Source organism: Numida meleagris, chromosome 3 (genome assembly GCF_002078875.1).
Source record: "Numida meleagris isolate 19003 breed g44 Domestic line chromosome 3, NumMel1.0, whole genome shotgun sequence".
Lineage (NCBI taxonomy): Eukaryota > Metazoa > Chordata > Aves > Galliformes > Numididae > Numida > Numida meleagris.
The window spans coordinates 40,598,786-40,709,215 of NC_034411.1; the positions used below are offsets into that span (position 1 = coordinate 40,598,786).

General features: G+C 42.0%; 3 protein-coding genes across 11 annotated transcripts; 2 read left to right on the forward strand and 1 right to left on the reverse strand.

The window, feature by feature from the left end:
- Positions 28,367-57,441, forward strand: COG2 (component of oligomeric golgi complex 2). 2 transcript variants are annotated; one of them, XM_021390988.1, is made up of 18 exons: positions 28,367-28,551; positions 28,768-28,929; positions 29,571-29,636; positions 30,023-30,103; positions 30,689-30,792; positions 32,049-32,157; positions 34,002-34,181; positions 37,442-37,566; positions 38,840-38,966; positions 42,546-42,685; positions 45,758-45,819; positions 49,548-49,699; positions 51,269-51,469; positions 52,267-52,339; positions 53,228-53,370; positions 55,023-55,162; positions 55,252-55,432; positions 57,023-57,441. In XM_021390988.1, the coding sequence occupies exons 1-18, from the start codon at positions 28,480-28,482 to the stop codon at positions 57,122-57,124; spliced, it is 2,220 nt and encodes a 739-aa protein (XP_021246663.1). In that variant the 5' UTR covers positions 28,367-28,479; the 3' UTR covers positions 57,125-57,441. The 2 variants fall into 2 exon arrangements, with proteins under 2 accessions (XP_021246663.1, XP_021246664.1); XM_021390989.1 differs by lacking the exons at positions 55,252-55,432; positions 57,023-57,441 and having other exon boundaries at positions 55,058-55,162.
- AGT (angiotensinogen) lies at positions 60,889-78,696 on the reverse strand. Of its 5 annotated transcripts, none has more exons than XM_021390993.1 (5): positions 78,626-78,696; positions 65,804-66,620; positions 62,927-63,191; positions 62,514-62,658; positions 60,889-61,954 (listed from the first exon to the last, which is right to left on the reverse strand). In XM_021390993.1, the coding sequence occupies exons 2-5, from the start codon at positions 66,594-66,596 to the stop codon at positions 61,763-61,765; spliced, it is 1,395 nt and encodes a 464-aa protein (XP_021246668.1). In that variant the 5' UTR covers positions 66,597-66,620; positions 78,626-78,696; the 3' UTR covers positions 60,889-61,762. The 5 variants fall into 5 exon arrangements, with proteins under 5 accessions (XP_021246668.1, XP_021246666.1, XP_021246669.1 ...); XM_021390991.1 differs by having other exon boundaries at positions 65,804-66,623; positions 78,626-78,689; XM_021390994.1 differs by lacking the exon at positions 78,626-78,696 and adding an exon at positions 71,594-71,678 and having other exon boundaries at positions 65,804-66,623.
- On the forward strand, positions 80,287-109,573 carry CAPN9 (calpain 9). Of its 4 annotated transcripts, none has more exons than XM_021390987.1 (21): positions 80,287-80,576; positions 81,055-81,373; positions 86,265-86,334; positions 86,757-86,875; positions 87,336-87,469; positions 88,079-88,247; positions 89,399-89,482; positions 89,748-89,833; positions 91,924-92,001; positions 96,124-96,284; positions 96,978-97,135; positions 97,809-98,017; positions 98,794-98,830; positions 100,293-100,373; positions 100,903-100,960; positions 101,517-101,581; positions 103,932-104,000; positions 105,382-105,460; positions 106,257-106,373; positions 107,410-107,468; positions 108,287-109,573. In XM_021390987.1, exons 2-21 carry the CDS (start codon positions 81,161-81,163, stop codon positions 108,311-108,313), a joined length of 2,073 nt encoding a protein of 690 aa, XP_021246662.1. In that variant the 5' UTR covers positions 80,287-80,576; positions 81,055-81,160; the 3' UTR covers positions 108,314-109,573. The 4 variants fall into 4 exon arrangements, 2 of the variants coding, with proteins under 2 accessions (XP_021246662.1, XP_021246661.1); XM_021390986.1 differs by lacking the exon at positions 80,287-80,576 and adding an exon at positions 80,790-80,946; XR_002436682.1 differs by lacking the exons at positions 80,287-80,576; positions 107,410-107,468; positions 108,287-109,573 and adding an exon at positions 80,790-80,946 and having other exon boundaries at positions 103,932-104,004.

Here is a 110,430-nt window from a genome sequence, read left to right on the forward strand (position 1 = left end):
GAAAGGGAAAGGGAAAGGGAAAGGGAAAGGGAAAGGGAAAGGGAAAGGGAAAGGGAAAGGGAAAGGGAGGAAAGGAAAAAGGAAAGGAAAAAATGGAAGGGGAGGAACAAATGGTTTCGTTAGTCAGTGTTTTGAAACTTACTTGTGGCTAAACTTATTTACTAGATGTAGATAGATTCTCCCAGACTTTTCTTAGGAAAAGCAAAGCAAACCATTTTATTTCTCTATAGACAAAGAGGTGAAATTATGGCATTTGTGGGTGCAGATTGTTTGTTGTTGTTGTTGTTTTTGTTTAGCAAATCAAGAAATAAGTTAATTTTGAGAATTATCTTACTCAAACTACAGATTATCTTTCTGCATGAAGGAATCCTCTAAAACCAAAGAAATAGGCTAAAATTGGAAACTCAGCTATGCTGAAATTTTTTGTAATCACTTTTGAAATTTTTTGATGATAAAAAAAATTGTTAGAATGGACATTTTCCTGCAAATGGTTTTGACTTGAATGAATCAGCACCATTCCATAGGAATAATCAGCATAATTCCATTTTTTCCTATTTCCATTCCAAACTGTTTGCTGAAAACTACCTCGATGATCCACAGACACATTAACAGGGAGAGTTTACTTCCACACTGCCCTGTTCCTAAATGTATGAATTCTGACTTTCAAAGAACTCCCTAAGGAGCTACTTTACATGTCAGAAAGATATTTTTCTTAATTAATTTAGACCCGACAATTCCAATCATTTTATATGGGGATGGGGGTTTGAAATTTTTTCTCTCAGTCTCAGTCCAGTTTGACTTTTTATTTTTAAGCCGAAACAAAATTTCTTTGGCTGTCAGATTTTTTCAGCTTTATACAATTTTTAAAAATCAATTTAGAAATTAAATGCATGAATTACTCAGTAATAAATGGAAAATAACTTGCTTTAGTATTTGATTGAGTCCAAATTCTCTTTAAGAGCTAAAGCGCTGTATCTATTTGGAAGGATATTAGATTAGCTGTTTGAAAATGCCAGTATTTTTCAGAGATTCATGAAGGTCTGTATGTTTATGCTATTAAGTTGATCCAAATTTGGACTGACCATGAATGTTGCACTGAGAAATGCTAGGCAAGACGGTGGCTCCTCTTCTTGATACAAAATGCCCCAGGTTAAGAACAACATGAAGGACGACTCATCTTCAGGAGCCCAACCCCTGAAGGGAAAGAAGAACCAGAGCTAGTTCTTCCACTGACTCTGGTGGATTCAGGATCCCATCCCTGTAAAACTTGAAAAGCTGTGTTGATTTTTTCTGTTTCCCAAGTTAAGTCCTGAGGTCACTATATGAATGCTTACTAAACATTTAGAGATCACCCAACTGAGACACTGCTATACATTCAATGTTTTATTAAAGAACCATAGAATCATTAAGGTTGGAAAAGGCCTCTCAGATCACCTAGCCCAACCACCAGCCCACCCCACCATGCCCACTGACCATGTCCTGCAGTGCCACATCCACATGGTTCTTGAATATCCCCAGGGACAGTGACCCCACCACCTCCCCGGGCAGCCTGTGCCAGTGCCTCACCGCTCTTTCTGAGAAGAAATGTTTCATAAAATCCAACTCGATATCCAAACTCCAGATTAAGGCTGCTGCAAAGTAAAATAATCTCCATCAATGACTGTATTTTTCTGTTTTTTAAATTAGAAATCATTAATATTTTTGATCTCAAGGTCAAGAATAATAGTTTCATTTAACACTCCAGAGGAATTTATAGATAGTGTTCTTCAAATTATGTAAATAAAAGTGGAACATTTAAACACACCAACAAGAACTTTTCTTATCTGGACTCTAGTTTCTCCCCCTGAGAAGTACACATATCGCATACTGTGAGTGTTAAGTCAGAGCTCACTGGCAGTGGAAATCTGTGACGCTGGCTCATGTATTGCTCAAGCATGTGTGGGAACAAGCGTTGGCCACACCCCATATGTGTACTAAGCAGTGTCATCTTTGGGTTATGATGAAATTAATTTTGTCAGCTGTAGATGTAGCTCACTGTTTTGAACTAAATGCCCAGGAACAGGGAACTCTGCATTTCTAATTTCTCACAGTTAATGCTCCTATCATCTCCTGTAGTTGGCCACTGTCCTGTCTACATCCAAAACATATGTTAAAGCACCAAAGCTATTCAGTACAGGTCAAACAAAAAAAGAACTCCTTCAAATCAGCTTAGGATGAGAAATGCGTGCCTGCCTTTAAGAAGCAGCACAGAGAGGCAAAGCTGGATTCATCCCGGTTTGATGTTGGGCTCGTCTGACATCCCTGTGAAAAGCACCTGTCATATTGCATTACTCTGGACTAACTTTGCTCCTTCAACCTCTCCCTTAATTCTACACATTTAAGGAGGACATGGAGGAAAATGTCAGTTCATGAGCATTTCTGAGTGCTTTGCTTCTAAGGTATTCTGAGGGCTGTACACTGGGGAAGCAAACTGATCATGCAGAGCTACAGATCTATGGGGATTTTTTCATCCAGAGAACCAAGAAAAGATGTTCACACCAAAAGCCTATTTGAAAAAACACCACGGCAACAACTGTTTGGCACCTGCCTGAAAAGATACTGATATGGTGAATGGATGAAAGGCATGGTAGCATGAGGTGCACACCAGGTGCATCTGCATTGCATAATTTAAAACTGTTTGTCAATAATTTCCTGCATGACAGAGATAATACTTCAGAACATCAGGAGCAGTGTCACCTTTGTCTGCGGCACACAGAGGCAGCGCAGACATTTTTGCTGCAAGAAAGAATTTGGATCTGTTGCTCCTCGTCAGTCTGCTGACCTGATATGACTTATGCTTCAGATCAGCTCAAGCGCAGTGAAGAAAAAGCCACAGTGAGCACCCAGCTGTAACACTGATGTGTTGGCAGCACAGCACATGACCATAATGGGGGAATGGTAGCCTGGGGACTGGCTGAAAACGCCTGTGTTTGTAGGTAGAGCTCTCAGTCCTGATGCCAGTGGGCATCCCAAAATCTCCCCGGGCAAAGCTGCTGTTGAAAACTGAGGTGAAGCACTTTGGGAAAAAAAAAAACCTTGGTAAATTCTGCTGGCGGGTGCAAAGCAAAGGCTGGGTTCAGTTGTGGAAAAGGGCGAATTCTGCACAAGTGGCAAAGCAAGCTACTGAAGAGCAAGCTGTTTAGGCTGTCACCAAACAGCCTTCTGCTGGTCTCAGTGACAGGCATGGACCTATTCAAGGTGCTCTTCTGGCTCTTGGCCTTTTTCTCCCCCTCTGTTCCACATTGCCATGTCCCAGAGTCTGACAGAGCAGCAGTGTTTTCCTGCTTGAAGTCAGATGAAGACAGTTCCCATGAAGGTCAGAACATAACTACATTTTCAACAGACACCAGAAAAATACATGAAGATTGTTCCACTCAGAGTTCAGGATTCATTTACTTATGTACAAAAGACTGAAATTATGAACAAGTGGTAATTACTGAAGTCTGGATGCTTTCACACCTATGTTTTGCTCTTTCCTTGTACTCTTAGAAGGTTGCTGAAGGAATATTAACACCAAAATACCGTAGTAAAAATATTGGACAGTATCCCTGAGAGTAGCACCTGAGGCAGAAACAAGGTGTCTTTTACAGCCCTTGTGTGCCAGGGGAGATTCAGGCTGGACATTAGGAAGTACTACTTTACCTAAAGAGTGGTCAGGCACTGGAATGGGCTGCCCAAGGAGGTGATGGAGTCACCAACTCTGGAGATGTTCAAGGAACATTTAGACATTGTGTTGAGGACATGGTCTAGTGGGAAACATTGGTGATAGGTGGATGGTTGGACTGGATGATCTTGTAGGTCTTTTCCAACCTTGGTGATTCTGTGATTCTATGTTTCCCTGTTGCTAAGGTGGCCACAGGTAAGCTGGAACATAGGAGGTTCCCTCTGAGCACCAGGAGCACTTCTGTGCTCTGCAGATGGTGGAGCACTGGCACAGGCTGCCCAGAGGTTGTGGGGTCCTTGAAAACCTTCAATCATGTCACTGGGGCATAGTCCTGCACACCCTGCTCTGGGTGTCCCTATTTGGGTTGGGCTGGAGCCAATGGATCCAGGGGTTCCTGTCAGCCTCAGCCACCTTGTGATCCTGTGATTTGAAGCTCAGCCTCACACATAATTCAGAGCAGCTCATAGGCTGCCCTAAGTTTCGGCATCTTTGAATCATCCCAGTTCTCCCGCAGGCAGCACTCCTCCAGTTGACCCTGGCAGAGGCATCCCCAGGTGATGGCAATGCCCTGGCAGAACCAGGGGACCAGCATGGCTGCCTCCAGCCCTTGTGACAGTTCCCATCTGGGCAGCAGCCAGCACAGCCAGAGGATGAACCCTGCTGCCAGGAGGTCATTACAGGCCCGTCCAACATGTTGCCATTAGTGTGACGGAGAGGAACGGCTCTAGCCAGGAAAAGGCATTAGCTGAGGTCAGTAATGAAAGGTTCTGGGTATTCTTAGAAAATCACAGCATTAGTGCGATGACTTGAAATATTTATTAACATGGGGAATCGTGTCCGTTTGCAGATTTCTCTCATTACCCTACTTTATTTATTTATTTTTTTGCTTGTTGAAGGCTGCGAAGCAGGCCTGAGGAACCCAGCAGCAATCTCTTCAATCACAGAAAGTGCTTTTAGAAAACATTATGGTAATACTCAGCACTAAACATTGTTTCTCCCTGAAAAAAAGAAAAATCATTGTGAGAAAATAAGAAAGTACTACAGAGAGAAGAGTGTTCTCTGCTGGAAAACAGCTTCTTCTTCTGCAACTCTTTTTAGAAAGCAAAATCAAGATGGTTTCAAGCAACAAAATTCAGATGGTGAATAGTAACCAGGCTTGAATACAAGTCATGTGCTACTCAAAGAAGCAGCAGAAATCATTGTTTTCATCATTAGATTTTGTTTTGCTTGCCATCGATGTTTATGAACCAAAAGAAAGAATGCAAGCATGGTGAACAAACAGATTTTTGGGGTAAATTTTGAGCTGGTTTTTAAAATGAATATCGAATGTGCATTTAGAGGTCCTTTGTAGGTACTTCTAAGACTGGATGCCACAAACCTTGAATCTGCTCCTTCAGGTGGCTTCCAAATGTCCACTGTAACTACTTTCTTTTGCAACTGTCAGTCACAACATTATCTGTAAGCACTACGATGTCTGCCTACATCTGTAGCCTGGGAAAGTGCAGAAGCTACCGAGTTTACAGGAGGGGATTTCAAAATAGATTCTCAAAGCCTATGTAGAACCAGACACAGAGGTGAAACTGCTACTAGAAAAATACTCTCTGAAACTTATTCACATGCACGTAACTGGCTGAGCATGAGTGATCACTCAAAGTGAGTGTGAGCACAGATGAGAGAGGCTGCTTGTTCCACTTGTTGTTGCAGCAATGGAGGGGCTGTGAGAGTTATCTGATGAAAGGAAAAATGATAAGAGCCTTCATATTTGTGAGAATTTAGGTGATTGTCACAAATAGGCGACAGAGCATTTGTCTTTTGTGTAGGAAGCCAGGCAGAAATGGTTGTGTGGGTGTGGAGCTCTGCGCATGTTTGTTGTGGTTGATTTAGCTCACGTCAATAATTCTGCTGAGATAAGTACCTGAAGTGCCAGAGGCAAATGAAGGCAGTGAAAGGCACCTATGTGAACTTCTCTGGAATCTAAAATCAAGTGTAATACCTCCACATTTGCTATCTAAAAGGCATTATCAGCCAGTTCGGGGAAGAATTTGCGTTAGACTGGAAAGCTATCAAAATATAAGAATTTACTACACAAGGAAAACTAACAAGTGATTCTGTTGTCAGTGTTGTTTTTAGCAATCACTGTAATGATTAACCATTTACCTTCTCTGTGTCTAAACCAAAGCAAGATAATAGGGACCAAAAAGAGATGTAAATAATCATATAAACATAGGCTTCATAAATTTTCTAGTAAACCTACCTCACCTGTTCTTCTTGTCAATGGGGGAACACGTTGAAGAAGGAAGCACAGTATTTTATTAATCATTTTTAAATGTAAATGAAAGAGCACAGGACATATAATGTATACTGACTTTCTGAGTCATTAAGGGAAATCTGAGGGGGTTAAAGTCAGAGAGAAAATACCGATTTAGGATTACACCGTGCAAATATGATAGCACACGGCAGTTTCCCACTAATGCAAAAGAAAGTGTTTCATTATTGATAAGTAGAATGCATTTGATATGTAAGTAGCTGGAGTCAACACAAGTGCTAAGTTAAGTCATATTTACCATGCACAGCCCAAAAGTGGGTCAGAACACTAGAAGGTGACTTTAAAATGTTCATTTCAGATATTGTTTGCAAATCTGGATATGCAGCTTATAAACGCTTTGATCGTCTGCCCCTTCTTTTAGAGAAGGGACAAAGATTGCATTGACCATTTTTCTTCTCAAAGTTACAAATAACTGTCTATGGAGATGCAGAAATTCCTTACTATTCTCTCATTCATTTAAGCAAGACTTCTCGTGTGACTAAACGCTCATCAGCATGAATAAAGATTAATAAAGCCTATCCCACGAAGATCTTCCTACCACTGTCAGATGGATTTTCCTCTTATTAACAATATAAGATATTTGAAGCTGGAGTATTGTTGCTCAGATTTAACTAGGTATATATATATCATGGGAAGTACGTGCTTCTGGACTGGAAGAATATCACTTTTGGAAGCAAACCCCTAGAGAAATGATTCTGTGCTATAAATGCAAAATGCATTTCCTTACTTTTCCATTATTTTTATCATTATTATTGCTTTTACTGCTGTTGCTGTTATTGAAAATGCTCTCCAGAACGTCTACTTCAAGAGCGTTCATGCACAAATTCCTACACTTTTACATAATTAATTTTTTCAAGACAGAAATTTTCACGGTGTTGTCCCACCATGCATTTTCATCTTCTACAATGTGTGAAGGAATTAAGGAGGCATTAAGGCCTTGAGAAAGATCATTCCTCGGTGTGACCTCTGGGAACAACAGAGGACATCAACTGTCTGAATGGAGTTTAACTGAAATTCATCTTCAAAATGCCTTTAAGTTGCACTGAAAAATATCTTCCTCACTAATTTAAAATGCTACAGAAAGCACATCAGGCCCTCTGAAAAAAAAACAGTGCACTTCTGCCTTAAAAGGCTAGAAGGCAAGAATGAAAAATCATCCAAATTAATAATTTCTGAAGCCCTGAATTGCAGTAATGCCATTTGAGAATCTGTCAGCAGTTGCAAATATGAAGGTGGACCTTGACCAGTTTGGGTTTTATGCTGCAGGATGTCCTAAAAATAGCTGCCACTCCTGCTGCTTTTGTACACAGGTGGTGATGGCCCCCACAGCTTTCCATAACAGATCAGTGAGATGCTGGTGGCACAGGGGGTCATGGTTCCTGGAGCCCCTGTAGGAGAGAAGAGAATTGCAGCTGTGCTCATGAAGTGAAACTGCAGCTGAGATGAGAGAAGTTCGCTGAACAAAATGAAGACGAGTTGTAAGCCCTCAGAAACTCATTGGCAGCGCAGCCAACTTCATTCACTGATGCATGGGCATAAAATGAAATTGCTTTCTCATCATGAAAATACCGAGGGTTTTTTAATACCTTTCTTCTGGGCTTTCATTCCTTTCGTTCTTCCTCTGCAGTCTTTCTGTTTCCTTTTGTCTAAACAATGCTTTTCCCCTTTTCTCTTTGTTCTAGAATTTTTGCTTTTCTCTGTGGATACCCACTGATTCCGATATCTGTCACTTTGTTTCTCTCTACACCGCTAATACACACACACACAAACACATGGTTGTCTTCAGCTTCAACCATCTTGGAGTCAAGTTCCAAATGAAAAGCGATCAGCAAATGTGTTGCAAGAAAGGCAGAGAAGATGGCAAGGAGGTTTCTGAAGGTTTTTCTACTAATGTGGAAAGTTTGGGACAACAGTGTTCTCAACAAAAGTTTTGCCTAGAAATCCTCAGCTGAAATCATGTTTAGTACTGAAAATCTTGCTTCACTGAAAACTGTTTTCAACCAACCTGACTCCCTGTGGAAAGTCAGAGTACAACTTGCTCCCGGGAATCTGAGGTTGATTTGTTTGATCTCCATTCACCCAGCAGGGCAGCCCCTGACAACCCAGTGAGGCATCCAGGAACTGCTCCTCCTCTCCATCCCACCAAGTCTTAGACAGTGGGGATTTATCTTTGAAAGATGTCTGGTTTTGTCTGTTCTGCAATACTGCCAACCAGCTGAGGACTGGGGTACCCAGGAGCTGTCGTCATGAGCAATTAGTATGAGTGGAGATGATCAGGTCCAAAGGACCAATAGCTGTTACAGAACTTGATGTTTCCCAGTAAGGGTGAGAAAGCGTTTGGTGCACAGTTGGAGCAGAGTTTCCAGTTCAGCAAATCTAGTTCCTCTGCACAGACACCCCTTGGTGAATCAAACCAGGAGGTGGTAAGTGGAGACAATCAAGGAATTCTCTTTTAAAGACCTCACTACTTGTAAAAAAGTGAAAGGTCTTTGAGATACAGGCCATGAAGACAACTGCTGAGAGTCATGGCTTCATGTGTCTAACTTCCCAAACTAATAACCCTCTGAAAGAATTCTCAGTTGTTTGAAAAGAAGAGAGGCACACTGTACTATCTGACATGGAAGTTTTCTTTGTTATCTGAAATTTAAATTAAAGTCATCCAGACTGAAAGAGTTTTTGGCCTTGTGCACCAAAACAGCAAAAGTCACCACTAGCACAGCACAACAATATATCATAATGAACAGTCTCTTTTCATGCAGTAAAAACATTTCTTCAATGATAAACCAGGTGCAAGTCTGCGATGAAAAATGAGAAGTCTCTACAAAGAAATACTCCTTTCTCTGTAATTCTGTTGGTCACATTAAAACACATAGGGAAGAAATTTTCTCATAAGTGATCAGAACCCTGTCTCAGTCAACTAAAACATAATTTTATATAAACTAAAATGCCCTCTGAACTATTACTTTGTTTCAAAAAGACCATTAGGTATTTTTATTTCCTTGCTTTTTAAAAATATTAACACTTGAGAAATAGCAATTTGAGTGAATGGAACTGTAGGGAATAAAAATAAATTCAATTAAATACCATATTTGTATTATTAAGTAGGACAATTTGGTGGCAGCAGGGTCCACTAACCCCTACAAAGATGGATGAAGCGGGTAGCATATCCAAAATGCCAAAGCTAGGGAATGAAGGGACAACTCCAAATATTTTCCAAAAAGTTTTCAGCCTTTCAAAATGATATAACATTTACAAATCAGATAGATCAGAGGTAAGCAATAGCATAAAGAGAAAACAGGATAAGTTGAATGAAAGACCTCAGCCACCTAGAATTGTATGTCTTCAGTTATCAGTTATCAGAAATGGACCTCCTGGGAGGTGGGAATGCAGTATTTCCTCCAGCCTACCTCATCAGTTTTTGGCATCTCTGCTGATCATCACTAACAGGCTGATGAGAAACTGAGCTCTTGGCTCCAATTCATCAATATTTGTTGTGGGAAAAACTAAGATACCCACCTTCACCATATCTGAAGAGATATACCCGCTCTGAATTAATTCCCAGTTTCTAACATGGCATTTTAGGACCAAGGGTCATCCATACATATTAAGGGTTTTGATCATGAGAAATGGACCAGGGTGGAGCAGACATACAGGGGAATTTCCTATGTTGTCCCCATTTGAATGACTAGAGCTTGCAGATATCATCATACTGTCCACAGATGGGCCATATGATACTAATAAGTCTTGAGCAATACAATTCTGATCTGGATTTAAACTGACAGTCAGAGAGAAATGAGATAGAGACCCTCTACCTCAAGTCATCTAATCCTTTAGCTTTGATGTGATTTTAATATAATTATTTGCATTCACATAGCACGGCTTAATCTGAATTAGCTTTCTGAGCAAGACCTGGCATGGGCTGATCATTTAGCCTCTCCAACCTGTTTTGTCTCAGCCAGTCCTAATTTTAGGTCTTCTTAATGTTTTCTCCAGCTGTTTTGCCGTGACCTTCAGTAGCTCTAGCTTCCCTCTGGCTGACCCAGATGCTTTGCTGCTGTAATCTGAATCCCCAGCTCTCAAAGGTCAAAGCTCCTTTCTAAGCTTTCAGTAAGCTCTTTCACAGCAAGCTTTTAAAGGAATATAGTTATCAAGACATGGGTAAGAAGGAGCTCTTGTCATTAAAAACTGCTTATGATGTGAGAGAGAGAATAGGAACAAATGGTCACTTTTAATAATGAAGAGAAGTTCCTAACAAGAATCCAAAATATTTTAAGCTTGGACTTGTGAAATATACGATAGGAGGACATGAAATATAGATGACAGGAGGGTATGAATGCCTAGATGACAAAGTTTTTGTGGACAATAAAAGATAATTTAGAAAATCAGTTCTAAAGCAATAAAAAAAAAATCTCAGATCAACAGCTATCCACAGCGGAGGCTGCAAGAAATGGAAGACAGATTGTTTTATATGTGCCCTTTTTCTTACTTTCTTTTTCTAAGCATCTAATTGGCCAGTATCAGAGACAGGATGCTGAGCTGTAGGAGTCGTTGTTCTCACTCAGTATTGGCATCCTCCTGCAATGAAGGAGGAAGGGCTGGACAAAAACTTTCTACCAGAAGTGCCTTCATGCAGTGAATGAAGAGAAGTAAGGACAAAAGAGATTATACAGACAGCGATGGTATTTGGAGTGCAGGAAGTTGCTTCCAGTGCAGAATCATCTCAAGAAAATTCTAGCCAAGGCAGATTCTTGTTCATATCTTGTGTTGCCTAGATCTTTGGATGCAGTGTTAACATAGTGCCTGTGCAAGCTATCCTGCTCAGGGGAATTTTGTGAACCACATGATCAAATACTCTGCTGCACAAGGAGCAAGCTGATGATGATCTCAAGCGAGCTATAAATAAAATGGAGAACATTAAATAAACAAGTCACATGATGGATGTCACTGAGATTAGCTATTATGAGGAATATCAACTTCTTGTGGGGAAAAAAAAGAGCACACACACTAATGGCTTTGCTAACAGGCTCGGCTTTGTGTCAAGTATAGAAAGCAGACAGCAATGGAAGGAAATATGAGCTATATGTATTTGTTGTCATGGGTGTGCTCTGAATGCAACAAGCCAAAAGCCACCATAAGGGACAGGCCAAAAACTGTTTACATATCCATGAGGGGAAGAAAAAGGAAGGAAGAGATGATCCAAACAGGATGCTGTATTTCAGGACATAAGGTGGGAAGTGTTAGTCACAGCATCAGGCATGCACTTCTTTCACCCAGTGTGAGGAACCATCTGTGTGAAAGCATTGGCTCTACTTTCCAAAGCTATCTGGTACAGTGTGTTTTCAAAGGATGCAGTGGAAGATCATGAAATGAGGCTTTAAATGGTGGAGAATGGCATGTCAGATGGGAAAGTTAGTCTACTCCTTTGTTACTGAACCTCGATGATCAGTCTCTCTAAAGTACTGCAAAGAATGGAAATTTCATCAACAGCCCTCCTATGAAAACAACATTCAGTTCAGTTCCATCCATCTAAAGAGTTAAGAAGCCAAACTTTTGCTGGAAGCAATGCTGCCAGAAGCTGGAAATTAATGAGGCTGCTGAGCTCTCAATAACAAACAAAAGTCTGAGAAAATGAAAAAGTAGGTGAAAAAGTAAATTCAAACAATCAGGGTAACAGGTGGATGTTTTTAAGCCACCTGTTTCAAAGTTTTCATTTCCCAACGATCAGTATCAAATTAAAATTTGAAGGCAAAAAGTACAAAACTATTAAAAAACTGGTAAGTCTTTACACTCCTATCAACTGCAGAAGTTTCAGTTCAGGGCGTATGCACAGGACTACATTCTCAATCCAGCTCTGACTGACAAATTTTTCAGCTTTACTTAGCTGACATGACAGAAGTGACGATGTCACATACATAAAGCAGATTTTCACAGCTGTGTGTCATGTTAAAAATGTAACATTGACCAGGATATCAGAACTCAAAAAGAAAGTGCTTTTTACATCATACAAGGACAGACCAAATATTTATTGGCTTCCAGTTGTTGTAGAGGAATTCCCTGAGAGTGCAAGAAGAGAGAAAAGTTCAGCACCACTTTACTTTCAGAAGTCATACCCAGTGAGTCCATTTATGTCATGAATTATTTCTTCCAAAATCAAGGTGTGAGCTTCTCTTACAAAGGCAGTGTTTCCTTTATACACCTACACTTTCCACAAACACTCCAGAGAACTGAAGTCTATTCAGTTCTATCTATAAGGCTGGTGTTGCTTATCCAGTAGCCACTAATATCATAATGAATTGAGGACCCTTTTCTGGATAGTTCTGGTTCATAGGATGGCAGTCTGGAATTTCTTGTTCCAGATGGTGAATACCATGAAAAGCTTCTCCATGGTTTCTTTTCTGTCACTGAGTATTTAGCTGGCATTGAAAGAAAAAAAAGTAATAAAATCCAACAACTATTTATGACAGACACCCAGCAAGCCAAGTTCTGTCCTAAACAGCTATGGAGTTATAGAATTACAGTCACAGAAAGTAGTTCTACCTGGGAAGCGTCAGGCATTCCTACCTCCAGGCAGTGATATGAACTTGGTCTGGTTTTTCATGTTTCTTTCCCTTGTTATTGGTTCCTCTGGGTAACTTTGTGCCCTATTTTTCACTGGTTGTATTGGCTCAGTATTAATCTTCTGTAAAATCAATGGGGACAGTAAATTAAAAAATATAGATTAAAAGGAAAAAGAAGGTTTTTGCCAACCTAATATTAATGACTTGTCAAGACAGCTAAGGCATACAAAGCTTGGCATACAAAGGCAGCTTTCTTTGGCTATCCAAAATAATTTCTGTCATAATTGGCTTCTTTCTCATATTTTTGAAGGATGTGTCTCCAGCACAGTACCATGCAACTGACAATTTATGCTTCTCATCAGACTAAGGAAACTGCAGAGAAAATAGTGCCTAAACACAGCAGGGAAACAAGTGGCTGTAACTTTGCTACTAGAACTTTCTTAATCCCCTTGATTAATAATTTAGAAGTGAGGATACTGTAAGTAATCATTCAAATCAGTAAAGCTCAGGGTTCTCACAAACTTCAAAGCCATTGCAATATTCAGTGACTGGAGAAGTCATTTCCCCAGATGATTGTTAAATAACTTCTACAAAATAACCTGCAGCTACTGTGGAGGAAGTGTTTTCACCAGTTCTCTGTTGTCCTATAGTGACACCAAGGAGCAGCAGTTCTGGATTTCAGCATGCCACCCAATTGATTTGGGCCTACGTGTGCATTGACCTGGAACATGATGTTCTGTCTTTGAGGAGTGGGAAATGGTGACAACCAGAACTGGGTTCAGGCACTTCATAAGCTCTATTTGCTGGTGGCTGTGAGGGATTAATCAGCTAAGTAGGGGCAGAGCATGGCTGGTATGTCTGTGACCAGACAGCCGCGTGTTTTATCTCCAACTTCTACACACCCTCACTGCCAAGTCCTGGGTATGGAGCATCCCTTCGTGGTAGAACCACCTGAGTGCTCAAAAGCCCATACCTCAGTGACCATTCTTCCCATGCAAGGAGAGAAGCTTTGCAGATACTTGGAAATAGAGGGACAATAAGGTGAACAGTCAAACACCTTTCCTTCTCTGTGAAAAAGAATAAGGCTGGGCTGTTCTAATCTGATGGTCAAGGATATTCCTGTATGGACTGATAGCTAACACACAGAGTCTGTATCTTAGCCAAGGAGATATTTTCCATCAGCACCATAGCTGATCTCTAGTAGAGGACAATAAATAGAAGAAATAGCACCGGGAAGTGAACTATTGTAGAAACAAAATTATGCTAATGTAATAAATGATACTGGTGTAAGAATGTGCTGTATTAGCAATGAAGGAAAGAGTAACCTCCACAGCAGTGCCTTCAAAAACTCCCCATCCAATTTTTTTACAGAAGTCTTTATTAGAATACAGAAATCTGTCCCAGAGGATATACAGCTACTAATGTAGTAGAATAGCTTGCAACATTGGCAGGATCAGAAAATAACCAAAACACCAGGATGGTCACATTTCCGTTGTGCCTGCAACATTCTTCTCATGTGGGCCAGCTCTGCTGGGCATCTATCTGCATTATGTCTCACTTCACTGCTCAGAGCTGCAGGCTCTTCAAGCTTTATCTTAAAGAGAAGACAGGGAAAGGCTGTAGGTGGGCCGTGGACATTCCCAAGCTGATAGTGCTCTTGGTGAAGTTTCCTCATGTTGGTAATAAGGTAGAACCTCTATTCCTCTCACTCCTGAGGTGTCACTGTAACTTGTGTTGGTGCCATTGAGTAGAAACTTCTGATGCTCTGTTGCTGGCAGAATTCTACATAGTGGACTGAGATCCCCATAGCTTGTTGACTGGCTTCCTCATTGTGCTCTGTGCAGTTTAATCAAATGCTGCCAGATACTAATGCGGATGCTAATGAACTAATTAACATTTATCAGTAGCTGTGCTTCCTGGGAATGCTATGGGAGCTGCTCTTCACAGATGTCACTAGAACAGCCTCTGTTCCTAGCTTAATCAGAGAGTTCCACCTGTTGTTGTTTTTCTTCACTGTTTGGCAAACCTTGATGGAATAGAAGGATAATGTAAACCAAAGCTGGGAAGAGTTATACGGCACGGTCATTCTCACTTCACAGATCCCAGGAAGGTGCATCCATCAATGGGAAAGGTAGTGATGGAAAGAGAAATGGAGGTTCAGCCACCTGAGAGCAGTCTTGCATATCCCATGAATCAGCCTAAGAAGCTGGGCTCAATCTTTGTGTTAGCATGCTTTAGAGGAATGTTGTATTTTCCTGGCCTATTGGACACAGCAAGAATGAGGAATTAAATGCTTGATACATAAATAAGATAGACCAGTTTACTGAGCATAAAAGTACGTCCTCAAAAAATGATTCCAGGGAGTCTGTGTGTTAAAATTAAAAGAGATGTGGCTAATTCAGAAATGGGGAAGCATGCACAAAGCCTAGCAAAGGACTGGATCTCTGCAAAGGGAAGAAAGAACATATGGGACAGACTTGCCAAATTCCAATGTGTGATCTGATCTTTGGAAGACACCAAATAGGCCAAACTCCAGTTCTTGTTATGCTATTTTTGTCTATAGCTGAAATAGAGAGATTTCTCTTGGTTTAAATGAATGTTAAATCTGAACCAATATTCACATGGATCCATCGGAATATCTGGGCTACTCTTGCAGGAAGATCAAAGTGAAGAATTCGAATGAAAGAGTGGAAAGAGTAAGAGAGCAAAAACTATAACAGATAAGAAGGGGGGGAGGAAGAGAACATGAAGGAATGTATTTCATAAAGTGTATGTAGGTAAGAGACGCACCACGGAAAGAGAAGTGGGAAAGAAACATAACACAAAAAATGAATCTTTCTACCAAATTTTCTCTGCTTTCTGAAAATGTCAGAGGGATAAGGCACTAGTGCTGGTAAAACTGACTTACAGTTGTGGAATGGAAGCATCTTGGTGCATTTAGAACAGTCAAAAGATGACTATATGCGTTTTGTGTGGTTTTAAAGAATGATTGTTTGATAACAAGTACTGGAGATATCCAACCAGCTATGTATTAACTTTCAGGGCACTGCAGAGAGAAATAATGGTGATGAGTTTTGGTGCAGTTGCCACTTCTTTTGAGTGTCACGCAGTTCTGATCCTAAGACAGGATTGCAATTTGTTAAAAATGTGCTTCTGCCTCCTGTGTGGCAGTGTCCTATTAATCATTGAGGCAGTGTTAGGACTTGTGTGTGCAGGTACAACAATGCCTTGTCAAAGGGTGTATGACTTTGAGGAAAGGAGAGTCCCAAAGCAGAGAATTTATTAAGCAGAGATTTTATAAAGAATCTTCCGGAGTCTTTACCATAAAATCAACCCTAGTTATTTGCAAAGAAGAGGGCCGAATAAAATGAAAATAGTAAGCAATATTTTAAACAATGGATTTCAATCTTACGAAATAAAACTCAACATATTTTTTCCCATGAAAAGATTATTTTTTGAGTTCTTTCAAAATTGGTATGAAGCAGGAAGGCAGGAAACTGGTAAAGCTGCATGCTGCGAGGGGTCAGTTCTTCACCCTTCCACTTATGCACAGCCATAGACGAGTATCACTGCAACTTCTGTGCTTTCATTTCCCTGTGGGGAAAGGCATTCCTACTAAAAACATCGTGGTTACTTTGCAGGAATGAGATGAAGGTTAAATAACATTGCTTTCAGATCCACTAATAGAAAATGCTAAAAAAAAAAATCAAATGTTGATAACTGAGTTTCCATAGAAGATAGTAGACAATTGGAGAGAAAATAGTAAACGATACATCTCTTGAATGATTGACCTGAATTTCCCAGATACAATTCATTTTAAATAACTTGGGATTGTTTTCCTTGTTTCTCTTGAGTCAATATCACTTCTTGGCTTTGTTACTGCACTTTCTATCTCCATACTCTCTTAGCTGAATAGCCAAAAGAATGAGGGGAGTGGAGGCAGTGGCACTGCCTCACCCAAGTCACATCAGCCATTGACATGCCAACTGGTGCTGTCTGGGCAGCTGACATCCCTTCACCTGCACTGGTAAATCTGTGTTTTACCACTTTGTGTTAGAGCTGTGGAGAGGCAGAAATAGCTGGGGCAAAGTTCTAAGGGCAAGTTCTCATAGCTTTTATTCCCTTGATGCATAACTTACTATGTGGGCGCCTGAAACACCAAGTGAAGACTTATCTTGAATTTAATGATGCAATTGCCCCATTCCATAGCAAACTGCAGGAATCACTAATTACATCTCTTAGAGGCCAAGCTACCGAGCGTACATCAAATGAGAGGCTAGAAAAAAAATAATTACTGTTAACAAGTGAACTGAAGCTATTATGCAGACTTCCCTGGTGTGCAGAAGCTGCAAGCCATAATCTGAAGGAGAAGGAGGATAATAAACAGCAAATGTTCTTTGAGCATATGGAATACCTTGTGTCTTCTCTTAAACAAATTTAAATATAACAACCTGAGAGGTCAATGCAAAAAAATACCATCACGGATTTCTGCCCTAGGGTCAGAGTGACAAAGCAGGATGCTCATGAGACTGCTCTCTGCAGAGCTTCCTGAGCTGAAGGAACAAATTACATTATTGCCATCAACCAGGCCAGTGAAGACCAGTTGAAAGTCCCCCTTCCCTTTCACACTCTCACTGCTTCCAGCTGGTCCTGTCAGCTCAGATGTTGTGAAGAAAACTATTCTCCTCTGGTGAGGAGTGAATGTGTGCTGTAAAGACTGGCTTGAAATAAAACTGGGCTAGCGGCCAAGGTTGGATTCAGTAGCTCTAAAATAAGCCCATTTACCTTCCCCCCAGGGATGAGTGCCCATCCCATGGCTGTCCTCATCATTCCCACCTCTCCCACCTTCTCTTTGATTATCTCCATTGCTCACCCATCCCCACACCCTACTTCCCAAGCCTCCCCAGAGCACAGGTCCTGGCATCACTCAGCCTTTGCATGGAGTGCTGCAGAAGAGGTCTGGAAGCTGCAAACCCACCACCTTCCTCCAGAATGCATTCATTGCTGCAGAGTCACCACTCCTTGTGCCACAGGGCACGTGACGCTGTTTCTCCTCCAAGGAGAAAGAGGCACTGAATTATCCTGAATTAAAGCCTGCACACAAGTAGTTGCTGCAGAGGGTTTGCCTGACGGGATGCAGGATTGGGCAGGGTGGCACACGATCATAGCAGTGATTGGTTCTAACTGTGTATGCACAAGTTTTGGTCTTTTGTTTCATTAATGAGGACATTGCAATCTCTGTTTGTGTCAAAAACAGGTGGTTTTTTTTTGACATCCCATGTTGTTAATTTGCTTTGAGGCATCTGAGTGCTCTCAAGGGTTAGCTAGGGAGAAATTTCAGTGGAATATCTTTCAGAGATTCAATAAATATCCTTGTTTTTAGACACCATCAAAGACAGAATGTGGGGCCAGCTGAGCTGTCAGTCAGAGTTTCTGTAGCAACGGCTATCATATATATATAAAAAGAAGAACTCAAAAACTGAACTGGAAACATTTTTAATTTACAGATAGGAATAGAGAAAACATTTTAGGAGTGGGATGTCGCAGCATGGGAGAGAGCTGGGACAACAAAGTGGAACTGAAACCTCCCATGCCATACTTTGTGAGACAAGGAGAGAAAATAGCAGTGAGTTATATTCATAGCAAGGTGACCCCAAGCGCTTTCACGGCTGAACTCACCACCTGCACAAAATAGTCATGGTTTAGGGCCTGTGAGACAGAAATAAATTTTAAACTTGCATTTTCTACACTGCAAGCAGTATTCCTTTCTTTCTTCGGCATTCTCCTGTCCTTGTTGAGTGGGACACTCAGAGCCTGTGATCTGGGGGACTGTTAGAGAAGAAAAGCAGATATGGTGACGGTTTTAATCTACTTATAGCTACTCTAAGTGCGCCTCAACCTTGAAAATCCCTCCAGGCTCTCTTCTTTCTTTTTCAAACAATATTGTTATTGTTTATATGTGAGTGGTAACATATCCAACTGGGCATCGCTTAGTATAGCCATGTAAAAAACAGCTTACAAAGCTTCAGATGGATACAAAAGCAATCAGACAAAGGAGATAGATCAAGAGAGGCTGCACCTGGCCAAGAGGAATCCAGCTGTGATCAGCAAGGAAAAAGGTCATTGCATAGCACCATACAGCTCAGCACTGCCAAGAATTCTGGAGGTGACAACTTAGAAGCAGGCTTCGGAAAGGCTTAGAGCATTATAAACTCGTTGTCACCATGATTCAGACAGGGGGTCTCCCTTCTCTTGACTTCAATTCACTTTTTTTCAGTATTCCCAAATATCCCATAACTCTTCCACATTCCTTTCCTGTGATTTCTTTACTTCAAATAAGTCACACAGCGCTCTTGGACATCTCAGCAGCACCTGCATATAGGTTTACTGGGTAAGTTCAGAGTTCTCCATCTCCTTCAATATCTTTCTTCCTCTGATTTTGTCCTCTTGCCCTTCTGAGCTGAGATGCTAGGATGCTCTGTATGGGCTTCCTCAGTCCTACAGCTTTTTAAAGGGTAACCCCGAGTGCCTGTCAAAAACACCTGTCAGTCCTGCTCTGGGCTGCACCCCACATCATAACTGTGATTTCAGGCTGAGAAGTGCTCCTAACTTCTCTAATCGTCCATTAAATGCCTTCCCCTTGGCCCCTGTAAATGCCAGCAAGGATTCACCCGCTACTGAAAAGCAGCTGTTGTTCATTCTGTCATTTGGCTATGGGAAAGAAAAGTGAAATAGGAACGGAAGCACCAGGGAAACAAGTGGTGTATTGTGAGACTTACAATGAAGATCACCAGCAAGCAGCGGGGGTGGGAACACTGAGAGCAGCTGATTCAGATGCCTCCCTGCCCTGTGGGGTGGCTCAGGTGCAGTCAACCTACTAGTTCAGAAGGTAGGGGCCACAGGCAGCGTCTCTGCACCCCTGCACTCTGCCCTCCACCTTTACTTTCCAGGAGGTGCAAGAAACCCAGCAGAGTACGCTCAGTGACATTTATGCAAGGTCTACATGCAAGGACAACCCATGTGTGCTCCAAAAGTGGGGAATGGCCAATAACTGATCAGTGAGGGAGGAATGGAAGACATTCTTCACAGCGAATGAATATTTAGCATGTCTGTTTCTTATCAGTCTCCATAGTGTATTTTTCCCATATCTCACAGGGACCTCATACTCACAGACAGCAGAAAAACAAAACCGTGGTTTTTGCTTTTCAGAGACTATCAAAGGTGGGCATTGTCATCTTGGCACAATTATTTTTTTTTAAATCAAACATTGACCATTCATCAAAGCAAGCCTCTTTAATCTATAAAAAGAAGTAATATCTTGCTGTCAGCCTTCTTCATGAGAAATGAAAGATTATTTGAGCTATTTGTGCTCTGTATTGCATAGAAATTATCCAGCTGTAAAGGGACAGACTTAATGACCAAATAGGTAATTTCTATTGCTAATTTCTTCGCTTATATCTCGGGAGGTTGCATGCTAAAAATTCTTCTTCATAAGAAGAGCTTTCTTATTCTAGTGTACATAATTACACCTCTGGTAAAGCACAGACTTGTTCTACTTTTTTATGACTGATGATTTTTCCTGCCTTGCCTTCAGATGCTGAATGTGATCCATCTTGAAAGGATCTGATTCTTAAGAACCTTCTGAACATGTGATCTCTTCAAAGTGTTATAGCCTATCTAAGCCAAAAGCACTACAAAACTAATTGCTTGAAAATTTCATTACAATATCTTTCCACACTGTAGCTGAGGTCAGGGGGAACTTCTTCAAAAAAGGGCTCTTGGCTGCACAGAGAGCCATTCATTATGTTTAGAGTGCAGAGGACAAGTTGAAAATGGCAGAATCGAGAGAAAATGTGAAGTCATGTCTGATCATTTATTGCCATGTGTAAATTAGTTGGTAGCCTAAGTGAGACCTGACAAAGCTGGCCTAAGGACAGAATGAGGACTGCAAATCATAACCTTGATGCTTCATTTTTTTCCCCAGCTCTAACTGTACAGCATTAGATGACAGTGACTCAGCCTGCATCTTATGTGTAGTTCGGGTTGCCATATGTCTCAAATACAGTCTTTTCCCACTTAAAAATTTCACCTGGGCAGAATGAGAGGATTTGGCACATTTGCCTGTGATTTCTGGGCATATGGCAGTATTTCTCACTAGCTCCAATGATGTATGATGTCTGGAAAGCTGGGGTATTTCCTCAGAGCGCAGACAGATCAGCTGTATAGTGCTCAAGACACAGGACCAACACAAGAGCACAAGGCTGTGCCCATAAATCCTGCACTCCTCAGGAGCATCCAGTGGTTAGCACATGCAACTGATGCATCCATATGCAGTTGAGCGCAGCACTGAACAGTCTGCATGGCTCTCTGCAATCAGCTGATTCTCACAACTCGCTGTGTGCCGTATGTGTTAATTTAACAAGTCCAGCACAGAGCTAGCAATATTTTCTGGGCAGATTTAAAAGGTTGGTCCCTGGTGATTAATAGTGCCAAGGCTCACCTACCAGTGTGCTGACTGGAAACAGTGGCATGACAAATACAAAAAAGGAATGACACATACAGTATTTCTATAAGGAGTTCTTGAAACTGTCAAGATGGGCAAATTTTTTCAAAAATATTTTTATAAAGAGGAGAAAGATTTTTCCTCTGGCAGTGAGTCAAATTCAAGTTCTTTATCTACAAGTATATTTTTGGTGATTTCAAGGTAAGGATAATGTTTCCTTGTATAGCTGCATCAGAAAGGTGTTTTAAATGACTGTGAAGACTGTGAATTTATGTCTTCAGAGTGTTTATGTGTGTGTGATAAGTGCAGCACTTGAATTAACAGCTGCCCAAATCTGGTCAAGACTTCATGGATATTATTGACAGAGAGTACTGATCAGGCACCAGGTAAAATGCTGGGAAAAATAAAGATGATTCTCTTTTTAAATAACCTTCCATGGAGCAGTCCTATGCCAAGTGAATAAAAAGTGTCTGTCCACACACTTGCTGTCCTAAATAACTTGACATGCTGTAATCATGGAGCATCATGATAATCATAATCATCTCTGGGTGAAGCAGGGAAGACCAACCCAAAAGATTCTATGATTCTAAGAGGAGGCTGATGGCTGCCCAGGGATGCAGACGGTGGGGTGGGGTGGGGTGGGGTGGGGTGGGGTGGGGGAAGCCATATAGCAATCAAGTGCCTTTGTGACCCTCTCTCTCACCAGCTCTGCCAGCAGCAGGCAGCTTTAAAGCTTCTCTCATCTGGTAAGCAGCCCTTTCCTGCTGATCCTATTTACTTTTGGGGATGGCTCCCACCACTGAGCAGCTGAGAGAGGTTGCCAGCATTTGGTGAATCTTCTCTCACCACCCACGGAGGAGGAAGGTGGGTGAAGAGCAGAGCTCCCCAGCAGTAACATAGCAGGGTTGGCAGTGTGGGAAGGATCTCACAAGGAGGAGAGGAAGAAACATTTTTCATTTCTCATTTCCACTTTCTTTCCGATCACTTGCTCTGATACAAGCTGAAGTGCCAGTGCATACTTCAGCATAGAAAAATGAGAGGCTGAGACACAGCCTGATCACACTGGTTGCTAAGAGAGTAACCTAATTTACAGCAGATGGTGTTTATTGTTACTTCCCATCTGCATAAGGATTAAGAATTCTTCTCAGAAGAAAACAATGCAGCCTGACAGTATCCTGGTAGGAAGGGGCAAAATTAATTCCAATCAAATACAGCTTTTCTCATAAAAGAGATTTTTTTTCCAGACCTTAGGGTAAGCTTAACTTCAATAGAGTTTAGGATCATTATTATTTCTTTAATATCACTAGCTTTCTAGCTGTGCAGTGTCATTTTTAGAAATGTGGAGGAATAGAGTCAAGTAAAGGTTAAGTACATTGCTTCTGATCAGAAAGAAACTTAATGCCAGAGTCAAGATTAAAGTTTCAGCTCTCTAAGGTCTTAGAGCAGGATGCTGTTCCACAAAGGAACCGGCAGCCCATCTTGCAAGCATCTGTCCTTGGCCCAGGGACTGCCAGTAGAAAGCTGTAGGTATGCTGTCTATGAATGATCAGTCCCTTAGAATTGCAAATGTCTGTCTTACATTCAGCTCCTACTGACCAGTGTTGACTCAGCATGCCTTTTTGTTCATATTCTGAAATTAAATTTTTGTTCTATTGGTATAATCCATGTAAAATCATTAAAGTTATAGTAAGCCTCATTGTAATCTGACTGGGTTTTCTTTGTACACCAGACCATAAAATTCACACATTACATATGTTAGTGCTGCTACAACTTTCATTTGAGTTGTGCCTAGGCTTTAGTAAGCAGACAAGCATCAAATAGCAATGAAAAATTAATCTAGAAATGGAAGGAACTATCAGGACAGCTGATAGTTAATAGCAAAGCAAAAAACAACAGTATTCAAAACAAGGATAGCAAAAGAATAAAGAATGAAATGTTAGTTTGATCAAATAGAATCATATAATCATTTGAGTTGGAAGAGGCCTTTAAAAGTCATCTAGTCCAACTCCTCTGCAGTGAACAGGGACACCTATAGCTGGATCAGGTTGCTCAGAGCCCCGTCCAGCCTGATCTGTGCAGCAGGCCGTACTGTATTTATGGTGTACCTTTACTTCTGCTCTCTGCTGCTTGATTATGGGGTTTGGGGCCTGGCACAACCTCTTTTACCTTCTACAGTTTTAGTCCTGGAAGAATAAGCAGTCTGGCTATTTTTCTGGATTTCTAGAAATGAGACAGACCTTGGCAGATGGCTGGTGGTCCACAAGCAGATTGTCTGGGTATGTCAGGAAATTCATGGCATTCTCAGCAAGGGGAAGGCAACTGAGGCCACTGGATCTGACCAAAGCAGCTGCCTGGATAGCAGTGGGCAGCCATCCCTTGCACGGTGGCTGCACAGTTGATCTCTAAATTCACAGCAAATCTGAAGCAGCTGGGGTATGTCTGAAATCTCTCTCTCAGATTTACTGAATAGGAGTCTGGAAATCCTACATACATCTGCAGCAGGTATCCCAGTGGTTGATAATTTAATGCAAAAATCACGACACCATAAGTTACTGAGTAGGTTGTCTTTCTGTGGCTTGCAGTGCAAGCCATCCAAAAAGGCACAGCAGTAGTGGCACCTATGTGGTGATGCTGGACAGAAGATGCTTTGCCATTTTAAAGTACAGTTATTAAAATCCTCAGATATGCATTCTTCCTCTTAACTGGTTTATACAATAGTGGCACATCTTAATCTTTTTCATTATTTCCTCTCTTGTGCTGATAATATGTGAACTCTCTGTGTGCATGCGTGTACACTTATGTGCAATATAAATATACATGCACCTCAACTCATACAAACGCCTTCCCATTTGTAGTTTCTCTTGCAGCTTGGTTATGCTTATGTTTCTTAACTGATCTGTGCAAGAAGCCTTTGCAGGCTTTGTTTCTCAAAGTCTTGCAATAGAAGATCTGCTTACCACTTAAAAAGTCATCCAGTTCAACACAACTTGGTGATCCCAACCAGCTCTATGCTTGTTGCACACTGATACAATCTGCTCCCTCTCCAAACAGAAATACTTCTCCAGACCTGCTCCTTAAGTCATTTTTTTTACAGCCTGGAAAATGTACATGGATTTCCATGTTTGTGCGAAGCATTAGTGACATCCAGTGGTTACCAATGCAAATGATAAGAATGCTTAACTCCTGCTCTCAAGGGACGCATAAAATTCCTCCATCTCCTTCTGTAACAGACAGCTATTTGAAAAAGGAGAAAGGCAGAAAAAAAGTGTTTCCTGGTTCTTCCACAAAACATCCTTACAGTGGGTTTGATTAAACATCACTGACCTTGCATCATATAATTGTTATTTTTTCATTTGTGTTATCTGCAAGAAGCCACAGAGTCCCTTTGAGAAACCAGGTGGCTGAAATCATGCCACCAAAGGCATCTCCCACCAAAACAGATATAGATAACAATGAAAACCAACTAAAAATCAGATGTGAGACTACTGAGAAGTATTAGCTGTATACACACAAGGCTTTCACTAGGTTGACTTCCATGGAGATGTGTGAATGACAGCATGAGAAAATGAAGAAAGAACACAGAAAGAAACAAAAGCAACAGCCATAATGTAATCCTGATGAAAAGCATCATGGGCACTTTTGGGCAGAGTGCTGACTAAGAGAGGCTTGGGACTACAAAAAAAAAAATTGCTGTTGTTTGAATTCTCTCCTCTTAAAGAAAATGAACTTTGTTATAAATTATTAGGTTCTCAAAGAAATAAGCAACTCTACCATCTCTTTCTTCTCCCAGTGGAAATAGGTTATTAGTCTCTGAATTTTGGGCAAAAGCCTGTTGAATCAGTCACAGAGAGTTATCTCAGCTCTGATGCTGCCAATTCTGCACTGTCTGGGATACCATTCAGTTTCAACGAGCCAGTTGAGACACCAACAGCCCAGAAGAAATTTTCAGATTAACTCAAAATAATTAAGTTTAATTTTGAGAGCTTCCATAACAATCATGGTGAGCATCTCAGAAGGAGTTTTTTATATAATGTCCTAGCTTGTACTGAACACATGAAGGAACAGAGGCTATTCTGCAACATTTTAGCATGACATATGTTCAAAACATGTTTTAGGCCAGTACATTTTCAAACTCCAGTTCTATATTCTATGTGCATTCACGATAGATCTTACAGCACATATCATACTTAAAACAAATCAAAACAAAACCAACCCAACAGATTTTAATACAATCACAAAACAATGGCATTCCTTCAATTTTATTCTTGGTTTCCAAGTCCCAACACCTGAGGAATTAGCAAACTTCTTTACCTTGTCCAATTAGGACAAAGTTTTTTTTTAAGTTGCCTACTGATATAATCACACTAGAATTACTTACATCTTTTAGAGGTGACATGTTGCAGCGAGTGACGGTTATCAAAGAAGTCAGCAGCATTCATTCATTGACTTCAGTGTTCGGGACTGGAACCAGGGACATAAACTCTTCTTCCTGTATTCACGTAAGCAAGTTCATTCCTATGTCTTATGCTTCAAAAGAAAACAAATAAAAAGCTGTAACACATCAATATTAGGAAAATATCCTTTTATGCTGTGAACTTCTATGTCTAACTGGAATTCTTTGTTTCTAATATCTACTGAAAGCAGCAAACACAGGTTTTTTTTCACACTTTTCCCAGAGCCAAGTGATATGTTGATGGAAAAGTCATTTTAGGCAGGCAAGGTACTCAAGCTAATGTATCAGCGCTAGCATGATCGTTTGTCAAATATTATCTACATTTCCTGAAGGATTTTTGTACCTGGAGCATCTACCACAAATTAATTGTAGTATCTCTGTCCCTGCATGATGCACACCGTCACACTTTTCTCCTTTATCAGAAATTGCATGCGATGCCTTCAGCTTTTTAAAATGTTAGAAACAGAGAGAAGTCTTAAGAATGTGGTGGGAGGTAAACGCAGATGCTTTCTTTCCCAGCTTACCTAATGTATATTGGAATGAAAGTATTTCCAAGATAGGGGATTAGTTACTTGCAGCCTTCAAGAAAATGATGATACAATGATACTAAACATGATTTATCATGTCATTATGCACCCTTCACAATGTTCATTATCTGAGAATAAGAAGGGATGCTGCAATCTTTAAAATTCAGTTCCCACACAAAAGCTAAAAGTAGCTATTCTACTCTCCGGCCCCTACAACACCCCTATTCGGGTAGTAGCAATAATAGTGAGACAGACTTTCAGATGCTCTCTCTTTATTCATTCAGTGAGTTCATTAATCACACGTTATCCGAAAACTGCAGATTAAATAGTGATTACAGCTTTCATAAAAAGTTATTAAGTGTCATGTCTTTGTGTCTCGGAAAGGATGATGAGGATAAAAGTTAAAAACTGTGCTTAGAAATCTTGGACTAAGTGATGAGAGTTGGGAAAGGAAAGGGGCAAAAGGCTTTACAGAAGAAATGAAATAAATAATCCTAGCACAAAAATAATGGAATTAAAGATAGATTCAAGGGGAAGTTTTTTACTGAGAGAGTGGTGAGGTGCTGGAACAGGTTGCCAAGAGTTGTGGATGCCCATTCCCTGGAAGTGTTTAAGGCCAGGTTGGATGGGGCCCTGGGCAACCTGATCTAGTACTTGATCTAGGGGCTAGCAACCCTGCCTGTGGCAGGGAGGTTGGAACTTGGTGATCCTTGAGGTGCCTTCCAACCCAAGCCACTTTATGATTCTATGATTCCTACAGTTCTGTGAAATGGCTCATTTCACTTCTTGGTTTGGTTCACTGAGTCATGGGGATGCTCCGGTTTGTGCATGGCTGTGCCAGATGAAGGTGATTGCCTAATTCTGGTTTTACTGTTAACTTACTGAACTTGTTATATTGCAGCTCCCATTGGCAAATGATTACATTCCACAGATTGCATTGTAATTTTACAAATACATTAACAAATTTGAAGGATGTAAACAGTTCATCAACAAACAAATTCAAGTGGAAGCATACTCTTTTTTACTCAAATAACTTCGTAAGCAAAAGCATAAATGAGTAGGTCATTTTAGAGCAGGATTTGTCTTAGCTAACACAAAAGATCTTAGCTTCTTTGTAAAGCACATAAATTGAAAATTGTTTAGAAGCTTAATTTCCAACATCTGGTTCATTAAATTGAAAAGATGGGTGAGCAGTAATATGGCTTTGCTCCTGTACCAGCAGAAGCTACTGAAAAAAAAAGGAGGGAAAAAAAAATGGAAATGCCAGCATGGATTTATGTGGTGGGTGTATCTTCCCTGCTCTGTAGCTGACGATACATGACAGGTACTAACTTTGCTTGCCAACACCTCAGGTCTCCAAGGGTCCTGGGTTGTGAGATACCTCAGCCTCAAAGAACTTTCCAAATGGACAGGGTGAGAGCGATCTTTTCACTATATGCAATCAGCCTGTCATCCACACAGGGACAACCAGCATGCAGATGGGGTATGTGCCCACAGTTGTTAGTGAACCACTCCACTCTTCATCCTGATAACTCATTGAAATCCTGATTAACTACATGCCAGGAGCGACTTGCTCCACAAGTTAGGCTGGGATGTAGGCTTCAAGCCTGCTAAAACCCACGTTGCACAGATCTGCAGGGCTTCAGCCCTCCCTACTGACCACCCTACCAAAACCTGCGCCTGTGGCACCCAGTGAACCTCTCCCACCGCTGTCCATGGAAGTGCAGGGAGCACCGCAACTGGGACACCAGTACAATGGTGCCGTACAGCTCAATGAGGCAAAGTTAAATATAAGGTAAAGCACCTGCGTGAGGAAGGAGGTCATTTTTTCTTCCATTCTGAGGCGGCATACAGAAGCACATGATAGCACGGCATATTTTTAGAGCTAAAGTTATCTTTACTAACACATCTGAAACTGCAAATGAAAGACTTTAAAGGAAAGAAGCCATTAACAGAGTACACTGGAAAGCAGCAGAATGGAGGAGGTGAATTACACTCTGATTCAATTCCCAATACCCAGGAACACACGGGCACGCAAGGAAAAACTGGTTTTGCTGTGATGGGCACAGGTTACTGAGAAAGGCAGCAGGACCTCCACCCCAAAAGATATAAAACCCCAGAGGCCTGGCCCAGAGCTGCAAGATCGGAGCGAGCCGGCTCAAAGGATAACGAGTACCAGCCCCGCCATTTTAAGTTGCCCGGCCCCGCCCCCCGGCGCCCGCAGTGCCGCGCGGAGCGCTGCAGGGGGCGCTGCCATGGCGGAGGGCGGTACCGTGCCTCTCCCGCCGCACGCCGGGCCCGCCCCGTCCGGGCCGCGGGGCGGAGGAGGCGTTGCGCTGGCAGCTGGTTCCTGTTGCCGCGTTGGGCCTCCTGAGCCGGGCCGGGCTGATGCAGTTTGTCGCCGCCCGTCATGGAGGCCAAGAAGATGAACCTTCCGCGGGGTCCCGAGAACCTCTGCTTCGATAAGGACGAGTTCATGAAGGTGGCTGGGGGCCGTGTGTGTCGCGGGGGGGAGGCTGCAGCTTCGGTCGGGCTCTTTGAGCCCCCACCGGGCTCTTGCCCGGGCCGAGGACCCCCGGGAAGCGGTGGGTGTCGCTGGGAGGGGTGATCCACGTGAGGGGATGGATGTGGTGTGTGTGTGTACGCGTGCTTGGTTTGCACTTCTTCCATCGTTCTCCTTTTCCTGTTTCATTTCCAGCCGGATTTTGACGTCGATCACTTTGTATCGGAGTGTAGGAAGCGGGTGCAGTTGGAGGAGCTCAGGGAGGATCTGGAGCTCTATTACAAACTCCTTAAAACAGCCATGGTAGAGCTTATAAATAAGGACTATGCGGACTTTGTTAATCTCTCAACTAACCTAGTAAGTGCTGCTGTCGTGCTCACACTGTGCATTGTAACGTGCTTCTTGTTTTTCATGTGAAAAGTGTATGGCTTCTATTTTGCTAGACTTAAGACATCTTAATCAGTGACTCCTTGCATTGAGAGAAGGTGAAAGACCATTCCTGTGGAATTTAACTGTGGTAGAGGATTGATCTATCATAAATGTTTTAGAATATACTTTTGTTGTATGACTCATTAGGAAAATAGATTCAAGGCAGATGCTTTTGGTTTTTATCTGCCAACAGTTGTAAAATTGAAGGCAGTAAGTCATTAAGATTTAATAGTAAAGTTTCAAACCAAGCCATTCTGAAGGATTCTTTAGGAACTGTCAAACTTGCTATACATCTTTAGAAATTCCGACTCATTTTACCGAGAGTTGTAATCACTTTCATGTGAAAATTACTCGTCCCCTGTTTCTCATACTCTTTTACCTTGATTTATAACATTATACAGGTTCAAAGATTGAGATTTATCTTTTCTCAACATATGTATGCATTGCACTTAAAACTGGAGTCTATAAGAGGAGATATCTCAGTTCTCCTTCAGTGTCTATAAAATAATAGTAATTCACCAATTAAGTGAACAAATGAATTATAAATGTTTTTATGGTAATTTCTTTAGGTTGGCATGGACAAGGCCCTCAATCAGCTTTCTGTACCTTTGGGACAGTTAAGAGAGGAAGTTATGGTATGCTCAAAAAAAGTCATTGTAACTTGTGTTTGCTTTGATATAGTACATAAACCACATTTTATTTATGTTAGTAATTATTGTAATCTTTAAAAATTCTATTCTCAGATGGGTAATAGGGGAGATGTGTTTTCTAGGACTGGCAGTAAACTTACATTTTCTGTAGTGCCTTTCAGTCAAGAGGTGAAGGATTTCTTAAATGATAAATGAGTGAACTTTTGCAAGATAAATCTGTGCAAAATATTGGAACTGTTTCTGGCTTTTTTACTTTGAGAGTAGTTAACCAGTTTCCTCTTCTATGATGTTATTTAGATTTTTTTAGTTGTTTTTTAAACCTCTTCTTCATAGTTGGAAGCCAGCTTTTCATACTGACTTTTCTCTCACAGAGTCTTAGGTCATGTGTCAGTGAAGGAATTCAAGCAATAGATGATCGCTTGTCAAAACAAGAAGATATCAGAAAAAAGAAGGTACAATGGATAAATTATTACCTTGAAGAGATGTTCATTAGGACAACTTTTGACATTAACCCCAAGAAAATTGCCTTTAAAAAGATGTAGACCATCTAGATGCATACTGTGCAGAATCTTGCACTTGCTAAAATGAGAAACTTTGATTGGCTGACTTCATTTTTTATCATGTGTTCTTGATGGTAAATCTTTTATTTTATTGTTTGCTGGAAACATTGGCTTGGTTGGCGTTTTTAATTACAGTTTCTCTTATTTTTGCTTGTAGTAGTCTATAAATTTGTATATTATGAAAGTAACTCAAACACAGCAGTTTATTTTTTCCCCATGCAAAAATTAAAGTTTGGCTTTTTGCTTAACTTGGAAAAATTCAGGGCTAAGAACAGCTGTTCTACAGCTGTGACAAACATTGTAGGATTTTATAGACTCATGATCAGTAACTTGTACGTGATTTAAATATTAAGATGGCAGAGATCTTACACCGGGAGGGAAAATAAAAATAATAATTAAAAAAAAGTATCCTTAATATCTTCAGAGGTATTGTAATGGGTTTGGGGTCAGACATTAAAAGTCCTTCTTTACTTACAGGTGTGTGTCCTGAGGCTTATTCATGTTATTCAGTCAGTCGAGAAAATTGAGAAAATTCTACATTCCCAAGGCACTAACGAGTTATCCACTTTAGAAGGAAACAGGTAATAAATAAAAAAATAAGTGCTTACTTAATTGATGGGACTAACTGAATTTTATGGTGTTGTTGTAAATGAATTTACAAACATTAAAGTACATTTTTGTAATTCTTATGGAATACGTGACTATTGTTTTGGTATTTTTTCAGATTTAGTCTTCTACAGACTGGTCATTCACAGGTCGTGTAACAGCCTGTAATGTTCTGAATTACTTGTAGCAATGAAGTTTGCATAAAATGTTTGATGTTTTTTGCTGGGAAGTCACCAATCCTGTCATGTCCAAAATACAATTGTGCAGGTGCAGCTTCTTCCAATATCATTTGGAAGTAGAGTGGGAAATAGCTTTTATTGCTTTCCTTTGGTTACGTATATCTGAAATGACTGCTGCAGAAATAGCCTGAGGCAGGTAGGCCACACAAGTGTACTTCAGAAAAGTTCTGAGAAGATTGGACTGTGAGAAGTTCTGAACAGACTGCAGAGTTTTGATTTTAACAGCATAGTGAAAAGCATCCTTTCCCTCTGTCTTTGAGCGATGGAAGATGTCTTTTGGTCAGTTTTGTAACTGATGTGCCATCCAGGTGCTCGAAATAGTTGTCTGGGATGCAAGTTTTACTTAAAGGGAGAGGAAAAAGACAATTTCATGAACGTGTTTGAATGTGAGATGCGCTCTGGTGTTCTTCTGCTGGATCACACAGTAGTTAGCGGGTGGAGGTGGACAGAAGACTTAACTAGATACATAGAACAAAGCCTATGCAGATGTTTTCTGTCAGGGTAAGAGGCTTTGCAAATCATGTTTGGAAGCAAGACTGTACTTCAGTGACTCAAAATTTATGTTAATTGTTGGCACTGTATAGACCTGAGAAGGATGGTTTCTCTAGAGATGGCTGTCGTTAGTTTTACCATAGGACAGAAGGAGGAAACAAGGAAATTTGGATGGTGAAGAGCACTTACTACAGTTTTCGAGCTCTGCAAGACTGACTTCTGTGACAGCAAGCAGCATCACCATATAAAAAAATGCTTCATACTTCTGAGCAAGATCTCATGTTCCTCAGCTTCTGCTCACATATTTTATATCCTCATCGCCAAACAACTCTGATGGTCTACACATTATTATTGCTGTGTGATTGCAGCAGTACTGAATTCCAAATGTTTATGTTAAATCCTCAAAAATTGAGGGAGGGAGTCATCTATCTGATGCAGATGAAAGTGAGTTGATACGAAAGGATCTGTGTATGCTCATTTTCTCATTATCTCTTTTCCAGCCCGCTTTTAACTGGACAGGTTTTAGAGAGAATTGCCACAGAATTTAATCAGCTACAATTTCATGCAGTACAAAGCAAAGGAATGCCCCTTTTGGACAAAGTGAGACCAGTGAGTATTGCATAATAGCCAGCTTAATGTTTGCATGATCAAGCTAAAATGATAGAATTGGAAAACGGAAGTCCATTTCCAGAGTTTAACTGAATTAATTTACAGGAGAAAATTAGTTTCAAGAGGCCATTTTATCAGCTGTGGTGAAGTGTTATTTCTTCAGAGAGCTTGTGTTTTGTTTGGTAACTTTAGGATAAATTACTTAATAGTGGGAAATATGACAGACACTTTTGTTAGCCTAATGCATCTTGCAGTTTGTCTCTTATTAATAGCAAAGCGTAGTTCCAGAGATGTATATTGTTTTTGTTAGCTGTAGTGTACAGACCAAAATATAAATGTGCCTTAGAGTGGCTGACTTGAATAAATTCCAGTTTGTTTTCCACTGATATTTGGTGCCTAACTGTTGGTATGCAGGCTGTTAAGCTAATCTCCCTGCTAGCCTGTTTATACCATCTACCTAGTGTGAAAGATGAGGTACTGTTTGGTTTTTTCCCTGGTCATTCATTTGTGAGAAGGAATGAAGACTGGTGCTTAAGAAGTAGATAGTGAGAGGTGAGGTAATGCTTCAAGCAGATTAGCATGGAAGCTGTCACTCTTGATGGCTTTTTGGGGAGTGAGATGCTTCATCATTACAGCTTCATACTATTACATATTCCTACTGGCAATATGAGCTTGTTTTATATCAGGACTTCAGTGGTACTTTGTTGATTCATGGACTGGTCACATGACTGTTCTGGCTACTGAATTATGAAATACAGAGAACAACAGGAGTAGATGTGAGCAACAGAATAGTATTTATGGTGAGAGAACCTCTGTTCCTTTGGTATGTAGATTCCTTAACAAGGTTTGCCAGGACCTCTATGCTTTTTGTTGATGTCCCGGTTTCGGTTGGGTGATTTCTTCATAGCCTGTATGGTGCTTTTTTAAATGTTTTTTGGACTCGTGATGAAAAATTTGGGATGTGCCGATATTTTAGTTGTCATCAGATGGTGGTTTCTGTGACTAGTCAGCAGTTGGGTTATTGGCTTTGCATATTCAGAGCAGATTCTGTGGTCATGTAAAAAATCAGTTTAAGATGGATGTGTGCAATATAGCATGCGAAATGCCAGAGAGAAAATGTGGCTTGTTAAATTGGTAGTTCAACTGTGAATAAATTAATGCAGGTTATTGAATTCACTTTCAGTGCAGAGCTGCAAAGGACCATCTTGGGCCAACAGTATGTCTGCAGCTAATGTAGCAGGGAGTTGGATCTAATAGAAGAAATGTTGTAGGAGATGAGGAAAAATGATTAGGAGAATGTACGTTGAACAGGAGAATATACACTGACTGAAGCAGCTGTTTAGCAGAAGCCAGAAGGAATGTACCCACAGGTCATTTGTTGCCAATATAATTCATTGTCTTTGGTTTGCAGTTATTTGGGCAGTAGTGGTGGGAACAGGCTATAGTTTTAGTTTTTGACAGAGGGATAAATACTGAAGTTGTTACCCAGGTAACATACTGAAAAACTTTTGTGTATTATTACAAATAGTGGTTCAGCTGAACACAGAATAATTACTGACCTATTTCTTCACTATATTGAGTACCTTAGGTAAGTTATGATGTCTCTTTCAAAATACAAAAGAAAATAATTGCCTTTTAATTTAACTTTATTATAATAAATACTGTGTTAAATAATGTCAGTGACCAAGGAAGCTTGTGTTAATTTTCATTTAATGTTAACATTTATCAGAACTCACGTGCCTTTCAAATAAAAATTGAAAGCTGAATCAAGAATTTCTGGAAGGATTTACATTAGCAATGATGGCAAGGCTTTTTTAATGACTGTATTTTATTTCTCTTCATAGCGTATAGCTGGAATAACAGCTATGTTGCAGCAGTCTCTTGAAGGACTGCTCTTGGAAGGACTTCAGACTTCAAATGTTGACATAATACGTCACTGTCTTCGCACTTATGCAACAATTGACAAAACACGAGATGCAGAGGCATTAGTTGGTCAAGTGCTTGTAAAACCTTACATAGATGAGGTAAGAGAAAATCAAGAATCCTAGGAAAATGAACTTACTTGCAGGCATACTTATTTTTCCAGCTTTGGTTAGCAGCTTCAAAGTGCCTTTGTGAAGAGAGTGAAGGAACTGACCTCTAACTCATTTTTTGTTGCTTATTTATGTAAGGAAAAAAGGTGGAGGAATTCTCTATCCACCTGTCACCGATTTCAGTTACATCCATTTGAGATTCTTTTTCTTATCTACATTTTTCTTGGGGCAGGGAAAAAATCAAACTAACAAGCTCTGAACTAAGCAAATGACTGTAGTAAAATACAATTTACTCTGGACCATAGTGCGCTGGATCAGGACCGGAGTGAGCCTTTCTCGTCAGCTGGCTCAGTACCAGGCAAATGCAGCAAAAATAGTTCTTAGTGCAGCGTCCTCTTCTTCCCGTTGTGTGAAGAAGCAATATCTGCAGTTCCCACCTGTGCCAGGACAAAAGTAGGAGCAAGATCAAGGCTTTGTTTGGGAAGCATTGACTCTTGTAAGAGTGGAGTGTCAGTAGATGCTAAGAAATTTTTCATCAGTGTGTTGGCAGTTATGTCCAGGTCAGGTAATGACAATGTGTCATTTCAGGCAGATAGTTTTTTCCCTGGGATAGATGTGAATCGGTGCCCTTTTACAGTATAAGTTCTGATGCTAACTAACTGCCCTGTTGTAGGCAGTTTCTCTGATTTTTCTCTAGATTGTCAGAATATTTCATAACACTATTAAATTCACTGGCCTTACAGGAAAAAGTTACATTAGGCCAATGCCAACAAAGGGGTATAAAGTTGTTCTACTAAAACTAGTGTTATGAATGGCTTGGCAGTGTTAATTATCATTTCCTACAGGAAAGCTGAGGAGGGACTTTCTGTAAGGGCAAGTAGTGACAGGACAAGCGGAAATAGTTATAAACTGGGAGAGGGCAGATTTAGATGAGGTGTTAGGAAGAAATACTTTACTGTGCGGGTGGTGAGACACTGGAACGGGTTGCCCAGCGAGGTTGTGGATGCCCCCTCCCTGGATGCATTCAAGGCCAGGCTGGATGGGGCTGTGAGCAACCTCTAGAGGGAGGTGTCCCTGCCTATAGCATGGAGGTTGGAACTAGATGATCTTAAAGGGCCCTTCCAACCTAAACCATTCTATGATTCTAAGTTTGGTTCCAAGCTTTCACTATTGTGTCTGTGGGGAGGAAAGGCCATAAAGTATGAGAGTGCCCTCAGTGATTGCAATTGCTCAAGTTGGTGTACGCTAAAAGAAAACAGAATAGATCTTCTTTCCCGCATCATTGCTTTTGTAAGAGACAGCACTTCTCAGTGACAGAGTCCCAAGTTACACTACTGTATCTTAACCTTTGCTGTCTGGATTTTCCTTTATTACCATTACTCTCAAAATGGAAATGTTTAATAATGTCCTCCTCGCTCCATAAACCTGTAAGTGAGAGGCATGGGATGATGCAAGGCACTCTTCTTTTTCTGCTTTCAGGATATTTAAAACAATTTTTCTCTACTGGTATTTTACACTCATATTACAGAGTTAACGTTTCTATTAAGACCCATAAAAGCAATGTGAACATTGTTCTTAAAAGTGTTGCATGTGTAGCATTAGGCAATAATAATTGCCTTTTCTTAGGCTAGTGTGCCTTTCTACACATAAATGCAGAAGTGAACTTAAGCTATTTGTTTCCTTCTTTTATTTAGAGGCTGCTCGCCACATAGTGTTTCCAAAAAGGCAAGTGGAAAGCTCATCTGTATAACTTCTGATGAAGGAGTTGTTTTTCTAAACCAAGATAGGGGAAATAAATGACTATTTATTTATTTATTTTTACACTCAGAAATTCCTTCGGCAGCCAAGATGTGGAATTGTTTACCTTTCCCAGTGAAAGAATAGTCTATCTGATAAAATGTGAGCTGTTTATCATTGTCAATAGGATGCTTCTTCACAGAATTGTAGGAGCTGGAAGGGACTTGTAGAGATTGAGTCCAACCCCCTGCAAAGCAGGCTCCCTACAGCAAGTTGCACGGGTTGGCCTCCAGGCGGGTCTTGAATATCTCCAGAGAAAGGAAAATCCACAACCTCCCTGGGCAGCCTGTCCCAGTGCTCCATCACCCTCACTGTGAACAAGTTCCTTCGCACGTTTGTGCGGAACTTCCTATGCTTCAGTTTGTGGCCATTTCCCCTTGTCCTATCACCATGCACCACTGAAAAGAATCTGGCCTCGTCGCTTTGCCTCCCACACCTTAGATATTTATAAACATTAATCGAATCCCCTCTGAGTCTTCTTTTCTCAAGTCTGAACAGACCCAGGTCACTCAGCCTTTCCTCCTAAGAGAGATGCTCCAGACCCTTTACCATCTTTGTGGCCCTCTGCTGGACTTTCTCCAGGAGATCTATGTCTATTTTGTACTGGGGATCCCAGAACTGGGCACAGCACTCCAGGTGAGGCCTGACCAGGGCAGAGTAGAGAGGGAGGATCACCTCCCTTTACCTGCTGGCTGCGCTTTTTTTTAGTGCATCCCAGGATGCCATTGGCCTTCTTGGCCACCAGGGCGCACTGCTGGCTCATGGCCAACCTGTCATCCACCAGGACCCCCAGGTCCCTCTGCAGAGCTCCTCTCCAGCAGGTCTCCCCCCCCCCCCCCCACCAGGTACTGATACATGTGGTTATTCCTCCCTAGGTGCAAGACTACACTTGCTCTTGTTAAACCTCATCTGTTCCTCTCTGCCCAACTCTCCAGCCTGCCCAGGTCCTGCTGAATGGCAGCACAGCCTTCTGGTGTGTCAGCCATTCCTCCCAACTTTGTGTCATCAGCAAACTTGCTGAGGGTGAACACTGTCCCCTCATCAAGGTCATTGATGAAGATGTTGAACTAGACCAGACCCAGCACTGACCCCTGAGGAACACCACTAAATACAGGCCTCCAACTGGACTTTGCGCCTCCAGTCACAACCCTCTGAAAGCCTTCTTCCCTTCTTTAGAAAAGGAAACATTTAAAATTGTTCTGTTTTTACCTTGTGTGCACATACGCTTACAAAACAAAGACAGCTGCTGGCTGTTGGATGGTAAAAGAAGTTTGTGACTGATTTGTTCGTTCAAGCTGATGTGTCCTGCTTGGCAACTAGGAAAGAGATATACTGAATATTGCAATATTTTTGGATATGGTACAGGGAGTTTTGAGTGAATAGACATCTGAATCTTATGTTACCGTATTTCATACTCGCTCTTCTGATGTTTAACATCAAACTCTTCCTGACAGGTGATTGTAGAACAATACATTCAAGCTCATCCTAATGGCCTTCAGGCCATGTACAATAAACTGCTGGAGTTTGTTCCTCACCACTGCCGTCTCTTGCGTGAAGTTACAGGGGGAGCTATTTCAAGGTAAATGTTTGGGGTTTCTTTCAGTTGCTCTAAAGCTACCAGAAAGATAATGTATTTTTGAAATATCTTGTGTAATGTCCTTCCATGTGCGAATGACTTGTGTGGCCTTTCCTGAAGATTCGTATTCAGTTTTGATTTGTCTCTCGTGTGTGTGTTTTTCAAACGGTGAACGAATCTTCTTGATGCTGGGGTCCAGACCTTCACAGGAGGCAAAGAGAAAATCCTGTATTTCAGTAGTAGAATTGAGTACTGTTCACAGTACAATGTGCCGCATACCTTGGGTGGTTGTTTTTTTTACTCAAGGAAACATGATTGAATGTTTCATCCAAGGGCAAGGGCATCATAAAGCTATTGGAAAACAGAATTTCAGAAGTTTCTGTTGGCATACATTGAAAAAGTGGGAATGATCCCCAGCGCTTTGACGGATTTATTGCATAATGAGTTTAATTGATTTCTATAGTACTTCCACTGTCATCTTAAAAAGACCTTAATTCCTTATGCAATTAAATTGCCTTTTCTGAAGTTTAAATGTTTTATGTCTACTGAATTATATCCACTTATCCATCTGTTTGCAGGCTGCTTAATAGAGTGGAATGCTGTAATTAGCAGAACTACCAGTGCATCCCGCAGGGACTGCAGAATTATTTTTCTAGTCATTGTTTGCTCTTAAGTTGTACTAATATTTCAATACTTCTAATCTTTCAGCAAATTTTTATCTATGTTTGTCATAATAGAAAGTTTTGGCTTTCATATGCTGGAACGAGAAGAAATGCTTGTAGCTCATCTGCTCTCCATTTTTAATTTTTCCTAATGAGTGTGGCTTTTGATCTTTTGTTTGGAAGTACTATATAGTGTATAAATGCAGCTTGGAACAATTACAAAAAGAATTCTCTTTCTTTCCATTGCGTTAGTCACATTACACATATTTGGTATTTCTTTCAAATTTGGAGCTGTTTAAATCTTGAAAATACACGTGTAAGAGTTAGGAGTTTTCAGCTGAAAAGTAATTGCTTTCCAGACACACTCGCAAGACATGTAACTGGTAAAATTTTACCGCACTTTCAGAGTTACAAAAATACTTGCAATTTGTTGAGATCATTGGGATCAGAGGTGAAACCTGGAAGGAAGAGCAGTGTAAGAGAGTCAGCGTTCCTATGTTTAAAAAAAAGTAATTACATTTTGTCTAATGCAGTGAATGTTTTAGTTATCCTTACCTCTAAATAGAAGCCTGGTGCTAAAATATAACCATGGAATCGTATCATTTTTGTTTCAGTGAGAAAGCGGATATTGTTCCTGGCTATGATTTCTTAGTGAACTCAGTGTGGCCAGAAATAGTACGTGGTTTAGAAGGGAAACTGCCATCGCTGTTTAGCCCTGGAAATCCAGATGTGTTTCACGAGGTAATTAATTTTGTGGCTTGTTTTCCATTTGTTATTTCTGTGACACACGTAAGAATTGAATGAGTCTTATTCTCAGGCTTTTCTTTCCCTGCTGGTTTTATGTAAATTTATGTTGTACACAGCTTGGGAGACTATCCCACAATGCTTGCTTTTTCCTAGTAATTAATTCTTCCCTCAGGTTTTCAGTGTCCTGGTTTCAGCATGGTGCCTGGTATGGTGCTGTGTTTCAGATTTAGGGTGGGAATTATGTTGGTAACAGGCTGATGTTTCAGTTGTTGCTGAGCAGTGGTGCACGGAGCCAAGGATGTTTCAGCTCCTCATGCTGCTGTGCTGGCAAGGAGCTGGGGGTGCATGAGGAGGGACAGAACCAGGACAGCTGATCCAAAGCGGCCAAAGTAACGTCTCCTATCTTGTGGGTTCATGTGGAACTGTAAGAGTGGGGGAGTTAGGTGGGGGGGCTGCCACTGCTTCAGAGCTAGTCAGGCACTGGCATCGATCTGCAAGTGATGAGCAATTGCATTGTGCACCACTTGTCTTGTATGTTCTATTATTATTTTCCATTTCTATTCTGTCCTGTTATACCATCTGTGTCTCAACCCATAAGTTTTACCTTTTTTTTTTTTTTTTCCCCTCCCCCAATTCTCTCCCCCATCCCACTGCAGGGAAATGGGGTGGGGGTGGGGGGGGAACAAACAGCTGTGTGGAGCTTAGCTGCCTGCTGGGTTAAACCACAGCCATGAGGAAAGCTCTTACAGAGGTTACTTCAAGCAAGTTAGACATGTGAAATTGGGCCTTAAATATTTGTTTTAGGAGTAGCTGTCCTTTTTTAGTTACAGAATTGCAACATCAATGAAGGTGGAAGTGGATGACAACGGTATTTTTGCAAGATTAGGACTTCTGAATATAAAGGGCTGTCTTGTAAATTTGTTAATTAAATAGCTGTTTTACAACTTGCCCTAATACTTCTCAGTTTCCCATAAAGCTTCAGTCATCCTTCAAGTTTTACCTAATGTTATGACTTGTGCTGTTTGTTTTATACAAGAACGAACTTTTTACTTAGATGCCTTTACTCTTTTAAATGAATTACTGTTAAAAGCCTGTCATGTTACATTAAGCTGATATTGACCAATGGTGCTGTTGTGTTTATTAAAAAAAAAAAAAAAAAAAAACCCACAACCACCCACAGTGACTTTCAGTTACTTGATGTATTCAGCCCAAAGTTCTTTGAAGGCTACTTTTGTCTACTTATAAAACTGATAATCTAAGTAAGGCAGACTGTAGTCTGCAGTCTTCCAGCTGTTTTCTTGCTTAATAGAAATGCAGAGAAGTCTTTTTCTCCAGGGTGGTTTGGTTATTTTGCATGTGTATGTATAGCTGTAATACTTGAAAGTATTATCTGTTAAGGGGTCTTTATGTGTAGAGGGAGTGGATGGAAAAATATTTCTTTAAAATCATGATGTAAAATCAGACTGACAGTCTTAAGCACATGTTAAAGTAACTATTTCGTTGTGCAGAGTTTTTAAGTTGTTTCAGGTTATTGTGCTTTTCTTTCAGACTCAGATTTGTAGTTTTACAGGCGTTTGAAAATAATATGTCTTCTGCCTCTGAACGCTGATTTTAGATTCCTATACTTGAAAGCTGCTGCTTTTTATTTCACACTTTCGTCGTTCAATAATTCTGTTCAATTAGGTATCCAGTCCCAGAAGCTGAAAGGGAACCAATCTTGCAGCGAGTTCCCTTTCTTAGATATAGTATTATCAGTAAGTAGGTAACATCTCTGAGTTGTCTTCTGTTTTGAAGGTGTGAGAGATCTTTCCAGAGTGTTCTGTTTATACCTTTGACTAATAATTCAGGCAGCTGGGCATTAGTGCCTTGAATATCTCTTTAAAGTACTGAGTTTATTATGTAAGAAAGCAGGTTGAAAGAACACTGATCTGTTTTTTCCAGATTTAATTCCCCCATTTTTTACAGTTTTGTTGTGTTATAAATACAACCACAGTGGGACAGAAGAAGCTAACCTAAAGGCTTTTGCGTGCCACTTCCAGAATACCACCTCCACACCCTGCAATTGCCACATCGCAAGAAAAACATACTGCAATTATACATTTAACTGAAAGCTCCATATGCACTGAGATACGCCCTGCCATGGGCAAGCTTTTGTGGGGCGTTGCCTGTGGTCCCAGGCTTCTTTCTGAGGGCAGAACCCGTCAGCAGCAACTCAGGGACTTCTCCTGGGAGCGTTTAACTGCTTCTTAAGAGAATCTGAGTATGTTGCTCACCTGCTGCATTGGAATGGGGTAAAAGTCCTGCTGCTTACAGCCCTGCGCTGCCAGAAGTGCTGAGAAGTAGAATTAGTGTACCCCGAGAGAAGCAGAATTAGCATAGCCAAGTTGGAAAGGACCCACAAGCATCATGGAGTCCAGCTCCTGGCTCTACACAGCACCACCCAAAGTTCAAACCCTGTGCCTGAGAGCGTTGTCCAACCACAGCTTGAACTCAGCAGCCTGGAGATTTATCCAGGCATATTTCATTAATTCAACGGTGGCTTAATGAGCATGTTCCAATTTTGTGAGGCACCTATGATTTGTTTTACGGCTGTTTCTTGTTGTTTTTTTGTTTTGGTGAGGGGTGTTTTAGTGTCATTGGGTTTGTTTGCTTGTTATACAGAAGAACCTTCCACGTAACCATGCTATTTTGCATTGCAGAGAGGCAGGTCTCAACTGGAGCTATATTATGACTCCTTGATTTACGTAGTCTTTGTGCTGTGTTAACACAGTCTGCTTTGTGTGAAATAACATTTTTATGTGCTGTTTGGCCTCTTGTTTCTTACCCAAAGGTTTGGTGGCTCTCTGCTTTGTTTATGTTAATTTATTATTTTGTTATTTTCAGGGTGTTGAGTTACTGTTGAGAGAAGTGCATTTGGAGATTAATGTGGTTTTTCCTTTCTTGCAGCTGGCTTAATACTATTTGTAAACATCTTATTGAAAGTATAGAACTGGAGGGGTTCGTTTATCTCTTTTTTTTTTTTAATTAAGTTCTACTGCAAATATTTGTTATTTACGAAACATATTTTTGGGGAAACAGTTTTAGAAATTCCTACAGTACAGTTCTATCTAACAGAAAGAAAATACCATACTTTCATTTCCAAGTGTGTTAGGTGGAGCATATTTCTGGAAATAATCAGGAACAAAATCCATCTGTTGTATCCCTTTATCTCTCACTTATTGAGACTGACTGTTCTTAGTTATGTGCACTGGTGTTGTTCCACCTCAGTGATTCAGCTCAGAAATACTGATACATCTCTCTGATCTGGTTGTTGAGGGAGCTCAGACAAGTTTAGGCTTTTCAGAAGTGCCATGCACTGATTTTTCTTATTACAGAGTAACACCAGTTAGATAATAGGTTTTGGCTTCACTACAATCCAGGATTTTGGCATTGCGTGGTTAGGAGGTGGTGTCGGCCCATTCTGAGTCTTGAGCTTAACTGTAGGCTGATACAGGAGTTCGTTTCAGAGGGTTGTGACCTTCATTGCTTAATGGGGCCCTGGCAGTGATCAGAGTGCTCGTTCTCTTCCTACAGAAGTACACTACCAGTATGGATTTTGTACGGAAATTTGAACGACAGTGTGGCTCACAGGCCAGTGTGAAACGATTGAGATCTCATCCCTCCTACCACAGCTTTAACAACAAATGGAATTTGCCTGTTTATTTTCAAATAAGGTTGGTAAGCATCTGTTGATCGTTTCAAAAGTAAAGTGTGCTGTGCGTCATCCCTCTTGTTCCAGAGTCACAGAATCACAGAATTGTAGGGGTTGGAAGGGACCTCTGGAGATCGAGTCCAACCCATCAGCTAAAGCAGGTTCCTTGCAGTAGGTTGCAAAGGTTGAAAAGTCTTCTGAGAGTCTCTGAACAGCTTCACTGTGCTATCTGTTACAGGAGTAGATCTCATTGCCTTGAGCGTAATGCAGCACTGTTAGTTGGGAATCAGATCATAAGCGGAGGCAGCTAACGGTTTTGTTCCTCAGTTTTCTGTTCCACATGTCTTCCAGTTTGCATCCTCACAATGAGGATGAATGCTTCATTTTAAGGATTGTTTTTGTTTACAGTCTGCAATAGTAATGAAGTTTTTAATATGCTGCTTTTAGTTTTGGACATGATAGCCTAAGAGCTGTTCTAACTGTGTTGTCTACGCTGTGTTGTACCCTAACTATATATAGCCTCTTGTCCTGCATTCTACTTGAATATGGTTTGATAATGTTTTCTGTGCTGGCAAAACCAGCCACAAGATTTTCTTGCCTTTGTTTCCCACTATGTTACACATCTGTTTGTTCCACCACAGCTGTTTATGGGGCTAACCTACGTGCTGGATCACTGAAATCATCGGGTCTTTTTAAAAAATAAAAGAGGAAAAGTAGGTGGTGGCAGCTAAGGAAATGATTTGCAAATAAGAAAGATAAGAAAGTGAGGTTTATTTTTAACCTGGGTCACCATGGTGGCTTTCTTTATTGCGTGCCTCTATAAATGATTATAATGGTACAACCATAGGCCACATTTATGCAGCTTGTTTAATCCAGGATAAATTATGATGCTGCTGAAAAGTTCCATCTGGGAATCTTATGAGGGCTGGAGGTAGTTCAAGATAAGAGACAGGAATGTGGGGATGGGAGCACATTTGTTAGTGTTTTGGTGATGTGCTACATTTCGTAAAATGATGGTCCTGGCCGCCTCTGACATCCTCCTTTATTTTTTTTCCCACTTGCACAAATGTTCTGCAACTGTGTATTGAACCAACATGAAGAACTGTTACCTTGGGCAAAAAAAAGGCTGACTTCCAACTCCAATCAATTTTTCCAAACCACTTAACTGTACAAATATTGATGCTTGCCCAAGGGAAAGGGCAGGAGTACTCACTACAGTAGTGGTGCTGACTGTGCAGACTCTTAAGTGTCTGTAGAACTACAGCAATTATAAACTTCTTAACAAAAGACAAGTATCATTAATGGGTCTGTGCATCTGCCCTTTTGTTTGAAAGCACAGCTTTTCTAACAAGTGACCAGTTGATCAAACTTTGATACTGCTGATCTAAACATTGAAATGAAGCTTCAGTGTATTCCTTCTGTTTCGAAAATAATAATAATAATAATAACCTCTTAGATATTTTGAGTTCTGGCTGATCAAAAGGAAAAAAAAATAGTAATTCTTCTTGAAGCTTACCATAAATCTAAATAGTGCAGTATTTCTGTACATGATCGGATAACAGGAAATGCTTCATCTTTCACCATGCCATTCCTCCATGTTGGAATGATCTGATAACTTTTGGAATTGCCCGTGAATTCTTTAGTACACAATTGTGAAAATAATACACGTTCATAGCAGAGAAGCCCCTTCTTTGATGTATATAAGTCACACGGGATTTGTACTGAAGTATGTTCTTCCGCTATTACACTTACAGTTAAGATTGCTAATTTTTTCAGTTACAGAAATTGCCCAGAACAAAGAGCCCTCGCTAAAGCCTGTACAAAGGAGTCTGTAAGGAATAGATGTAGAGGCATTTCTTCTGTAGCAGTGCAGGTGTAAGCAGCCTCAGTAACTCTTTTCCTTGCCGTTTCTTTCTGTTACGTCAGTACAACAGATAATGGGACTATAGTGAACTCATGCTTGGGATTTTTTTCCCCATGTAAGAAATATTCATCGAAAGCTGCATAATTTAAAAATATAAACGTGATTCAGTGCTCTAATTTGTTTCGCTGCAAGACCCAAACATGCTGCTTTGTCAGTGAAGGTGTTGCGGAGGCAGGAATGAGGATTTGAAACCATTTCACAAATACTTCAAAATACATGCTAACTGTTGGTAGCAATTGAACACAATAGACCATCTCTTGTGGGTTTCTTCCTCCTTGATGTGTCAGTCACAGATATTGCTATTAAATTACTTTAAATATGTATCTAGTACATTAGTGGCTGGAACAGGAAAAGCTGGGCAGGCCCCTGCTCTGACCTGGATAGTTGAGAAGTTTTAAAATGAGCCTTGCAGGTTCATAATTAGGAAGTTTGGTAGCTGTAGAGATTAATGTGGCGAACATAAAAGCGAGGAGCAAAAATGACAGAAGCTTTCTGTAGAGAAGTTTAAAATATAATTTTGTTTCAGTATTAGGGATAAAAACATTATTAATGAATACATTTTTACAAGGCTTATATGATGATTTTTACCTAAGGGAAATGCTGTCTTATTTGCTATTAAACTTCAGGGGAAAAAAAAAAAAAAGGCGAAAAAGAAAAGGGGGGGAATAGGGCATCCTGTGAGGAACTATTGATTTTTATCAGGTACAGAGTTGTTTGCAGAACCTTATGCCACTGTCCATTAACAAACACGTAGAAAGCTAAAAGCTCCCAGTGCCACATGACATACCTGAAGGTCAGCTTAAGTAAGTATGAGATAATGTGTTCAATTCTAGTGTGAAAACAATAACAATTAGGAAAAAGAACCCATAAACACAAACCTTTACTCCCTAAAAAAAAGACCTAAAGATTTGACATGATCTTAACCCTAATTTATGGGTTTTTTTTGTAGTGTATAAGTTTTAAATCTGCCTATATAAAGTCAAGTGTTATCTTTCAAGTATTTGTTGACTGTTGGCCTTATTTATATCCTGGGTTATGTTGAGGAAAATAAATAACTGCTTAATCTGTTAGTGTGTGTATGCTAAAGGCATAGAGACTGAACACTGAAAAGTATTGAGGCGTCAATTTAAGAAATGATTTATTTATAATCAAAACTTTTCTGTTTTTCAGATTTAGAGAAATAGCCGGGGCCTTAGAAGCTGCACTTTCAGATTCCCTGGAGGAAGCACCAGGTAAACTTTCGTCGCAAAAATTAAGTTTCCCTATTGTGATGGAAGCTGTATTTTAAGTAGCAGTGATTACTACTTCTTCATCATTTACTGACTTGTATCCTTAGGGTTCACATGAGTGCTGTTTTTGATGAACTGATTTAACACTAGATTACATTTTTATAGGGAAGGCAATATAAGAGTACTGTTCAGTGATCACTGGACTTACTAAAAACATTTCTTATGGTAGCAGTAATTAACATACTTGTGGATTTATTCCCTTAGTTCAAAAAGGATCTAAATTTTCACTTGGCAACCTGTACGTGACGTCCAAAAGGTTATGCTTTGTTACTGGGGCAGACTTTTCTTGTTACATGTAGAGAGGAAGATGTCTATCTGTTGGCAGCATTTAGGCTTTCTATGGTTTGTAATGTTGGCTTCTACTCAAAATATGTACATTGATTTACGAGCAGGTGAGAAGGCAAGCATAGAAAAGATTATAGTGGAAGGACAAACCTAGTATATTTCTTAGAACTATACTTTTATCAGACAAGCTGTTACTTCAGTTAATGGAGTAAATACCTGTGAGGAAGGCTGCAAAAAGTAATGTATACACGCACACATATATATACATATATATTTGTACGCATCTTGTGTGTAATATTTTGGACTTTTAAATTATAAAACTAAAGAGAGTAAGGAGAAAAAAAACTATTGGAGGTGAAATGCATAAACCCTACAACTTCAAGGCATTTATTTGGAGCTCGCAGGCACATTATTAGCTTTTGAATTGTATGCTATAAAATCAGAATCATAGAATGGCTTGAGTTGAAAGGGATCTTAAGGATCATCAAGTTCCAACCACCCTGCCAGAGATAGGGTTGCCATCCACTAGATCAAGTACTAGATCATCTTGCCCAGGGCTCCGTTGAACCTGGCCTTGAACAGCTCCAGGGACAGGGCATCCACAGTCTCTTAGGACAACCTGTTCCAGACCTCACCACCCTCTCCATGAAAAACTTCCCCCTGACATTTAAATCTAACATCTTTTAGTTTAAAACCATTCTCCCTTGTCCTGTCACTGTCTACCCATGTAAAAAGTTGATTTCTCTCCTGTTTATATATAATCTCCCTTTAAATGTTGGAAGGCCGTAATGAGGTCTCCGCACAGCCTTCTCTTCTCCAGCCTGAATTAAGTCCAACTCTTTCAGCCTGTCTTCACAGGAGAGGTGCTCCAGCCCTCTGATCATCTTTGTGGCCCTTCTCTCAATTCTCTCCAAAACCTCCTCATCTTTCCTGTGTTGAGGGCTCCAGATCTAGACATGGTACTCAAGATGGGGCAACACAGGGTAGAGTAGAGAGAGGCAATCACCTCCCTGTCCCTGCTGACCACCCCTTTTCTGATACACCCAGGATACCATTGGCCTTCTGGGCTGCAAGCACACACTGCTGACTCGTGTTAAGTTTTTCATCTACTAAGATGGCTAAGTCCTTCTCAGCAGGGCTACTCTCAAAGAGTTCTTCTCCCATTTTGTATACATATCTGGGACTACCTTGACCCAAGTGCAAAACCTTGCACTTCGCTTCGTTGAATCTCATTAGGTTCACAAGGGCCTACCTTTAAAGTTTATCACGGTCCCTCTGGATGGCATCCCTTCCTTCTGTATCAACTGCACCACTGAGCTTGATGTCATCAGCAAACTTTCTGAGGGTATACTCAATCCCATCATCTATGTCGTTGATAAAGATGTTGAAGAGTACTGGTCCCAAGTCCTGAAGTGTCCCTGAAGAACACCACTCATCGCTGGCCTCCACTTGGACATAGAGCCTTTGACCACAACCCTCTGGCTCTGACCTTCCAACTAATTCTTTATTGACCGAATAGTCCTCCCTTCAAATCCACTTCTCTCCAATGTAGAGATAAGGGTGTGATGGGGAACCATGTCAAAGGCCTTCAGAAGTCCAGGTAGATTACATCATTTACCTTCGCTTTGTCCACTGATGCCGTTTCTCCATCATAGAAGGCCACTACATTGATCAGGCATGACTTTCCCGTGGTGAAGCCATGCTGGTTGTCTTGGATCACCAGCTTGTCCCTCGTATGCCTTAACATGTCTTTTAGGAGGGTATGTTCCATGATCTTCCCGGGCACAAAGGTGAGGCTTACTGTCCTGTAGTTCCCTGGGTCCTGCTTCTTTCCTTTCTTATAAATGGGAGTGATGTTTCCCTTTTTCCAGTCACACTCCTTTCCCATTTATCAGAGGAGGTATGATCTCTTTGGCCTATCTCCTCTGACGTATGTACCTTGTTGTTTTAACATCTCTCACCAAGATCAGTTCTATCTGTGCCTTGGCTTTCCTAATTCCATCTCTACGCATCTGGAGAGCACCCCTGTGTTCTTCCTAGGTGATACATCCTTGTTACCACTGCCTGTACTTGCCCTTCTTTTCCCTCAATTTGACAAGCAGATCCTTGCCAAGTCATGCTGATTTCCTGCCTCCTCTGCCTGCTTTCTTATTCTGAGGGATGGAGAGCTCTTGTGCTCTCAGAGAGGCATCCTTAAACAGCAGCCAGCTTTGTTCCACTCCTTTGTCTCTAAAGACAGCTTCCCAGGAGATCTCGTTCAGCAATTCCTTCAACCAACCAAAGACTGCTCTCCTGAAATTCAGGGTCCTGTCTCCGCTCTTTGCGAGGCCCCATTCCTCAAGATCACAAACTCAACCAGTGCATGGTTGCTACAGCCCAGGCTGCCTCTGATCTTAACCTCTTTAACAACGTCTTCTGCGTTGGTGAGCACCAGGTCCAGGAGCACTTTGCCTCTGGTCAGTCTGTCCAAGACCTGAACCAGAAGGTTATCACTGATGGATTCCAGGATTCTCCTGGGTCGCTTGCAGCTCACTGTGTTGTTTTCCCAGCAGATCTTCAGGTGGTTGAAATCCCCCATCCAGATGAAAGCATGATGCCTCTTGCCGCTGAAGCAAGAAGGCCTCCTCAACAGCTCCCGTTGATCAGGGGGCCTGTAGTAGACCCTGACCCGCCAGCTGTCCTTTCTTAGTCCAGTCTCTAATCTTAACCCAGAGTCTCTAAACCTGTTCCTGACTGTTTCTCAGAGGGAGCTCCTTGCACTCTATCATTTTTTAACATAGAGGGCAACTCCCCCAACCCCTCCTACCTTGCCTATCCCTTCTGAAAAGCTTATAGCCCTCAGTGGTGGTATTCCAGCTATGCAGATCATCCTGCCATTTTTCCATGATAGCAATAAGATCATAGTTTTTCAGTTGCGTAACGATTTCCAACTCGTCCTGCTAATTTCCCACTACATGCATTGGTATAGAGGCACTACAGCTGGGCTTTCAGCAGCATTAGCTTCCAAGAGGAAAAATGTTAGTGCATAAACTGCTTTATAAGTATTTTATTTCAATGTGGATATTCCCACTGTGTTTTCAGTACATATTTCTAGCATGTTTCTCAGACTTAACTATGAAAGGAGCAATAGTTTAGTCCTAATGCAGTTCTACTCTTGCATACAGCTGTGCAAAATATGCATGCCATTAGTCAGCATTCTAAAGGCGTGAGGAGCTAGTATTTTCAGAGTTTGTTTTAGTCAGTGTTTAATAAATCTTCTTTGTGGTTGTGTCTCGTAAGAGTATTTTTTTGTTAAATCTTGGATAATGCATTTATTAACATCAGTAATGTTACATCTTCCAAGAGTGTGCTTAGGAACTTAACCTTTGTTGCCTCATTCTTTTTAGAGGGCAGCTCGTACTGTCTTTTGGCTACTCACATGGTCTGGACGAGTCTTCTGAAGTGCTGGTCGGATCAAATGTTCTTACCATTGTTAGCACACCGTCTGTGGAAACTTAGTCTGCAAATTTTGGCACGTTATTCTGTGTTCATTAATGAGGTAAGAGAAAAACATAGTTATGGCTCTGATGATTATGTCCATCAGTAGGAGACCTCTTAAAGTATGTAACTTCTGAATTCAGAAATGCTTAATAAGAACAGTCAAATTAGTGAGTTTGTTTTATAAAAAGTATCGCTGCGAAACATGTCATTGACTTAGAATGTCAGTACTGCCCTTGTGGTATTATTGTCTGATGGTTGCCAAGGCAGTAGTTCCATGTATGATTAAGACTGCCTCTGCCACTGACAGTAGTAGTCTTAATCTTGTGGTTTTGTTCTGTTGGTGTGTTTTCCATATTGAGCTAGGTGAAAAGTAACCTTGAAGGAAAAAAAGAAAAAGGCAGTGAGTAAAACCAGATCAATTGCTCTGTGTTCAGACTGTAAAACTCAAAATCTCATGGTTAACTATCCTAATATCGTAATTCCAACTTCTGAGCAGAAGATGATATCCTTTGCTCTTCTACTCCCTGCTCCAAGCCATGTAGGTTTTCCCCTGTTCTGTGCATCACAGAATGACAACCTGATATTGGGGAATAATTGAGGTTAAAATGGACTTATGGGCCTCATGTGGTCCAAAGTCCTGCTCAAAACAGGGCCAGCATAGGAAAGGTTATGAAAACCTTGTTGAGTTTTGAATATCCAAAGGTAGAGACTTCTCAGCTTCTCAAGGAGCCTGTTTCGAATGATTGACTGCCCTCAGAATGAAAGATCCTCATATTTGATACAATTGTCTTTGTTGCACTTGTCCATTGCCTCTTACTCTGTCACTGTATCTGATTCCATCTTCTCTATACGTTCCCCTTAGGTAGTTGATGACAGCACTCCGTCTTGTGAGATTGAATAGTACAGTTCTTTCAGCTAAATTGTCTCATTAAAAGTGTTGATATGTTCCAGAATTAACTTAGAGTAGCTGAGTGAAGTGTGTGTTTTGCAGTAGAGGGCTTGAGGAAGTGGGAGAAAGGAGATGATTGACAACAATGAGTTATGTTTCTTGAGACCAAGCAAGACCTTGGCTAGCCTTGTACAGGTATGAGTGAAAGGGAGGATGAATGGCTGGGGAGGACTCAAACTCCTCCATTTGGTGACTGTATTGGCCTAGAAAATGCTCAGAACTCTTGTAGGCAGATCCCTGAGTGTTCCTCTCAAAGGTGTAATAGTGGGATAGATTGTGTGTTGATTCTTGGCTTTGACTCAAATGCTCTAGCAGTGGAATTGGTTGTCTCTGCAGTGGAAAATTACTCATCCAACACAATCCACAGATATAAACTGTTTCTGTTAGGCAGGTAATAATCAAGTCTGTTAATTTGAACACCACACTGGTGAAAATTACTCCAGAACTGTACTGCCTTGTAGTATAGTGACAAAAAAGCTCTAAATCATCTAATTACTTGGTGCACCAAAATCTGCTTTAAAATCATCTCTTTTTATGTAATTGAGGAGTACAGTTATCTCTTGCAAGTGTAACATTATAATGTCAAAAACTTATGAATCCTTTATATGCTGTCTCTATATATGCAACTTTAACTGCCTTTACTATTGCTAGCATTCTCATCTCACTTTGACATTTCAGGTTTCTGTAAGGCCCATTTCCAGTGAGAACGCAAAAGAAAGCAAAAAATTAATGCCAGCTGGTAGAAAGGAAGCTTCTGTAAACCTCAACCCTAGTGAGGACCAAGGGAATGGATCTTCTCCAGAAAGTCAGCCTTTGCCTTCTGTATCCAGTACTCAGTTGGTGTACGTTGCTGCAGATCTGGACAAACTCCAGGAAAAGGTTGGTGCTTGTGACTTCACTTACAGAAGTCTTTGTCAATCTGTGTGCCAGTGTTGTTTGGGATCCTGTCAATTCAAAAACAGACAAGTTTAAAAAAAAAAAAAGATAAATTGAAAAGAAAGATGTATGTTTTTAAATGCTGAAGCTGGAGAGTCTGTTAGAGAGAATATCATGTGAAATAAAGGGTCTGTTCTCTACCTAGTTTGAATTACAAGTTACAGAAAAACTTCTTCAGGTTTTTAATCAGTAGCTGCTAGACTATACTCCTAAAATGTTTCCGCTCATTTTTGGTGCTGAGTATCACTGTCCCTGAGTCTCACCTTTGCTTGTAAGCTCTCTGGCCTCGAAGTGTGGTGCAGTTTTGGCTTTAATATTATATTCTCTTTTTATAAGAGAACTCTTCAAAAGAATTCTATCATCATCATGTTTTACTAACAATCCAGAAACTTTAAAAGAGCTATATGGTATTAATATGCTTTCAGTGGGGAGTTTTCTGATGTACTTCAGTCAGTAAGACTGAAATTTCTGTATCCTGTGAAGCTGCATCTGGGCCGATAATATTTTCTGAATTACCAATTATTTTCTCTGAGGGCAAAAATGGAAGGTAGGGAATTGAATGAATAGGCCTTAATTCCCACTAATATTCCCACTAACCTGAGACTGGGTTTCCATAAATGCAATAAAAAAGCAGAGAAGATTGGAAGTGTCTTTTGATATACTGCTAACTTGCAGAGTATAGGAAGAGCTATAAAAGTATGTTTGTAATAAAACTGTCTATCTTATGTTTCTTTCTTTAGATTCCTGACATCTTAGAAATGATTAAACCAAAACTTGAGATGGTTGGCTTCAAGAATTTGTCTTGTATCGAAGGTAAATGTGAGAGATTTAATTCAGTCTTTCCCCCTTTTCCCAAGTCCCTCTCCTAACCAAACAATATTAGCATTTATACACAGTTTTATTGTTTACAATGAAAAACTTGAAAATACTAGCGTTTTTTGTTTATGTAATGATGGCCATTTCTGACCTGAACCGTTCTGTGATTCTGAGAAATAAAAACTGCCTTAAATGGAATTGTGAAATCTAGAAAACGTTTGATTAAAATTCAATGTCTAAAGTAGTTTCTTGGGAAATAACTTGTTATTGTCTAGTAATTAGGATGGTTCTCCAGGAAGTGAGGAACCTCAGTTTAGAAGATTCGTATCAAATCTTTAAACTCTTTCATTAAGGAAAACAGAGAAGAATAAAGGAGGTAGTTTGTGTTATCCGGTTGAAACTAAAATATTATGGGTAGATGTCCATGTCTATAAGAGAGGTAGGAGCTTGTGTGCATCTGCAGTTCAGTAGACTGTCTCCTGCCAATTGCAAGTGTGCATGAGGCACGGTCCAGTTACTCCCTGGGGAATTTAGGTACTGTGGGAAAGAATTTTACAACCCCAGTTTCCTTGGTAGATATGAGCCTTTTGATTCAAGCCCTTTGCTACAATGAGAATGCTGGGGGGAAAAAAAAAAAAAGTGAACCTGCGGAATGTCACTTCACTTTTTTTTTTTTTTTTTCTTCTGTGTATCCATTTTTCTGGCTGAGGAATGGCTGATATTAGTGGAGATGTTTTATGAATGGCTAGTATGTGTACATTTATTAACCATCCTGTATTTGACACCAGGAGCAGCCATATAGGACAGTGAGATAGGGATGACGCTGATTTGTGTTGTGATTGGGCAGGGTAGCTCATCTTAAACTCAGCATTTTTACTTCATTAGGAGCCTTGGAAGACTCAAAGACTTCTTTATCAGCCTGCATGCCTACCTTGAATAACAGGATTATCCAGGATCTCAGTGAGTCCTCTTTCACTTACCTGAAGAGTGCACTGGAAATTCCAAGATTATACAGGAGAACCAATAAGGTCAGTGCTGACTGCAGACTTAAAAATAGATCTCAGGAAAGTCTCTGTTAAGAATGCTAACCGAGTAGTATATTTATGATTTATTCCAGGACTGTCCGTATCTGTTTAACAGTCAGCAAAACTAATAACTTTAGATGATTTTAGTGATTACCATTTACATCTTAGAAAAGAAGGGAGCCCAAGGGAGATGGGGCTGAACATCTTTCGGAGTATTGAGAGCTCTCTACAGCTACCTGAAAGGAGGCTGTAGTGAGGTGGGAGTTGGTGTCTTCTCCCAGGTAAAATAGGACAGGAGGTAGCGGTCTTACGCTGCAACAGAGGAGATGCAGGTCAGATATTTTGAAAAAATTATACTCTAAAAGAGTGGTGAGACACTGGCACAGGCTGCCCAGGGAGGCGGTGGAGTCACCGTTCCTGGAGGTGAAGGTGTTCAAGAAACGTGTGAATGCGTCCCTGAGGGACATGGTTAGTGGGCATGGTGGGGCGGGCTGACAGTTGGACTAGGTGGTCTTAGTGGTCTTTTCCAACCTTACTGATTCCACAATTTTTGAAATTTTAGGTAGGGTAACAACAATGAGGACACAGGCTTGTGATGGAGGGAAAGGCAGGAAGTAAAACTTTTAGGCAAACAAAAAAGGGTTAGTAAGAATACATGTTTCCCTCGTGTCGTAGCATGTATCAGAAGATGAACTGCTACTGAGCTGCAGGCTTCTTTTGGAGTAAGGGGCAGGGGGTGACGCTTCTGACTGCTGTGTCAAGGAACTTCTTCCCAGTGAGCTTATTTCTTAGATTTGATTCAGGAACTGTCTTGCACAGAAGGAACAAATGTGAGTGGCCAAAAAATTAATATTGTTTTGGTGAGAAACTAATAAAAGCTAGCTAATAAATACGTTACCAAAAACCCCAATCAGATCTTGGCTTGTTTTGTTACTTTGGTTTTGTTTTTGCCAGACCGCGCAGTTGTTACTGTGGTTAGCTTGGTCTCATGTAAGAAAATGGTAATGTAAGCAAACTTGAGTAACAGGTATTTCACATGTACCATGCATATGTACCCCGTGTGCGTTTGGTTTCTTTGCAATGCAATGCATGAGGCTTGTCCAAGCTCTTGGATGGATCAGCCCTGGAGAGGTGAAGCATTCTGCATCCAAGACTAGCTCAGAAGAAGGTAGTGAAAGGATGGGTATTAGAGTTACCCCAGAAGCATTCTTCTGGAAAATATGCTGAGGTATTAGGGTGGTATAAGAATAGAAAGAGCAATGTTTTCAATTTAGTGAAGTATAATACAAGATAGTAGCTATTCCAGCAAAAGTACGTGGTACATACTGAGCCTGTTCAGCTTTCCTTGAAGTCAGTATGAGTAGGAATTGCCCTTATAATATGAGTAGCTGGCTGGTGCATGCATCCTCAAAAGCTTTAGTTGTTTTGGATGTTGTTCCATAGAATGTTACATAGTGTAACACTACTGAATGATTTTGTCATGGTGTCTTTCCCATGTATGAAGACCTCTTTGTTGACTGAACATGAATAGGGTACCTATTTCTTGGCTTACATACACCCATAGCATTCTACATACGTGCTGTAATTGGTGTCCTACTTTTCAGTAGATAAATTACAGGTTCTTTTTCCCACCTTCTTTCCCTGTCATCTCCCAGGAAGTGCCAACTAAAGCTTCATCTTATGTTGACAGTGCTCTTAAGCCCTTCTACCGACTGCAGAATGAATACAGAAATATACTGAAGCAGCCCATGATTCATCAGTGGTTGGAAGGCGCCCTCTCTGAAAGCACACAAAAGTAAGAGAGCCATAGAAAACATTCTGCGCAGAAAGTAGGCTTTGCTGTGGAAGTACAATTTTTGTTCTTATTAACTTTCATTTTTTTAGGTATTATGAAACTGTTTCAGATGTGTTAAGTTCCGTTAAGAAAATGGAAGAGAGCCTAAAAAGGTTGAAGCAGGCCAGAAGAACTGCAGCTCTGAACCCTGTTGGTACAAATGGGGGTATGAGTGATGATGATAAAATCCGACTGCAGCTGGCTCTAGATGTTGAGTATTTCGGAGAGCAAGTAAGTTAAAAGAGAAAATAATTGTTTACTGCTATTACTGGTTTTGGGAAGGGAGTGAGATACAGGAGGAAAGTTCAGCTTCCTTTTTCGAACTTGAAACTTTGTATGCTATTTTTGTTTGGTTGGCTTTTACATCTGTGTAATGCAGATGATTTGAAACCTGAGTGATTGTAGACTCTTCTTGAGCAACGCACGCTTCCCTGTGCTTTCTTCCGTAAATGAAAGAGCTTGTATTTCTCAGTGTTCCAAATTCAAGTACTGCTTAGTACTCAGAAGCTGAAAGAAATGCTAAGTGGACACATCTGAGGGAATTTTCTTTCCTGCTCTGATAAAAATGACTTTCTGGCTTCAGTTTTTGTTTGCCTTCTCCCTGGGTATTTCCAGCCTTGCCTTAATGCATAGTCAAGGGTTTACATCCAAGAGCTTTGAGGATTTCTTATTTGTTGTGCATGTATTAGTAAGCTCTTCGCAGAGCAAATATGGAACCTTAATTAACGAAGTAAAAACACGTGGAAGAAAATAGTCCAGGAAATGCATGTAGTAGCTGTATCGAACTGTATAAACATACTGATTTCTAGTCATTATTTCTATGTCATATGCAGCCATAAACTTCTAAGTGTAGGTCCACATCATCAGTTGCCAAGCAGTTGTCATCAGTTTTGTTTATGAGCAGATGCTGTGGATGCTTTATAACAGGCAGATAGATTTGGCCTGTGTGTAAGCTGATGCTTTTCTCATTTCTGAAGCTTAACAGAAATGAAAGTGATTTAGGCGGAGGTATGGAAATTATTAAGAGGAAACACTGTTTCACAGTTTTTAGCTAGGAGCATGAGTTGGATTCTTGGTGTTTGTATTCCTATTATATGCAATAACAATATTGCAATGTGAATTGAAGTTGAGCTGGGTTAGGTTCATAATCATGTAGGAGCTGATTTAGTACTTTTGGACATCACGAGGAGTTCCAGCAACAAACACCTTTTCAGGATCATTTCATTACTAATATAGATGTTAATAGATTTCAGTGCATTTTCAGATTTCTCATTGTGTTTTTCTAACTGTCAGAGTAACAGATTTCCTAGGTAAGAAATTACTTGTAGCAATCTCTCTGTAGAGTTTTTGTCCCACAGGAAGTTCTCGGCTGGAACCATAGCTCTTGCAGATTATTGGAATGCTTTCATTATCACACTGTTGGTTGTTGCTGGTTGTTGGATGTATCTGTGTTTGTATTAAAAGCTTTGCCCAGAGCCCTGATTGGGGATTTGAGAAAAACTTCAGTTGAACTGAATGCATTAAAAGCATAGTTACAGCCAAGTTTCTCTTTCTGAGTGTTTCATTGGACAACTTCCAACTGGCTTTAGTTACAAGAAGGTCCTTAAACGTTTTACTCTGAGACATTATGTTAACTGGAAAGACTTAACTGAGCAAAGTTTTATACAGTTTTTTTCGTATGTTGCACTGTATGCAGCTTGGTTGTTTTTTTTTTACCACACATTAACATAAAATTAAACATGCTTTCCCAGTTGTTTTAAGAACAATTCATGAGTTTTTGTTGTTTTAAAGAAAATCAATGTTTCTTTTGTTTCTTTTTAGATACGAAAGATGGGACTGGAAACAAGCAACATAAAAAGCTTTTCAGCCCTTTCAGAGCTTGTTCTAACTGCCAAGGATCAGGCTACAGTGGAACAATCCTAGCTATTCTTGAAAACATGTGATTGAAGATGAAGGAGGATTTAACTGTTCGTTATTCTACCAAATAAGTAGCAATGAAGTGCTTCCTATTGCATCTCGAGAAACAAATTGGTGCATCTTCTGTTTGTTTCACCAAAAGACTGAGAGTTTACCAACAGTTTTCCATTATACGGAAAGCAGTCGTAAGTTCTAAACTTTTTACTGTAGAAGTGGAAAGTGGAAGAAAATGTTTCCATTATTTTTCTTGTAAATCTTATGATGTAGAAGAGTGAACTTATATGATGAAAATAGTATGTAATAAATTGTCTTCCTAACTCTGATGTCCCATATGTTTCTTGAATCAATTCTATTGCTGGCTGTCTACATTTTCCAAAGGAACAGCTCTTCTGGAATGATGAAGTTGTTCACAGGAATACGAGCCTGTTGTTTATTGCTGTTGCTTTGCATTTATCAGCTTTCCCTCGTCGTGGGTCATGGTTAGCTCTTGTTAGGATTTCAGATTTTTTTTTTTATCTCACAGATGTTTTTTTAATGGACCTTGTTGGTGAGAAGTGTTCCATACAGAAAGCTCCTAAAGTACTGTATAATTCAAAACTCATTTATAATACTGGTACCTAACTTACTGGCTATTACTTCCGGCATACTTGTTTCCCTTCAAACTGGAACTTAATATAGTAAGCTAGAATTTATTCAGAGTTGGTATAGTTCAATTTGTATTATATTTTCTGTTGAGAGGAACATTTTGCCTAAATACGTGTGGAATTCTTGTGATTTGAAAGCTAGCTTACTGCAGTACAAAGTGCATCATTATATAGTTGGAAATGTTGACAGTGTTATTAAGGTTTAAATGGTAAAAGGGTTAACAAAGGGCTTCCTCAATCCTAGAGTGATTTGCCTATTGACACTTTTTAATGTGAAGAATAGGTAATGCGGTCTGAGATGAGTAGGAGATACATTTGAGGCTTTATGCATAATTGTAACCTACGCTCAGTGATGTACCATGTATTTTTGCTGAAACTTGAAGAGCCTTTTGTTATCCTTTGTTTTTTCTCCGGATCTCCCATCTACTAGAGCATGATTTTAGGTGCTCATTCACCAGACTGTTGATGTAGACTACAGCTCAGTGTTTGAATGGTGCTTAGGATACCTGCAGTGTACGTTATTGCATGTGTGGTGGAAGAATTCAGTGTAACTGGGGAGACTGTATTTCCTACGTTTCAGTGGGATTTTTGGATCCATATTCTGATGGGACAAACAGAAGGCTGGGCAGAATATATGTGGCAGTAACAGAACAGTTACTGAGAAGTGGCATACTTAGAAGCTTTCCTTGTTCTTTGGTAGTGTTTAGTATGCAGTTATATAAGATACGGTGTGAATATTGCCTGGAGGAAATCTGTCTTAATATGTTTCATTTTATAAAGAGAGTGAGAGTTTTTTAAACTGTTAGCCTGGCAAACTCCCTCATGGGTTTGGAAGTCTGTCTGAGCAATTATTGACATCTGCTTTGCTGCCTGTACTAAAGTTCTTACAGCTGGAGCTTAGGCATCAAGAAAATAGTTAACTGAGGAGGTAAAAAAGAAAAATAAATAAATAAATAAACACATCACCTTTCTGTTAGGACTTCATTGGCTCTACAGAATGAAGAGTAATATGCAGTAAGAATTTTAGACATAAAATTGATGTCAGAACAAGTCGTGATGGAATATATATTGTTGGGAAAGTGAACAGATGCCATGGTTTTCAGCATTTGAATATCCTGGAAGAGGAGTATGTACAGCTTATCTTTTTCATGCTGTAGCACAGACTCCAGAACTTCTCTCTTTTTAAGCAGAACCCCCAGATCCCTTTCCATGGGGCTGCTCTCCAGTCTCTCCTCCCTCAGTCTGTACATATACTAGCGCTTGCCCAATCCTAGGTGCAGAACCAGGCACTTGTTCTAGTTAAACTTCATGCAGCTGGGGATTGTCCAGCTCTCTAGTTTGTCAGGATGTCTCTGCAAGGCTTTGTGGGAGTCACCAGCTCCTCCCAATCTGGTGTTGTCCTCAAACATACTTAGTCTGCCTTCAAATCCTGTACCCAAGTAATTGATGAAAACACGGAAGAGAACTGGACCTAAAACAGAGCCCTGCAGAACCTCAACAGTGACTGGGCACTAGCCTGATGTAACCCCATCTACTATCACCCCTTGAGCCCAACCTGCCAGCCAATTGTTCACCCACCATATTGAGTTTTTGTCAAGCTGTGTGCTGGGCAGCTTGTCCATTACGAGACTGTGAGAAACAGTATGGAAAGCTTTGCTGAAATACAAAAAGATTACATCAGCTGGCTTCCTGTGGTCAACTAAGTAGGTGATTTTGTCATGGGAGGAGATAAAGTTTGTTAGAACTTTCTCATGACCCCATGTTGATTGTGACCATGTCTGCATTGTCTTCCAGGTGTTTTTCAGTAACTCCCAGAATAATTTTCTGGCTTGTAATTACCAGGCTCTTCTTTTTTTGCACTTCTTGAAAACTGGGACAGCATTTGCCAGCTCCTAGTCAACTGAGACCTCTCCAGATTCACAAGACCATTGAAAAATAGGTCTCACAATGATGTCAGCCAGCTGTGAGTTCCCTAAGATGAATCCCATACTTAGGCATCCAGCTGGATGCATCTACACTCTTCCTTCCTTTTCATCCTCACGGTGTCAGCGGATAGGTGCTTTCTTCTGCCAGCGTTTTCTCTGTTTCGTTTCTCTGTAATACTGAGCAGTATATGGAGTCCTCCAGTATCTTGTAGTCCCCAGCTACAAATAGTGTTGTTTTGTCCCAGAATTAACAGCACCATTGCCAGAGGCTCCCTTACATTACACTCCATCTTCATGGTAAAAATGGAAACTTTTGTGGTCTGCAGTTTCATTTGTGGTTGATTCTACCTTCTGGCTTCAATGAATAAGTGGAATAACTTAATAGAGCCTTTGTGAATACTTGGAAGCCATCTTTTTCATGCTTACAGCTATATCATTGGCTGTAATTTGCAACGTACTGTCTTATAAAACATAAGTCTGATTTAGACCAAATTTCAGAAGTTGGAACAAGAGATCTATTTATAGGCATAAATCCAACTGCACTGTGGCAAAGCAATTAGAAGGTGGTTTTATTTGCAGCTTTCTTGTTCTGCATATTTGTAGTTAATTGCTGCTGTATATAATGCGAGCACAGTATTTGTATGATAGAGCATCTGGAACATATACAGTATAATCAGATAAATGCATAGATATTATAGCATTTGAAATCCTAGTATTCACAAGAGTGAGTTGCGTTTGTTATTAATATGTCTTTTTTATTAAGATAGAAGAATCCATTGTATATCTGTAGCACCAACAGCTAGCCATGGACATTAGTGGTTTTGGATAAGACAGAAACTTGTACCACTGTGGATGACAGTAAGCGACTGCATTCTGCAGAATACATATGGTATCATACCCCAGAGAGGTTTGTAGTTAGTGTCTGAATGCCATCAGCTCCAAAGGCAAATGTAGAAATGTGAGGTGGAAGGCTGCGTGCCAACGAAATCAAAGGGGAAAGCTCTTGCAGGCTTTCCTTAGGACCAAGATTTCACTCCCTGTTTCTTCCTCATTCAGGATTCAAGTCTAATAATCTGTTGTTCTAGTTTAACGTTTCCACTTCTTATGACAGCTAAAATTTGGACTGGACTGTTAAAACCATTTTATTCATGTGCAGCAACACACCCACCATTAGTACAGACATTAGTATGGATTACTGCCACTAATACCATTTTGTTCCTTTTTTTTTTTTCCTTTAAAGAAAATATGGTTTGGATGTGTTAAGGCTTACACATCTGAGCTCTAACCAGCAATGTTCTTTTTTTCACTATAAGACTACAATAAATGCCTCTCAGATTGGAAAACATTCTAAGTAATGGAATTGTATTGGAATAGTAAGTAGGTCTCTTTCTTCTTTTTTTCCTAAATAATCAGAGATAATGTTGTCAGGCTCTGAGAATTCATCTGCAGCAGTTCATTAATGCTACCAGCCCTATTTTTAGTTTTTCCATGGAGTTAAGAAAAACGTGTCCATCTGGGCTGCAGAAAGAAGAAACGTCCTATAAACGTGTTTTTGCTTCCAAGGCCCAGTCTTGGCTCAGTGGGACGAGTAAAGCCTGCCCATGCTGTTGGCAGCATTTTAAAGGCAAGTATTGCTGATCAAGCTTGAAATCTCTGTGGATAATTTGAAAAATTGTAGAGATGGTGTCTCTTGCAAAACTGATCAAACTAAAAGGTGACTTCTCAAGGAATGAAGAGATCCTTTTTTCCACCTTTCTGTAGTAAATGGCACTTGCACTTACAACATTGTAAGTCAGTGGCTTGCTGATTACTGTTTTATCCCCGCTGCTTTGAAAAACAGCGAAGACAAAATGGGGAGAAGGAAAGAAGGGAACTGGGTGGAGGAGTTTGTCACTTCGCATGAAACAGATAAGGATGGAATATTGTAACTTTCTAGCTTTTAAAAAGCTGTATTTCAAACCCTTCCCACTTCAAGTAAGGTAGAGCACTCAACATGATCATAAAAATAGCTTATGAATATGAAAAAGGTGATGGGAAACACACATCACTTCTCCCCTCCTCCTCAGTGCTTCCATTTAAACCTCCTGCAGTGGGTTTGTTACTCTACCAAGGAAAACCATTGCCCTCGACTTCGCTTCAAACACAGCTAAAAGGAATGGTTTGTTCAGCATTACTTCCTGTGGCACCGCATCTTCTTCCTGTGCTGTGGCATCTTCTGGCTGATCTGTTCCATCGCTGTTCAGTTGGAAAAAGGCTTTATTCATTATCTGTAATGCAAAAGGCATGAGTCATCAGAATCATGATAGAGTTTAAGTAGATGAAAAAGGACATGCAATAATCAGTCACTTGGATGAGCTGTAACCAGTACAGGGTAGGCTCGTGGGTGTTAAATAAGCCACTGAAATACTTGTAACGTGAAAGAGCTCTACAATAGCTTGTACACTTAGGTTGTATGAAATCCTTGTATCCTTTTCCCTGGCAAATGAACGTCCCCTGCTGATCTTGTGTCTCACATGGCTCTGACTATTTTTAATTTGGGCTTCCTTTCTACAGGCAGTGATTTTAGGGAGGATCTTGCTTTTAACTTCTTGAGTTCCTAGCTGCTGGAAACCCCCAGGGAAGTGGTGGAATCCTCATCTCAGGAGGTTTTCAAGAAAAGGGCAGGTGTGGCACTTAGGAATGTGGCTTAGTGGGCATGGTGGTGAGGGGTTGACGGTGAGACTAAATGATTTTAGTGGTCTTTCCCAATCTTAATGATTCTATGATTCTAAAGTTACACAGCTACAGGAGGCATATTTTGTTAAACACCAGTGATGCATACTGTACCTTCCCAACAGTGAGGTGGGTGTCACTTATTTTACTGAGATCTGCCTCCTTCCCCAGCAGTGCAGGCAATTTCATATCTGCAAGGAATCTTTGTAGATCCGAGCTGTCTTCCATTCTTAACTCTGGCAAAGTTAATTTAATTTTCCTGGAGAAAAAAAAAAAAGAAAAAAAAAAGGCTGTGTATCCTGTGGTATCAAAGTGTGGTGTTTGGGCAGTTTTTGGGCAGCTGGTGGAAGTTTTTTCTACTAATATTGTGGCATCCCTGGGTTTCTGTGAATCTCTGTTTGCACTAGATGTTACATGCTCACTGGCAGGATCTGACCCTCGCTGGAGAGCAGGAAGTAGGCAGAGCTGCACTGCACACCCTAACCCATTCATTCCTACAGGAGGTCACATGTGTGCCCAAGATGTACCTTGGGGACAGATTTTCAAGCCAGGCTGATGACTGCGAAGGGAGCTCGGCCTCTACTTTGTCCAGGTCATTGCCGTTGATGGGCTGCAGCAGCACCAGCAGAACATTCTTGCCAATGGGGACTTCGGTTGCAGAAAAGGTCTCACTGGTGTCAGTCATGTACTTGAACACCCCAGTTACTGACAGCATGGGGACTGAGATCGCCTTGTTCGAATCAACCCAGAACTCCTGAGGCTCTTTCAGCCGAGAGGCTTTCTTAGCAGTCACTAGAAAACAGATGGAGAAATTTTAAATTGATTCTTCTCCTCCATCCTCCCCCTGCCCCCTAACTGAGGTGTGTGTTTGTTTATAACAGTGTCAGACAAGGATTGCGTGTGTACAATCACAGATACTGTAAGCTTGTGTAACCTCTGCATCCCCTGAGCAGCTGTGCTGACTGTGCACAAGGGCTGTCTATGCTGAACTCATCTGGCAGTGCCCTCACCCAGCTGTAGCTGACTGCTGAGGCAGCCTGGGACTTTGATGCAAGGTAGGTGAGGCACTGGCACAGGCTGCTCAGGGAAGCTGTGTGTGCCCTATGCCTGGAGATGTTCAAGGCCAGGGTGGATAGGGCCCAGGGTAGCTACTTCTGGTGGGTGGCAGCCCTGCCCACGGCAGGGGGTTGGAACTGGGAAGGCTCTAAGGTCTGTTCCAAACTAAGCTGTTCTATGAACAAAAACAAAACCCTCAAAAAAAATTACAGAAAAGAGTTGCTGTTTTTTTTTTTCCCTCATCTCATGAAAAGGAGGGAGCACCTGAAAGCAGCAATGAGCCACTTTCACATTGTCTGTGTAACCTTGCCAAACTTAGTCACAGGAGAGCAGAAGCCAAGAGTGGAACAGAATTAAACAAAAGGGAAAAAATTGGAACTGAGCTTTTAGTTTAAATGCATCAAGTTGGGATAGTAACTGTTTTTAAAAATCTAACCTGGTCTTGGGGAGGGGAAAATAAAGTCACATCCAACTCTTTGTGAGGCAGCAGGTGATGGTAGGCTGCCTAATGGTGTTTCTCACCAGTTTCCCTGAAGCAGCGCTGCCCTCTGGCAAGGGTGAATGCCTGAGGGCACAGACCTTGGAAGAGCTCCAGGCAGTTTCTGCATTCCCGTTAAATGAAAGGAGCTTCCAGAAAGGCTTGACATAAAGTGCCAGGAAGCTGATTGTCTCTGGAGCATTTAATATGACTTCGGATGCAGAAAGTTCGCCATCTGAAGCAAGGGTGCTGCTTGGGAAATTAGCATTTGCTAAATGCTGCCTGTGGGTTTAAAATCATGTAGTCCAACTGCAGTATCTTCACTCACTAGACTAGTTTGTAATTATTTCGCAACTTCAAAAAAAAAAAAACTGAATCAGTAAGAGCTGCACTTAATGTTCTCTGCTGGATTCTGAAGGGCAGTTCCCGCTCAGCAGCAAATGTGGAAACAACTGTGAGCAACTGAAGAGTAGCTGAGACTATTTGAGTATATTTAGCCTTTAGGTTTTTTTTGTTTAGATTTCTGCCATGTCATTTTATCAACCCTTTGGCTCTTGATAGTTTTTCATAAACCTATGTAATGTGCTTCAGAGCAAAACAATGTGTTTTCATTTTTCTTTTCTACAGCTATGAGGCAGAATGTGGAACACGACAGCAGTAGCTGTCATGGTTGCCCCTCCATGGCCAAAGGGCCAAGCCAATGCTGCCATCCATCTCTCACAAGAGTTGATTATCTAATTATTTCATCCTTGAGCCAATATTCTCCAGCCCACAGGTGGAGACTGCAGCATCTTAAGTGCATCATTTTGAGAGAGGAGGCAGCACAGCTGATCCAGTGATATTCAGACCTTCAAGCATGTGTTCCTCAGTGAATAAAATCACAAGTTTCCTCTATAGAAGAGGAAAAATCACTCTGTTAAAAGAAGATTCTTATGACCATGTCAAAGTCTGCAATGCAAAAATTGTTTTTGTAGTGCTATCTCTATGCTAGACCTCATGTTGAGGAAAAGATGATTGTCTCAGCTCACACCTTTCCTTGAGAATTTGGGATCCGTTAATGAGCGCTATAGAACATCCTTCAGTAGCACCCATGAAAGGCAAAGGAAATCTGAAATGCAGTTTGCAGGTAAGAAGATAAAGGTACAAAAGCATTTCATGAACACCAGAGCTCCAGTGCTAGCAGTAGAAGCCCACTTAGAAACTCATGGTTCACTGGCAGTTTTCTGGAATACAGTCACTGGTACACAAATTGCCCTGAATTTTGCCATCTCTGGCATTGCATTCAGGCATTAGGATGCTGAGAACCAACTACACTCGAAGTTGCAGTAGAGAGGGATTTCTGGCACGTCAGCAATGGAATAACGATACGTAATTATGAGATTGCCCTACTTGTAGTTTTGGATATTCTCCCAGCTTCCATAACTGGCAGCTTACTTTCTGACCTTGACATTTCCTTTAGCCTGTGGAAAGGTATTGTTTTTGTTTGCTTTAAACTTACTTTCCAGATGAGTTTTGCCAAAAGCCCCTCAGGACATTTAGTTCTTTTTTGGTAAGAAATCAAGCATAGTACTCTATTATTCACCTTCCCACAACTTTCTTCACCCTTAGCTTCCTGATCTAAGAGAAGTCCCCTGATGCCACCTCCCTCCGTCTCTTCTCCATTGCCCTGGCTGGCTTGTGGCTGGGTGAGAGGAGGTGGTGTGTGGGCAGGACCCTGGGAACAAGACACAGCATGGAGCAGTGCTCCAGGTTCCCATCTGAATGAGCTCTTCTCTCTCACCTCTTGGCCTTGTTTCCACCCGGGGAAGCAGGGTAGCTAACCTCTTCTCCACCCAGCCTGCCTCCAACGTGACTGCTTGCTCCCTCTTACCTGCCAGGCGAACATCCACTGCGAACAGCAAGTCAGTACCTGGATCGAGGTCTGTCAGTAAGTGCTTGCTTTGGCCCTTGCTTTTGGCCTCCACAAAGGCATTTATTTGTTTTGTTGCCTCACTTCGGTTTGTAAAGTCCACAGCTCGTGTGTAGAAAGCATCAGCAGAGGGGAGCAAGTTATGCACAAACTGTTGGGATAAGGGTATGCCAGGGGCAGAGAAGAGGCAGAGCATCTTGGAAAAGAGCAGCTCCTCATCCTGGTTTTTGATGAGGCTTTCGATAGTCCTTAGACTTGCAAGGAGCTTGCGCCCATCCACCCTGGAGGTGCAATTGGAGTCTCCAGAGGGAGGAACAAATCCCAGCAAACCCTGCAAATCAGCGGCCGTCTGGTTGGATGCACCCAGGTAGAAAGACACCAAGGAGCCGTAGAGACTGGTAGGGGACAGGAGGACATTTTGGCCCTGCCATGCTTCCCTCTGCAAACTGTAAAACCGCATGCCAAGAACATGCACAAAGTCCTTCAGGTAGCTCAGTTTCTGCCTCCCATGGACACTCAGGCTTGAGGAGTCCAGCCTGACTTCATCCTTTACATCCTCTTCATAGGCAGGTGTGGTTTGGGATTCAATGGAGGCAGGCACAAATGTTTTCTTTCCCTCCTGGGCCAAGTGTTCCGGCCCCTCACAGGCACTCTCATTGAAAGCATACAAAGTGAAAGGGTGGACGTAGACCCGGTCACAACCCACTGCGATGAGGCACAGGAGCAAACAGAGAAGATTTGCTGCCAGTTTCATGTCGGAAAACCACTTCCGCAGTGTCTGCTGAAAGAAGAAGCGTGGAGGAAAGAAAACTGATCAGCCTATTCTAAATACTGTTCCTTGTATTGATACAGTGAGGTGCTCGTACTGTGTGCGTGTTACAAAGGCAGGAAGCACAATGTCTAGTGCTGGCTATGTTGCCTGCTCACTGAGAAGGCCAGGGCAGCAGGAGGTGGGGAAATGCTAAACATGCACCTAACTGCATTATCCACTGTTGCATCCTGAGGACTGAGCACTGGAAGCAACAGGGCTGTGTATCGCAATGAGCTATGCCTGCAAACTAGACTACTAGTTCTTTCAAAACATTATGATAATGCAGCTATATTGCTCCCGGGACCTAGTTGGAGCTCTCTCTGCAAATTGCTGCACTAAATCTTGCTGACACACGGGCAGGCTAAGCGATTTGCCTGCTGTTACAGGAGAAGTGAGTTTGAAAACCAGGCCTCTTAACGTCCCACCACTGAGCTGTCCTGCTTCGTGTGTCAAGTCAGCATAATGCATGGCACTAACAAAGCACTTTGTGTTTCCACAGCGCAGTGCAAACATTCACTCTAGCTTCTAGGCACACTGCCTCAAGGCTCACTTACACAAACATGCTACCACTGAAATCAAGTACTTATATCCATAGCACCTTTGTTACCTAAAAACAGGGTTAGGAGGAATAAACTCAGTTTTTCTCTGTTGCACAAGCAATCTTCTCCTGCAGTAAAAGGTTTCCTGCTGCTCTTGTTTACCTGACTACAAATGGAGACCTTGCCTGAATGTGGACATTACCAGTGTTTCAGCACAAGGGACGAGGTGCATATAGGGTACAAGAAAGGCATAGACATGTATGCGTGCACATACATATCCAGATACACTTGTATACCCAAACACACCGACAACTTTTTTGTATTTATAATTCTTGCTTTTCCTGTATCCATTTTTTGATGACTGAAAGCTCTGCAAACCTGAGGAGGTGCAACAATCTGTCACTTCGGATTCACGTAGTTGAAATCCAAATGTGTCAGAAATTACTCTTCTGTGAGAGTAACACTTCTTATTGGCCACAATGCCATTATTCGAGGCTACATTTTTACACTACCAGGGGTACCTTGTTCGTTTCAACTCTTTTCACCCTCTTACTGCCCTTTCCAGTCTCTGCAGAGTTCATTGAATGGGCAAAACGCTAACCCAGATCTCATCTCTGCCCTTCTTCCTCCAGTTTTTGAGTGGTGCCAGTCTCCAGGTAGTGCCAGTCTGGTAGCCTGACACTTAAGAAGACACAGTGCGATGTATGTCCCACCAACACTTTAGTTTACATAGAGTGGAAGCACTTGGGATTGAATCCAGCCTTTTGAGAGCTAGCACCCAGCCTGATTTACAAGGTATAACCATATTAATTTTGCTTAGGGATCTCCAGGTGTTTCATGCCTAATAATGCTCAGGTTTGCAGTATCACCACACTCTTACAAATGCAAAATCTGAGATGAACAGACCCTTGGTAATTAGACAGACACCCTGCTAGGTACATTTGCTTGTTAACATGCATTTACATTCCCAGGCTGTAGGTACGTGGCTAACAGGTTGGCTTGCAAATGGAGTCTCTGCTGTTGTAGTTAATCCCACCCCACCTTCTAAATCAGCACATTGGAAGCAGTAGCTGGTGCTGCTGTCCCCTCCATTCTCTGCCTTTATCCTCACAACAGCTGGTGCTGGCAGCTTGCTTCTCCCCAGAGCCACCACGCCAACCTTCATGGGCAGAAACAGCAGAAGGGCAGTTCTCACTGCTGCCACTTAAACAGCCTGATCTGTAGAAAGCGAACATGCTGTGTTTCCCTAAATAAATCCACACAGAGCCTTTTGGAAAAGTAAGAAAACTTGAGCTGAACAACTGGCATTCACAGCAAACCCACCGAGCGTGCTTACTGTCCGCGCTGCTGTCCCCCCGCAGACGCCCTGTCCTCTGGGGCAGGCTCCTTGTGGCTCCTTCTGAGTGCTGTGCTGGGGCCCTGGGGACATTTATGCCCTTCCCAAGGGAGGGGCCTTTCCAAATGTCTCCAGTGGCATTGCACAGAGCTACCTCACAGGTGGGAAGACCGGAAAAAATTACATCAGACCAGAAAGGACCCAATGAAACACGTCTGTGATGTAGCACTGGATGATGCGCAGAATACTCTAGAGATCAATACACAACCTTTAACCCGACCCAGCTCATTTTGTAGCCTGCAGTTTCACATTGACTAAGATGGACACCATGGTTTTGTTATGCGGAAGAACTGATTACAGGACCTGACAATAACTCTGCTCATTTTATGCCAGACTCAAATAAATGCAGGTTTCCTTGTGCCTGCAGTTTTTACAGTCAGACCAGATATTTTTCTTCTTGGATAAGAATCTCTGACTTGTGGCTTGTCACTGTGATTGTGACACATCAGTGAGTGGAGTATGTCACATTTTTAACCTCTTAACCTATCCATAAGATCAACAGTTCACTCATTCTCCTCTTCAAAGCAAATGTGCTGGAGAGAATGAAAATGAGAAGGATTCGGTCACCAGATCCAGGTAACAGAGAATTCACCTCTCCCAGTCTCAACTTCCCACAGTATTATTTAGAAAAAAAAAAAAAAAAAGAAAAAGAAGAAGAGAGTGGGATTCAGAGATCTTCCTGCTGCTTTGGAAGAGAACCTCCAGCTTTGGCACAGAATCATAAAATCATAGTATGGCTTTAGTTGGAAGGAACCTGCCCCCGTGCATGCCCCCTCTTTCTCTTTAAGCAAATAAATGGTGAATTAATCTGGGGATGACACAGTTGGTCTCATTCAGCACCATTATTATAGTCAGCAATTAAAATCCCATGGCCCTAATGGAAACAGAACTGACAACATCCTAGAGGCTCAGTTTTAGAGGGCCAGTCAAGCCCAGTTCTTGCTGTGGTGCTCAGTTACAAGAGGATTTCAAGGAGCAAGCCGAGAGCAAAGAAAGACAGAACAAAGCTTTGGGTGAGTCCAGGCTGCTGGAAGTGGTGGAACTGAAGGTTTTGTCAGTGATATCTGAGCCCTGGTGGAGGGATGGAAGACGTTTATCTCTGCAACACTGCTTTTCAATTGAACAGTTTCACTATTTAAGCTATAATGAGGTCTGATAACAGTCCTGAGCACAGCCATGTATGGCATGCTGTCATGCAACAAGGCCCAAACAAAACGCTTGAAATATTTAAGGTGTTTTCTCCACTTGTTGCTGAAACATCTCAGTCTGAAGAGCATCTGGCCACAGAAAAAGCCCGGTGCATCTGCACCATCTCCAGACAGCTATAAAATGCATGGAGCCCAGCTATGCATCCAAGCAACAGGAGAAGCAGCTCCTGCATTAAGAACGCATCCTGTTCAGCTAAATACTGAAGAGAAAGAGCTGGGTCTCAGATTGCAATCTCCCTTTTTAGCCCTCCGCTCCCCAGGGCCAGTGGAGGTGCACATGGAACCAAAGTGGTTGGACCTGCAGGAGGTGTTGGGCCTAGCAGTGTGCTCTGGGCCAGGCTGCACCATGCCTGTGGGCTGCTGCCAGCCTACTGCATCCTCCTGAGCCAGGCCTGGGCACAGGGAAAATGCAAGTTCCATCTGAAGTTCTCAGTACTGAGGACACAGAAGCCTACGCTGTTTCAGCAAAGGGCACCTTGTGCTCCATAAAACTGAAAAGTATCCTTAATGAGGGTAGCTCAGTAATAAGCTGCCAGACTTATGTATTTATTGTAGACATTAATACTGGATGGGAAGTCATCTAAACCATAGCCACTGTATTTTTAACTCCTTGTGTCATTATGCCTCATCCATGATACAGAAATGCAGTTGTAGCACTTAGATGGAGCAGTCTGGGTAACCCCAGCTTCTAGCTGCCCTGTGGGCCGTGATCACGTCACATTGCAGCTCACGCAGTGAATCGTGGTCTCCTTTTCAGTCTGTAGGCATGGTTCCCAACAGCAGCAATTTCCTTATGGCGATAAAGCCTTTGATTTCAGCCCACGTTTATGCCCCAGTGCAAAGCTCAGACACAAATTGCCCAAATTTGCCAGTCACTTATGCTCATTCAATTAATATCCCCCTACAATTATGCATCATACACCAGTGCATGTCTTGGATCTCTAGCATTAATCTTTCAGTTTATACTAAAGAAGATACTTTCAGACTATGGAGAGTATGCACTGCCGCAACTGGGAACATATTTTATCCCAGTATGACTTAATTACAGTTAGTTTTTCATTTCACTTCTGAGCCATTTTTAATAGTAGAGAGCACAAGCATTATCTTAATTACTATATGTGGACCCTTTTGTCGGGCTTATTTTTGTTGAGTTGCCATGATTTTAGGAATGATGTTATGCTTGAAGAGCTAGACTTCAGCCAAATGACAGTCTCTATCATAGAATCATCAAGGTTGGAAAAGACCTCTAAGATCATCCAGTCCAACCATCCACCTATCACCACTAAACCATGTCCCTCAGTACAACGGTTAAATGTTTCTTGAACATCTTCAAGGACAGTGACTCCACCACCTTCCTGGGTGGCCCGTTCCAGTGCCTGATCACTCTCTTGGAGAACAAGTATCCCACCTTTCAGCTATGATGACTGTGGATTTGCTTCCCCAAAGAGAACTGTGGCAGAAAAATTGCACTGGAAAAGAAAACGGTTGAAAAACTTTCATAGAAACATAAGGTTCAAAAAGACCACTAAGATCTTGTCCAACTGTCTAACCATCCCCATCATGCCCACTAAGCCACATCCCTAAGTGCCACACCTGCCCTTTCCTTGAAAACCTCCAGAGACAGCAATTCCACCATTTCCCTCGGGGTTTCCAGCAGACAGGAACTCAAGAAGTTAAAAGCAAGATCCTCCCTAAAATCATTGCCTGTACAAAGAAAGCCCTAATTTGTTGTTGCATTACAAATCTCATCTTGCAATAGCCAAGGTAAAGGTATAAAGAAGCACAGACGTCTCAAACCTGCTGCTCAATGAAGAGGTTCCTGTCCTTTTTTTGCCTGACTCCTCCTGATCTCTGGATGGGTCTTGGGTCTCCCTTTTATACTCACACTTACATAAGCTGGCCCAAGCTTCTTTCTCCCCCTGCACTGCCCTATTTTTTTTTTATTTTTTTTTTAGAGCTGCTTCTGTTTTTCCTGTTTGTTATTCATGGTCACAGCTGCCTTTTCCAGAGAGGGAGCAGGGAGTGGCTGAAAATCTGCTCCTGCTGGTACTGCAGTCACTGCTCTGCTTGCAGCCTCCCTCATCTCCTTTGCTCCACTGAAAAGAAATCCCTTTGCTAGCCTCTCTCTTCTGAAGTGCAAACAGGGGATTCACTGTGCTGCCCAAGAAAACTTATGTGGGCTGTTGCTGCCACTGCTTACTTACGTTAAAAACTGTCAGCTACGGTTCAGAATTTTTAACCCTAGTAGAAGAATATTGATCTTATAGCCAGAAGTGAGAAATTCGGTCTTCAATAGGAAAAAACGTTTTTGTCCAAGACCAAATTTCAATTGATTGGCAAGCCAGCAATTCTTTTGCTGAAGAATTGTCAGCCTTGTCTCCATTCTGCCAAAGCATTCATTGATCCAGAGAGTTCTGGGAAAGGCTGGATAAAATTCAGCACTTTGTGCAGAGACAATAATAAATATTTTATTCTGGTTTTTTTGTTTGTTTGTTTTGTTTTCCAGCCTTCCAAATTTCAAAGGGGCCAGACACACTACTAAGGACAGCATCGTAGTAGCCTCGTGTGAAGTTAGGATGCAATTTATGGAGAAAGAAGTGACTCTGGAGAGAGGATAATGAATGATGCTGCTCAAACTGAGCCCACAGGCAGTGCTAAGAACCTCAGCACAAGTTCTTCATAGGCTGAGTTGGCACTTCTGGCCTGCATTGATTATGAATTCGTACAGAGTTAACTCAGAGTGCCTGCATATAGTCATATATCATTTGTTACTAAAATTTAAGAGTATCTTTCTTTAAGACTAAATTACCTTGAATAGGAAGCAGGACACAAACAGTTTATCTATACAACCTGTGGATTTAAGTTGGTAACCACAAATCTCTAATACCCATCAGTGTTCAAAACTCTCTTTTTCTCTCTCTCTTTTGCTTTGGAGAGGGAACGTTGCATCAAGTCTTGACAAGGCACTAAGATGAGAGGACAAACTACAAAAAAGACAAGAAAAAAAGAGAGAAAGAAGAAGCCTGTGTGGGAGGACTTGACAAGAAGTAGCCAGGGAATAATGCTTTATGGGTAGGTGCACAATAGCAGGATGCTGGAAGGAAGAGCATTTGTGAAACCCCCAGTAAAATCTTTGTAGAGCAACCAAATGCCCGGGGATACCATCGCACTTTGGTTTGGAAGAGTAACCACTGGGACTGGAAGAGCAAACACAAAATGATGAAGGCACACACCAAGTCCCGACTCTGTTTTGCCATAATGCCAGAGTCAGTCAGTTCCCAGTAAAACTACAGGCAGAAAACAAAAGGAAGTGTCTCGCTTCATATACAAACTGCAGAAGGCACTGCCACAGAATGCTGTGGAAACTGGAAGCGCTAACTGGAGCAAAAGAAATTATATGAAATCACTGAGGACACAGCCATCAGAAGCTGCAGAACACGATGGTCCAGGTGCTAACTCAGGAGATCCCCACACAATCAGCTGTCTGAGTCCTAGTTTGATCCATGTAGTAGCTCGTACACTCCTCTAAATGCCTGTCTACAGCCTGTGATGGAAATGGAGATATCTGAGCTAAGGTCAGCTTAACCTGGCTCATCTAGCACCAATGGAAATACTATTTCAGTGTTAACTGTCAGTGAAGCATCACATCCAGCAAACCTGACCCGAGCAGGGCAGTGCTCCTTTGTACGCCACATTTAGGAGCCCACTGTTGTCTCTTCAAATAAATCAATAAGCCCTGGGAAACGTGAATAATTTTCAAAAACGGTGTCTAGGCTCCTAATATTAGTTAGCCACTTCTCAGGGATTTTTTTCTTTTCTTGCTTAGTCAAAGCACCTGTACTAACTAGCAGCAGATTCACTGCTCTGGGGTCTGAAATTTGTCCCTCTACCTCCTGCTGAACATTTGGGGTCTGTTCTCACTTCTGCTGCAAAGTACTCATTGGATTTTTCCAGAGTAAATAAGTAGGTAAGAGTCAGGTAGTACAGATCTGCAGGTTGGCCAGGCAGGTTTCTGCATGATAGTAAACCAATCTTCCCCCCTGTTCCGTGACAACTGTGGCAAGTTCCCATGGGCTCAATTTCTTTGTTTACTTTTCTTATCTCTGATGGGGAAAGGCTGTGCAAAGTAATTTTTTGGACTATTTTAATAACACTTTGATAAGGAATAGCTTTGTATGTAATTTTTATTTTCCCATGTTCTCTCTGTACACCTGACTTCTGCCCTTGTTGGCGGAACACATTTTTCTGTGAAAGCAGCTGGTGAACATGAGGGATGTACTCAGCACTTGCCCAATTTTTTGTGTAAAGAGGATTGCAAAAATGCTTCTCAATAATAGCATTCAAAGTACAGATGATGAAAGAGAGATTATCCCGCTTTTGCTGCTGGTTCTCACAGTGAGGAGCAGCACAACTAAACCCAGGGACCATGTGAGTGAAGGTTAACCCTAATGCCAACTTTTCAGCATGGAAATTGAATCAGTGCCATGCTCGACTTGGTCATATAATCATAAAATCACTACGGTTGAAAAGACCACTAAGATCAAGTCCAACCATCAGCCCACTCCCACCGTGCCCACTGACTATGTACATCCCTCAGTGCCACATCCACACAGTTCTTGGACACCTCCAGGGATGGTGACTCCATCACCTCCCTGGGCAGCCTATGTCAGTACCTCACTGCTCTTTCTGAGCTTTCCTGTGGCACAACTTGGAGACACGTGTGGTGAATGGTCAGCTAGTGGGCTGACTCAAGTAGCTGGGGCCTCCCCAAACAGTGCACGGGGCACTCTGTTCCCGAGGTGCCACAAGCCCTCCTGCCTGATGCAGGAGGCTGCTCCTGACTCCCTGCAGCAGCAGCACCACCACCTCTGCATCTGCTTTCCCCTTGAGGGAGACCTTTCTGCTGCTGACCACCTACCCGCAAGCCTCACCTAACAATGCAACACCTCCAAACGAGCATATATTAACACCAGCAGGCGTTGCCCCGGCTTATAATTACATTCGGTACGATACAGCTGCTGTTAGCAGGCTCTGAGCTCCGGCTACAGCCACGGCGGGGCCGCTCGGAGCTCAACAGCCCACAGGAGGACAGCAGAGCAGAGCAGAGCAGCAGCTCCGCCCACAGGCCGCCTCCCGCCTCTCCTCAATCCTGAGCCAAAGCTGCCGCCGTGCGGAGGGCCCCGGCCTCGCAGCACTTGGAAATGCCGTTAACCTCTCCTCGCTTCGCTCAGCCAACAGCTCTGGAAGCAAGGGGGATGAAAATTAAACGTAGGCCCACTGGTGTTTTCTTACAGGAAATAACGAAAGCTTGTGACTGAAGTTTCTGAGGGTTCAGTAAGTGGCAAAAAGCAGTCAGAGAGCAGAGTTTCCTGCTCTTTTGTTTGTACTGGATGGTTCCTAAGCAAGCGCTTGAATGTTTGCTGTGGTTTTGGGTTTATTTTATTTTTATCTTGCCTTATTTTTCCACCTTTTCAGTATTAACTGTAAAATAACATGTTAGCCTACCGCCTAAAGGAGAGAACTGAATGAGTTCAGTGAATTCAGCCCAGGATGCTCCCGGTGAGAAAAGAACTGGGACTGCCTCTAGTCAGGGTGTTGGAACGCAGACTGATGGAAGCCTTTGTAAATCCTAAGCTCTCAAAAAGCCCAGTGGGTGCTCTGACATCTATACTCCTGTACAATCTGAGTTCCTGTAGGGCCTTCCTGCGATGCAGGCGTTGAGGAGGTGCAGCAGCTGGCTCCTCTCCCACACTGCCACTTGGTGTTTCACAGTTCAAAAGAGAAGAATAAAGATACGTAATCTTAAAAGCACCTTTTTGTTTGTTAAACAGCCCCTCTTCCAAAGTAATGTATGAATGCAGCAGCGCTGGCTCAGCTCTGACAAAAGCCTGGAACAGCAGCTCAGATAGCTATGCCTATTTGTCTTGGTAAAGCACTTACAAGGCTGCCCAACTGATACTGCAGCTGCCAGCACAGATAATGCTGTCGTTACTCACCAGAGCACACTGGATGATGTCTTTTGTCTTTCCTTCTTGGTGCACAAGGAGGGGAGAAGCAATTTTTTGCCAGGCTTGGGCAGGGAGGGCAGAGAAGTAGCCTACTTGTAGGGTCTGTGAGTGCTGGGGCATCCCAGACAAGGTGGGCTGCAGCAGGGGGCTGCCCTGGGTGTTGTAGCAACTCAAGGTGACAGCGCAGCCCTGGGGTACGCCTGCCCTGAGTCAGCATTTCATTGCCAGCAGTCAGTGACTGCAGAGCCACAGGTGGTGTGAGCATGTTTGAGTCCTAAGACCACATTTGGGACAGACACCTCTTTAGGTCAAGGCCCTTTTGCTACTACTTGCATGGAAAAAGCAACCAGGCTGTGGCCTCTAGCCGCTCTCTGATGTGCAAAATGATACTGAGCATTCACTGTAATTTTGGCCTCCTCCTTTGGATGAGATTTTGATATCTTGCAGTTCCTCCAAGGTATTTTTTTCTTTAATAAAAATCAGAGCAGGATTTTCAAAGGGCAGTTTTTAAAGCCCCTCCCCTTGATTTCCAGTACCCCCTGTCTTGTTGCTCTGCGGCATTTTGCACTAGGCTGGCCATGACACTTAGTAGGGCAGCCTAGTCCTCAGGCCTGGCTTGCAGTCCCAGCACAACCCCTAGAACTCTGCGTGACATTCATCATCTTCCCAACCTCCCCTCCCTTTGCCTCTGGAAATGAGTGAGAGAAGGATGTTACCCCTACAGAACAGGCCAGAAAAAGCCTGTATTGCTTTACTGCTGAAAGCTGAAGGAAGAGTCTTTAAAAACTAACCCCCAAGCTCAGCTCAATTTCATCTGGTCTCAGCTATAGTTGCAGCATTATAGCATGTTCCCAGTTAGCAAAGATGCGTGCAGGAGCATGAGCAAACTTCACCAGGCTGCAAGATACTGGGCAGAAGTCCACACTACATTGGGCCAAAGTAATGGAAAGTATAAGAAACAGTGTGGTTTCATGTGACTGTGGCTGTGACATTTGGATTCAAATCAATGCAAAGTTCAGAAGGCGCCAAGCTGTTTAAAATGAGACTAATCTCAAAGACAGAACAAAGATGTTTTATATAACTTCATACAAAGTCAGAGGAAGAAGGAAGGACAGAGAGTTGCTCAGTTTCACAGAAGGCACCTCGGTCCACATAGTAAATCCTATCCATAAATCAGTGCAAATATAAGGAGTGCTATAAAGGGACCCAGACAAAACCAGTCGTGTTTCTCAAGCCCCTGGAGACAGCACAGAATGAAATCATCTGGCCTAAAACAGCCTCTTAGAGAAGGACAGACAGTAGTGGAAGGGCTTTGCTAGCAGCCAACAAGCACTGGAGAACCTGGGATCAGTCAGGTCAAAAGCTACAGATAAACCCTGAAACATTAAACTGATGACAGGGCATGAGGTTTAGTGACAACAAGGTTATGAAAGACTTAATCAGGTTGTTGTCATTTGAATAACCAACTTTAAATCCTGAGTGACCAGGGTCCACCTGGTGTCAATGGGGAAGGAGTTACGTAAGTGTGACTAAGAAAAGCAGACACCAGATGTTGAAAAATGTGGGCTGAAAGTCAGAGCTGTAGCATGAAGCTCAGCAAGAGGCCAGGGAGAAGTGGACATAACAATTTCCTGTGTTGGGCCTTTCGGGTTCCTTTTGTGTCACCTTGAGTAACAGCTGAATAGAGAGAGACTAAGAGTCTTCCCCAGATGAAAAGCAGTTACAGCTACAGAAAACCAAATGAAACCTTATGCCTTCTCAGTGAAAAGGCAACAGTTCAAGGAAATCTGATCTGACAGCACTGATGATGGAAAAGGAAATGAAGTCTCATCACTCAAGCTCTGGAGAACAGGAACAAAGGTATCACCTCCGGGGCAAAAGAAAAAGTAAAATCCCACCTCTCTGAGCTACTCTCCTGGCTATGGGCTGGTGGTTCCCAGGCTCTGTATTTCGCACAGCCTCCAATAGGAGCCTATATCCTTGGTACCAGTAGTTTGAATGATGCCTATGGGCAGCTGAACTAGTGCTCACACTCTGTAGGTTTTAGAGCCCTTGGATAGGGCTGAGGATACAAATAGAACTCCATGCAGTTTAAGGAGCAGGTGTTTAATGATGGTGCATAGAGAAGAAAATGCTGTTCAGCTTCACCAAACATTTCCAGCCTGTGCATCACATGCACTCTGCACTGTCAACTTGACACCTTGCCCAGTCACAACTACAGGAGCCTACTGGTTTTCCAGAGAAGGCCTGCTGGAAACTAATTGCATGCACTCTGACATTTATATCTCAGCTGTTCTTGTCTTCACACCTGTGCAGGTACTCTCTTTGCAGGGCCAGGACAGACCTGCCCTTTCACCCCTGCTGGGACAGGGGCAGCTGGAGAGAAACCAGCTGTCCCTGAGACAGCACAAGCACAGAGAAAGGAATTTGTTTCTCAAGACTGTCACAAGCCCTGCTTTTACAGTGCTTTAATGTGATAATATGTCCATTGCAACAGCTTGCCAAGCAAACGTGTACAAAGCCTGCTGTCACAGCCTCTTATTATCTGTGTTCACCTCATTCTCCAGCATTAAAGTCCACTCAACTTTTTCCTCAGAGGACCAGCGCATCTAAGGATCAAATCCTTTCTAAGTTGGTGGATCTAGTACTGTCTGTCAGTACCATGAGCTGTAACAACACGTTTTTGTTGTCTGCAATGCTACAATGTGATGGAAAGTACAGTGATAATAGTGGAGTGGTACAATCCTAGGCTGCAGCAAATAAGAACAAGCCCATGCGCAACAGCCATGGCTGCAGAAACAAAGGAGGAAAAACTGCTTACCTTCAGAAGGGCTCCAGTAGGCAGGAATCTCCAGCAAGATACCCTCACCTCTACTGCCAACCCTTAAATGAGGCCTGGGAATGGGTGGATGCTGGCTCCACCTCTTCCAGTCACTCAGGGGCATTGCGTGCACCTGAGCTCCCCTGGGTTGGCCTGCCTTCCCACTAGGTGCTCTGTCACTGTTTTAAGCTGTGACTTAGCATTTCTGCTACACTGTCCGTAGCGGAATACCACAAAAATAATAGATTTTATTGGCATCCCTGCAGTTATCCATGGCAAAGACGCCAGGACAAACAGGTATAATTGCCTTTTTACTCTTATCAAGGTAATTCCTTCATGTCAAATCTCCCAGACACGTCCACCTTTCAAAACCACTTCTATAGCCTTTCCCTTTTATCTCCCCATTACCTTGTATCTTATATGTATACTGCTGTTCCAGCAGGGCAGGATGTATCTTAAAGTTGCCTATCCACACAGAAACAAGCACAATGCAGAGTTTAATAGGCCCTACTATACATAAATCTAATACAAATAATTTCCCTGATGAATGAAGGAACCAGCCACTGTCATTCATAGAGAGATGTTCATTCCTCTCTTTTCAACTGCCCTCCCCAGGCATTGTCTCTTTATGCCACTTTCAGGCAGACTTGAACTAAGGCTGAGATCTCAGAGAGGTGAATTTTCACGCAGCATCATGACTTGAAGCTTCATGCTGGGCTGGGGGAGTGAGGGAGGTGGAAGGGCTGTCTCTGCCCTCTGAGTGAACTGCTGCAGTGTGAAAACATCCCTTATGATGCACCAGAGTACACACATAGGAGAGAAACTGTATCAATTCCCCTCCAGCAGCAAGAGCGCCCATCAGCTGAGCGTAGCAGATGTAGAAGCTCTGCGTCCAGGGTGCTGAGGACTTCCTTCTCCAGCCTTCATGTTAGTTTGTCATGTGAGAACAAGCCTAATCCACAGCATCTCTGTGTGGGCTAAAGAGCATTACTGTTTTAACCACTGTCTGAATGTGGGACACAGGGTACATCACATCCCTAAGGCTCATGTTGGCATTTGTGCCCTTTGCCTGCCTTAGTCTTTTAGCTGAGATTCATCTCACTTGATACACAAGTTTGATAGCTGGGCATCTACAGTAAGCTAGGCCATGAAGCTTCCCCTGCAGGCAGTCAAAAGACACAGTAATTTCCAGAGAGGTCTTATGGATGAGGACGCAATGATCACTCGCTGGAGGCACAGCTCTTCTGCACTGACTGTAGAAAAAGCAGAGGTGAATAGTTTGGGATCTGTTCTGCAAACTCAGAGTTTGGTCAAATTACTGCCACATTTGGAGCACAAAGCCTGGCCCTTCTCACACATTTGGACAGCATCTGTATTCCTGGACAATGGGAACTTGGTCTCAGGAGGGAGCCTGCAGACATCAACAATGGGTGCAATTATGGAGAATAAACATGTGAGAAAGCTTTGCTCTCAGCACTGCTGTGAAAAATAGCAGTACAGAAAGGAATTAATTCTGTTTCACTTAATTGCTCTCCATAAATCATCTTTGACAGCAAGCTCTGACTGGTCCACCAAAGGGCCAATTAAAGCAAAGGGAGGCTGAGCAGTGTTTGTACTCTGGGCTATGTTTTGTATTACAGGAACTGTGATTTGTTCTGAGAGGGTGGCATCTCTTGTCTTTCAATGTATGGAGGGGTATCCATGACTGTTTGGCTCTGAAACCTTACCATTGTTTCTTCAGAGGATCCTCAGCACTGACATCCTCTCTAGGACAGTGTTTTTCTGTCTAATGCGAGACGTGATATTCCAGGCAGCAAAAGTACAACAGGAGATGAACAAGGTTGTGAAACCCAGATCTCAGTGGCAAGTGTGTTTGGTTTTAAAATCCTGTGTTACCGTGCACACGGAACTCCTTCCATGCACAGTCCGATAGGATCGATCCCTCCCTCAGGTAATATCTCCTGCTACCTGCCCTGCTCTGAGCTCTCCGCACCAGCTTCCACCGCCTCAAACTTGAGGCCAGCCCTTGCACATCTCAGCCCTGCTGTCCTTCAACAGGGTCAACATCTGGCCACAAAGACAGCCCCACCATCGGGCATGCTAGGTTTTTCTCAGGTGTGGGATGAAAAGGGAGAGCTTGCAGTAGCTGCAGAGACTACACCCTCCTGCAGCTCTAGTTTCACTCCAGTGGCTCGCTGCCACCAGGGCTTTCCTCAGGAGCTACATACCTTGAAGTCAGTGGCCACCTCCTGCCCGGCCCCATGTCCTCATTGGGGCAGTGGGGAGTGGTGCCAGGCCCCGTGTCAGCTCATTGCCACCAGGTGGGCACAGCAGCCCTGCCCCAGGGAGGGCCTGGCACCACCTCCCCGCTCCCACCCCAGCAGTTGGTGTGGCTGGGCCAGACGCTTTCCCTTCCTGTTTGCTTTCAGGGTGTTCATCATCTCCCGTGCTGCTCAGAGCTGCTCCCACAAGTTTCTCCCCTTGCACCCTGTTCTGCTAGACCTCAGCCCACTGCATTTCTCCCTGTTGGGAGCCATGCCCTACCTCTTCCACGACTCAAAGCCGAGGCCACCACCACTGCCGCAGGAGGCACGTGCCACCCACAGCTCAGGGAAGGCCTACCAGGAGCTGAAGCAGGAGTGCCTGCGCAGTGGCTGCCTCTTCGAGGACCCTGACTTCCCCGCCAGCAATGCCTCCCTCTTCTTCAGTGAAAAGCCACCAATTCCCTTCCTCTGGAAGAGGCCTGGGGTGAGTATACAATGTCCATTTGCCCCGCTGTTCCGTGGGATTGCTGCTGCATCCAGCAGTGAAATGTCCATATTCCCTTGTTCATGTGAAGGCTTTTGGTTTATTCATTTTAAATACTGTATGTAGTTTTTCTTCTGTTCTGCCTTCTGCAGCTTAATGTGCAGCCACACATAATGTGCTCATGTTTATGTACATGCATAAATAACTTTCTAATCAGGCTTCTCTCCCACATCATTTCTAAACAAAAGTAGTGTAAAGATGAAAATGAGAGGGCACGCAAGTAATTAAAGGTAAAATGCGTCATGATGATGTGATGACTACTTAAAAAACAAGTGTTCTTAATGGAGGAAATTCGTAATTAAGGCTAAACAGGAAAAGAAAAGCCTTTTAACTTTTAAAAATGAGAGATGCTTGCTTCCTTCATGAAGCACTGAGAAATTAGGAATACATGCCACGGTTATTGAGCCATTCAGCAGTAGCCAAGGGCTCGACGAGTATCTCTTAATGCATCTTGCATAACAGTCATTAATAACACAGTGATTGCCTGAAGCTTCACCAGTCACATGCTCTCAGATCACAAACCCACCATCACCCCAGGTTCCCAAGTTTAACTAGCAGCCACAGAAAATTTGTGGCTAATTTCATTTCTTTGCTAACACTTGACATTTCTTCTCTTTTCCCTCGTAGTCTGAAAGCTTCTCACTTAGTAGAGAGCTTTCCTTAGCCGATAGTGATAACAAGAGAGAACAAGAACAAAAGAGGCTTAGAGATGAGTTTAATTTTTAGCTTCACTTAATCCACGAGAAGCATTCAATTGCCTTAGTGTCTGAGAGCTGAGTCCCACCGCAGTGTTATTAAAGCCATTACTCCTCAACAAGTTTCAGCTATGAAAACCCAGGAGATGGCCCCAATGGCACTGATGCCACCTTGCCTGGAAGTGCCCTGAAAGACAGGTGGACTGCCCCAGGAGCAGGCTGGAGGTGCAGGTGGCCTTCCTCCAAGGTGTGACTGGTAGCAGCTGAGAGCTTCTGTGTCACTGTATGTGGTACCCAGGGACAGAGGAGAGTGGTCTGTCTGTTGTACTTACTGTTCTCAGGATGTTTGTAAGCTGAAGTGGAAATATTTCTATGATGAATAAGTCGCCTTATACAGTCTCTGGCTTTACACTCCAATTTCTGCCATGCAAAAAAAAAAATTGAACTTCTATGAGAAGCACAGCAAGGAATACAGCTCAGGGGAGTTCATGAGGATGAAAAAAAAACCCAAGTTTTTTTTACCCAAGGGTAAATTACCCTTTTCTCATTGTGTTTCCCTTTCTCTTCCTTTGTTAATTCATATCTGAATTAAACTGTTGGGGTAGCTAGTATATCTGTCATTTATTTCTAATAGCTCATTTACTTCTAATAGTCTCTAGCTTTCCCAGAGACTTGTAAGGTGAAGAATGAAAAACCAGGAAAGGAAGACAAAGGTATTTTACCCATGGTCTACAGGAGGAATTAATAAGGAAATTATCCTAATATGAACAGCCGACAGGAACTATGTACTGGCAACAAACAGGGAAATATAAGCACAAAAATAAGGCTCCAATAAACCTCAGCTTTTCTAAGATCTCCATGTACCTACTCTACCAATATAGGACAGAGACCCAAGGGATGCTATTTATCTTCCTGTAACTCTGAAGAAACATAAGCAGCAGGAGAGGTACAGGTGCCCCTTTTCATCTCCCTGAGCATTGCCCTGCCCTGCTTCTTGGCAACACCCTTCTGCAGGTGAAACCTTGAATTACTATCTGCTGCGCACGAATGCAGGACTTAATTCTGGGCTTTGTCCTTTAACTTTCTAAAAGAACTGATTAAATTGATATACTACCCAGGCTGAAGATCCCTTTAAGAATACTAATTAATTAATTTAAAAATATTTAAATATTTTAAGAATATTTTTGCAGCATCCACTCATAAATTGCAGTGCTTGGTTTTCTTTTCTGCAGCAGAGAATGTGACACAAGTCCATTCAAAGTCGTCTGAATTCCTTTTCATTGATTTTTATTTGTGCTTGCTTTAGATACAGAGATTGAAAATATTTTGCCATTTGTTAGCTGTAGAGCAATGAGCCATGAAACTCTCACAATGCTCAGCATCATTTGCACGTATGTCAGTGTATCTCAGCTCTTGCTAGCACGCAGAGTTTCTTGGTAACAGCTAAAAGCAGTGCTTGCTGTGAGAACCACATTCCTCAGGAGCACTCGTGCTAAAATAAGGCACGTTCTTCAAGATCAGCTACATTATCAGCTGTCATGATACTCATATCTAAAGGCAATGAGCTGTGCTTTTATCACTCCCGTCCCATCCACACATGACTGGGTGTATTTAACAAGCAGGTGGGCCAGGTGACAGGGAGGTGCTGTTTGGTTTCCCTGTGCCAGGTACACTGGGGACACGGCTTAACCTCACCGCCACCTCCTCTGTAGCAAAGGCAAACAGAATATGCAACCAGCTTCCTGCCCAAATGCTGCCTCTGTGGGACTGGCTTCATGGGTGTTGCTTCTTCATCTGTGGCTGTGTGCCATTTTCCTCTGCCATCTAAGTGATTCTTTCTTCCCCTCAGCTGTGAGAGTTGGCTTATTGGCTTCTGCAGGTGTGTACTTCAGCAGCCAAAACTGGCAGTAGGCAGTGAGGACTGTTGTCCAAATAGACTGTTAATGATAGGAGAGGGCTGACTCGCCTCTTTTCTCTAAAGACCACTCTCTCCAACACTGGAATCATAGAAAACCACTTATCAGCTGGGTGACAGGCAGGTAAGCTCATGGAAAGATATAGTACCTGGGTCATTGTCGCCCTCATCATAGCACTCTGGCAAGCATGGAATAGAGTTGGTGACCTGCTGTGCTCCAGGTGCTGTGGGAGAGTCCCGGTTACGGGATGGACAGGGATGTGCAGATTTTCTCTGAAAGACTGGGTCACCCACTGCGGGTCTTAAATGTGAACTCTGAAGAGGATTCAGGATAGCCGTTGCCTTAGAGCAGCACAGGGGGCTCTGAGACACGGACATCCAAAGCAGAAAGCTTAAGCTGCTATAGCCGGGATCATTTCAAACACATTCACCAGTGGTCTGCAAATGTTCCTGTCTTCCCTCCTTTTTGTCCAGTCCACAAGAGAGTTTTGAACAGTTCAGACCTGCGTAAAGGCTTTCAGCCATTTGGAGACAGGCTGTGTTGTTCAGCACATACTGCCCAACGGAGGGTGGCTTTGCCAAGAGAAGCTTACTCATCAACAGATGAGGCATGGCTAACTCACTCCTGTAAACAGGGAGGTGGCTGATGTGATGAGCTGCATGCTTTGCTGTAGTGCTGGTCATGTCTTCTAGGCACAGCCACCTCATAGGAAGTGGATGATTACAACAAAACATACTGAGAAGGCGTGAGGAGATGAGAAAGTGGTGCTGGCATGCCTTTGCTTGGCTCACTGAACAATGCTTGTGCGTTGCCCGTTGTGGAATGACACACAGTATGATCTTGTTGTACTGCTGCTGCAGTAAACCTGCTCTGACTGTCCAAAAAACACATCTGTGCTGTTTGTTTAAGATTTTTTAGACATGCCGCAAATTGCGTGCATCTTAGCTGAACTCTCAGGCATGACATCTCCAAATGGCCAGTTTCCCTGCCTGGTAAAACCACTGTTCCCCTCAGCATCAGTTCTAGTCCATTACCATCTGCAAACCCTAGGCAAAGCATTGCACATCGTGACAGACCAAAAAGTCAGGCTGCACATCTGGGGCATGCCCAGGATTTGCTGGCAAGGATGAGGACAGCAGTATGGATTACGTGGGTCACAGCCCAGGCTCCAGCAGTAGTCAGTGGCAGGTGCTTCATGAGTAAGTGCAGGAAGCTGAACAAAACTATCAGTATCCTACCTTGATGGCCTAACAAAATGCACTGACATGAACCGAGAGTAACCAAATTTCCTTCTGGGCAGCTGCACAGGTTAGGTGATTGAATGAGCTCTGCTATTTTTCCTTCCTTTTTAGTTTTCATTTTTTTTTGCAAACTGCTGGTTACAAAAAAGAACTTCATGCAATAGGGTCTGCAGTAGGATATCAGGGCAATCTGATTAATTACAGGAAAATTCTACCGGTGGTATATTACATGTTATCCTCCTCTCTTTCCTATTCAATTCAATCCAATTTACAGTTCATTGGAAAGGGGAGAAGGGAGGGGAGTTTCTACTTCTTTTATGGGTTTACCTCGGTAATTTTTCTATCCGGCTGAGATGCTTGAGAATTGCTTTAATGCCACCATGATCACACACTCCCTCCAACCTCTGAGCACACAAGGGTGGGTTAAAAACCAACTCTGTAGAACAAACAAGGCAGGAGTCCACTTTTTTGTTTCCTTATTTGAGAAGGAAATAGTATATATAGTGTTTGACAGCTGTAAGACTGTATTATGTGCAGGTAAATACAAGACACAGTTCTGTGTTTGAAGTAAATTGCCAATTTTAGGGTTTCTTTTTCAGCTGTTGGGGAAAAAAAGCAAGCATTAGCCAGGCTTGTAGCTTAACTTTGAGATTCTGGACCAGGATGTGCTATGTTTTAACAATTGCCTATGGGTGAACAAAGAATGCCAGCCTTTCATTAGCAGCCAACTAATTGGGAAGAAATGAGAATGATTCTTTAATTCTTTAATTGCTCTGCACTATTATTCTTTAACTGATTCTTTAATTGCTCTGCACTATAATTAATTAGCAAGGTTTCCCCATCTAGTTCTTCGTGGTGGTTACACTGCTCAGGAAAACATGGCTCATGTGCAGACAGCGCTGCACATCTGGGCTCAGAGTGACAGCAGTATTTCCTGGCATGTTTTCAGTCATTCTGTGTCTCACTCCCACTCTTCCAGGACATTGTCAAAGATCCCAAGTTTATCCTCGGAGGAGCCACAAGAACTGACATTTGCCAAGGGGATCTTGGTGAGTGATTCCTCTGCAGCCTGTGCGGAGCAGCAAGCATATCCTCACAAGTGAGAGGATGTTATCCCTCCTGAACTGATAAGAGCAGTCAGGCTGGAGTCACCTCTCATGCTGACATTGCCCTTAACCACCTCTTTGGTGGCACCCTCCCATCTTCGCCAGGGATCATTCTGGTGCAGTGGGATCCAAGTCTAGGGAAGGATCACCATGCAAGTGTACTGGGAGCCCAAAGGAGCTTTTCATCCACTAGCATTTCCCAGCTGCACTGGCTGGTCACGGACACTTCCTGGGGACACACGGGATCACTTTTCAATGGGGATGGCAGTTGTCTGTGACAACATCTCCCCTCATCCCCACAACACCTTGTTTTCCTCTCAAATGGGAGAAAGTGAGGCTTTTTCTTCCCCCTTCTTAATCCACAGGTGACTGCTGGCTATTAGCAGCCATAGCTTCTCTCACACTGAACGAGAAAACACTAGCAAGAGTAGTGCCGCTGGATCAAAACTTTGGGCCAGGTTATGCTGGAATATTTCACTTCCAGGTAAGATGAACATCTGGCACAGCATGAAAACATTTCTGGGCAGTTGATTGTTGCATGGTGTGGTTTGCTTTGTGGTGGGGCTGTCACTTATTCCAGAGGAAACTTCATAAAAAGAGAGATTGCTGAACTCACTTTGCTGTTTGCATTTTGAGGGACAGCCTATTACAGGCATATACATAGCCACTCTCTGTGAAGAGAAATATGGCTTTATAAATCCTTTATCATTTTCCACCCTAACCCCTCTTACGATATCAGGTGTTAAAGATGAATCGAGAGTTCTACTGTGCCCTTTCTTCAGATCAACCTAGCATGACATAGTGAGAATAGATGGTTTACATTTGACTTCTGAGCAAGCCTTTGCTTGTCGCTAACTTATACTTAGAAGCACTGAGACACCAGATTTTTATGCTCAGGAAATGACATGCTGTCAACCAACTCATGCTCCATCCTTTCTAAATAGTTTTGGCAGCACAATGAGTGGCTGGATGTCGTGATTGATGATCGACTGCCCACCTTCAAAGACCGGTTGGTATTTGTACATTCAGCTGAACACAATGAATTTTGGAGTGCTTTACTAGAGAAAGCTTATGCCAAGTAAGTCTGGTATACTACACTGTACATACGCAGTTCATTATTTATACATATGTTATACGCAATTTGTACATACGTTATACACATTTCGAGCTAGCAGCTTCTACCCTATTTGTTTTAATTATTATTATTATTTCATTTGTTGCTGCCCTGATCTAAAGTTGTTGTGTCTATCCCTTGTGAGCTTCCATCAAATCATTAGATGCAATCTGAGATGACAGCAGTAGAGCTGGATCAAAGCCTGAATCCTACCATTTGTGTCTCTGCTGAGACTCAAGTGATGGTTCTGGCTAACTCTAGATTTTTAACTGATTTGGGAAGTAGTAAGCCACCGATATGCAAAGATATCCAGTCCTTGCCAGCCTGATGGCTGGCACTAACAAAAGAAAAGCCCCAGGCTTTAAGATATGGAGGAACAAATGAATTAAAAAGGAACAAACGAGGAAAGCAGAAGGATCCCAATACACCTCACACATCTCCTGGGTACATTCTGGGACACTTCTCTTGATTTGAGTGCCCTTGCTGCAATTTTATACCCATGTGAGAAAGCTCTCAAGCATGGGTATCTTCAAAGTTTTGAAAGCATGTCTCACATTAACATGTGTTTTCCAGGCTGAACGGCAGCTATGAGGCTCTGAAAGGAGGCAGCACAATAGAAGCTATGGAGGATTTCACTGGGGGAGTGGGAGAAATGTATGAGGTTAAAAAAGCTCCTGACAATTTCTATGAAATCCTAGAGAAAGCTCTGGAAAGATCCTCAATGGTGGGCTGCTCTGTCGATGTGAGTAAGAAATGGGTTCTGATTTTCTCAGCTTAGTTTTATGGTTTCTGCATTTAAAAATATGCACTGGATACGCACTGGACTCTGCAAATAATAGCTATGATATGGTATATATGTAATATTGATGTAATCCCTAGTTTAAAAGCTGTTTAAAAGAGAAGAAGATTCAGCACATTTCATCAGGTGATGGCCACAGTATTTAAGGCAATAATGACATTAGTATGAGCACTTGGGGAGGATGAACTTTATTTCCTGGCTTACATGATCACTTAGCATTAAAATTTGCCATAGCTTTGTGAGGACTTAAAGGCTCCAGAGACTAAAAATTGTTTTTCTTTATCCCTAGACTCTGTAAGATCTGTTGGGTCTTAGGGAACTCAAGATAATTTTCAGAATCAGCGTGTTAGTTTGTAAACAGTGACTGGGTCTTAAAGCGTGTCAGATTTATCCCTCCAGATACTGAAATCTTCCCTTTTCCCGGAGAAAAGGTTGCAGGCATGTACCAGCTGTGTGGGTGGCTTTCCACTGCTTTGACAGCATGTCTGAAATGGAGGAGCCACCCATGTATCTTTGGCGTTCTGGTGAAAAAAGCTGGAGCTGCTCAACATCAAGAATGAAAGCCCCACTGCCGTTCCCTGTCCACTATGCCCAGTGGAAAGGGCAGTTCAGGAACAAAAGTGTGCCAGGTTTCTTCACCAGAATGAGCAACTGAAAAGGAAGGCTTCATGGCAAATGAAAAATCCCAACAGGCACAAAATGAGACCATATCAACACGAGCCCAAGAGCATTTTTCCTATCCCTTAACTTACTGAAACTACCTTTGAGGAGCAGTTTATATTGATTTCCAAGCGCTGTGGGTGATGCTGATACAAAATCACAGGGACATAGAAGGAATCTGAGCTGGGAACCACCTTGTTTTCCTTCAGAGTGCACAATGCTCCAAAAAAGAAAACCACACAGCTCTAAGGTGTTCCCTTTCAGAGGGCACTATTGCACCATCACACTGTCTGCACGGAGCAGAAAGACAAACTGCCCGTTCGCAATTCTGTTTAGCCACTGGTCTCCCACCTGATGCCTGGAAGGGACCAAGTGGCACCACTTGCAGTCTCACTATGAATAGAGATTTATTCACATTGTTTTCCATATTTCAGACCAGCAGTGCTGCCGAGTCAGAAGCCAGGACACCCTTTGGTCTCATAAAAGGCCATGCTTACTCTGTAACTGGCATTGATGAGGTATGTTCCCCCTGGCTTGTGTCAGCAGTGCAAGGCAAGGAGAGATTTGGTCAAAAGACAAAGAGTGTCCACCGCCCTTAAGAGATGGGAGGAATTATCCTGCGGCAGTTATCCAAATTCCTATCCATCTTTCCCTCCCACATTTCCTGTAGCAGTGCACCTTTAGCCTGGCTGTTACATCAACTTGGCCAACTTATGCATGCTGGAGAAGACCTGCTCCCTAGCTAACAACACTCAATATTTTCTCTGCTTCCTTCTACTGCAGGTGAGCTATCAGGGCCAGAAAGTGCAGCTCATAAGAATAAGGAACCCCTGGGGACAAGTGGAGTGGAACGGCCCTTGGAGTGACAAGTGCGTGCACTGTACCATGTACACTCACCATGCAAGAAATCCATCTGCTGCTCTACATCTAGCCTTCTGTAGATGCAGCTATTTCACAGATAATTAAATCAAGGATTTGCAAGTGCTTAACAGTATTACTGTCACACTGGCATGTCATTCTCAATATTTTCAAGGCTGCTCAATTAACAGGACACTGTCCAAATTGTTTAGCCTTTAAAGTCCAGTATTAGCAAAGATCATGCATTAATATAAGTAGTATAAGTGAATTTTACAACACTCCCAAAAATTATGTCTTTGAAGTAATTTTTTTTTGTACAAGCCTGTTCCTATAGTACTTGTAACACAACATCCATACTTAAACTTACTGCAGATAAAGTTAAAACTGATATTGTATCGCCTCCTCTAGTTGCATTTACTGTTGTAGGTTTCTAAACATTTTAGGAATAGGCAAGATCCTTGAGGTGAGATTTAGACTGGACATAAGAAAAAAGGCTTTTATGATAAGGTTGGTAAAGCACTGGGACAGGTTGCCCAGAGACGTGGTGGTGTCCTGTCCTTGGAGACATTCACAGTCAGGCTGTTAGGTGTCCCTGTTCATTGCAGAGGAGTTGAACTAGGTGACCTTTAAAAGTCCCTTCAAACTCAAAATGATTCTATGATGATTCTTTGATGATTCTATGATAAGATGGTTAGATGAGACTCTCTCCATGCGATGCCATTCAAAATTGTTGAAGGACACTAAAACACAATAGGACTGGTCTGAAAAGCAGTCTGCTTTTACTACTAAAAGTAAATGAAGTGCAAAGAATACAAAAGAAAAAAAAATGTATCTAGTAAAAAAATAATAACACATCTCCCCTCCAACATACAGTTTTCCAGTTTATACTTACACTCATAAATCTCACTTCCTTTTTATTTCATTTTCTTCTACTGAGTTTTTTCTTGTTCATACAGATGTCACAGAGGGGAACCATAACCTGGCTGGGCCTTTAAAATTGCAGAGACTTGTAGTCCTCTCTAGCACTCCTTTGGATGCAAATCAATGAAATATTTTTGCATAATCTCATATCCTTTTTTTTATATGAAAAATGTGAATAATTGGCACACATAACGAGTGATGAAATCACAAAAGAATTGAGAGGTTAAGATCAGGACAGGCATCTGACAATTCAGGTTGTGTATTGAATATGCTGTCTCTGTAAAGCAGAGCTCTGGTTCTGTGCTTGGGAGGATTTCCAGAGCTCAGGATACCAGAGCAAAGCCTTGCTAAGGCAGAAGGTCTCCCAGGTCAATACAGGAATCTGCATTAACTTTTTGCAATGATTGCTGGCACTGAAAACCTCACAAGAGGTGCACTATACATGCTATCAGACTGGAAATGCATTAGGGCATTTCGAATTTTTTACTAAAAGCTTTAGTAGATTTTTGTTCAGTTTTGACCTGCTGTATCTGGAGACATAAAGATAAATAAAAAGGAGGCAAAGATTTTATCTGCAAGCCCAGCTACTTCAGCAAATCTCTCTGTACAGGGCAATGACCCTATTTGGTTCCCATTAAGTCAACTTTGTCAAAATGTCTGTCCTGAAATTACTGACAAACCTAAAAGAGGAGATGGTGCTATGGATGAAAAACAGATTTAAGGAGGAGCGTGACTTCCAAAAATCTTGGTTTTTACTGACTACCACATTTTACCTAACTGCAATGCCTGGCAGCATTCCCAGTGCTGAGTATAGAGAATAACTCAGGCAGGATGATTCTGGGGAATTTTGGGGATCTTTGTGCCAGTCTTGCTTCCAGGTACATTAGTTGAGTCTATGCCACTAAATGAAATGGTAGCAGGGTTCAGGAAACCTTTTAAAGGCACCCATATTTGTGCATGCTGCTCAAAGAAAACACATCTGGAAGAACAGCAGCTTGCTGATGTGTCCAGCCAGTTGTTCTGAGTGAGGAGATATTAAATGCCATATACCCTGCTGGAGCCGTATTCAATTACTGGAGTTGGACTTGATGACAGAGTTGTATTCATGACCCTTGTGGGTCCTCTTCCAACTCAGGATATTCTATTATTCATAGTAAACCTTAATTTTATTTTCTTGCAGCTCTCTAGAGTGGCGTTTGGTCAGCCCATCGGAGCAGAAGCGCTTGGCTCAGACAGCACTGGATGATGGAGAGTTCTGGTAAGCCACAGGGTTCGTGTGTGACTCCAGTCAGAAATCAAGGCACAAGTGGTCAAAATGAGTGATAAGGAAGAAATTTTAGTGAGCAAATGCTTAGTTTCCTCCTAGGAGAGAGCAGGTACTGCATGTTTCGTGTGAGTACGTGTGTATTTTATTAACAAAGTGTTTTAAATATCAGTTTAGTTAATGGTATTAGCGTATTTCAAATACTGTGCGTCTCCCATAGCTGTAATATCCTTTAAATCCTTAACAGGAACACAAGCACATCCTACACAAGGGAGCATTGTACTGCACTGTACTAGCTATGAAATGCCTTCAGGGTTGATGTTAGTCATACACTGGTAGGGAAGGGAGCACTTAGAAGCAATACTACTTGTTACAGAAAGTACAAGAACACCAGAATATGTGTGAAATGATGGAAAGATTTAAGAAAAGATGAAAGGAAAGTGGAAAAAAATGTGGTCGCAGTTGCTTTAGAAGTGTGAAGAATTCTTCATGCCAAATTCACTATCTCAGACAGAGCAGATGGCTGGCTTGCACAAGATTCCCTCTCCCACCCTACCCCATGTCAGCCATGCCATGCTCTACTGACAGTGTGTCTGGTCATAGTTTCTGGGGCCAGATGCTTATCTCTTTTACACAGAGGTAAATCCAGAGAGGTAGTCAGCAGCACTATTCCAAATCTTTCCCACAAGTTAACTTCAGGCCTGAAAAGTGATTTAATACAGATGATGAATAGCATTAAGTCACATAAAATGATTTATCCTGCTCTTTGATAGCTCCTGAAGGAAGTAGGACCAGTGACAGATCCATTACTTAAGCATCTTTACATATGATGTTTTTTAGTTGTTTTGCTACTGACATTGGAAATACAGCAGTGCATTTCCAGCTTTTTCAAAAAGTTTTAGTGTCTTTTTTTTTCCCTTTGGTTTTGACCTGCTGCAATTGAATGATTAGGGATGAATAAAAAGGAGACAAAAACTTCGCCTGCAACTCCAGTTATTCCAGCAAATCTCTCTGTGCAGGGCATGGCTCAAAGCTTGACTGTGTATGCAAATGCAGGTATGCACGCAGGCATCAAATGAGCAATGAAATGCCAGTGTCCAGCAGTGCTAGGATGATAGCTAAGTACATTCTCAGAAGGTCAGTAAAATGAATGAGGTTCAGCACACCCAGCCAAATGCTGGTCTTCTTCATACAGCATCTCATACACTGAGAGCAGAAACAAAAGCCATTGGGACTGAAATTTTCCGTGAAGGGGTTAAGTGGACAAAAATCATATGTAAAATATAATAAATTCTTCCAAAACCAGTCAGGCAAGTTTGAGACTAGCTAACTTTCCACCTAGTCCATCAGACTTATTTGTCCTGATGCCTTTTGACTTCTGTGTATTTCTCTAAGGAGTGTTTGTCTGTTTGCCCTTTCTAAGACACACCTTCATGGTTTCCTCATTAGGATAAGTATACAGACTTTGCATGATCAATGATTGTGGTGTACCCCTTAAGACATTAAAGTGGTCAGATGAGGAACAAGATGAACAGAGCTGTTTCTCCCCTGCTTTCAGTTTGCTCCTACTGCTGATGCAGTTTAGAAGAGGAGATGGAGCATTATTATTACTTCTGCAGCTGGGGACATTCAGCCAGCCTGTTCACCACTTCTGATGGTGACTTGGCATGCTTCCCTGGAAAGCTGGAGTGATCTTTGTGAGGTGTTTTTAAATCTACTGCTAGAAACAGTGAGTAGCAAAGTAATTAGTTATTTAAGAGTTCAAAACATGTTCTCCAAGACACACATTATCGTTGTGCTCAGCAAATAACATTAGGTGCACTGGCACCTTTCTTGGTGACAACCAGTTTCTACTGAAGTAGACTTAATGTTAGGTAATACAGGCAGAGAGCTCAACAAGTATTCTCTTTGTACGTCATGTCTTAATGTGTCTGCAAGGTGATAAGAAGCCCAAGAAACCTACTGTGCGCTCCTGAGCAACTTCTGTAATTGTGCCCCAGGTTTTGGACCCAGCTTAGTTCATGTGCTGACTGCACACAAAGCAATGGTCATTTCTGATACACAGACTCATTTTTGTTAAAATGAAACGGAAGAAACAGAAGAGGAAATACACCTGTTTATTCTCATGCATTGTGTTTGGTTTCATGCTAAGTAGAACAGGACGGCTAGGAAGGGAAAATTGACCAAAAGCCACAGGACATTTAAAGGAAAAACAGTGTTTTTTCATCACAGGGGCTTCACTCAGTGTAAAAAGTCAGTGCAGTTGTGAAGCAGTACACAGGATAAGGCAGCCAAGGTGGGCAAAGTCATCTAGTAAGTCCTTTTGAGCTTTCTGTTCTTTGGGCTGAAGAAAATCTTCACAGTAACATACTCAGGGCCTGCTGACCTCATTAACTATCCCAAAGATATTTTGTCTATGTTTTAGCAGTAAAGTAATCAGCTTCTAATTTGCCCTAGTCTCTTCCCTTCTAAAATCAGAGGGTTGGAGTCTTCTCTTGCCTTCTGCAGTGGAAATCTAGGACAGCCCTACAGAAGTCAAAATAGTTGTTTTATCTCTTAGAAGCAAAATCTGATCCATAATGTGCAATTCCTTCATCTGCTTTGTAGCATGCTTCCAAAGAGCCCCAAACTGCCTAGTATGGCCAGGAAATTAGAGGGAGAGATTTTGCTATACTGCTCCTGCTATAGTGTACTGAGCATCACAGTAAGAATTAGCTGAGCCTGTAGCATGCAAGGATAGCAATATATGAGAACAGGTGACAAGAAAGAGGAAAAACCTCAGGAGCGAAAGTTCTAATGTTTCATTCCACACTGAAAAAAATGTTGTAAAATGGCCCATAGCAGATGTAAAATATTGACGCCATAGACACCTGTTTCTTACACAACAGAAAAATGGAACAAGCTCTGTCCTGTGAGCTGCACGGATTGCAAGCTGGGCCCTATCTGCCCCTAGCACAGATATACATGTGGTCTTGAAGAGCTTTTACTTTCCTTCTACACCATTTTGCTGTTATGCATTAGTCACGGGAGAAAAAGGATAGCTACAGGAATTTGTGTCAGGAGGAAGCAGTTCCTCTGCTCAGTCCCTTTGCCCAGGGCTGCACACTATGCACAGCTGGGTGCCTGGCTCCAGCTGTCCCTTTTCCTGGCTATTTGCTCAGCCCTGAATACCCAGCTCCTCAGCCAGCAGGTTTGTCATTTCTTTGCCAATTTACTTGCTAGCTAAAATCCCATGAATTATCTTCTTCTTAGCATGCTGAGTAGGCTAGGTTCAACCAGCCCAACACAGAAACTCAAAAATGACTGTGTTTTGGCATTTACTTTCCCCTTTCAATGATCATGTATATGTATCCACCTTGGATTTAAAATACATGTACTGCAATCTATATGATGCTCCAGCAGTGTCTATATCACTTTCAAGGGCTGGATGGTGTCTTTACTCAAGTCCAAACATAATTTTTGCCCCTCTGCATGGTGCATGTTTTTGCTAAGACGAAGTCCCAGGCATCCACAATGGAGGAAAGGGAGAGATACTTGAGCCTAGGAACCTTACCAGAGGCCCAGAAGTTATTTTAACCGCAGTGTGGACAGGCTAGTTGTACCACAGCCTGGCTAATCCATCACAGTGTGTCCCTTGTGGTGCTGTCATGTGGCTGGTGTTGAATGCACAGATGATCTGTAGGCAAACTTGGCCCCTGTATGGTTGCCTGCCATCCTTTGGTTGGTTCTCTGTCAGTACGGGTGCAACTCAGGATTAGGATCTGGAAGTCTAGAGGGCAGAGTTGGCTAAGTATTTCTTTCCACAGTAGGTTTTATGCCAGTGTCTCTTCACTGGATCTTACACTCAACTGTAAATGAATAAAATCATTGGAGTAACAGTCTAAAAAGAAATGTACAAGAGATGTTAAAATCAGACTGAGACAATAGTGGTTTGTGTTTCACACCACAATGAATGAGAGCTATCTTCTTCCTCTGTGCATCCAGCATATCTCCACAGTCACTGGAGTTTTTTGGATCCATGTGAGCTGGTAGTCTGGCCCTGGCGTATAAGTGCTTTTCTGGGCATCCTTCACTGAAGTGAGTAATTCCCCTTTCATTCCCATGTCTTTTACTCAGGATGAAATTTGAAGACTTCAAAGTGCATTTTGATAAAGTTGAGATCTGCAACCTGACTCCAGATGCCCTGGAAGACAGCACTGCCCACAAGTGGGAGGTGACCATCCATGAGGGGAGCTGGGTCCGGGGATCCACTGCAGGAGGATGCAGAAACTTTCTAGGTAAGTAGATACTGCTTTGAAAATGGAAAACGGGCACAGAATCCCTTACCACTCTCAGCCAGCTCTTCTGTTACCCTAGGGCCACAAGTGTGGATGTAGGACAGACCAGCCGAGTCTCAACTAGTAGAAGCCAGCCACAGTTACAAATACAGTCCCACTTGAGACTTTGGGGTAAAAGAACTGCTTTCTTTGCTCTCAAGTTTGTTGGATCTGATTTGTCTCTCACATTTGTACAAGCCGTACTAGCTCTAAATAAGTCACTTAAAATGCAGCAGTAAGTGTAAAATGAGACAAAAATCTAGCTCAGCCAGCATGTTTATGTGGCTCTGAAGTAGTATTGTGGATCTGAACTGAGTTACTCCATATTGGCACCAGTACTGTGGAATCATTGTAACTATGTGAACAAAATCCCAGCTGACAGATTTATTTAAATCACGGTAGCTTAATAAAAAATCAGCCCTAAAATCTTTTCTACACCTAACTCCATGAAGGACTTTGGGATTTGGCTAATTTTCTGCAGAGTTGAGTGGAAAGAAGCATGACAACTAATGGAAAAAAATAATTCTGAGCAAAACCTCAGCTTAATTGTCCTTTTTGTTTACTTTTTTTTTTTTTTTTTTTTTTTTTTGTGGTTGTGGTATTATTCTGAGGCAAGAAATGTTCTGGTGTTCTTTACTTCCTTTACTTTGGCAGACACTTTCTGGACAAATCCACAAATCAAGCTGCATTTGACAGAGAAAGACGATGGTCAAGATGACTGCACATTCATAGCAGCACTGATGCAAAAGGATCGCCGTAAACTCAGGAAGCTTGGCGCTGAAATGCTAAGCATCGGCTACTCAATTTATGAGGTGCTCTATTGCTCTTACAGTGCAGTAGCCACACCATCAATATTAGCATCTTTCTCTGGATCTGTAATCCTGCCAGTCATCCGACATTTTTAGGGCCCTTTCTCCTAAAATACTCTTCTTGGTTACATCAAACCCCATGGAGAATTTTGACTTGGTTAGGATGGAGTCCTTTCAAAAGAGGATTTAGGAGTCCCGTGGGTATCCAGGGTGAATTCCTCCGCCCTGTGACCACATCATCTCCCTGCCTGGCTCCCAGAGAGAGGATGTTACTTCTTGTGAGCCTCCTGGGGCTCATCGTGCACAGTGGTTCCTGTCCCTGTGTGAAGTTTGGATTAGAAAATCTTTTGAGGCATTTTCTCCAGCCAGGAGAGGACTGTGAAGTCTCATCACTCTGTGATGCCTCACCTGGGACTGTGAGATTTAATAGCAGGAAATGTTTAAGCAGGAAGGCAGTGTCCTAGTGTCCTCTTAGACTGCCTTCTGGATGGGAGAGAAACACTGGTAACAGACCCTTGCCATAAAGCATGAGATAGGTTGCTGTGAGTGCTTGGGCAAGGGAGTGACAGTCAGGGTTGTGTTGTGCCAGGCAGAGTTTGGTGCATGACTGGGAAGAGGGTGGGGGTAGCCTTCAGTATACCACAGCCAATGCAGTGCTGCCTTGAATCTCCTATAGAGTCCCGGTGGAGATGAACACTTGAGCAAAGACTTCTTCAGGTACCATGCCTCTAAGGCCAGGAGCAAAACCTACATCAATTTAAGGGAAGTGTCTGACAGATTCAAGCTGCCGCCAGGTGATTACATCCTTGTTCCAACCACATTCGAGCCACACCAGGAGGCAGATTTCTGCCTGAGAATCTTTTCAGAGAAGAAGGCCATCACTGAGTAAGTCAGCACCAGGCCTTTTGGTGCTTTCCTCTGCATGGGGCTGCCAACTCCTGGGAAGGGTCTGGTTGCTGGGTGCCTAGTCCTATGGCAGATCCCTGTTGTGGGAAACTCTTGAGAGGTTTTTCCTCTCTGCGATTTTTATTTGCTTAGTAAGTAGAATAAGGAAAGGTCTGAAAATGAGCTTTTGGCCTGCAGCGTGCTCTCCAGTGTGAGGCTGAACTGGGTCAAGGCTCATTTGCCTGGTTCCTTTCAAAGCAGTTGGGAAAAATCTGCCTGCAGATACATTTACCCATTTTTGCTAAATCTGGCTGTTTTGGAGAGGAGGTGGAGAAATATGGCTTGGCCTAGTGAATCCACTGGAAGCTTGCAGGGAAAAACTGCTAGCTGCCTGCTACTGTTCAGTAAGATGTGGGTACAACAGTGTTTGTTTCCTCTTTGTTTCCTCACAAAGTCTGCCCATGTGACAATTCCATGTAAAAAAAAATTGAGGAAAAAAGTGCACAATTAATAAGATTAATTCTTTTGCAGACAGCATCCACAGAGGCTATGCCCTCACTGAGTCCTGCTTAAAATCTGTTATAACAGCTTGTGCCAAAACTTGAACAGAGCAAAAATCTATCTGATTAATTTTGTCTAACCATAAGCAGTTCAATAAAAAAAAATACAGTTTTATCTTTCACCTCTGGAAAACGTAATGAGCAAGCTTGTGCCCTTTTCACCGCAAGCAGATGCTGAACATCTTCAGATGCTGAATAAGGTTTTGTTTTCCCCAGGGATCTGGATGAAAATGTTGCCATTGATCTCCCCGAGGTAAGTCGACAGAGTTAAAATAGCAAGAGGATAGTTCAGCATAAGCCAGCTCACACTGCTTTTACTGTCTTTGGCTAAAACACGTTCATTTCACAGGAATGTTCCACAATTGCCAGCTTTGTGCGAGTGACTGAAGCATTCAGTTCTGCTGAATATGGTAAAAGAGCTATAACAATCAAAATCACAGTCATTATACTTCTGCAGCTGCTTCAAGGCAGAGTCAGACAGACCAAGGCTATCAGCGGCCACAGGTGCACTGAAAGTGCAACCCCAGTTAGCATGAGGTTGCACATGGCCTTTTGTATCTGTTAAAATTCTGTTTGTTGTGGAAAAAATAAAAGGCAATAGAATTTCCACAGACCTACGTTTGTTTTGAATACAAACCAACCAATATCCACAGGGCTTGGAAGGAAAGGCTTGGTACATGTGCGTGCCCAGTGAAGCAGTTAACTTCTTTTTGTTCCTGAATGGCCTGACCTGCCTGCCGAGCACCAATTGCAGCTGAATCCATGTCAGCTCCTCTTTTAGTGTTCCCAATTCCTATGGAAACAAGCAAAACTATGATTCCATGTGAACCTTATCAGTTATTAGAAACCTTTTCCAGAGACAAGCTAGCAAGTGTACCTCTTCATTTCTAGGATCTCAGGGCCACATTCAGGGTCAAAGTAAATTTATCCAGTATCATTAAAGGAATGCACCCAAACCTGAGCAGTACAAAGTAAGGAACAGGCTTATGGTAAAAAAAAAAAAAAATGTAAGTGACCAAGCAGTGTTGACAAGGTGACAGTATGCTAGATATCACCCATATTGTATCTTCTTTGGGTAGAGAAAGCAAAGCTCAGTTATTTGCATCCTGAGCTGTGCTGTTAGTTTTTTTTCCCTAGTTTTTGGCACAAGAACCGCTCTGCTTGCATGGTCACCACAGTTATAGCAATGGTCCTATGCTGTTGCATGTCTCACTGGCAGACTGAAGCCTGGGCTCTAGATTCTTGCGATGATACTGAGGCTCTCAGTTGGCTGAAAATGCTTCTAGGCATGTGATGGCTCTGGGTAAAGGGCTGAGATGCAGCCACCTCCAGCTTCTACCATCGAGAGGGGCCAGAGGTCTCTGGATGATGCCTCTGAAAAGAGCTTCCTTGAACTACGTAGTTCAGGGACTGTGGAAGCAGAGTGGTGCAGGGGTGGGATGAGATGAGGCATTTTCCAAGGCAGATGGTCATAATTTTGAAGTAGCCAAAGCAATGGCACACTCTGTAATCATCCAGGAAAAGGAAGTGAGAGATGAGGCTCCCCTCAGGAAGCTAGATGCTCGGAAGGCCTGAGGTCTGCAGTCAAAGCAAACAATGTTCAGGAGCATGTACCCTTATTGTAAGATGTACTCTGGTCCCCTGATGCAAAGAGGGACTGTGTGCAGGAGAAACACCATGTTTTACATAGTTTCTTACTGTGATTGATATTGCAGCCTCCAAGCCCAGCCCCAAGTCCACAGGAAACTGAAGAAGAAAAGCAGTTCCGGGCACTGTTTGAACAGATCTCAGGAAAGGTGAGTGCAAAATCTCTGTGAGTCAAGGCAACACGTGAAAAGGAGGAGAGAGTTCTGCTCCCTCCCAGGGCCAAATGAAGCAAAAACGTTGCATTTTGGGGGGCAGTGTGCTTAGCTGTAGTGTGTCGTTTAGGCACCAGATGTCACCATGCCTTATACTTAGATGGAAACGGACACAGTTCCTACTAAGCAAACAGGAGGTTCAGAGCTAGAACTCAAGCCTCGAGGGAGCCTACCTGGTTCAGTGTCCAGCTGCATTTTTCTTTCTCTTTGAATCAATGGTTCCATCTTGAGATTGCTTGTAGGCAGGCTCATGCACAGTAGCATTTCTGCATTTTGCTAGCTGTTTGATTCTTAGCCTTTTCTGAGTTTTGTATGATTCTCTTTTCCTGAAGAGCAATGAAGTACAGATAAATAGGGTTATATTTTCTGAGGTTTTTGATATGTCTTATTCCAGAAACATTCAAGTAACAGATGCTCCTTTTTCTTTCTTTTTTTTTTTTTTTTGTCTTTTTTTTTTTAACTTTAGGACATGGAAGTAGCTGCAGAAGAACTTGAATATGTTCTAAATGCAGTATTAAAAAACAGTAAGTGCTGACAGTCTCTGTAGTTGCTCAGGGGTATGCAGTTAAGGGCCATTAAGAACTTTATAAAAGCTGCTCTTAAGTTCCCTTACAGATGGAAAAATAAAGGCTGTGTTACTAATTTTGCGTGGTGTCCTCCAGCTGAGGCAGAGCTGGAAAAACATCTGGTCCATGATCTAAACACTTGATTGCCCTGCCTCCAGTGTGATCTGTGCCAGTTCAACAAGGCTAGTTCTACTCTGCACTACTAGTGTGCTCTAGAGAGACAGGGAGTGGGACTAGAAAGACCATGAACTAGTAAGTTCATGGCTCTGCTAGAGGCCCTTTGTATAACAGGAAACAAAGAGAATATTTCCTTTTATGTCTTCAGTACATACCTCCTCTGTCTGGATTGTGGTTTTCCTACAGTGTGGGCTGTCTTCATCTTCCAGCGCACAAGTCCTTCCACAATGAGGCCTAAGAGCCAGCTATCAGTGCTTATGAAATCCTGTTTTGTGCTATGGAATTATAAAAGGCAGATTTGCCCAATGATTTCTTTCTTATTATTGTCCTTTTTCAGCAAAGGATATCAAATTCAAGAAGTTAAGTCTCATTTCATGCCGAAACATCATTTCTCTTATGGATGTATCCTTTTAAATAAGTGCTTGTAAAGCTAAACAAATACTGAATGTAATTGTCCATAGCAGAGCCTGTCATGGATACTGGAAATGAGTGTGGTAATGTTGTGTGAGAACACTGTCCACAGGAAAAAAAAAAGTGAAAGTTGTATCCTGATTTTTGCTTTAGAAATTCAGGGTTAGGAGCTTCAAGAGAGACCATTTTCTCGTGCAGATTTCAGAGGGAGATGCTTCAAGCTGAACACTTGCAGAAGTAAATCTCAAATTATTTACATACAGAACAGTGGATTTTTCAAGATGAGGATTATTCAAAAAAGATCTGGAAAAGATTACTGAAGTATTACTCCAGTCTGTTGTCTGGAGAGTGGAATTCACCAGACAGAGGTGTGCATGGAAGCTATGGGTCAAAAAATTAGGAATCAGCAGATTGGTAAAAATTACTGACAGCAAGACTGTGGGTTTTTTGACAGCTAGATGAAAAGCTGGTAAATATGGTCATTCAGCTAGACTCTGGAACTCCAGGAAGCAGATTTGTGGGTAAGATTTTTCTGTCCAAATTTAGGCATTTGTGATGGAGATGTCTACATCTATGCTAGCTCTCTAGACTTCTCCTGTAGACAGTGAAGAAGATGGTGTAATTATGCTTGTTCTGGATGTGCTTAACTGTGTGAAATGCTAAATGACAGCACAGATATTAGAACTGATGAATCGCAGCCCTGGTAGTTCTCCACCAGGTTCATCCTTTGCAATGTTTTGCTATCTGTTGAATTTAGTATGGCTTCTCTTCAGGTAGATCTAATTTTGGCGGTATACTTTTCTGAAAGTTGATTTTGTTACACGAGACCAAACAAATACAGTTCTGACAAGACGACTATCTAACATTTGGGTTTTGTCCTGCTTGTTCAGCTAGAGCTAGTAAATTCTTATGTTTTCCTTTAGTTGCTTAAGTCCATGATGGAAGTAACATGCCTTCAAACGCTTCCAGTACAAAACCAAAACAAACAAAACTGTATCCTGTAAAAGCCATGTCCATAGTATCAAAATTTGGTGCAGATCAGTCATTATACACATGTGACAAGAAACAGCAGACCAGTCCTAAATCTCCTCCCTTAGAAACCAAGCTTCAGCAGGGAGCCAGTCCATGCTCACCTCTCATCCTTACATGGTACTGGAGCACAACAAGAGTCTACACTTGACCCTGGTGCACGGCAGCTCCTACTGTTTAGGTTATAACCAAATAGTTTCCATGATTTGCAGTGCTTCCAGGAAAATCTCTACATAGTTTTGAATTAATGGGGAGATATCTCTTCATCTGCTTTGGAAGTAGGAATGCAGACACAATCATCCCACTCTGGTCATGGCATTTAAAGCACAATGGAGGAGCAAAAGGACATGAATGGAAGCCTGAGTTGATGCTTGCAAGTCCACTCCATGTCATACACCACCAAATTCCCTGGTTGTAGTCAACATGCAGCAGTGGGGATGGGAGCAAAGTCTTGACATGACACCAGGAAGAAGAACCTGGCTGGGTACAAAGACAGACTTTTCATAGGAGTGACAATGTCCATGGAACGTGCAGGTGCCCTCAGTAATATCACCAGTATAGGTACTTAAACAAAAGCATGCTGTTTAAATAATGGCAAGCTAGACCTTGCATGGCACACGTTGGCCATTGTGAACTCTTGCTGAGTTAGTGTGCAAGTTAGAGCAAGGGCTTTGTCTTGAAAAGTAAGATGTAAAGGAGAAGGGGAATACAAGTGTGTTCTACTTGGGGACCATCAGTAACTCAGTACAATAAGTATTAAGAAGACCCTCACATTTCAGGAACAGTGAAGTCCAGGTACATCTTGTCACCACCTCTCACCACTACTTTACAGACTATTATTTCAGACCAGATTTTGCCAGCCTCGCCTTACAGCTCTCATTAAATCTTTGATGGAGTCATTGCAGTACAGCCTCATCTCTGTATAACAATACTGAATAACACATTGGTTGACTAACTGCTTCAACTACAGTAGCAATTTGTTTTAATCAGGTAATTTCATTCTCTGAATCATTTATATCACGTTTACATCCAAAGCTGTTCTTGCCTCAGAACAATCTGTCTTTCTTACTCCCGGGGAGCCTGCATTGTTCAGCTTTATTTTTCTGTCACATTATGTTCCCTAAGTATCACAGCCACAGCCATGACTGTAACTGCTCAAGCTGCACCTCATGATAAATCCCACACCAGGTTCAGTGGCACCAGACAGTGGTGCCACTGAACCTGGTGTGGTTATATGTTTAAAGGAATAGCAAATTCAGCCAGAATTTGTACCTTTATGCAATATTTTATTTTCCTTAATTCAGATTATTAGACCAGTGGCAATGGGAAACTGGAATACAGCGAGTTCAAAGTTTTCTGGGAAAAACTGAAGAAATGGATAGTAGGTGACATTATGCACTGTATTTGTTTCTCTATGTTACTGGCTATTTCATGCCTAGCTTATTACGCATATGCAGACAAAAATAGAGACAGGAGTGTTTATAAGCAAGAAATTTTAACTCAGAACAAATGTTTTAAAAGTATACTGCTTGTTTTGGATCATCAGATACATCCTTAGCTTTCCATGATGCTAAACCTCAATGGTTTTCTGGAAATAACAGATTTTTATACGGAAATCAAGTGTGTTTGGGACAAAGAACGTAGTAGGTGCTACTAAGGAATCCAATCAAAATGAAACTTAAGGAGTTTCCATTACTATTGTACAGAAGAAGAAAATGATGATTCATCACTAGTAGTAAATAATCATTTCATAAGTCGTTGCATTTCCATTATCGATCTCTCAGTAGTTAAAAGTACTGAAGTCTGAGAAAGCTGATTCCAATTTTAAATACATTTCCCTGCCACTGTATATGGCAGTAAAAAGAAGCAGACTTTCAGAATCAGGGCACAGACTGAATATTCAAATAAAGGCATTTTAATTGCTTCCTCATGGTCATTAATAGTTTTTTTTTCTGAATTCATACTTCACCCAAGCATTCAAAATATGCAGCTCTGTGCTTCTTGTCTGTGCCATCAGAAATGGCAAACACTTATTCTGGGTCCAAATGTCATATCTCTTTTATCAAAAGATGCATTGTCTTTTAACAAGGAAGCTCGAGAAATTCTTGTCTTCTGTAAAAAGATTGCATGTCAATCTGATAGAAAATTTTAAACTGAAAGTGAAAACAGCTCTATTTAACTCATATTCTAAGGGAGATTTGTGTTTGTCATCTCATTAAAAGGATGGATTTTAACTCCAACTTAATCATTTAATACATAGGTCAACATTAAAACCAGTTACACCAGTTATACCATGAATGTTTAGAACCTTTATACCCACAAGCGAATGAGTAAGGGATCATCTCAATTTCTTGTTAAACAATTTGTTTCTTCCTTCAGGACTGTAGAGAAAAACATGAAAAGAGATTCAGGATTCTGCCTCAGGAGAAAGAAGTTAGAAGACAAATAAAAATACATCCTTCCCAGATAAAATTACTTCTTAAAAAATCTTAGAACTTTTTAAGAAAGTACTTCATTATTTCTGAATTACTGGGTTTGGCAGTACTTGTTTAAGTTTCACAACACCCTATTTATATGACAGAGAATTGGGTCCCAGATTTTCTCCTCAGTTACTGGAGATCAAACTAGATCTAGTCTGAAGTCTTATCAGCTTTCTTGAGTGCTTATGCCACACAGAGATAAACACCTTGCCTTTGTATGCCATTTCTGTACTCCTTTTCATGTGGAAATACTGAACTTTCCATTTACTCCTTTCATAACAGAATATCTTTCTTCGATTTGACTTTGATAAATCTGGCTCCATGTCCTCCTATGAGCTTCGCAGTGCTCTCAAAGCTGCAGGTAAGACAAGCACTACATTTGTCGGGTAAATTTGCTGTAGGCAAAGATGGCTGCAACCAATTATGCCAACTGGGCTCACTGCAAGAAACGCTAAGTCCCAGAGAGGACTTGGGTACGTAGAAGGGAAATTGGATGGATTTTTACCATTTGAGTGAAAACCTGCAAGCTCCTTTGTGACAACCCTGCAGCCTCTTCCCAAATGTGTATAGAGATGTGGGTAAGACCAGACTTCCCTTTAGTTAAAGCACTAGCTCAGCCAACCTTAGCTTTCCTTGTGCCCACGAGGGTTTGAAGTAGCATGGCCAAGCTGGGGCTGGGAGCAGCCAGTGATGGGCCAGTGGCATGCCCAGTCCTTCTGTTTGTCAGATAAATGTTTACATTTCTGTTGAGCCCTGTAAAACTCAACACTGCAGGGTTAGACTCTCAAGGAAAACACTTCAAAGCCCATCTCCGCCTGAGGTGAGGAGGAGCAGTGAGTGAGCTGCTTGTTACGAAGAGCAGTCAGTGGGTTTGCATAACATCACAAAGTATTTTTATTAGAGTACCTAGCTTTGCAGAAATCTCTTCCATTTTCAGAGGGACAGAATGGTCTGTCATATGCAGTGGCTGCAAAATTTGTTGTTCAGAGGCAGTTATTCACTGCAAGCTTAAAACACTTCTCAATCAGATCACCTTCTGGGTGGATGTGTGCCACTGCACGTTCTCCCATGAACTGGTTTTCAACGTTAGTTAGTACAGATTTGCAGATTCCTTCCTGTTCTCTGAGGCTGCTCATTTTTCCTTTGTGTTTGGGAAGGATACCAACTCAACAACTACCTGCTGCAGCTGATCGTCCTCCGATACTCTGATGAGCGGTTCCAGATTGATTTTGATGATTTTCTAAACTGCCTAATTCGCTTAGAGAATGCAAGTCGTGAGTATCTTCTTCCTCTGGAATTTCTCTCCCTTTGAAAAAAAAAAAATTACACTTTTGGCTGCCATCAAGCATATTGTATAATATCTGAGATAAAGTGTGTACATTCAATGGCTAACATCAAATAGCTGTGTTTAGCATTTGTTTTTAGAATAGCTTTTCTCCTGTAAAGTGAAAAATGCTCTGCTGCTGATGGAAAATTTCCCCATGTGAATAGAGCCAGCTTCATAAACTCCACAGCAATGCAAAAGGCATGTGAAGAATGCTGGCAAAGTCTGTGTTGTGTCCTTTTCTCGTGGCTCACCCATTGGACTAGAGGTGCCCAGCCAGTTTTTAGCCAAATCTCACTCATAAAAATGTGGAGCAGTTGTGTGTCCGGTTGGGTCCAGCCCCTATTCTACCCAGTACTCAAACTCACTATCACCACTTCCCTCCAATTCCTTTTGAATTGGCTAAAGATACCGTTCTCTGCTCATCAAGGCACCTTAGGTCTTAGTTCATTCACACACAGTGTCTCTCTCGCTCTGGAGCAGAAGCAGTAGAGATGATAAATGTCTGGATAAATGCTGAAGAGATTATCAGCGTGGCTTCAAACTCAAACACAACACAGCTCAACTCAATGAGAATCACCGTGAACATTCTTGAGTGATATTGTTTCTTCTTCTCTTTACTTCCTGGCTATGTCCATGGAAATAGAAGTATTAAGTACTGAGAGAAAAATTAAATAAGATAGAGAAAGAAATGCAAATTTCTTGGCTTCATTTCAGATTATCCAAATCTGAGTGTTTAGACACTCACTTCCAATTGATTCCTGATGTGAGACTTGCACAGAGGCCTGAAGTCAGCAAGACTTTTCTTCTTGCAAGGAATAAATTTTTCAGAACAGTCACCACCACCCAAGAGCCCTCGGCGTCCACCCTTTGCACCAGGCCCTCCCTGTCCTAGGCACAGCCACCCTTCATTGTGGGATGGGGAGCTCATGCATGAATATGAATGAGGCATATTTATAGCTCCAGTGTCCTGTTTTTCATTTCAGGAGTATTCCAGGCATTGAGTGTGAAAAACAAGGATTTCATTAACCTGAATATTGGCGAGGTATGAGCACAGCTTCATAAACACTACCAAAATGACGGGGCTTCTCTAGAGCTTGGTCTTCACATAAGAACTGGAGCATTTCTGTGTGACGCTTCAGGTGAAATCTGTGTCTGTGAGAGCACAGGGCTGTCTGCCGTAGATTTCAGCAGGGCTATGATTTTACAGTGCACACACTGATTGCATCTCGGTGCTATTTCCTTCCTTGCCCTACTGCACACTGACAGCTTCCTATCCCCCCTTCTGGCTTCTCGACTTTTCCCTTCCTTGGGTGCCAGCTCACGGTGGGAGAAAGGAGAGGCAGCAGGCTGGGACAGGAGCTCTTTCTTTCCCTGTGAATTGCCCAGGAGTTGAAATCAGCATCTCAGTTAATGTGCATCCTCAGCTTCTCAGCATAGGCTTGTTATTTTCTTTGTGCTCTCTTTGTCTTCCTGTTGCACACATGGTCTGTCTCTCATTTTACACTTACCCAAAGTTTCCTAGGGCAATGCACATTGAATTCCCTGGCACAGCAAATGTGAAAGCTCATGTGGGCTACGGTGAAGGAAACAAACACACTACCGTTATTGGCAGCCAGTGCTCAAAGAGCTCTGCCCTCTTCCCTCCAAGCACATAAGTAAATGTTGGAAAGTCCTGCTTGCATACTAGCTAGGGTCTCCATGTAGTAACAGGACATAAAAGCCAGAGAGCAAAGATCCTGTTCCCTGTGTGGAGTCAAATCAGAGCAAGCCAGTGCTTTTGAACTCCGCTCTTTCATTTGGGGAGGAAGGTGAAGGGCCTGAAAATATTTATTGTAAATTTTATCTTTCTTTCAATATTAGTTCATCAACCTGGCAATGAACATCTGAGGAAGTTGGACTTGGATGCCAGGAGTCTCTTGTGCCATCACTGCCATGACTTCTGCCCCAAAAGCTGTGATGCCCTTCTCATGCAGACATCTTTTGTGTGGAGGAAGATGCATGCTGCTCATCTTTCTGGTCTCCAGCCCTGTTGTGTTCAGGAGCAAAACAGTCAGATCTCATTTTGTTTTTAATTTTGATAAGTCCTGTTGATGGATTTGTTACTAGGAGAGGTATTTGGATGGGGTACTCATGCCTCTCAAGCAGACTGAAACTGATGCCCCTGGGTGAACACAGTCTTTCATTAAATAGAATTGTATTTAGTTTCGGCACAGCGCAGACTACAATGATTAAATATCTTTATTGCTGCTTGGCTACAGATTACTGTAAGATGCTTTTAAAAATATAAGGTTGCATAAAACTTTGTTCAATTTGGAATTTATTTCCAGGCCTGCTGTGTGGCTACATAACAAGCCTCTTGTTGTAGCCTAATGAATTTCAGTCTGCTATTCTGTGAAGGGAATGAATGGATGAAAATCCATCCCTGAATACGTACTTATGACAGAGGTCCCTGGTCCAGGCTTCCTTAGAAGGAAGTTTATTTAAGCTGAGATCTGACGTTCATCATAGATTTAATTTAGACAAAAAACGGTTGCACCTCATCTCCCTTCAGTTCCTCTCCTATCTGCTCCAAAGTATGCCCCCACAAGCCAAAGTCTGCAGAGTTGCACGCAGCTTGGCTGCATCTTCAGAGAGACACATGGCTTAGGAGACAGTGAGCTCTTGCTTGGGGACATCTTGCCCCCACCCAGAGTCAGCGCTTTTATCCTACAACAACTATGCCTCCGGAACAATTACAATCAAAATATATGACCTAAATGCTACCAGTGGTAAGGCCCTGATCTCTGCAGCTATTGCTATTTTGCATTTGTCTCTTGCATTGCATTATTCATGTGATGTTGATAGATAGTGCTGACTTAAAAAATAACAGTAATAACAGCCAAGGACTTAAGAGGTCTTCAATGGATTTGTTTCTATGAATATCTTCATAACTTATGTCTATTTTATAATGAATCAACTGTCTGGATTTGTTTTTGAAAGCCTTTCTTGCAGCAAAACAGATGGCCCTAGAAGAGCTTTGTCTTCTCTACTGTCCAGGATCACTGAGACAGCCAGGGCTCTATTTTCTCTCGTTTTAGACCTACTGAGCAATTCTGGAATGAAAATCAAGCTGCAATAAAGATGAAGCTCAAGCTACAGGAAAAAAAATAACAAGGATCGTGATGTTTAAAATACCCATTTCTTGTAACTGTATAGAAAATATTCTGGAGCTAACTGAAAGTTGAGAGAAAGCTAGTGGTTGCAGTATGTGACCAACCGAGGTACTCAGCCCCATGGGATATATTGATTTTCAGATGTGCTGGTTGTATGAGCTTTCAACAGCACTGGAGGCAGGTGTCTAAATTTGTGAAAATTTGCATTGAAATCTAGACTGTCCTACAAATATTCGGCCACGTACTTTAAACTAAATTATTGGATTCTTAGCCAGTTCACTGTGTGACCTTAGATGTTGAGAGAAATCTGTTGTAATACATTTTCTTTCTGAAGCAATATTCACAAGCTATGCAGAAGAAAAGAGACTTCTCCACGACTGGCTCCTCCATTGTAGCTTTCTGTTTCTCTACACAGAGCTGGGGGTGTCTTGGAAAGATCAGGTTTAGTAAAAGAAAGTGATAAATACTGGATTGAGAGCAATGGAGCACAAGTAAAAATCTCTGCATTTAAGTGAAATTCATGCATTTAAGACAAAAACATCCCAGCTTGTTTTCTGCCCACTCAGAGCAGTCACTTCCTGACTGTATCACAAGGAATCTGAGAGTTAACGCCTGAATCTTTTGCAAAATAGAAGACGGCCCTGTTCCAAAAGTGAAGAGCAACCTTGGGAGTAAGAGCATCTGAAAGTGGAGGATTGTATAATCTCCTGTAGATATGGGTTTTTATTCTGCTACTACTGCTACTATTGCTTGTGCCAGTGAATGAGTGGGCGAGTGAAAGACGTTTGACTTCACAGCCCCATCAGAATGCAATAGCCCCTTTCAGTGCTGGGTGCTCGAGCAGGAGGGCAG

Coding starts and splice junctions, on each gene's coding strand:
- AGT (XM_021390993.1), bottom strand. CDS start 66,596: ATGAAACTGGCAGCAAATCTTCTCTGTTTGCTCCTGTGCCTCATCGCA. Junction 63,192..65,803: donor AGTGGATGTTCGCCTGGCAG/GTAAGAGGGAGC, acceptor TCTGTTTTCTAG/TGACTGCTAAGAAAGCCTCT. Junction 62,659..62,926: donor CTTGAAAATCTGTCCCCAAG/GTACATCTTGGG, acceptor TTTTTTCTCCAG/GAAAATTAAATTAACTTTGC.
- CAPN9 (XM_021390987.1), top strand. CDS start 81,161: ATGCCCTACCTCTTCCACGACTCAAAGCCGAGGCCACCACCACTGCCG. Junction 98,831..100,292: donor TTGCCATTGATCTCCCCGAG/GTAAGTCGACAG, acceptor TTGATATTGCAG/CCTCCAAGCCCAGCCCCAAG. Junction 104,001..105,381: donor AAAAACTGAAGAAATGGATA/GTAGGTGACATT, acceptor CTTTCATAACAG/AATATCTTTCTTCGATTTGA.
- COG2 (XM_021390988.1), top strand. CDS start 28,480: ATGGAGGCCAAGAAGATGAACCTTCCGCGGGGTCCCGAGAACCTCTGC. Junction 38,967..42,545: donor ATCCAGATGTGTTTCACGAG/GTAATTAATTTT, acceptor CTCTTCCTACAG/AAGTACACTACCAGTATGGA. Junction 52,340..53,227: donor GAATTTGTCTTGTATCGAAG/GTAAATGTGAGA, acceptor TTACTTCATTAG/GAGCCTTGGAAGACTCAAAG.